Source organism: Cavia porcellus, unplaced genomic scaffold (assembly GCF_034190915.1).
Source record: "Cavia porcellus strain 051 isolate PalLab524CR breed Dunkin Hartley unplaced genomic scaffold, mCavPor4.1 scaffold_41, whole genome shotgun sequence".
In the NCBI taxonomy this organism is placed as follows: domain Eukaryota; kingdom Metazoa; phylum Chordata; class Mammalia; order Rodentia; family Caviidae; genus Cavia; species Cavia porcellus.
Window position 1 is genome coordinate 6,849,879 of NW_026947524.1, and position 144,179 is coordinate 6,994,057.

The following is a 144,179-nucleotide window of genomic DNA, read 5'->3' on the forward strand; positions in this document are numbered from 1 at the left end:
TCACCACGGGGTAGTCAGAATCGGGAGGTCAGTAAACATGCCGTGGCATTGTAGGATAGGATTCTGAAAAACATACTGGGTAGTGCGCATTGTAAGGGTTTCTAACAGGCCATTCACTAGTAGGAGTGAGAAAAACATCACGGGGTGGTGTGAATCAGAGGGCCTGAATTACAATAGGCAGTGAGTGACAATGTAGGATACAGAAAATCACCACGGTTGGTCAGCATTGGGAGGTTAGCAAACATGCGGTGGCAATGTTTCATAGGTTTCTGAAAAACATAGCGGGCTGGTGCGCATTGTAAATGTTTCTAACAGGCCATTCACTAGTACGAGTGAGAAAAACATCACGGGGTTGTGTGAATCGGAGGGCCAGAATCAGGATAGGCTGTGAGTCACAATGGAGGATGGAGAAAAGCACCACGGGGTGTTCAGCATGGGGAGCTCAGGAAACATGCCGTGGCAGTGTAGGATAGGTTTCTGAAAAACATCGCGGTGTGGTGCTCATTGTAAGGTTTCTAACAGGCCATTCACTATTAGGAGTGAGAAAAACATCATGGGGTGGTGTGAATTGGAGGGCATGAATTAGATAGGGCAGTGAGTGGCTATGTAGGATCTAGCAAAGCAAGACGGGGCGGTGAGCATGGGGAGGTCAGGAAACATGAAGTGGCAATGTAGGAGAGGTTTCTGAAAAACATGGTGGTGTGGTGCACATTGTAAGGGTTTCTAAAAGGCCATTCACTAGTAGGAGTGAGAAAAACAGAATGGGTTGGTGTGAATCGGAGGACCTGAATTACGATAGGCAGTGAGTGGCATTTTACGATGGAGAAAAGCACCACGGGCTGGTCAGCATGGTGAGTTCAGGAAACATCCGGTGGCAAGGTAGGATAGGTTTCGGAAAAACATCTCAGAGTGGTGAGCATTGTAAGGGTTTCTAAGAGGCCATTCCATAATATGAGTGAGAAAAAGATCATGGGGTGGTGTGAATCGGAGGGCCTGATATAGGAAAGGAGTGAATGGCAATGTAGGATGGAGAAAAGCACCACGGGGTGGTCAGCATGGTGAGTTCAGGAAACATGCGGTGGTAAAGTAGGATATGTTTCTGAAAAACATCGCGGGGTGGTGCGCATTGTAAGGGTTTCTAACAGGCGATTCACTAGTAGGAGTGAGAAAAACATCACATGGTGGTGTGAATCAGAGGGCCTGAATTAGAATAGGCATTGAGTGGCAATGTATGATGGAGAAAAGCGAGACGGGGTGGTTAGCATGGGGAGGTGAGGAAGCATGCAGTTTCAATGTATGATAGGTTTCTGAAAAACATTGCGGGGTGGTGGGCTTTGTAAGTGTTTGTAACAGGCCATTCACTAGTAGGAGTGAGAGAAACATCACGGGTTGTGTGAATCAGAGGGCTTGGATTAGAATAGGCATTGAGTGTCAATGTAGGATGGGGAAAAGCACCACGGGTTATTCAGAATGAAGAGGTTAGGAAACATGCGGTGGCAATTTAGGATAGGTTTCTGATAAACATCAAGAGGTGTTGCGCATTGTAAGGGTTTCTAACAGGCCATTCACTAGTAGGAGTGAGAAAAACATCATGGGGTGGTGTGAATCGCAGGGCCTCAATTAGATTAGGCAGTGAGTGGCAATGTAGGATCGAGCAAATCAAGACGGGGCAGTGAGCATCGGGAGGTCAGGATACATGAAGTGGCAATGTAGGATAGGTTTCTGGAAAACATGATGGGGTGTTGTGCATTGTAAGGGATTCTAACAGGCCATTCACTAGTAGGCGTGAGAAAAACAGAACGGGGTGGTGTGAATCAGAGGACCTGAATTAGGATAGGCAGTGAGTAGCAATATAGGATGGAGAAAAGCACCACAGGGTGGTCAGCATGGGGAGGTCAGGAAATATCAGTTGGCCATGTAGGATAGGATTCTGAAAAACATCTCTTTGTGGTGCGCATTGTAAGGGTTTCTAACAGGCCATTCACTAGTAGGAGTGAGAAAAACATCTTGGGGTGGTGTGAATCGGAAGGCCTGAATTTGATTAGGCAGTGAGTTGCAGTGTAGGATTTAGCAACGCAAGACCGGCCAGTGAGGATGTGGAGGTCAGGAAACATGAAGTGTCAATGTAGGATAGGTTTCTGAAAAACATCTCTGGGTCGTGCGCATTGTAAGGGTTTCTGACAGGCCATTCACTCTTAGGAGTGAGAAAAACATCACGGGGTGGTGTGAATCGGAGGGCCTGAATTAGATTAGGCAGTGAGTGGCAATGTAGGATGGAGAAAAGCACCACTGCTTATGCAGCATGAGGAGGTTTGGAAACATGCGGTGGCAATGTAGGATAGGTATCTGAAAAACATCAAGAGGTGGTGCGCATTGTAAGGGTTTCTAACAGGCCATTCACTAGTATGAGTGAGAAAAACATCATGGGGTGGTGTGAATCACAGGGCCTGAATTAGATTAGGCAGTGAGTGGCAATGTAGGATCTAGCAAAGCAAGACGGGGCGGTGAGCATGAGGAGATCAAGAAACGTTAAGTGGCAATTTAAGATAGGTTTCTGAAAAACATGGCGTGGTGGTGCGCATTGTCACGGTTTCTAACAGGCCATTCACTAGTAGCAGTGAGACAGTCATCATGGAGTGATGTGAATATGAAGGCCTGAATTAGGATAGGCAGTGATTGGCAATGTAGGATGGAGAAAAGCACCACGGGGTGGTCCGCATGGCGAGCTAAGTAAACATGCGGTGGCAATGTAGGATAGGTTTTAGAAAAACATCGCGGGGTGGTGCGCATTGTAAGGGTTTCGAACAGGCCATTCACTAGTAGGAGTGAGAAAAACAAAACGGGGTGGTGTGAAAAGGAGGACCTGAATTAGGATAAGCAGTGTGTGGCAATGTAGGATGGAGAAAATCACGATGGGGTAGTCAGCATGGGGAGGTCAGGAAACATGCAGTGGCAATGTAGGATAAGTTTCTGAAATACATCGCGGGGTGGCACGCACTGTAAAGGTTTGTTACAGGCCATTCAATAGTAGGAGTGAGAAAAACATCATGGGGTGGTGTGAATAGGAGGGGCTGAATTAGATTAGGCAGTGTGTGGTAATGTAGGATGGAGAAAAGCAAGAAGCCGTGGTGAACATGGGGAGGTCAGGAAACATGCAGTGACAATGTAGGATAGGGTTCTTAAAAACATCGTGGGGTGGTGTGCATTGTAAGGGTTTCTAACAGGCCATTCACAAGTAGGAGTGAGAAAAACATCATGGGGTGGTTTGAATCGGAGGACCTTAATTAGAATAGGCAGTGAGTGGCAATGTAGGATGGAGAAGCACAATAGGGTGTTCAACATGGGGAGGTCAGGAAACATGCGGTGGCAATGTGGCATACGTTTGTGAAAAACATAGTGGGGTGGTCCCATTGTAAGGGTTTCTAACAGGCCATTCAATAGTAGGAGTGGAAAAACATCATGGGTTGGTGTGAATTGGAGGGCCTGAATTAGATTAGGCAGTGAGTGACAATGTAGGATCTAGCAAAGCAAAAATGGGCGGTGAGCATGGGGAGATCATGAAACATGAAGTGGCAATGTAGGATAGGTTTCTGAAAAACATGGCGCAGTGGTGCGAATTGTAAGGGTTTCTAACAGGCCATTCACTAGTAGGAGTGAGAAAAAGAGAATGGGGTGGTGTGAATCGGAGGACCTGAATTAGGATAGGCAGTGAGTAGCAATGTAGGATGGCGAAAAGCACCACAGGGTGTTCAGCATGGGGAGTCAGGAAACATGCGGTGACAATGTAGGATAGTTTTCTGAAAAACATCGTGGGGTGGTGTGCATTGTAAGGGTTTCTAACAGGCCATTCACTAGTAGGAGTGTGAAAAACATCATGGGGTGGTGTGAATAGGAGGGCCTTAATTTGATTAGGCAGTGAGTGGCAGTGTATGATCTAGCAAAGCAAGACGGGGCGGTCAGCATGTGGACGTCAGAATACATGAAGTGGCAATGTTGGATAGGTTTCTGAAAAACATCTTTGGGTGGTGCGCATTGTAAGGGTTTCTAACAGGCCATTCACTAGTAGGAGTGAGAAAAACATCACGGGGTGGTGTGAATCGAGTGGCCTGTGTTAGGATAGGCAGTGAGTGGCAATGTAGGATCTAGCAAAGCAAGACGGGGCGGTGAGCATGGGGAGGTCAGGAAACATGAAGTGGCAATGTAGGATAGGTTTCTGAAAAACATGGCGGGGTGGTGCGCATTGTAAAGTTTTCTAAAAGGCAATTCACTAGTACGAGTGAGAAAAACATCACGGGGTGGTGTGAATCGAAGGACCTGAATTAGGATAGGCAGTGAGTAGCAATGTAGGACGGAGAAAAGCACCACAGGGTGGTCAGCATGGGGAAGTCAGGAAACATGTGGTGGCCATGTAGGATAGGTTTCTGAAAAACATCTCAGGGTCCTGCACATTGTAAGGGTTTAAGAGGCCATTCACTGGTAGGAGTGAGAAAAACATCACGGGGTGGTGTGAATCGGAGGGCCTGATATAGGATAGGAGTGAGTGGCAATGTAGGATGGAGAAAAGCACCAAGGGGTGGTCAGCATGGTGAGTTCAGGAAACATGCGGTGGTAAAGTAGGATACGTTTCTGAAAAAGATCGCGAGGTGGTGCGCATTGTATGGGTTTCTAACAGGCGATTCACTAGTAGGAGTGAGAGAAACATCACGGGGTGGTGCACATTGTAAGGGTTTCTAACAGGCGATTCACTAGTAGGAGTGAGAGAAACATCACGTGGTGGTGTGAATCGGAGGGCCTGAATTAGAATAGGCATTGAGTGGCAATGTAAGATGGAGAAAAGCAAGACGGGGTGGTTAGCATGGGGAGGTCAGGAAACATGCAGTTTAAATGTAGGATAGGTTTCTCAAAAACATTGCTGGGTGGTGTGTATTGTAAGTGTTTCTAACAGGCCATTCCCTACAAAGAGTGAGAAAAACATCACGGGGTGGTGTGAATCGCAAGGCGTGAATTAGAATAGGCATTGAGTGGCAATGTAGGATGGAGAAAACACCACAGGTTATTCAGAATGAGGAGGTTAGGAAACATGCGGTGTAAATTTAGGATAGGTTTCTGAAAAACAGCAAGAGGTGGTGCGCTTTGTGAGGGTTTCTAACAGGCGATTCAGAAGTAGGAGTGAGAAAAACATCATGGGGTGGTGTGAATCGCAGGGCCTGAAGAAGTTTAGGCTGTGAGTGGCAATGTAGGATCGAGGAAATCAAGACAAGGCGGTGAGCATGGAGAGATCAGGATACATGAAGTGGTAATGTAGGATAGGTTTCTAAAAAACATGGCGGGGTGTTGCGCATTGTAAGTGTTTCTAACAGGCCATTCACTAGTAGGAGTGAGAAAAACAGAATGGGTTGATGTGAATCGGAGGACATGAATTGGGAGAGGCAGTGAGTAGCAATGTAGGATGGAGAAAAGCACCACAGGGTGGTCAGCATGGGGAGGTCAGGAAATATCCGGTGGCCATGTAGGATAGGTTTCTGGAAAACGTCTAAGGTTGGTGCGCATTGTAAGGGATTCTAACAGGCCATTCACTAGTGGGAGTGAGAAAAACATCACGGGGTCTTGTGAATCGGAGGTCCTGATATAGGATAGCAGTGAGTGGCAAAGTAGGATTTAGAAAAGCACCACGGGGTGGTCAGCATGGTGAGTTCAGGAAACATGCGGTGGTAAAATAGGATACGTTTCTGAAAAACATCGTGGGGTGGTGCGCATTGTAAGGGTTTCTAACAGGTGATTCACTAGTAGGAGTGAGAAAAACATCACGTGGTGGTGTGAATCGGAGGGCCTGAATTAGAATAGGCATTGAGTGGCAATGTAAGATGGAGAAAAGCAAGACGGTGTGGTTAGCATGGGGAGGTCAGGAAACATGCAGTTTCAATGTAGGATAGGTTTCTGAAAAACATTGCGGGGTGGTGTGCATTGTAAGTGTTTCTAACAGGCCATTCACCAGAAAGAGTGAGAAAAACATCACGGGGTGGTGTGAATCGGAGGGCCTGAATTACAATAGGCAGTGAGTGACAATGTAGGATACAGAAAATCACCACGGGTTGGTCAGCATGTGGAGGTTAGGAAACATGCGGTGGCAATGTTTCATAGGTTTCTGAAAAACATAGCTGGCTGCTGCGCATTGTAAATGTTTCTAACAGGCCATTCACTAGTAGGAGTGAGAAAAACATCACGGGATGGTGTGAATCGGAGGGACAGAATCAGGATAGGCAGCGAGTGGCAATGGAGGATGGAGAAAAGCACCTCGGGGTGGTCAGCATGGGGAGGTCAGGAAACATGCGGTGGCAGTGTAGGATACGTTTCTGAAAAACATCGTGGGGTGGTGCGCATTGTAAGGTTTCTAACAGGCCATTCACTATTAGGAGTGAGAAAAACATCATGGGGTGGTGTGAATTGGAGTGCATGAATTAGATATGGCAGTGAGTGGCAATGTAGGATCTAGCAAAGCAAGACGGGGCGCTGAGCATGGAGAGGTCAGGAAACATGAAGTGGCAATGTAGGATAGGTTTCTGAAAAACATGGTGGGGTGGTGCACAGTGTAAGGGTTTCTAACAGGCCATTCACCAGTAGGATTGAGAAAAACAGAATGGGGTGGTGTGAATCGGAGGACCTGAATTACGATAGGCAGTGAGTGGCATTGTACGATGGAGGAAAGCACCACGGGCTGGTCAGCATGTTGAGTTCAGGAAACATCCGGTGGCAAGGTAGGATAGGTTTCTGAAAAACATCTCAGGGTGGGGCGCAATGTAAGGGTTTCTAAGAGGCCATTCACTAATAGGAGTGAGAAAAAGATCACGGGGTGGTGTGAATCGGAGGGCCTGACATTGGAAAGGAGTGAATGGCAATGTAGGATAGAGAAAAGCACCACGGGGTGCTCAGCATGGGCAGTTCAGGAAACATGCGGTGGTAAAGTAGCATAGGTTTCTGAGAAACATCGCGGGGTGGTGCGCATTGTAAGGGTTTATAACAGGCGATTCATTAGTAGAAGTGAGAAAAACATCACATGGTGGTGTGAATCGGAGGGCCTGAATTAGAATAGGCATTGAGTGGCAATGTATGATGGAGAAAAGCGAGACGGGGTGGTTAGCATGGGGAGGTCAGGAAACATGCAGTTTCAATGTAGGATAGGTTTCTGAAAAACATTGCGGGGTTGTGGGCATTGTAAGTGTTTGTACAAGGCCATTCACTAGTAGGAGTGAGGAAAACATCACGGGTGGTGTGAATCAGAGGGACTGAATTAGAATAGGCATTGAGTGTCAATGTAGGATGGAGAAAAGCCGCATGGGTTATTCAGAATGAAGAGCTTAGGAAACATGCTGTGGCAATATAGGATAGGTTTCTGATAAACATCAAGAGGTGTTGCGCATTTTAAGTGTTTCTAACAGGCCTTTCACTAGTAGGAGTGAGAAAAACATCATGGGGTGGTGTGAATCGCATGGCCTGAATTAGATTAAGCAGTGAGTGGCAATGAAGGATCGAGCAAATCAAGAAGGGGCAGTGAGCATGGGGAGGTCAGGATACATGAAGTGGCAATGTAGTATAGGTTTCTGGAAAACGTGGCGGGGTGGTGCGCATTGTAAGGGTTTCTAACAGTACATTTACTAGTAGGAGTGAGAAAAATATCATGGGGTGGTGTGAATCGGAAGGCCTAAATTTGATTAGGCAGTGAGTGGCAGTGTAGGATCTAGCAAAGCAAGATGGGGCGGTGAGGATGTGGAGGTCAGGAAACATGAAGTGTCAATGTAGGATAGGTTTCTGAAAAACATCTCTGGGTCGTGCGCATTGTAAGGGTTTCTGACAGGCCATTCACTATTAGGAGTGAGAAAAACATCACGGGGTGGTGTGAATCGGAGGGCCTGAATTAGAATAGGCATTGAGTTGCAATGTAGGATGGAGAAAAGCACCACGGGTTATTCAGCATTAGGAGGTTTGGAAACATGCGGTGGCAATGTAGGATAGGTTTCTGAAAAACATCAAGAGGTGGTGAGCATTGTAAGGGTTTCTAACAGGCCATTCACTAGTAAGAGTGAGAAAAACTTCATGGGGTGGTGGGAATCGCAGGGCATCAATTAGATTAGGCAGTGAGTGGCAATGTAGGATCTAGCCAAGAAAGACGGGGCGGTGAGCATGAGGAGATCAAGAAACATTAAGTGGCAATTTAAGATAGGTTTCTGAAAAACATGGCGGGGTGGTGCGCATTGTAACGGTTTCTAACAGGCCATTCACTAGTAGCAGTGAGACAAGCATCTCGGAGTGATGTGAATATGAAGGCCTGAATTCGGATAGGCAGTGAGTGTCAAGGTAGGATGGAGAAAAACACAACGGGGTGGTCATCATGGCGAGGTCAGGAAACATGCAGTGGCCATGTAGGATAGTTTTCAGAAAAACATCGCTGGGTGGTGCGCATTGTAAGGGTTTCGAACAGGCCATTCACTAGTAGGAGTGATAAAAACATCACGGGGTGGTGTGCATCAGATGGCCTGAATGACGATAGGTAGTGAGTGGCAATGTAGAATGGAGAAAAGCACCACGGGATGGTCAGCATGGGGAGGTCAGGAAACATGCGGTGGCAATGTGGCATATGTTTGTGAAAAACATAGCGGGGTGGTCACATTGTAAGGGTTTCTAACATGCCATTCACTAGTAGGAGTGAGAAAAACATCATGGGGTGGTGTGAATCGCAGGGCATGAATTAGATTAGGCAGTGAGTCGCAATGAAGGATCTAGCAAACAAGACGGGGTGGTGGGCATGGGGAGGTGAGGAAACATGAAGTGGCAATATAGGATAGATTTCTGAAAAACATCGCGTGGTGGTGCGCATTTTAAGGGTGTCTAACAGGCCATTCACTAGTAGCAGTGAGACAATCATCACGGAGTGATGTGAATATGAAGGCCTGACTTAGGATAGGCAGTGAGTGGCAATGTAGGATGGCGAAAAGCACCACGGGATGGTCAGCATTGGGAGGTCAGGAAACATGCAGTGGCAATGTTGTATAGGTTTCAGAACAACATCACGGGGTGTTGCGCATTGTAAGGGTTTCTAACAGGCCATTCAATAGTAGGAGTGATAAAAACATCACGGGGTGGTGTGAATCAGAGAGCCTGAATTACGTTAGGCAGTGAGTGGCAAAGTAGGATGGAGAAAAGCACCACGGGATGGTCAGTCAGGGGAGGTCAGGAAACATGCGTTGGCAATGTAGCATATGTTTGTCAAAAACATAGCGCGGTGGTCACATTGTAAGGGTTTCTAACAGGCCATTCACTAGTAGGAGTGAGAAAAACATCACGGGGAGATGTGAATCGGAGAGCCTGAATTAGAATAGGCAGTGAGTGGCAAGGTAGAATGGAAAAAAGCACCACGTGGTGGTCAGCATGGGGAGGTCAGGAAACATGCTGTGGCAATGTAGGATAGGTTTCTGAAAAACATCGCGGGGTGGTGCGCATTGTAAGGGTTTCTAACAGGCCATTCACTAGTACGCGTGAGAAAAACATCACGGGGTGGTGTGAATCGGAGGGCCTGAATTACGATAGGCCGTGAGTGGCAATGTAGAATGGGGAATAGCACCACGGGGTGGTTAGCATGGGGAGGTCAGGAAACATCCGGTGGCAAGGTAGGATAGGGTTCTGAAAAACATCTCAGAGTGGTGCACATTGTAAGGGTTTCTAAGAGTCCATTCACTAATAGGAGTGAGAAAAAGATCACGGGGTGGTGTGAATCGGAGGGCCTGATATAGGAAAGGAGTGAATGGCAATGTAGGAAGGAGAAAAGCACCACGGGGTGGTCAGCATGGGGAGTTCAGGAAACATGCGGTGGTAAAGTAGGATATGTTTCTGAAGAACATCCTGGGGTGGTGCGCATTGTAAGGGTTTCTAACAGGTGATTCACTAGTAGGAGTGAGAAAAACATCACATGGTGGTGTGAATCGGAGGGCCTGAATTAGAATAGGCATTTAGTGGCAATGTATGATGGAGAAAAGCGAGACGGGGTGGTTAGCATGGGGAGGTCAGGAAACATGCAGTTTCAATGTAGGATAGGTTTCTGAAAAAGACTGTGGGGTCGTGGGCATTGTAAGTGTTTCTAACAGGGCATTCACTACTAGGAGTGATAAAAATATCACGGGTTGTGTGAATCAGAGGGCTTGAATTAGAATAGGCATTGAGTGTCAATGTAGGATGGAGAAAAGCACACGGGTTATTCAGAATGAAGAGGTTATGAAACATGCGGTGTCAATTTAGGATAGGTTTCTGATAAACATCAAGAGGTATTGCGCATTTTAAGGGTTTCTAACAGGCCATTCACTAGTAGGAGTGAGAAAAACATCATGGGGTGGTGTGAATCGCAGGGCCTCAATTAGATTAGGCAGTGAGTGGCAATGTAGTATCGAGCAAATCAAGACGGGGCAGTGAGCATGGGGAGGTCAGGATACATGAAGTGGCAATGTAGGATAGGTTTCTGGAAAACATGACGGGGTGTTGCGCATTTTAAGGGTTTCTAAAGGGCATTCACTAGTAGGAGTGAGAAAAACAGAACGGGGTGGTGTGAATCGAAGACCTGAATTGGGATAGGCAGTGTGTAGCAATGTAGGATGGAGAAAAGCACCACAGGGTGGTCAGCATGGTGAGGTCAGGAAATATCCGGTGGCCATGTAGGATAGGATTCTGAAAAACATCTCTGGGTGGTACGCATTGTAAGGGTTTCTAACAGGCCATTCACTAGTAGGATTGTGAAAAACATCAAGGGGTGGTGTGAATAGCAGGGCCTTAATTTGATTAGGCAGTGAGTGGCAGTGTATGATCTAGCAAAGCAAGATGGGGCGTTGAGCATGTGGAGGTCAGGAAACATGAAGTGGCATGTTGGATAGGTTTCTGAAAACATCTCTGGGTGGTGCGCATTGTAAGGGTTTCTAACAGGCCATTCAAAGGTAGGAGTGAGAAAAACATCACACGGTGGTGTGAATTGGAGGGCCTGAGTTAGAATACCCAGTGAGTGGCAATGTAGGATGGAGAAAAGCACCAAGGGGTGGTCAGCATTCGGAGCTCAGGAAACATGCGGTGACAACGTAGGATACGTTTCTGAAAATCATCTCGGGGTGGTGCGCATTGTAAAGTTTTCCAACAGGCCATTCACTACTAGGAGTGAGAAAATCATCACGGGGTGGTGTGAATCGGAGGGCCTGAATTAGGATCGGTAGTGAGTGACAATGTAGGGTGGAGAAAAGCAAGACGGCGTGGTGAGCATGGGGAGATCAGGAAACAAGCGGTGACAACTTAGTATAGGTTTCTGAAAAAAATCACGGGGTGGTCCGCATTGTCAGGTTTTCCAACAGGCCATTCACTAGTAGGAGTGAGAAAAACATCACGGGGTGGGTTGAATCAGAGGGCCTGAAATAGCATAGGCAGTGATTGGCAATGTAGGATGAAGAAAAGCACCACGGGGTATTCAGCATGGGGAGGTCAGGAAACATGCGGTGGCAATGTAGGGTAGATTTCTGAAAAACATCGCATGGTGGTGCGCATTGTAAGGGTTTCTATCAGGGCATTCACTAGTAGGAGTGAAAAAAATATCACAGGGGCCTGTGAACCCGAGGGCCTGAATTCGGATAGGCAGTGAGTGGCATTGTAGGATGGAGAAAATACCAAGGGTTGGTCAGCATGTGAATGTCAGGAAACATGCGGTGGCAAAGTAGGACAAGTTTCTGAAAAACATCGTGGGTTGGTGCAAATTGTAAGGTTTTCTAAAAGGACATGCACTAGTAGGAGTGAGAAAAACATCACGGGGTGGTGTGAATCGGAGGGCCTGAATTAGCATAGGCAGTGAGTGGCAATGGAGGATGGAGAATAGCACCACGAGGTGGTCAGCATGGGGATGTCAGGAAACATGCGGTGGCAATGTAGGATAGGTTTCTGAAAAACATCGCGCGGTGGTGCGCATTGTAAGGGTTTCTAATAGGCCATTCTCTAGTAGAAGTGAGGAAAACATCACGGAATGGTGTGAATCGGAGGGCCTGAATTAGGATAGGCACTTTGTGGCAATGTAGGATGGAGAAAAGCACCACGGGGTATTCAGCATGGGGAGGTCAGGAAACATGCGGTGGCAATATAGGATAGGTTTCTGAAAAACATCACGTGGTGGTGCGAATTTTAAGGGTTTCTAACAGGCCATTCCCTAGTAGGAGTGAGAAAAAACATCCCGGGGTGGTGTGAATGGGAGGGCCTGAATTAGATTAGGCAGTGAGTGGTAATGTAGGATAGAGAAAAGCAAGACGGCGTGGTGAGCATGGGGAGGTCAGGAATCATGCAGTGGCAATGTAGGATAGGTTTGTGTAAAACATCGCAGGGTGGTGCGCATTGTAAGGTTTTCTAACAGGCCATTCAAAGGTAGGAGTGAGAAAAACATCACACGGTGGTGTGAATTGGAGGGCCTGAGTTAGAATACCCAGTGAGTGGCAATGTAGGGTGGAGAGAAGCACCACGGGGTATTCAGCATGGGGAGGTCAGGAAACATGCGTTGGCAATGTAGGATAGGTTTCTGAAAATCATCACCGGGTGGTGAGCATTGTAAGTTTTTCCAACAGGCCATTCACTACTAGGAGTGAGAAAAACATCACGGGGTGCTGTGAATCGGAGGGCCTGAATTAGGATCCATAGTGAGTGACAATGTAGGGTGGAGAAAAGCAAGATGGCTTGGTGAGCATGGGGAGTTCAGGAAACAAGCGGTGACAACTTAGTATAGGGTTCTGAAAAACATTGCGGGGTGTTGCGCATTGTAAGGGTTTCTAACAGTCCATTCACTAGTAGGAGTGAGAAAAATATCACGGGTAGGTGTGAATCGGAGGGCCTGAATTAGCATAGGCAGTGAGTGGCAATGGAGGATAGAGAAAAGCACCACAATGTGGTCAGCATGGGGAGGTCAGGAAACAAGCGGTGGCAATGTAGGATATGTTCCTGAAAAACATCGCGGTGTGGTGCGCATTTTAAGGGTTTCTAACAGGCCATTCACTAGTAGGAGTGAGAAAAACATCACGGTGTGGTGTGAATCAAAGGGCCTGACATAGGATAGGAGTGAGTGGCAATGTAGGATGGAGAAAAGCACCACGGGGTGGTCAGCATGGTTAGTTCAGGAAACATGCGGTGGTAAAGTAGGATACGTTTCTGAAAATCATCGCCGGGTGGTGCGCATTGTCAGCGTTTCTAAAAGGCGATTCACTAGTAGGAGTGAGAAAAACATCACGGGGTGGTGTGAATCGGAGGGTGTGAATTAGAATAGGCATTGAGTGGCAATATAGGATGGAGAAAAGCAAGATTGTGTGGTTAGCATGGGGAGGTCAGGAAACATGCAGTTTCCGTGTAGGATAGTTTTCTGAAAAACATTTCGGGGTGGTGTGCATTGTAAGGTTTTCTAACAGGCCATTCACTAGTAGGAGTGAGAAAAACATCATGGGGTTGTGTGAATCGGAGGGCCTCAATTAGAAAATAGCATTGAGTGGCAATGTAGGATGGAGAAAAGCACCACGGTTTATTCAGCATGAGGAGGTTAGGAAACATGCGGTGGCAATGTGGAGACGTTTCTGAAAAACATCAAGGGGTGGTGCGCATTGTAAGGGATTCTAACAGGCCATTCACTAGTAGGAGTGAGTAAAACATCATGGGGTGGTGTGAATCGCAAGGCCTGAAATAGATTAGGCATTGAGTGTTAATGTAGGATCTAGAAAAGCAAGACGGAGCGGTGAGCATGTGGAGGTCAGGAAATATGAATTGGCAACGTAGGGTAGGTTTCTGAAAAACATCGCAGGGTGGTGCGCATTTTAAGTGTTTCTAACAGGCCATTCACTAGTGGTAGTGAGACAAACATCACGGAGTGATGTGAATATGAAGGCCTGAATTTGGATACGCAATGGGTGGCAATGTAGGATGGAGTAAAGCACCACGGGGTGGTCAGCATGGGGAGGTCAGGAAACATGACGTGGCAATGTAGGATATGTTTCTAAAGAACATCGCGGGGTGGTGCGCATTGTAACGGTTTCTAACAGGCCATTCACTAGTAGGAGTAACAAAAACATCACGGGGTGGTGTGAATCCGAGGGCCTGAATTAGCATAGGCAGTGAGTAGCAATGTAGGATTGAGAAAAGCACCAAGAGGAGGTCAGAATGGGTAGGTCAGGAAACCTGCGGTGACAATGTAGGACAGGTTTCCGAAAAACATTGCGTGGTGGTGCGCATTTTAAGGGTTTCTAACAGGACATTCACTAGTAGAAGTGAGAAAAATATCACGGGATGGTGTGAATCGGAGGGCCGGCATTAGATTAGGCAGTGAGTGGTAATGTAGGTTGGAGAAAAGCAAGACGGATTGATGAGCATGGGCAGTTCAGGGAACATGCATTGGCAATGTAGAATACGTTTCTGAAAAACATCTCTGGGTGGTGCGCATTGTAAGGGTTTCTAACAGGCCATTCACTAGTAGGAGTGAGAAAAACATCACATGGTGGTGTGAATCGGATGGACTGAATAACGATAGGCAGTGAGTGACAATGTACGATGGAGAAAATCACCACGGGTTGGTCAGAATGAGGTTAAGAAACATGCTGTGGCAATCTAGGATAGGTTTCTAAAAAACATCGCAGGGTAGTGCGCATTGTAGGGGTTTCTAAAAGGCCATTCCCTAGTAGGAGTGAGAAAAACATCATAGGGTGGTGGGAATCGGGGGGCCTGTATTAGGATAGGCAGACAGTGGCAATGTAGGATGGAGAAAACCACCATTGAGTGTCAGCATGATGAGGTAAGGAAACATGCGGTGGCATTGTAGCATAGGTTTCTAATAAAGATCGCGGTGTGGTTCGCATGGTAAGGGTTTCTAACAGGCCATTCACTAGAAGGAGTGAGACAAACATCACGGGGTGGTGTGAATCAGAGAGACTTAATTAGATTAGGCAGTGAGTGGCAATGTAGGATCAAGAAAAGCAAGATGGGGTGGTGATCATGGGGAGGTCAGGGAACATGCATTGGCAATGTAGAATACGTTTCTGAAAAACATCTCTGGGTGGTGCGCATTGTAATGGTTTCTAAGAGGCCATTCACTAGTAGGAGTGAGAAAAACACCACGGGGTGGTGTGAATCGGAGGACCTGAATTAGGATAGACAGTGACTGGCAATGTAGGATGGAGAAAAGCACCATGGGGTGGTCAGCATGGTGAGGTGACATGCGGTGGTTAAGTAGGATACGTTTCTGAAAAACATCGTGGTGTGGTGCACATTGTAAGGGTTTCTAACAGGCGATTCACTAGTAGGAGTGAGGAAAACATCATGGGGTGGTGTGAATCGGAGGGCCTGAATTCGGATAGGCACTGAGTGGCAATGTAGGATGGAGAAAAGCACCAAGGTGTGATCAGCATTGGGAGGTCAGGAAACATGCGGTGGCAATGTATGATAGGATTCTGAAAAACATCACGTGGGGGTGTGCATTTAAAGGGTTTCTAACAGGCCATTACCTAGTAGGAGTGAGAAAAACATCCCGGGGTGGTGTGAATCAGAGGGCCTGAATTAGATTAGGCAGTGAGTGGTAATGTAGGATGGAGAAAAGCAAGACGGCGTGGTGAGCATGGGGAAGTCAGGAATCATGCAGTGGCAACGTAGGATAGGTTTCTGAAAAACATCGCAGGGTGGTGCGCATTATAAGGGTTTCTAACAGGCCATACAAAGGTATGAGTGAGAAAAACATCACACGGAGGTGTGAATTGGAGGGCCTGAGTTAGAATACCCAGTTAGTGGCAATGTAGGATGGAGAAAAACACCAAGGGCTGGTCAGCATTCGGAGCTCAGGAAACATGCGGTGGCAATGTAGGATAGCTTTCTGAAAAACATCGTGGAGTGGTGCGCATTGTATGGTTTTCTAACAGGCCATTCCCTAGTAGGAGTGAGAAAAACATCATGGGGTGGTGTGAATCGCAAGGCCTGAAATAGATTAGGCATTGAGTGTTAATGTAGGATCTAGCAAAGCAAGCTGGGGCGGTGAGCATGGGGAAGTCAGGAAACATGAATTGGCAACGTAGGGTAGGTTTCTGAAAAACATCGCAGGGTGGTGCACATTGTAAGCGTTTTTAACAGGCCATTCACTAGTAGCAGTGAGACAAACATCACAGAGTGATGTGAATATGAAGGCCTGAATTAGGATATGCAGTGAGAGGCAATATAGGATGGAGTAAAGCATCACGGGGTGGTCAGCATGGGGAGGTCAGAAAACATGATGTGGCAATGTAGGATAGGTTTCTGAAAAACATCGCGGGTTGGTGCACATTGTAACGGTTTCTAACAGGCCATTCACTATTAGGAGTAACAAAAACATCACGGGGTGGTGTGAATCGGAGGGCCTGAATTAGCATAGGCAGTGAGTGGCAATGTAAGATTGAGAAAAGCACCAAGAGGAGGTCAGAATGGGTAGCTTAGGAAACCTGCGGTGGCAATGTAGGACAGGTTTCGGAAAAACATTGCGTGGTGGTGCGCATTGTAAGGGTTTCTGACAGGACATTCACTAGTAGAAGTGAGAAAAATATCACGGGGTGGTGTGAATCGGAGGGCCGTCATTAGATTAGGCCGTGAGTGGTAATGTAGGTTGGAGAAAAGCAAGACGGAGTGATGAGCATGGGCAGTTCAGGGAACATGCATTGGCAATGTAGAATACGTTTCTGAAAAACATCTCTGGGTGGTGCGCATTGTAAGGGTTTCTAACAGGCCATTCACTAGTAGGAGTGAGAAAAACATCACGGGGTGGTGTGAATCGGAGGGCCTGAATAACGATAGGCAGTGAGTGACAATGTACGATGGAGAAAATCACCACGGGTTGGTCAAAATGAGGTTAGGAAACATGCTGTGGCAATCTATGATAGGTTTCTGAAAAACATCGCGGGGTGGTTCTCATTGTATGGGTGTGTAACATTACATTCACTAGTAGGAGTGAGAAAAACATCACGGGGTGGTGTGAATCGGAGGGTCTGAATTAGGATAGGCATTGAGGGGCAATGTAGGATGGAGAAAAGCACAGCGGGATGGTCAGCATGGGGAGGTAAGGGAACATGCAGTCGCAATGTAAGATAGATTTCTGAAAAACATAGCGGGGTGGTGCGCATTGTATGGTTGTGTAACATTACATTCACTAGTAGGAGTGAGAAAAACATCACCGGGTGGTGTGAATCGGAGGACCTGAATTAGGATAGGCAGTGAGTGGCAATGTAGGATGGAGAAAAGCACCATGGGGTGGTCAGTATGGTGAGGTCAGGAAACATGCGGTGGCAAAGTAGGATACGTTTCTGAAAAACATCATGGGGTGGTGCGCATTGTAAGGGTTTCTAACATGCGATTCACTTGTAGGAGTGAGGAAAACATCACAGGGTGGTGTGAATCGGAAGGCCTGAATTACAATAGGCATGGAGTGACAATTTAGGATGGAGAAAAGCAAGACGGGGTAGTCAGCATAGGGAGGCAAGGAAACATGCAGTGGCAATGTAGGATAGGTTTCTGAAAAACATTGCGGGGTGGTGTGCATTGTAAGGGTTTCTAACAGGCCATTCACTAGTAGGAGTGAGAAAAATATCACAGGGTGCTGTGAATCGAAGGGCCTGAATTAGGATAGGCAGTCAGTGGCAATGTAGGATGGAGCAAAGCAAAACGGGTTATTCAGCATGAGGAGGTCAGGAAACATGCGGTGGCAATGTAGGATAGGTTTCTGAAAAACATCGCGGGGTGGTGTGCATTGTAAGGGTTTGTAACAGGCCATTCACTAGTAGGTATGAGAAAAACATCACATGGGGGTGTGAATTGGAGGGCCTGAATTCGGATAGGCACTGAGTGGCAATGTAGGATGGAGAAAAGCACCAAGGGGTGGTCAGCATTCGGAGCTCAAGAAACATGCGGTGGCAATGTAGGATAGCTTTCTGAAAAACATCGTGGAGTGGTGCGCATTGTATGGTTTTCAAACAGGCCATTCACTAGTAGGAGTGAGAAAAACATGACGGGGTGGTGTGAAATAGAGGGCCAGAATGAGCATAGGCAGTGTGTGGCAATGTAGGTTGGAGAAAAGCATCATCCCGTACTTAGCAAGGCGAGGTCAGGAAACATGCTGTGGCAATGTAGGACAGGTTTCTGAAAAACATCGCAGGGTTGTGCGCATTGTCAGCGTTTCTAACAGGTCATTGACAATTAGGAGTGAGGAAAACATCACGAGGTCGTGTGAATCGGAGGGCCTGAATTACGATAGGCAGTGAGTGGCAATGTAGGATGCAGAAAATTACCACAGGGTGGTTACATGTGGAGGTAAGGAAATATGCGGTGGCCATGTAGGACAACTTTCTGAAAAACATTGCGAGGTGGTGCGCATTGTAAGGGTTTCTAACAGGCCATTAACTAATAAGAGTCAGGAAAACATCACGGGGTTGTGTGAATGGGAGAGGCTGAATTCGATAGGCTGTGAGTGGCATGTAGTTTGTACAAAAGCACCACGGGGTATTCAGCATGGGAGGTCAGGAACCATGCGGTGGCAATGTAGGATAGGTTTCTGAAAAACATCGCAGGGTGGTGCGCATTGTAAGGGTTTTTAACTGGCCATTCAAAGTTAGGAGTGAGAAAAACATCACAGGGTGGTGTGAATCAGAGGGCCTGAGTTAGAATAGCCAGTGAGGGGCAATGTAGGATGGGGAAAAGCACCAAGGGGTGGTCAGCATTCGGAGGTCAGAAATCATGCGGTGGCAATGTAGGATAGCTTTCTGAAAAACATTGCGGGGTGGTGCGCATTGTAAGGGTTTCTAACAGGCCATTCACTAGTAGGAGTTAGAAAAACATCACGGGGTGGTATGAATCTTATGACCTGAATTAGGATAGGCAGTTAGTGGCAATGGAGAATGGAGAAAAGTACCACTGGGTGGTCACCACGGTTAGGTCAGGAAACATCCAGTGGCAATGTAGGATAGGTTTCTGAAAAAGATCGCGTGGTGGTGCGCATTGTATGGTTTTCTAACAGGCCATTCACTAGTCGGAGTGAGAAAAACATCACGGGGTGGTGTTAAATAGAGGGCCAGAATTAGCATAGGCAGTGAGTGGCAATGTAGGATGGAGAAAAGCATCACCCCGTACTTAGCAAGGCGAGGTCAGGAAACATGTGGTGGCAATGTAGGATAGGTTTCTGAGAAACATTGCGCGGTGGTGCGCATTTTAAGGGTTTCTAACAGGCCATTCACTAGTAGAAGTGACAAAAACATCAGGGTGGTGTGAATCCGAGGGCATGAATTAGGATAGGCTCTGAGTGGGAATGTAGGATGGAGAAAAGCACCACGGGGTATTCAGCATGGGGAATTCAGGAAACATGCGGTGGCAAAGTAGGATAGGTTTCTGAAAAACATTGCAGGGCGGTGCGCATTGTAAAGGTTTCTAACAGGCCATTCAAAGGTAGGAGTGAGAAAAACATCACAGGGTGGTGTGAATCGGAACACCTGAGTTAGAATAGCCAGTGAGTGGCAATGTAGGATGGAGAAATGCACCAAGGGGTGGTCAAAATTCGGAGGTCAGGAAACATGCGGTGGCAATGTATGATAGCTTTCTGAGAAACATCGCGGAGTGGTGCGCATTGTAAGGGTTTCTAACAGGCCATTCACTAGTAGGAGTGATAAAAACATCACGGCGTGGTGTGAATCACAGGGCCTGAATCACGATAGGTTGTGAGTGGCAATGTAGGATGGAGAAAAGCACCACGGGATGGTCTACATGGGGAGGTCAGGAAACATGCGGTGGCAATGTAGGATAGGTTTCAGAAAAACATCGCGGGGTGGTGCGCATTGGAAGGTTTTCTAACAGTCCATTCAATAGTAGAAGTGAGAAAATCATCACGGGGTGGTGTGAATCGGAAAGCCTGAATTAGGATAGGCGGTGAGTGGCAATGTAGGTTGGAGAAAAGCACCAAGGGGTGGTCAGCATGGGGAGGTCAGGAAACATGCGGTGGCAATGTAGCATAGGTTTGTGAAAAACATAGCGGGGTGGTCACATTGTAAGTGTTTCTAACAGGCCATTCACTAGTAGGAGTGAGAAAACCATCACGAGGTTGTGTGAATCGGAAAGCCTGAATTAGTATAGGCAGTGAGAGGCAATGTGGAATGGAGAAAAGCACCACTGGGTGGTCAGCATGGGGAGGTCAGGAAACATGCGGTGGCAATGTAGTATAGGTTTCAGAAAAACATCGCGGTGTGGTGCACATTGTAATGGTTTCTAACAGGACATTCACTAGTAAGAGTGGAAAAACATCATGGGGTGGTGTGAATCGGAGGGCCTGAAATAGATTAGGCAGTGAGTGGTAATGTAGGATGAAGAAAAGCAAGACGGCATTGTGAGCATTGGGAGGTCAGGAAAGATGAAGTGGCAATGTAGGATAGGTTTCTGAAAAACATCTAGGGGTTGTGCGCATTGCAATGGTTTCTAGCAGGCCATTCACAAGTAGAAGAGAAAAACATTACAGGGTGGTGTGAATCGGAGGGCCTGAGTTAGAATAGCCAGTGAGTTCAATGTAGGATGGAGAAAAAGCACCAAGGGGTGCTCAGCATTGGGAGGTCAGGATTCATGCGGTGGCAATGTAGGATAGGTTTCTGTAAAACATTGCGTGGTGGTGCGCATTGTAATGGTTTCTAACACGCCATTCACAAGTAGGAGTGAGAAAAACATCACGGGGTGGTGTGAATCGGAGGGCCTGAATTAGGATAGGCAGTGAGTGGCAATGTAGGATGGAAAAAAGCACCACAGGGTGGTGCGCATGGGGAAGTCAGGAACCATGCGGTGGCAATGTAGGATAGGTTTCTGAAAAACATCGTAGGGTGGTGCGGATTGTAACGTTTCTAAAAGGCCATTCACTAGTATGAGTGAGAAAAACATCACAGGGTGGTGTGAATTGGAAGGCCTGAATTAGGATAGGCACTGAGTGGCAATGTACGATGGAGAAAAACACCACAGGGTATTCAGCATGGGAAGGTCAGGAAACATGCGGTGGCAATGGAGGATAGGTTACTGAAAAATATTGCGGGGTGGTGCGCATGGTAAGGGTTTCTAACAGGCCATTAACTAGTAGGAATAAGAAAAACATCACGGTGTGGTGTGAATCGGAGGGCCGGCATTAGATTAGGCAGTGAATGGTAATGTAGGATGGAGAAAAGTAAGACTGCGTGTTGAGCATGGGGAGTTCAAGAAACATGCATTGGGAATGTAGAATAGGTTTCTGAAAAACATCGTGGGGTGGTGCGCATTGTAAAGGTTCCTAACAGGCCATTCACTAGTAGTAGTTAGAAAAACATCACGGGGTGGTGTGAATCGGCGGAACTGAATTAGGATACGCAGTGAGTGGCAATGTAGGATGGAGAAATCACCATGGGGTGGTCAACATGGGGAGGGCAGGAAACATGCGATGGCAATGTGGCATAGGTTTCTGAAAATCATCGCGGGCTGGTGCGCATTGTAAGGGTTTCTAACAGGCCATTCTTTAGTAGGAGTGAGAAAAACATCACGGATTGGTGTGAATCAGGGGGCATGTATTAGGATAGGCAGTGAGTGGCAATGTAGGATGGAGTAAATCAGCACGGGGTGTCAGCATGGGAAGGTCAGGAAACATGCGTTGGCAATGTAGCATAGGTTTCTGAAAAACATCGCGTGGTGGTGTGCATTGTAAGGGTTTCTAATAGGTCATTAAAAAGTAGGAATGAGAAAAATATCAAGGGATGGTGTGAATCGGAGGGCCTTAATTACGATAGCGAGTGAGTGGCAATGTAGGATGCAGAAAACCACCAAGTGTGGTCAGCATGGGGAGGTAAGGAAATATGCGGTGGCAATGTAGGATACGTTTCTGAAAAAACAGCGCTGGGTGGTGCGCATTGTAAGGGTTTCTAACAGGCCATTCACTAGTAGAAGTGAGAAAAACATCACGGGGATGTGTGAATCAGAGTGCCTGAATTCGGTTAGGCAGTGAGTGGCAATGTAGGATGGGGAAAAGCACCACGGGGTGGTCAGCATGGTGAGGTCAGGAAACATGCGGTAGCAATGTAGGATAGGTTTCTGAAAAACATCGCGGGGTGGTGCGCATTGTAAGTGTTTCTAACAGGCAATTCACTAGTAGGAGTGAGAAAATCATCACGCGGTGTTGTGAATTGGAGGGCCTAATTCGGATAGGCAGTGAGTGGCAATGTAGGATGAAGAAAAGCACCATGCGGTGGTGAGCATGGGGACGTCAGGAAACATGTGGTGGAAAATTAGGATAGGTTTCTGAAAAACATCATGGGGTGGTGCACATTGGGAGTGTTTCTAAAAGACCATTCACTAGTGGGAGTGAGAAAAACCTCACGGGGTGGTGTGAATCAGAGGGCCTGAAATAGGATAGACGTTGGGTGATAATGTGGGATTGAGAAAAGCACCATGGGGTGGTCAGCATGGGGAGGTCAGGAAACATGCGGTGGTAAAGTAACATAGGTTTCTGAAAAACATCGCGGGGTGTTGCGCATTGCAAGGGTTTCTAACAGGCCATTCACTAGGAGGATTTTGAAAAACATCACGCGGTGGTGTGAATCGGAGGGGCTGAATAAGCATAGGCAGTGAGTGGCAATGGAGAAAGTGGAAAAGCACCAAGGGGTGCTCAGCATGGGGAGGTCAGGAAACATGCTGTGGCAATGTAGGATAGGTTTCTGAAAACCATCTTGGTGTGGTCCGCATTGTAGGGGTTTCTAACAGGCCATTCATTAGTAGGAGTGAGAATAACATCACGGGGTGGTGTGAATCGGAGGGACTGAATTAGGATAGGCAGTGAGTGGCAATGAAGGATGGAGAAAATCGCCATGGTTTATTCAGCATGGGGAGGTGAGGAAATATGCGGTGGCAATGTAGGATAGGTTTCTGAAAAACTTCGCTGGGGGGTGCGCATTGTTTGGGTTTCTAACAGGCCATTCACTAGTACGTGTGAGAAAAACATCACAGGGGATTGTAAATCGGAGGGCCTTAATTCGAATAGGCACTGAGTGGCAATGTAGGATGGAGAAAAGCACCAATGAGTGGTCAGCATTGGGAGGTCAAGAAACATGAGGTGGCAATGTAGGGTAGGTTTCTGTAAAACATCCCGGGGTGGTGCGCATTGTAAGGGATTCTAACAGGCCATTCACTAGTAGGAGTGAGAAAAATATCACGGGATAGTGTGAATCAGAAGGCCTGAATGCGCATAGGCAGTGAGTGGCAATGTAAGATGGACAAAAGCACCACAGGTGGTAAGGAGGGTGCGGTCAGGAAACATGCTGTGGCAATGTAGGATAGGTTTCTAAAAAACATCGCGGCGTGGTGTGCATTGTAAGGATTTCTAACAGGCCATTCACTAGTAGAAGTGAGAAAAACATCACGGGGTGGTGTGAATCAGGGGGTCTGTATTAGGTTAGGAAGTTTGTGGCAATGTTGGATGGAGAAAAGCACCACGGGGTGTCAGCATGGGGAGTTCAGGATACATGTAGTGGCAATGTAGCATAGGTTTCTGATAAACATCGCGTGGTGGTGCGCATTGTAAGGGTTTCTAACAGGCCATTCACTAGTAGGAGTGAGACAAAACTCACGGGGTGATGTGAATCGGAGGTCCTGAATTAGGATAGACAGTGAGTGGCAATGTAGGATGGAGAAAAGCACCACGGGGTGGTCAGCATGGGGAGGTCAGGAAACATGCAGTGGCAATGTAATAGGTTTCTGAAAATCATCACGGGGTGGTGCGCATTGTAAGGGTTTCTAACAGGCCATTCACTATTAGGAGTGAGAAAACCATCATGGGGTGGTGTGAATCGGAGGGCCTGAATTAGATTAGGCACTGAGTGGCAATGTAGGATCTAGCAAAGCAAGACGGGGCGGTGAGCGTGGGGAGGTCACGAAACATGAAGTGGCATTGTAGGATAGGTTTCTGAAAAATATCGCGTGGTGGTGCGTATTGTAAGGGTTTCTAACAGGCCATTCACCTGTAGGAGTGAGACAAACATCACGGGGTGATGTGAATCGGGGGGCCTGAATTAGGATAGGTAGGGAGTGGCAATGTAGGATGGAGAAAAGCACCACGGGTTTTCAGCATGGAGAGGTCAGGAAACATGCGGTGGTAAAATGGGATAGGTTTCTGAAAAACATCACGGGGTGGTGCGCATTGTAAGGGTTTCTAACAGGCCATTCACTAGGAGGATTTTGAAAAATATCACGCGGAGGTGTGAATCGGAGGGCCTGAATAAGCATAGGCAGTGAGTGGCAATGGAGAAAGGAGAAAAGCACCAAGGTGTGCTGCGCATGGGGAAGTCAGGAAACATGCTGTGGCAATGTAGGATAGGTTTCTGAAAATCATCTCGGGGTGGTCCGCATTGTAAGGGTTTCTAACAGGCCATTCATTAGTAGGAGTGAGAAAAACATCACGGGGTCGTGTGAATCAGAGGGACTGAATTAGGATAGGCAGTGAGTGGCAATGTAGGATGGAGAAAATCGCCATGGTTTATTCAGCATGGGGAGGTCAGGAAACATGCTGTGGCAATGTAGCATATGTTTCTGAAAAGCATCGCGTTGTGGTGCGCAATGTAAGTGTTTCTAACAGGCCAATCACTAGTAGGAGTGAGAAAAACATCACGGAGTTGTGTGAATCTGAGGGCCTGAAATAGGATAGGCATTGAGTGGCAATGTGGGATGGAGAAAAGCACCACGGGGTGGTCAGCACGGGGAGGTCCGGAAACATGTGGTGGTAAAGTAGGATACGTTTCTTAAAAACGTCTCGGGGTGGTGCGCATTGTAAGGGTTTCTAATAGGTCATTCACAAGTAGGAGTGAGAAAAACATCACGGGGTGGTGTGAATTGGAGGGCCTTAATTACGATAGCGAGTGAGTGGCAATGTAGGATGCAGAAAACCACCAAGTGTGGTCAGCATGGGGAGATAAGGAAATATGCGGTGGCAATATAGGATACGTTTCTGAAAAACATCGCGGTGTGTTGCGCATTGTAAGGGTTTCTAACAGGCCATTCACTAGTAGGAGTGAGAAAAACATATCGGGGTGGTGTGAATTGGGGGCCTGTATTAGGATAGGCAGTGAGTGGTAATGTAGGATGGAGAAAAGTACTATGGGGTGGTCAGCATGGGGTGGTCAGGAAACATGCCGTAGCAATTTAGGTTAGGTTTCTGAAAAACATCGCGGGGTCGTGCGCATTGTAATTGATTCTAACAGGCAATTCACTAGTAGGAGAGAGAAAATCATCACGGTGTGGTGTGAATTGGAGGCCCTAGTTCGGATAGGCAGCGAGCGGCAATGTAGGATGAAGAAAAGCACCACTGGGTGGTGAGCATGGGGAGGTCAGGAAACATGTGGTGCAAAAGTAGGATAGGTTTCTGAAAAACATCACGGGGTGGTGCGCATTGCAAGGGTTTCTAACAGGCCATTCACTAGGAGGATTTTGAAAAACATCACGTGGAGGTGTGAATCGGAGGGCCTGAATAAGCATAGGCAGTGAGTGGCAATGGAGAAAGGAGAAAAGCACCAAGGGGTGCTCCGCATGGGGAGGTCAGGAAACATGCTGTGGCAATGTAGGATAGGTTTCTGAAAACCATCTCGGTGTGGTCCGCATTGTAAGGGTTTCTAACAGGCCATTCATTAGTAGGAGTGAGAAAAATATCACGGGGTTGTGTGAATCAGAGGGACTGAATTAGGATAGGCAGTGAGTGGCAATGTAGGATGGAGAAAATCGCCATGGTTTATTCAGCATGGGGAGGTCAGGAAACATGCGCTGGCAATGTAGGATAAGTTTCTGAAATACGACGCGCGGGGTGCGCATTGTATGGGTTTCTAACAGTCCATTCACTAGTAGGTGTGAGAAAAACATCACATTGGGGTGTTAATCAGAGGGCCTTAATTCGGATAGGCACTGAGTGGCAATGTAGGATGGAGAAAAGCACCAATCAGTGGTCAGCATTCGGAGGTCAGGAAACATGAGATGGCAATGTAGGACAGGTTTCTGAAAAACATCGCGGGGTGGTGTGCATTGTAAGGGATTCTAACAGGCAATTCACTAGTAGGAGTGAGAAAATCATCACGGTGTAGTGTGAATCAGAAGGCCTGAATGCGCATAGGCAGTGAGTGCCAATGTAAGATGGACAAAAGCACCACAGGTGGTAAGGAGGGTGAGGTCAGGAAACATGCTGTGGCAATGTAGGATAGGTTTCTAAAAAACATCGCGGGGTGGTGTGCATTGTAAGGATTTCTAACAGGCCATTCACTAGTAGAAGTGAGAAAAACATCACGGGGTGGTGTGAATCAGGGGGTCTGTATTAGCTTAGGCAGTTTGTGGAAATGTTGGATGGAGAAAAGCACCACGGGGTGTCAGCATGGGGAGTTCAGGATACATGTAGTGGCAATGTAGCATAGCTTTCTGAAAAACATCGCGTGGTGGTGCGCATTGTAAGGGTTTCTAACAGGCCATTCACTAGTAGGAGTGAGACAAAACTCACGGGGTGATGTGAATCGGAGATCCTGAATTAGGATAGACAGTGAGTGGCAATGTAGGATGGAGAAAAGCACCACGGGGTGGTCAGCATGGGGAGGTCAGGAAACATGCAGTGGCAATGTAATAGGTTTCTGAAAATCATCACGGGGTGGTGCGCATTGTAAGGGTTTCTAACAGGCCATTCACAATTAGGAGTGAGAAAAACATCATGGGGTGGTGTGAATCGGAGGGCCTGAATTAGATTAGGCACTGAGTGGCAATGTAGGATCTAGCAAAGCAAGACGGGGCGGTGAGCGTGGGGAGGTCACGAAACATGAAGTGGCATTGTAGGATAGGTTTCTGAAAAACATCGCGTGGTGGTGCGTATTGTAAGGGTTTCTAACAGGCCATTCACCTGTAGGAGTGAGACAAACATCACGGGGTGATCTAAATCGGGGGGCCTGAATTAGGATAGGTAGGGAGTGGCAATGTAGGATGGAGAAAATCACCATGGGTTTTCAGCATGGAGAGGTCAGGAAACATGTGGTGGTAAAATAGGATAGGTTTCTGAAAAACATCACGGGGTGGTGCGCATTGCAAGGGTTTCTAACAGGCCATTCACTAGGAGGATTTTGAAAAACATCACGCGGAGGTGTGAATCAGAGGGCCTGAATAAGCATAGGCAGTGAGTGGCAATGGAGAAAGGAGAAAAGCACCAAGGGGTGCTCCGCATGGGGAAGTCAGGAAACATGCTGTGGCAATGTAGGATAGGTTTCTGAAAATCATCTCGGGGTGGTCCGCATTGTAAGGGTTTCTAACAGGCCATTCATTAGTAGGAGTGAGAAAAACATCACGGGGTCGTGTGAATCAGAGGGACTGAATTAGGATAGGCAGTGTGTGGCAATGTAGGATGGAGAAAATCGCCATGGTTTATTCAGCATGGGGAGGTCAGGAAACATGCTGTGGCAATGTAGCATATGTTTCTGAAAAGCATCGCGTTGTGGTGCGCATTGTAAGTGTTTCTAACAGGCCAATCACTAGTAGGAGTGAGAAAAACATCACGGGGTTGTGTGAATCTGAGGGCCTGAAATAGGATAGGCATTGAGTGGCAATGTGGGATGGAGAAAAGCACCACGGGGTGGTCAGCACGGGGAGGTCCGGAAACATGCGGTGGTAAAGTAGGATACGTTTCTTAAAAACGTCTCGGGGTGGTGCGCATTGTAAGGGTTTCTAATAGGTCATTCACAAGTAGGAGTGAGAAAAACATCACGGGGTGGTGTGAATCGGAGGGCCTAAATTACGATAGCGAGTGAGTGGCAATGTAGGATGCAGAACACCACCAAGTGTGGTCAGCATGGGGAGATAAGGAAATATGCGGTGGCAATATAGGATACGTTTCTGAAAAACATCGCGGGGTGTTGCGCATTGTAAGGGTTTCTAACAGGCCATTCATTAACAGGTGGTCAGGATGGTGAGGTCAGGAAACATGCGGTGGCAATGTAGGATAGGTTTCTGAAAAACATCTCAGGGAGGTGCACATAGTAAGGGTTTCTAACATGCCACTCACTAGTAGGAGTGAGAAAAACATCACGGGGTGGTGTGAATCGGAGCGCAGGCATTAGATAACGCAGTGAGTGGTAATGTAGGATGGAGAAAAGCAGGACGGCGTGGTGAGCATGGCGAGGTAAGGAATCATGCATTGGCAATGTTGATAGGTTTCTGAAAAACAACGCGGGGTGGTGCGCATTGTAATCATTTCTACCAGGCCATTCAAAGGTAGGAGAGAGAAAAACATCACAGGGTGGTGTGAATCGGAGCGACTGAGTTAGAATAGCCAGTGAGTGGCAATGTAGGATGGAGAAAAGCACCAAGGGGTGGTCAGCATTCGGAGGTCAGGAAACATGCGGTGGCAATGTAGGATAGCTTTCTGAAGAACAACGTGTGGTGGTGCACATTGTAAGTGTTTCTAACAGGCCATTCACTAGTAGGAGTGAGAAAAATATCACGGGGTGGTGTAAATCGGAGTGCCGGGATTAGATTAGTCAGTGAGTAGTAATGTAGGGTGGAGAAAGCAAGGTGGCGTGGTGACCATGGGGAATTCAGGAAACATGCTGTGCCAATGTAGGTTATTTTTCTGAAAAACATCGCGGGGTGGTGCGCATTGTAATGGTTTCTAACAGGCCATTCCCTAGAACGAGTGATAAAAGCATCACGGGTTAGTGTGTATCGGAGGGCCTGTTATAGGATAGGAGTGAGTGTCAATGTAGGATGGACAAAACCACCACAGGTGGTCAGGATGGAGAGGTCAGGAAACATGCAGTGGCAATGCAGGATAGGTTTCTGAAAAGCATCACGGGGCGGTGAGCATTGTAAGGGTTTCTAAAAGGCCATTCACTAGCAGGAGTGAGAAAAACAACATGGGGTGGTGTGAATCGGGGTGCCTGAATTAGATTAGGCAGTGAGTGGTAATGTAGGATGGAGAAAAGCAAGACAGCGTGGTGAGCCTGGGGAGGTCAGGAATCATGCAGTGGCAATGTAGCATAGGTTTCGGAAAAAACAACGCGGGGTGGTGGGCGTTGTAATCGTTTCCAACAGGCCATTCACTAGTAGGATTGAGAAAAACAACATGGAGTGCTGTGAATCGGAGGGCCTGAATTAGGAAAGACAGTGAGTGGCAATGTAGGATGGAGAAAAGCACAACGGTGTGGTCAGCATGGGGAAGTCAGGAAACATGAGGTGGCAATGTAGGATAGGTTTCTGAAAAACATCGCCGGGTGGTGCGCATTGTAAGGTTTTCTAACAGGCCATTCACTAGTAGGAGTGAGAAATACATCATGGGGTGGTGTGAATCGGAGGGCCTGAATTAGCATAGGCAGTGAGTGGCAATGGAGGATGGAGAAAAGCACCACGAGGTGGTTAGCATGGAGAAGTCAGGAAACATGCGGAGGCAATGTAGGATATGTTCCTGAAAAACATCGCGGTGTGGTGCACATTGTAAGGGATTCTAACAGGCAATTCACTAGTAGGAGTGAGAAAAATATCACGGGGTGGTGTGAATCGGAGGGCCTGAATTAGAATAGGCATTGAGTGGCAATGTAGGATGCAGAAAATCAAGACGGGGTGGTTAGCGTGAATTAGGATTGACAGTGAGTGGCAATGTAGGATGGAGAAAAGCACCATGGGGTGGTCAGCATGGGGAGGTCAGGAAACATGCGGTGGCAATGTAGGATAGGTTTCTGAAAAACATCGCGGGGTGGTGCACATTGTAAGGGTTTCTAACAGGCCATTCACTAGTAGGAGTGAGAAATACATCATGGAGTGATGTGAATAGGAGGGCCTGAATTAGGTAGTCACTGAGTGGCAATGTAGGATGGAGAAAATCACCACGGGTTATTCAGCATAGGGATGTCAGGAAACTTTCGGTGGCAATGTATGATAGGTTTCTGAAAAACATCGGATGGTGGTGTGCTTTGTAAGGGTTTCTAACAGGCCATTCACTAGTAGGAGTGAGAAAACATCACGGGGTGGTGTGAATCGGAGGGCCGCCATTAGATAAGGCAGTGAGTGGTAATGTAGGATGGAGAAAACAAGACAGCGTGGTAAGCATGGGGAGTTCAGGAAACATGCAGTGGCAATGTAGGATAGGATTGTGAAAAACATCGCGGTTTGTTGCGCATTGTAAGGGTTTCTAACAGGCCATTCACTAGTAGGAGTTAGAAAAATATCACGGGGTGGTGCGAAACGGAGGGCCCGAAATAGGTTAGGAAGTGAGTGGCAATGTAGGATGGAGAAAAGCACCACGTGGTGGTCTGCATGGGGAGGTCAGGAACATGCGGTGGCAATGTAGGATAGGTTTTTGAAAATCATCGTGGGGTGGTGAGCATTGTAAGGGTTTCTCACAGGCCTATCTCTAGTAGGGGTGACAAAATATCACAGGGTAGTGTGAATCGAAAGACCTGAATTAGGACAGGCAGTGAGTAGCAATGTAGGATGGAGAAAAGCACCACAGGATGGTCAGCATGGGGAGGTCAGGAAACATGCAGTGGCAATGTAGGATAGGTTTCTGAAAAACGTCACGGGTGGTTCGCATTGTAAGGGTTTCTAACAGGCCATTCACTTGTATGAGTGAGAAAAACCTCACGGTGCTGTGGAAATCGGAGGGCCTGTATAAGGATAGGCAGTGAGTCGCAATGTAGAATGGAGAAAAGCAAGACGGGGTAGTCAGCATGGGGAGGTCAGGAAACATGCAGTGGCAATGTAGCATAGGTTTCTGAAAAACGTCACGGGTGGTTCGCATTGTAAGGGTTTCTAACAGGCAATTTTCTAGTAGGACTGAGAAAAACATCAAGGGGTGGTGTTAATCAGAGGGCCTGAATTAGGATAGTCAGTGAATGGCAATGTAGGATGGAGAAAAGCACCAGGGATTATTCAGCAATGGGAAGTCAGGAAACATGCGGTGACAATGTAGGACAGGTTTCTGAAAAACATTGCGGGGTGGTGTGCATTGTCAGGTTTTCTAGCAGGCCATTCACTGGTAGGAGTGAGAAAAACATCAAGGGGTAGTTTGAATCAGAGGGCCTGAATGAGCATAGGCAGTGAGTGGCATTGTAGGATAGAGAAAAGCACCACAGGTTGTAAAGATGGGGAGGTCATGAAACATGCAGTGGCAATGTAGGATAAGTTTCTGAAAAACACCGAGGGTTGGTGCGCATTGTAAGGGTTTCTAACATGGAATTCACTAGTAAGAGTGAGAAAAACATCAAGGGGTGGTGTGAATCAGAAGGCCTGAATTAGTATAAGCTGTGAGTGGCAATGTAGGATGGAGAAAAGCACCACGGGTTATTCAGCATGGGGAGGTCAGGAAATATGCAGTGGCAATGTGGGATAGGTTTCTGAAAAACATCGCGGAGTGGTGCGCATTGTATGGTTTTCTAACAGGCCATTCACTAGGAGCAGTGAGATTAACATCACGGGGTGGCGTGAATTAGAGGGCCTGAGTTAGCATAGGCAGTGAGTGGCAATGCAGGATGGAGAAAAGCATCACACCATAGTTAGCAAGGCGAGGTCAGGAAACATGCGGTGGCAATGTAGGATAGGTTTCTGGTAAACATCGTGGAGTGGTGCGCATTGTATGGTTTTCAAACAGGCCATTCTCTAGTAAGAGTGAGAAAAACATCATGGGGTGGTGTGAATCGGGGGGCCTGTATTAGGATAGGCAGTGAGTGGCAATATAGGATGAAGAAAAGCACCATTGGGTGTCAGCATGGTGAGGTCAGGAAACATGTGGTTGCAATGTAGCATAGGTTTCTAAAAAACATCGCGGGGTGGTCCGCATTGTAAGGGTTTTTAACAGGCCATTTACTAGTTGGAGTGAGACAAATATCACGGGGTGGTGTGAATCGGAGGGCCTGAATTAGGTAGGCACTGTGTGGCAAAGTAGGATGGAGAAAAGCACTACGGGTTATTCAGCATAGGGATGTCAGGAAACATGCGGTGGCAATGTAGGATAGGTTTCTGTAAAACATCGCATGGTGGTGCGCTTGGTAAGGAATTCAAACAGGCCATTCACTAGTAGGAGTGAGATTAACATCACGTGGTCGTGTGAATCTGAGGGCCGGCATTAGATAGGGCAGGGAGTGGTAATGTAGGATGGAGAAAAGCAAGACAGCCTGGTAAGCATTGGGAGATCAGGAAACATGCAGTGGCAATGTAAGACAGGTTTGTGAAAAACATCGCGGGGTGGTGTGCATTGTTGGGGTTTCTAACAGGCCATTCACTAGTAGGAGTGAGAAAAACATCACGGGGTGGTGTGAATGAGAGGGCCTGAAATACGATAGGAAGTGAGTGGCAATGTAGGATGGAGAAAAGCACCACGGGGTGGTCAGCATGTGGAGGTCAGGAAACATCCGGTGGCCAGGTAGGATAGGTTTCTGAAAAACATCTCAAGGTGGTGCGCATTGTAAGGGTTTCTAAGAGGCCATTCACTAGTAGTAGTGAGAAAAACATCACGGGGTCGTGTGAGTCGGAGGGCCTGATATAGGATAGGAGTGAGTGGCAAAGTAGGATTTAGAAAAGCACCACGGGGTGGTCAGCATGGTGAGTTCAGGAAACATGTGGTGGTAAAGTAGGATACGTTTCTGAAAAACATCGCGGGGTGGTGCGCATTGTAAGGGTTTCTAACAGGCGATTCACTAGTAGGAGTCAGAAAAACATCACGTGGTGGTGTGAATCGGATGGACTGAATTAGAATAGGCATTGAGTGGCAATGTAAGATGGAGAAAAGCAAGACGGGGTCTTTAGCATGGGGAGGTCAGGAAACATGCAGTTTAAATGTAGGATAGGTTTCTGAAAAACATTGCGGGGTGGTGTGCATTGTAAGTGTTTCTAACAGGCCATTCAATAGAAAGAGTGAGAAAAACATCACGGGGTGGTGTGAATCAGAGGGCCTGAATTAGAATAGGCATTGAGGGACAATGTAGGATGGAGAAAACACCACGGGTTATTCAGAATGAATAACAGTGGCAATGTAGGATAGGTTTCTGAAAAACAGCAAGAGGTGGTGCGCATTGTAAGGGTTTCTAACAGGCCATTCACTAGTAGGAGTGAGAAAAACATCATGGGGTGGTGTGAATCGCAGGGCCTGAATTAGATTAGGCAGTGAGTGGCAATGTAGGATCGAGCAAATCAAGACAAGGCGGTGAGCATGGGGAGATAAGGATACATGAAGTGGCAATGTAGGATAGGTTTCTGAAAAACATTTCGGGGTGGTGCGCATTGTAAGTGTTTCTAACAGGCCATTCACTAGTAGGAGTGAGAAAAACAGAACAGGTTGATGTGAATCAGAGGACCTGAATTGGGAGAGGCAGTGAGTAGCAATGTAGGATGGCGAAAAGCACCACAGGGTGGTCAGCATGGCGAGGTCAGGAAATATCCGGTGGCCATGTAGGATAGGTTTCTGAAAAACATCTAAGGGTGGTGCGCATTGTAAGGGTTTCTAACAGGCCATTCACTAATAGGAGTGAGAAAAACATGATGGGGTGGTGTGAATCGGAGGGCCTGAATTTGATTAAGCAGTGAGTGGCAGTGTAGGATCTAGCAAAGCAAGACGGGGCTGTGAGCATGTGGAGGTCAGGAAACATGAAGTGGCAATGTAGGATAGGTTTGTGAAAAATATCTCTGGGTGGTGCGCATTGTAAGGGATTCTGACAGGCCATTCCCTAGTAGGAGGGAGAAAAACATCACGCGGTGTTGAGAATTGGAGGGCCTGAATTACAATAGGCATTGAGTGGCAATGTAAGATGGAGAAAGGCACCACGGGTTATTCAGCATGAGGAGGTTTGGAAACATGCGGTGGCAATGTAGGATAGGTTTCTGAAAAACATCAAGAAGTGGTGCGCATTGTAAGGGTTTCTAACAGGCCATTCACTAGTAGGTGTGAGAAAAACATCATTGGGTGGTGTGAATCGAAGGGCCAGAGTTAGATTAGGCAGTGAGTGGCAATGAAGAATGGAGAAATGCACCACGGGGTGTTCAGCATGGGGAGGTCAGGAAACATGGGGTGGCAATGTAGGATAGGTTTCAGAAAAATATCGCGGGGTGGTGCGCATTGTAAGGTTTTCGAACAGAACATTCACTAGTAGGAGTGAGAAAAACATCATGGGGTGGTGTGAATCTGAGGGCCTGAATTATGATAGGCAGTGAGTGGCAATGAAGGATTGAGAAATGCACCACGGGGTGTTCAGCATGGGGAGATCAGGATACATGAAGTTGCAATGTAGGATAGGATTCTGAAAAACATCTCTGGGTGGTGCGCATTGTAAGGGTTTCTAACAGGCCATTCACTAGTAGAAGTGGGAAAAACATCACGGGGTGGTGTGAATCGGAGGGCCTGAATTACAATAGGCAGTGAGTGACAATGTAGGATACAGAAAATCACCACGGGTTGGTCATTATGGGGAGGTTAGGAAACATGCGGTGGCAATGTTTCATAGGTTTGTGATAAACATAGCGGGCTGGTGTGCATTGTAAATGTTTCTAACAGGCCTTTCACTACTAGGAGTGAGAAAAACATCACGGGGTGGTGTGAATCGGGGGGCCTGTATTAGGATAGGCAGTGCGTGGTAATGTACGACGGAGAAAAGCACCACTGGGTGGTCAGCATGGGGAGGTCAGGAATCATCCGTTGACCATGTAGGATATATTTCTGAAAAACATCTCAGGGTGCTGAGAATTGTTAGGGTTTCTAAGAGGCCATTCTCTAGTAGGAGTGAGAAAAACATCACGGGGTGGTGTGAATCGGAGGGCCTGATATAGGATAGGAGTGAGTGGCAATGTAGGATGGAGAAAAGCACCACGGGGTGGTCAGCATGGTGAGTTCAGGAAACATGCGGTGGTAAAGTAGGATACGTTTCTGAAAAACCTCGCGGGGTGGTGCGCATTGTAAGGGTTTTTAACAGGCGATTCACTAGTAGGAGTGAGAAAAACATCACGGGGTGGTGTGAATCTGAGGTCCTGAATTAGGATAGGCAGTGAGTGGCAATGAATGATGGAGAAAAGCACCACGAGTGTTCAGCATGGGGAGATCAGGATACATGAAGTTGCAATGTAGGATAGGATTCTGAAAAACATCTCTGGGTGGTGCGCATTTTAAGGGTTTCTAACAGGCCATTCACTAGTAGAAGTGAGAAAAACATCACGGGGTGGTGTGGATCGGAGGGCCTGAATTTGATTAGGCAGTGAGTGGCAGTGTAGGATCTAGCAAAGCAAGACAGGGCGGTGAGCATGGGAGGTCAGGAAACATGAAGTGGCAATGTAGGATAGGTTTCTTCAAAATATCGCATGGTGGTGCGCATTGTAAGAGTTTCTAACAGGCCATTCACTAGTAGGAGTGAGAAAAACATCACGGGGTGGTGTGAATCGGAGGACCTGAATTAGGATAGGCAGTGTGTGGCAATGGAGGATGGAGAAAATCACTACGGGGTAGTCAGAATCGGGAGGTGAGGAAACATGCCGTGGCATTGTAGGATAGGATTCTGGAAAACATCTCAGGGTGGTGCGCATTGTAAGGGTTTCTAACAGGCCATTCACTAGTAGGAGTGAGAAAAACATCACGGAGTGGTGTGAATCGGAGGGCCTGAATTACAATAGGCAGTGAGTGACAATGTAGGATATAGAAAATCACCACGGGTTGGTCAGCATGGGGAGGTTAGGAAACATGCGGTGGCAATGTTTCACAGGTTTCTGAGAAACATAGCGGGCTGGTGCGCATTGTAAAGGTTTCTAACAGGCCATTCACTAGTAGGAATGAGAAAAACATCACAGGGTGGTGTGAATCGGAGGGCCTGAATTACAATAGGCAGTGAGTGACAATGTAGGATATAGAAAATCACCACGGGTTGGTCAGCATGGGGAGGTTAGGAAACATGCGGTGGCAATGTTTCATAGGTTTCTGAAAAACATAGCGGGCTGGTGCGCATTGTAAAGGTTTCTCACAGGCCATTCACTAGTAGGAGTGAGAAAAACATCAGGGGTGGTGTGAATCGGAGGGCCAGAATCAGGATAGGCAGTGAGTCGCAATGGAGGATGGAGAAACGCACCACGGGGTGTTCAGCATGGGGAGGTCAGGAAACATGCGGTCACAGTGTAGGATAGGTTTCTGAAAAATATTGCGGGGTGGTGCGCATTGTAAGGTTTCTAACAGGCCATTCACTATTAGGAGTGAGAAAAACATCATGGGGTGGTGTGAATTGGAGGGCATGAATTAGATATGGCAGTGAGTGGCAATGTAGTATCAAGCAAAGCAAGACGGGGCGGTGAGTATGGGGAGGTCAGGAAACATGAAGTGGCAATGTAGGATAGGTTTCTGAAAAACATGGTGGGGTGGTGCACATTGTAAGGGATTCTAAGAGGCCATTCACTAGTAGGGGTGAGAAAAACATCACGGGGTGGTGTGAATCTGAGGGCCTGAATTATGATAGGCAGTGAGTGGCAATGAAGGATGGAGAAATGCACCACGGGGTGTTCAGCATGGGGAGATCAGGATACATGAAGTTGCAATGTAGGATAGGATTCTGAAAAACATCTCTGGGTGGTGCGCATTGTAAGGGTTTCGAAACAGGCGATTCACTAGTAGGAGTGAGAAAAACATCACGTGGTGGTGTGAATCGGATGGACTGAATTAGAATAGGCATTGAGTGGCAATGTAAGATGGAGAAAAGCAAGACGGGGTCTTTAGCATGGGGAGGTCAGGAAACATGCAGTTTAAATGTAGGATAGGTTTCTGAAAAACATTGCGGGGTGGTGTGCATTGTAAGTGTTTCTAACAGGCCATTCAATAGAAAGAGTGAGAAAAACATCACGGGGTGGTGTGAATCAGAGGGCCTGAATTAGAATAGGCATTGAGGGACAATTTAGGATGGAGAAAACACCACGGGTTATTCAGAATGAATAACAGTGGCAATGTAGGATAGGTTTCTGAAAAACTGCAAGAGGCGGTGCGCATTGTAAGGGTTTCTAACAGGCCATTCACTAGTAGGAGTGAGAAAAACATCATGGGGTGGTGTGAATTGGAGGGCATGAATTAGATATGGCAGTGAGTGGCAATGTAGGATCAAGCAAAGCAAGACGGGGCGGTGAGCATGGGGAGGTCAGGAAACATGAAGTGGCAATGTAGGATAGGTTTCTGAAAAACATGGTGGGGTGGTGCACATTGTAAGGGATTCTAAGAGGCCATTCACTAGTAGGGGTGAGAAAAACATCACGGGGTGGTGTGAATCAGAGAGCCTGAATTACGATAGGCAGTGAGTGGCAATGTAGAATGGAGAAAAGCACCACGGGATGGTCAGTCTGGGGAGGTCAGGAAACATGCCTTGGCAATGTAGCATACGTTTGTCATAAACATAGCGGGGTGGTCACATTGTAAGGGTTTCTAACAGTCCATTCACTAGTAGGAGTGAGAAAAACATCACGATGAAATGTGAATCGGAGAGCCAGAATTAGAATAGGCAGTGAGTGGCAAGATGGAATGGAGAAAAGCACCACGGGGTGGTCAGCATGGGGAGGTCAGGAAACATGCGGTGGCAATGTAGGATAGGTTTCTGAAAAACATCGCGGGGTGGTGCGCATTGTAACGGTTTCTAACAGGCCATTCACTAGTAGGCGTGACAAAAACATCACGGGGTGGTGTGAATCGGAGGGCCTGAATTAGAATAGGCAATGAGTGGCAATGTAGAATGGGGAAAAGCACCACGGGGTGGTTAGCATGGGGAGGTCAGGAAACATGCGGTGGCAATGTAGGATAGGTTTCTGAAAATCATCTCTGGGTGGTGCGCATTGTAAGGGTTTCTAACAGGCCATTCACTAGTAGAAGTGAGAAAAACATCACGGGGTGGTGTGGATCGGAGGGCCTGAATTACAACAGGCAGTGAGTGACAATGTAGGATACAGAACATCACCACGGGTTGGTCATTATGGGGAGGTTAGGAAACATGTGGTGGCATTGTTTCATAGGTTTCTCATAAACATAGCAGGCATGTGTGCTTTGTAAATGTTTTTAACATGCCATTCATTAGTAAGAGTGAGAAAAACATCACGGGGTGGTGTGAATCGGGGGGCCTGTATTAGGATAGGGAGTGAGTGCCAATGTAGGATGGAGAAAAGCACCACGGGGTGGTCAGCATGGTGAGTTCAGGAAACATGCGGTGGTAAAGTATGATACGTTTCTGAAAAAACTCGCGGGGTGGTGCGCATTGTAAGGGTTTCTAACAGGCGATTCGCTAGTAGGAGTGAGAAAAACATCACGTGGTGGTGTGAATCGGATGGACTGAATTAGAATAGGCATTGAGTGGCAATGTAAGATGGAGAAAAGCAAGACGGTGTCTTTAGCATGGGGAGGTCAGGAAACATGCAGTTTAAATGTAGGATAGGTTTCTGAAAAACATTGCGGGGTGGTGTGCATTGTAAGTGTTTCTAACAGGTCATTCAATAGAAAGAGTGAGAAAAACATCACGGGGTGGTGTGAATCAGAGGGCCTGAATTAGAATAGGCATTGAGGGACAATGTAGGATGGAGAAAACACCACGGGTTATTCAGAATGAATAACAGTGGCAATGTAGGATAGGTTTCTGAAAAACAGCAAGAGGTGGTGCGCATTGTAAGGGTTTCTAACAGGCCATTCACTAGTAGGAGTGAGAAAAACATCATGGGGTGGTGTGAATCGCAGGGCCTGAATTAGATTAGGCAGTGAGTGGCAATGTAGGATCGAGCAAATCAAGACAAGGCGGTGAGCATGGGGAGATAAGGATACATGAAGTGGCAATGTAGGATAGGTTTCTGAAAAACATTTCAGGGTGGTGCGCATTGTAAGTGTTTCTAACAGGCCATTCACTAGAAGGAGTGAGAAAAACAGAACAGGTTGATGTGAATCAGAGGACCTGAATTGGGAGAGGCAGTGAGTTGCAATGTAGGATGGCGAAAAGCACCACAGGGTGGTCAGCATGGCGAGGTCAGGAAATATCCGGTGGCCATGTAGGATAGGTTTCTGAAAAACATCTAAGGGTGGTGCGCATTTTAAGGGTTTCTAACAGGCCATTCACTAATAGGAGTGAGAAAAACATGATGGGGTGGTGTGAATCGGAGGGCCTGAATTTGATTAAGCAGTGAGTGGCAGTGTAGGATCTAGCAAAGCAAGATGGGGCTGTGAGCATGTGGAGGTCAGGAAACATGAAGTGGCAATGTAGGATAGGTTTGTGAAAAATATCTCTGGGTGGTGCGCATTGTAAGGGATTCTGACAGGCCATTCCCTAGTAGGAGGGAGAAAAACATCACCCGGTGTTGAGAATTGGAGGGCCTGAATTACAATAGGCATTGAGTGGCAATGTAAGATGGAGAAAGGCACCACGGGTTATTCAGCATGAGGAGGTTTGGAAACATGCGGTGGCAATGTAGGGTAGGTTTCTGGAAAACATCAAGAAGTGGTGCGCATTGTAAGGGTTTCTAACAGGCCATTCACTAGTAGGTGTGAGAAAAACATCATTGGGTGGTGTGAATCGAAGGGCCAGAGTTAGATTAGGCAGTGAGTGGCAATGAAGATTGGAGAAATGCACCACGGGGTGTTCAGCATGGGGAGGTCAGGAAACATGGGGTGGCAATGTAGGATAGGTTTCAGAAAAATATCGCGGGGTGGTGCGCATTGTAAGGTTTTCGAACAGAACATTCACTAGTAGGAGTGAGAAAAACATCATGGAGTGGTGTGAATCTGAGGGCCTGAATTATGATAGGCAGTGAGTGGCAATGAAGGATGGAGAATTGCGCCACGGGGTGTTCAGCATGGGGAGATCAGGATACATGAAGTTGCAATGTAGGATAGGATTCTGAAAAACATCTCTGGGTGGTGCGCATTGTAAGGGTTTCTAACAGGCGATTCACTAGTAGGAGTGAGAAAAACATCACGTGGTGGTGTGAATCGGATGGACTGAATTAGAATAGGCATTGAGTGGCAATGTAAGATGGAGAAAAGCAAGACGGGGTCTTTAGCATGGGGAGGTCAGGAAACATGCAGTTTAAATGTAGGATAGGTTTCTGAAAAACATTGCAGGGTGGTGTGCATTGTGTTTCTAACAGGCCATTCAATAGAAAGAGTGAGAAAAACATCACGGGGTGGTGTGAATCAGAGGGCCTGAATTAGAATAGGCATTGAGGGACAATGTAGGATGGAGAAAACACCACGGGTTATTCAGAATGAATAACAGTGGCAATGTAGGATAGGTTTCTGAAAAACTGCAAGAGGCGGTGCGCATTGTAAGGGTTTCTAACAGGCCATTCACTAGTAGGAGTGAGAAAAACATCATGGGGTGGTGTGAATCGCAGGGCCTGAATTAGATTAGGCAGTGAGTGGCAATGTAGGATCGAGCAAATCAAGACAAGGCGGTGAGCATGGGGAGATAAGGATACATGAAGTGGCAATGTAGGATAGGTTTCTGAAAAACATTTCGGGGTGGTGCGCATTGTAAGTGTTTCTAACAGGCCATTCACTAGTAGGAGTGAGAAAAACAGAACAGGTTGATGTGAATCAGAGGACCTGAATTGGGAGAGGCAGTGAGTAGCAATGTAGGATGGCGAAAAGCGCCACAGGGTGGTCAGCATGGCGAGGTCAGGAAATATCCGGTGGCCATGTAGGATAGGTTTCTGAAAAACATCTAAGGGTGGTGCGCATTTTAAGGGTTTCTAACAGGCCATTCACTAATAGGAGTGAGAAAAACATGATGGGGTGGTGTGAATCGGAGTGCCTGAATTTGATTAAGCAGTGAGTGGCAGTGTAGGATCTAGCAAAGCAAGATGGGGCTGTGAGCATGTGGAGGTCAGGAAACATGAAGTGGCAATGTAGGATAGGTTTGTGAAAAATATCTCTGGGTGGTGCGCATTGTAACGGATTGTGACAGGCCATTCCCTAGTAGGAGGGCGAAAATCATCACGCGGTGTTGAGAATTGGAGGGCCTGAATTACAATAGGCATTGAGTTGCAATGTAAGATGGAGAAAGGCACCACGGGTTATTCAGCATGAGGAGGTTTGGAAACATGCGGTGGCAATGTAGGATAGGTTTCTGAAAAACATCAAGAAGTGGTGCGCATTGTAAGGGTTTCTAACAGGCCATTCACTAGTAGGTGTGAGAAAAACATCATTGGGTGGTGTGAATCGAAGGGCCAGAGTTAGATTAGGCAGTGAGTGGCAATGAAGAATGGAGAAATGCACCACGGGGTGTTCAGCATGGGGAGGTCAGGAAACATGGGGTGGCAATGTAGGATAGGTTTCAGAAAAATATCGCGGGGTGGTGTGCATTGTAAGGTTTTCGAACAGAACATTCACTAGTAGGAGTGAGAAAAACATCATGGGGTGGTGTGAATCTGAGGGCCTGAATTATGATAGGCAGTGAGTGGCAATGAAGGATGGAGAAATGCACCACGGGGTGTTCAGCATGGGGAGATCAGGATATATGAAGTTGCAATGTAGGATAGGATTCTGAAAAACATCTCTGGGTGGTGCGCATTGTAAGGGTTTCTAACAGGCGATTCACTAGTAGGAGTGAGAAAAACATCACGTGGTGGTGTGAATCGGATGGACTGAATTAGAATAGGCATTGAGTGGCAATGTAAGATGGAGAAAAGCAAGACGGGGTCTTTAGCATGGGGAGGTCAGGAAACATGCAGTTTAAATGTAGGATAGGTTTCTGAAAAACATTGCGGGGTGGTGTGCATTGTAAGTGTTTCTAACAGGCCATTCAATAGAAAGAGTGAGAAAAACATCACGGGGTGGTGTGAATCAGAGGGCCTGAATTAGAATAGGCATTGAGGGACAATGTAGGATGGAGAAAACACCAGGGGTTATTCAGAATGAATAACAGTGGCAATGTAGGAGAGGTTTCTGAAAAACAGCAAGAGGTGGTGCGCATTGTAAGGGTTTCTAACAGGCCATTCACTAGTAGGAGTGAGAAAAACATCATGGGGTGGTGTGAATCGCAGGGCCTGAATTAGATTAGGCAGTGAGTGGCAATGTAGGATCGAGCAAATCAAGACAAGGCGGTGAGCATGGGGAGATAAGGATACATGAAGAGGCAATGTAGGATAGGTTTCTGAAAAACATTTCGGGGTGGTGCGCATTGTAAGTGTTTCTAACAGGCCATTCACTAGTAGGAGTGAGAAAAACAGAACAGGTTGATGTGAATCAGAGGACCTGAATTGGGAGAGGCAGTGAGTAGCAATGTAGGATGGCGAAAAGCACCACAGGGTGGTCAGCATGGCGAGGTCAGGAAATATCCGGTGGCCATGTAGGATAGGTTTCTGAAAAACATCTAAGGGTGGTGCGCATTGTAAGGGTTTCTAACAGGCCATTCACTAATAGGAGTGAGAAAAACATGATGGGGTGGTGTGAATCGGAGGGCCTGAATTTGATTAAGCAGTGAGTGGCAGTGTAGGATCTAGCAAAGCAAGACGGGGCTGTGAGCATGTGGAGGTCAGGAAACATGAAGTGGCAATGTAGGATAGGTTTGTGAAAAATATCTCTGGGTGGTGCGCATTGTAAGGGATTCTGACAGGCCATTCCCTAGTAGGAGGGAGAAAAACATCACAAGGTGTTGAGAATTGGAGGGCCTGAATTACAATAGGCATTGAGTGGCAATGTAAGATGGAGAAAGGCACCACGGGTTATTCAGCATGAGGAGGTTTGGAAACATGCGGTGGCAATGTAGGATAGGTTTCTGAAAAACATCAAGAAGTGGTGCGCATTGTAAGGGTTTCTAACAGGCCATTCACTAGTAGGTGTGAGAAAAACATCATTGGGTGGTGTGAATCGAAGGGCCAGAGTTAGATTAGGCAGTGAGTGGCAATGAAGAATGGAGAAATGCACCACGGGGTGTTCAGCATGGGGAGGTCAGGAAACATGGGGTGGCAATGTAGGATAGGTTTCAGAAAAATATCGCGGGGTGGTGCGCATTGTAAGGTTTTCGAACAGAACATTCACTAGTAGGAGTGAGAAAAACATCATGGGGTGGTGTGAATCTGAGGGCCTGAATTATGATAGGCAGTGAGTGGCAATGAAGGATTGAGAAATGCACCACGGGGTGTTCAGCATGGGGAGATCAGGATACATGAAGTTGCAATGTAGGATAGGATTCTGAAAAACATCTCTGGGTGGTGCGCATTGTAAGGGTTTCTAACAGGCCATTCACTAGTAGAAGTGGGAAAAACATCAGGGGTGGTGTGAATCGGAGGGCCTGAATTACAATAGGCAGTGAGTGACAATGTAGGATACAGAAAATCACCACGGGTTGGTCATTATGGGGAGGTTAGGAAACATGCGGTGGCAATGTTTCATAGGTTTGTGATAAACATAGCGGGCTGGTGTGCATTGTAAATGTTTCTAACAGGCCTTTCACTACTAGGAGTGAGAAAAACATCACGGGGTGGTGTGAATCGGGGGGCCTGTATTAGGATAGGCAGTGCTTGGTAATGTACGACGTAGAAAAGCACCACTGGGTGGTCAGCATGGGGAGGTCAGGAAACATCCGTTGGCCATGTAGGATATATTTCTGAAAAACATCTCAGGGTGCTGAGAATTGTTAGGGTTTCTAAGAGGCCATTCTCTAGTAGGAGTGAGAAAAACATCACGGGGTGGTGTGAATCGGAGGGCCTGATATAGGATAGGAGTGAGTGGCAATGTAGGATGGAGAAAAGCACCACAGGGTGGTCAGCATGGTGAGTTCAGGAAACATGCGGTGGTAAAGTAGGATACGTTTCTGAAAAACCTCGCGGGGTGTTGTGCATTGTAAGGGTTTTTAACAGGCGATTCACTAGTAGGAGTGAGAAAAACATCACGGGGTGGTGTGAATCTGAGGTCCTGAATTAGGATAGGCAGTGAGTGGCAATGAAGGATGGAGAAAAGCACCACGGGGTGTTCAGCATGGGGAGATCAGGATACATGAAGTTGCAATGTAGGATAGGATTCTGAAAAACATCTCTGGGTGGTGCGCATTGTAAGGGTTTCTAACAGGCCATTCACTAGTAGAAGTGAGAAAAACATCACGGGGTGGTGTGGATCGGAGGGCCTGAATTACAACAGGCAGTGAGTGACAATGTAGGATACAGAAAATCACCACTTGTTGGTCATTATGGGGAGGTTAGGAAACATGTGGTGGCATTGTTTCATAGGTTTCTCATAAACATAGCAGGCATGTGTGCATTGTAAATGTTTTTAACATGCCATTCATTAGTAAGAGTGAGAAAAACATCACGGGGCGGTGTGAATCGGGGGGCCTATATTAGGATAGGGAGTGAGTGGCAATGTAGGATGGAGAAAAGCACCACGGGGTGGTCAGCATGGTGAGTTCAGGAAACATGCGGTGGTAAAGTAGGATACGTTTCTGAAAAACCTCGCGGGGTGGTGCGCATTGTAAGGGTTTTTAACAGGCAATTCACTAGTAGGAGTGAGAAAAACATCACGTGGTGGTGTGAATCGGAGGGCCTGAATTAGAATAGGCATTGAGTGGCAATGTAGGATGCAGAAATTCAAGACGGGGTGGTTAGCATGGGGAGGTCAGGCAACATGCAGTTGCAATGTAGCATAGGTTTGTGAAAAACATAGCGGGGTGGTGCACATTGTAAGGGTTTCTAACAGGCCATTCACTAGTACGAGTGAGAAAAACTTCACGGGGTTGTGTGAATCGGAGGTCCTGAATTACAATAGGCATAGAGTGGCAATATAGGATGGAGAAAAGCACCATGGGATGGTCAGCATGGGCAGGTCAGGAAACATGCGGTGGCAATGTAGGATAGTTTTCAGGAAAATATCGCGGGGTGGTGCACATTGTAAGGTTTTCGAACAGAACATTCACTAGTAGGAGTGAGAAAAACATCATGGGGTGGTGTGAATCGGAGGACCTGAATTAGGATAGGCAGTGTGTGGCAATGGAGGATGGAGAAAATCACTACGGGGTAGTCAGAATTGGGAGGTGAGGAAACATGCCGTGGCATTGTAGGATAGGATTCTGGAAAACATCTCAGGGTGGTGCGCATTGTAAGGGTTTCTAACAGGCCATTCACTAGTAGGAGTGAGAAAAACATCACGGAGTGGTGTGAATCGGAGGGCCTGAATTACAATAGGCAGTGAGTGACAATGTAGGATATAGAAAATCACCACGGGTTGGTCAGCATGGGGAGGTTAGGAAACATGCGGTGGCAATGTTTCACAGGTTTCTGATAAACATAGCGGGCTGGTGCGCATTGTAAAGGTTTCTAACAGGCCATTCACTAGTAGGAATGAGAAAAACATCACAGGGTGGTGTGAATCGGAGGGCCTGAATTACAATAGGCAGTGAGTGACAATGTAGGATATAGAAAATCACCACGGGTTGGTCAGCATGGGGAGGTTAGGAAACATGCGGTGGCAATGTTTCATAGGTTTCTGAAAAACATAGCGGGATGGTGCGCATTGTAAAGGTTTCTCACAGGCCATTCACTAGTAGGAGTGAGAAAAACATCACGGGGTGGTGTGAATCGGAGGGCCAGAATCAGGATAGGCAGTGAGTCGCAATGGAGGATGGAGAAAAGCACCACGGGGTGTTCAGCATGGGGAGGTCAGGAAACATGCGGTCACAGTGTAGGATAGGTTTCTTAAAAACATCGCGGGGTGGTGCGCATTGTAAGGTTTCTAACAGGCCATTCACTATTAGGAGTGAGAAAAACATCATGGGGTGGTGTGAATTTGAGGGCATGAATTAGATATGGCAGTGAGTGGCAATGTAGGATCAAGCAAAGCAAGACGGGGCGGTGAGCATGGGGAGGTCAGGAAACATGAAGTGGCAATGTAGGATAGGTTTCTGAAAAACATGGTGGGGTGGTGCACATTGTAAGGGATTCTAAGAGGCCATTCACTAGTAGGGGTGAGAAAAACATCACGGGGTGGTGTGAAACAGAGAGCCTGAATTACGATAGGCAGTGAGTGGCAATGTAGAATGGAGAAAAGCACCACGGGATGGTCAGTCTGGGGAGGTCAGGAAACATGCCTTGGAAATGTAGCATACGTTTGTCATAAACATAGCGTGGTGGTCACATTGTAAGGGTTTCTAACAGTCCATTCACTAGTAGGAGTGAGAAAAACATCACGATGAGATGTGAATCGGAGAGCCAGAATTAGAATAGGCAGTGAGTGGCAAGATGGAATGGAGAAAAGCACCACGGAGTGGTCAGCATGGGGAGGTCAGGAAACATGCGGTGGCAATGTAGGATAGGTTTCTGAAAAACATCGCGGGGTAGTGCGCAGTGTAAGGGTTTCTAACAGGCCATTCACTAGTAGGCGTGAGAAAAACATCACGAGGTGCTGTGAATCGGAGGGCCTGAATTAGAATAGGCAGTGAGTGGCAATGTAGAATGGGGAAAAGCACCACGGGGTGATTAGCATGGGGAGGTCAGGAAACATGCGGTGGCAATGTAGGATAGATTTCTGAAAAACATCGCGGGGTGGTGCGCATTGTAAGGGTTTCTAACAGGCCATTCACTAGTAGAAGTGAGAAAAACATCACGGGGTGGTGTGGATCGGAGGGCCTGAATTACAACAGGCAGTGAGTGACAATGTAGGATACAGAAAATCACCACGAGTTGGTCATTATGGGGAGGTTAGGAAACATGTGGTGGCATTGTTTCATAGGTTTCTCATAAACATAGCAGGCATGTGTGCATTGTAAATGATTTAACATGCCATTCATTAGTAAGAGTGAGAAAAACATCACGGGGTGATGTGAATCGGGGGGCCTATATTAGGATAGGGAGTGAGTGGCAATGTAGGATGGAGAAAAGCACCACGGGGTGGTCAGCATGGTGAGTTCAGGAAACATGCGGTGGTAAAGTAGGATACGTTTCTGAAAAACATCGCGGGGTGGTGCACATTGTAAGGGTTTCTAACAGGCGATTCACTAGTAGGAGTGAGAAAAACATCACATGGTGGTGTGAATCGGATGGACTGAATTAGAATAGGCATTGAGTGGCAATGTAAGATGGAGAAAAGCAAGACGGGGTCTTTAGCATGGGGAGGTCAGGAAACATGCAGTTTAAATGTAGGATATGTTTCTGAAAAACATTGCGGGGTGGTGTGCATTGTAAGTGTTTCTAACAGGCCATTCAATAGAAAGAGAGAGAAAAACATCACGGGGTGGTGTGAATCAGAGGGTCTGAATTAGAATAGGCATTGAGGGGCAATGTAGGATGGAGAAAACACCACGGGTTATTCAGAATGAATAACAGTGCAATGTAGGATAGGTTTCTGAAAAACAGCAAGAGGTGGTGCGCATTGTAAGGGTTTCTAACAGGCCATTCACTAGTAGGAGTGAGAAAAACATCATGGGGTGGTGTGAATCGCAGGGCCTGAATTAGATTAGGCAGTGAGTGGCAATGTAGGATCGAGCAAATCAAGACAAGGCGGTGAGCATGGGGAGATAAGGATACATGAAGAGGCAATGTAGGATAGGTTTCTGAAAAACATTTCGGGGTGGTGCGCATTGTAAGTGTTTCTAACAGGCCATTCACTAGTAGGAGTGAGAAAAACAGAACAGGTTGATGTGAATCAGAGGACCTGAATTGGGAGAGGCAGTGAGTAGCAATGTAGGATGGCGAAAAGCACCACAGGGTGGTCAGCATGGCGAGGTCAGGAAATATCCGGTGGCCATGTAGGATAGGTTTCTGAAAAACATCTAAGGGTGGTGCGCATTGTAAGGGTTTCTAACAGGCCATTCACTAATAGGAGTGAGAAAAACATGATGGGGTGGTGTGAATCGGAGGGCCTGAATTTGATTAAGCAGTGAGTGGCAGTGTAGGATCTAGCAAAGCAAGACGGGGCTGTGAGCATGTGGAGGTCAGGAAACATGAAGTGGCAATGTAGGATAGGTTTGTGAAAAATATCTCTGGGTGGTGCGCATTGTAAGGGATTCTGACAGGCCATTCCCTAGTAGGAGGGAGAAAATATCACGCGGTGTTGAGAATTGGAGGGCCTGAATTACAATAGGCATTGAGTGGCAATGTAAGATGGAGAAAGGCACCACGGGTTATTCAGCATGAGGAGGTTTGGAAACATGCGGTGGCAATGTAGGATAGGTTTCTGAAAAACATCAAGAAGTGGTGCGCATTGTAAGGGTTTCTAACAGGCCATTCACTAGTAGGTGTGAGAAAAACATCATTGGGTGGTGTGAATCGAAGGGCCAGAGTTAGATTAGGCAGTGAGTGGCAATGAAGAATGGAGAAATGCACCACGGGGTGTTCAGCATGGGGAGGTCAGGAAACATGGGGTGGCAATGTAGGATAGGTTTCAGAAAAATATCGCGGGGTGGTGTGCATTGTAAGGTTTTCGAACAGAACATTCACTAGTAGGAGTGAGAAAAACATCATGGGGTGGTGTGAATCTGAGGGCCTGAATTATGATAGGCAGTGAGTGGCAATGAAGGATGGAGAAATGCACCACGGGGTGTTCAGCATGGGGAGATCAGGATATATGAAGTTGCAATGTAGGATAGGATTCTGAAAAACATCTCTGGGTGGTGCGCATTGTAAGGGTTTCTAACAGGCGATTCACTAGTAGGAGTGAGAAAAACATCACGTGGTGGTGTGAATCGGATGGACTGAATTAGAATAGGCATTGAGTGGCAATGTAAGATGGAGAAAAGCAAGACGGGGTCTTTAGCATGGGGAGGTCAGGAAACATGCAGTTTAAATGTAGGATAGGTTTCTGAAAAACATTGCGGGGTGGTGTGCATTGTAAGTGTTTCTAACAGGCCATTCAATAGAAAGAGTGAGAAAAACATCACGGGGTGGTGTGAATCAGAGGGCCTGAATTAGAATAGGCATTGAGGGACAATGTAGGATGGAGAAAACACCAGGGGTTATTCAGAATGAATAACAGTGGCAATGTAGGAGAGGTTTCTGAAAAACAGCAAGAGGTGGTGCGCATTGTAAGGGTTTCTAACAGGCCATTCACTAGTAGGAGTGAGAAAAACATCATGGGGTGGTGTGAATCGCAGGGCCTGAATTAGATTAGGCAGTGAGTGGCAATGTAGGATCGAGCAAATCAAGACAAGGCGGTGAGCATGGGGAGATAAGGATACATGAAGAGGCAATGTAGGATAGGTTTCTGAAAAACATTTCGGGGTGGTGCGCATTGTAAGTGTTTCTAACAGGCCATTCACTAGTAGGAGTGAGAAAAACAGAACAGGTTGATGTGAATCAGAGGACCTGAATTGGGAGAGGCAGTGAGTAGCAATGTAGGATGGCGAAAAGCACCACAGGGTGGTCAGCATGGCGAGGTCAGGAAATATCCGGTGGCCATGTAGGATAGGTTTCTGAAAAACATCTAAGGGTGGTGCGCATTGTAAGGGTTTCTAACAGGCCATTCACTAATAGGAGTGAGAAAAACATGATGGGGTGGTGTGAATCGGAGGGCCTGAATTTGATTAAGCAGTGAGTGGCAGTGTAGGATCTAGCAAAGCAAGACGGGGCTGTGAGCATGTGGAGGTCAGGAAACATGAAGTGGCAATGTAGGATAGGTTTGTGAAAAATATCTCTGGGTGGTGCGCATTGTAAGGGATTCTGACAGGCCATTCCCTAGTAGGAGGGAGAAAAACATCACAAGGTGTTGAGAATTGGAGGGCCTGAATTACAATAGGCATTGAGTGGCAATGTAAGATGGAGAAAGGCACCACGGGTTATTCAGCATGAGGAGGTTTGGAAACATGCGGTGGCAATGTAGGATAGGTTTCTGAAAAACATCAAGAAGTGGTGCGCATTGTAAGGGTTTCTAACAGGCCATTCACTAGTAGGTGTGAGAAAAACATCATTGGGTGGTGTGAATCGAAGGGCCAGAGTTAGATTAGGCAGTGAGTGGCAATGAAGAATGGAGAAATGCACCACGGGGTGTTCAGCATGGGGAGGTCAGGAAACATGGGGTGGCAATGTAGGATAGGTTTCAGAAAAATATCGCGGGGTGGTGCGCATTGTAAGGTTTTCGAACAGAACATTCACTAGTAGGAGTGAGAAAAACATCATGGGGTGGTGTGAATCTGAGGGCCTGAATTATGATAGGCAGTGAGTGGCAATGAAGGATTGAGAAATGCACCACGGGGTGTTCAGCATGGGGAGATCAGGATACATGAAGTTGCAATGTAGGATAGGATTCTGAAAAACATCTCTGGGTGGTGCGCATTGTAAGGGTTTCTAACAGGCCATTCACTAGTAGAAGTGGGAAAAACATCAGGGGTGGTGTGAATCGGAGGGCCTGAATTACAATAGGCAGTGAGTGACAATGTAGGATACAGAAAATCACCACGGGTTGGTCATTATGGGGAGGTTAGGAAACATGCGGTGGCAATGTTTCATAGGTTTGTGATAAACATAGCGGGCTGGTGTGCATTGTAAATGTTTCTAACAGGCCTTTCACTACTAGGAGTGAGAAAAACATCACGGGGTGGTGTGAATCGGGGGGCCTCTTTAGGATAGGCAGTGCTTGGTAATGTACGACGTAGAAAAGCACCACTGGGTGGTCAGCATGGGGAGGTCAGGAAACATCCGTTGGCCATGTAGGATATATTTCTGAAAAACATCTCAGGGTGCTGAGAATTGTTAGGGTTTCTAAGAGGCCATTCTCTAGTAGGAGTGAGAAAAACATCACGGGGTGGTGTGAATCGGAGGGCCTGATATAGGATAGGAGTGAGTGGCAATGTAGGATGGAGAAAAGCACCACAGGGTGGTCAGCATGGTGAGTTCAGGAAACATGCGGTGGTAAAGTAGGATACGTTTCTGAAAAACCTCGCGGGGTGTTGTGCATTGTAAGGGTTTTTAACAGGCGATTCACTAGTAGGAGTGAGAAAAACATCACGGGGTGGTGTGAATCTGAGGTCCTGAATTAGGATAGGCAGTGAGTGGCAATGAAGGATGGAGAAAAGCACCACGGGGTGTTCAGCATGGGGAGATCAGGATACATGAAGTTGCAATGTAGGATAGGATTCTGAAAAACATCTCTGGGTGGTGCGCATTGTAAGGGTTTCTAACAGGCCATTCACTAGTAGAAGTGAGAAAAACATCACGGGGTGGTGTGGATCGGAGGGCCTGAATTACAACAGGCAGTGAGTGACAATGTAGGATACAGAAAATCACCACTTGTTGGTCATTATGGGGAGGTTAGGAAACATGTGGTGGCATTGTTTCATAGGTTTCTCATAAACATAGCAGGCATGTGTGCATTGTAAATGTTTTTAACATGCCATTCATTAGTAAGAGTGAGAAAAACATCACGGGGCGGTGTGAATCGGGGGGCCTATATTAGGATAGGGAGTGAGTGGCAATGTAGGATGGAGAAAAGCACCACGGGGTGGTCAGCATGGTGAGTTCAGGAAACATGCGGTGGTAAAGTAGGATACGTTTCTGAAAAACCTCGCGGGGTGGTGCGCATTGTAAGGGTTTTTAACAGGCAATTCACTAGTAGGAGTGAGAAAAACATCACGTGGTGGTGTGAATCGGAGGGCCTGAATTAGAATAGGCGTTGAGTGGCAATGTAGGATGCAGAAATTCAAGACGGGGTGGTTAGCATGGGGAGGTCAGGCAACATGCAGTTGCAATGTAGCATAGGTTTGTGAAAAACATAGTGGGGTGGTGCACATTGTAAGGGTTTCTAACAGGCCATTCACTAGTACGAGTGAGAAAAACTTCACGGGGTTGTGTGAATCGGAGGTCCTGAATTACAATAGGCATAGAGTGGCAATATAGGATGGAGAAAAGCACCATGGGATGGTCAGCATGGGCAGGTCAGGAAACATGCGGTGGCAATGTAGGATAGGTTTCTGAAAAACATCAAGAGGTGGTGCGCGTTGTAAGGGTTTCTAACAGGTCATTCACTAGTAGCAGTGAGACATTCATCACGGAGTGAGGTGAATATGAAGGCCTGAATTAGGTTAGGCAGTGAATGGCTATGTAGGATGGAGAAAAGCACCATGGGATGATCAGCATGGGGAGGTCAGGAAACATGCGGTGGCAATGTAGGATAGTTTTCAGGAAAATATCGCGGGGTGGTGCACATTGTAAGGTTTTCGAACAGAACATTCACTAGTAGGAGTGAGAAAAACATCATGGGGTGGTGTGAATCGGAGGACCTGAATTAGGATAGGCAGTGTGTGGCAATGGAGGATGGAGAAAATCACTACGGGGTAGTCAGAATTGGGAGGTGAGGAAACATGCCGTGGCATTGTAGGATAGGATTCTGGAAAACATCTCAGGGTGGTGCGCATTGTAAGGGTTTCTAACAGGCCATTCACTAGTAGGAGTGAGAAAAACATCACGGAGTGGTGTGAATCGGAGGGCCTGAATTACAATAGGCAGTGAGTGACAATGTAGGATATAGAAAATCACCACGGGTTGGTCAGCATGGGGAGGTTAGGAAACATGCGGTGGCAATGTTTCACAGGTTTCTGATAAACATAGCGGGCTGGTGCGAATTGTAAAGGTTTCTAACAGGCCATTCACTAGTAGGAATGAGAAAAACATCACAGGGTGGTGTGAATCGGAGGGCCTGAATTACAATAGGCAGTGAGTGACAATGTAGGATATAGAAAATCACCACGGGTTGGTCAGCATGGGGAGGTTAGGAAACATGCGGTGGCAATGTTTCATAGGTTTCTGAAAAACATAGCGGGATGGTGCGCATTGTAAAGGTTTCTCACAGGCCATTCACTAGTAGGAGTGAGAAAAACATCACGGGGTGGTGTGAATCGGAGGGCCAGAATCAGGATAGGTAGTGAGTCGCAATGGAGGATGGAGAAAAGCACCACGGGGTGTTCAGCATGGGGAGGTCAGGAAACATGCGGTCACAGTGTAGGATAGGTTTCTTAAAAACATCGCGGGGTGGTGCGCATTGTAAGGTTTCTAACAGGCCATTCACTATTAGGAGTGAGAAAAACATCATGGGGTGGTGTGAATTTGAGGGCATGAATTAGATATGGCAGTGAGTGGCAATGTAGGATCAAGCAAAGCAAGACGGGGCGGTGAGCATGGGGAGGTCAGGAAACATGAAGTGGCAATGTAGGATAGGTTTCTGAAAAACATGGTGGGGTGGTGCACATTGTAAGGGATTCTAAGAGGCCATTCACTAGTAGGGGTGAGAAAAACATCACGGGGTGGTGTGAATCAGAGAGCCTGAATTACGATAGGCAGTGAGTGGCAATGTAGAATGGAGAAAAGCACCACGGGATGGTCAGTCTGGGGAGGTCAGGAAACATGCCTTGGAAATGTAGCATACGTTTGTCATAAACATAGCGTGGTGGTCACATTGTAAGGGTTTCTAACAGTCCATTCACTAGTAGGAGTGAGAAAAACATCACGATGAGATGTGAATCGGAGAGCCAGAATTAGAATAGGCAGTGAGTGGCAAGATGGAATGGAGAAGAGCACCACGGAGTGGTCAGCATGGGGAGGTCAGGAAACATGCGGTGGCAATGTAGGATAGGTTTCTGAAAAACATCGCGGGGTGGTGCGCATTGTAAGGGTTTCTAACAGGCCATTCACTAGTAGGCGTGAGAAAAACATCACGAGGTGGTGTGAATCGGAGGGCCTGAATTAGAATAGGCAGTGAGTGGCAATGTAGAATGGGGAAAAGCACCACGGGGTGGTTAGCATGGGGAGGTCAGGAAACATGCGGTGGCAATGTAGGATAGATTTCTGAAAAACATCGCGGGGTGGTGCGCATTGTAAGAGTTTCTAACAGGCCATTCACTAGTAGAAGTGAGAAAAACATCACGGGGTGGTGTGGATCGGAGGGCCTGAATTACAACAGGCAGTGAGTGACAATGTAGGATACAGAAAATCACCACGAGTTGGTCATTATGGGGAGGTTAGGAAACATGTGGTGGCATTGTTTCATAGGTTTCTCATAAACATAGCAGGCATGTGTGCATTGTAAATGATTTAACATGCCATTCATTAGTAAGAGTGAGAAAAACATCACGGGGTGGTGTGAATCGGGGGGCCTATATTAGGATAGGGAGTGAGTGGCAATGTAGGATGGAGAAAAGCACCACGGGGTGGTCAGCATGGTGAGTTCAGGAAACATGCGGTGGTAAAGTAGGATACGTTTCTGAAAAACATCGCGGGGTGGTGCGCATTGTAAGGGTTTCTAACAGGCGATTCACTAGTAGGAGTGAGAAAAACATCACGTGGTGGTGTGAATCGGATGGACTGAATTAGAATAGGCATTGAGTGGCAATGTAAGATGGAGAAAAGCAAGACGGGGTCTTTAGCATGGGGAGGTCAGGAAACATGCAGTTTAAATGTAGGATATGTTTCTGAAAAACATTGCGGGGTGGTGTGCATTGTAAGTGTTTCTAACAGGCCATTCAATAGAAAGAGTGAGAAAAACATCACGGGGTGGTGTGAATCAGAGGGTCTGAATTAGAATAGGCATTGAGGGGCAATGTAGGATGGAGAAAACACCACGGGTTATTCAGAATGAATAACAGTGGCAATGTAGGATAGGTTTCTGAAAAACAGCAAGAGGTGGTGCGCATTGTAAGTGTTTCTAACAGGCCATTCACTAGTAGGAGTGAGAAAAACATCATGGGGTGGTGTGAATCGCAGGGCCTGAATTAGATTAGGCAGTGAGTGGCAATGTAGGATCGAGCAAATCAAGACAAGGCGGTGAGCATGGGGAGATAAGGATACATGAAGAGGCAATGTAGGATAGGTTTCTGAAAAACATTTCGGGGTGGTGCGCATTGTAAGTGTTTCTAACAGGCCATTCACTAGTAGGAGTGAGAAAAACAGAACAGGTTGATGTGAATCAGAGGACCTGAATTGGGAGAGGCAGTGATTAGCAATGTAGGATGGCCAAAAGCACCACACGGTGGTCAGCATGGCGAGGTCAGGAAATATCCGGTGGCCATGTAGGATAGGTTTCTGAAAAACATCTAAGGGTGGTGCGCATTGTAAGGGTTTCTAACAGGCCATTCACTAATAGGAGTGAGAAAAACATGATGGGGTGGTGTGAATCGGAGGGCCTGAATTTGATTAAGCAGTGAGTGGCAGTGTAGGATCTAGCAAAGCAAGACGGGGCTGTGAGCATGTGGAGGTCAGGAAACATGAAGTGGCAATGTAGGATAGGTTTGTGAAAAATATCTCTGGGTGGTGCGCATTGTAAGGGATTCTGACAGGCCATTCCCTAGTAGGAGGGAGAAAATATCACGCGGTGTTGAGAATTGGAGGGCCTGAATTACAATAGGCATTGAGTGGCAATGTAAGATGGAGAAAGGCACCACGGGTTATTCAGCATGAGGAGGTTTGGAAACATGCGGTGGCAATGTAGGATAGGTTTCTGAAAAACATCAAGAAGTGGTGCGCATTGTAAGGGTTTCTAACAGGCCATTCACTAGTAGGTGTGAGAAAAACATCATTGGGTGGTGTGAATCGAAGGGCCAGAGTTAGATTAGGCAGTGAGTGGCAATGAAGAATGGAGAAATGCACCACGGGGTGTTCAGCATGGGGAGGTCAGGAAACATGGGGTGGCAATGTAGGATAGGTTTCAGAAAAATATCGCGGGGTGGTGCGCATTGTAAGGTTTTTGAACAGAACATTCACTAGTAGGAGTGAGAAAAACATCATGGGGTGGTGTGAATCTGAGGGCTTGAATTATGATAGGCAGTGAGTGGCAATGAAGGATTGAGAAATGCACCACGGGGTGTTCAGCATGGGGAGATCAGGATACATGAAGTTGCAATGTAGGATAGGATTCTGAAAAACATCTCTGGGTGGTGCGCATTGTAAGGGTTTCTAACAGACCATTCACTAGTAGAAGTGGGAAAAACATCACGGGGTGGTGTGAATCGGAGGCCCTGAATTACATTAGGCAGTGAGTGACAATGTAGGATACAGAAAATCACCACGGGTTGGTCATTATGTGGAGGTTAGGAAACATGCGGTGGCAATGTTTCATAGGTTTCTGAAAAACATAGCAGGCTGGTGCGCATTGTAAAGGTTTCTCACAGGCCATTCACTAGTAGGAGTGAGAAAAACATCACGGGGTGGTGTGAATCGGAGGGCCAGAATCAGGATGGGCAATGAGTCGCAATGGAGGATGGAGAAAAGCACCAAGGGGTGTTCAGCATGGGGAGGTCAGGAAACATGCGGTGACAGTGTATGATAGGTTTCTGAAAAACATCGCGGGGTGGTGCGCATTGTAAGGGTTTCTAAGAGGCCATTCACTAATAGGAGTGAGAAAATGATCACGGGGTGGTGTGAATCGGAGGGCCTGATATAGGAAAGGATGAATGGCAATGTAGGATGGAGAAAAGCACCACGGGGTTGTCAGCATGGTGAGTTCAGGAAACATGCGTTGGGAAAGTAGGATATGTTTCTGAAAAACATCGCGGGGTGGTGCGCATTGTAAGGGTTTCTAACAGGCGATTCACTAGTTGGAGTGAGAAAAACATCACATGGTGGTGTGAATCGGAGTGCCTGAATTAGAATAGGCATTGAGTGGCAATGTATGATGGAGAAAAGCGATACGGGGTTGTTAGCATTGGGAGGTCAGGAAACATGCAGTTTAAATGTAGGATAGGGTTCTGAAAAACATTGCGGGGTGGTGGGCATTGTAAGTGTTTGTAACAGGCCATTCACTAGTAGGAGTGAGAAAAACATCACGGGTTGTGTGAATCAGAGTGCTTGAATTAGAATAGTCATTGAGTGTCAATGTAGGATGGAGAAAAGCACCACGGGTTATTCAGAATGAAGAGGTTAGGAAACATGTGGTGGCAATTTAGGATAGGTTTCTGATAAACATCAAGTGGTGTTGCGCATTGTAAGGGTTTCTAACAGGCCATTCACTAGTAGGAGTGAGAAAAACATCATGGGGTGGTGTGAATCGCAGGGCCTCAATTAGATTAGGCAGTGAGTGGCAATGTAGGATCGAGCAAATCAAGACAGGGCAGTGAGCATGGGGAGGTCAGGATACATGAAGTGGCAATGTAGGATAGGTTTCTGGAAAACATGGCGGGGTGTTGCGCATTGTAAAGGTTTCTAACAGGCCATTCACTAGTAGGAGTGAGAAAAACAGAATGGGGTGGTGTGAATCGGACGACCTGAATTAGGATAGGCAGTGAGTAGCAATGTAGGATGGAGAAAAGCACCACAGGGTGGTCAGCATGGGGAGGTCAGGAAATATCCGGTGGCCATGTAGGATAGGATTCTGAAAAACATCTCTGGGTGGTGCGCATTGTAAGGGTTTCTAACAGGCCATTCACTAGGAGGAGTGAGAAAAACATCATGGGGTGGTGTGAATCGGAAGGCCTGAATTTGATTAGGCAGTGAGTGGCAGTGTAGGATCTAGCAAAGCAAGACGGGGCAGTGAGGATGTGGAGGTCAGGAAACATGAAGTGTCAATGTAGGATAGGTTTCTGAAAAACATCTCTGGGTCCTGCGCATTGTAAGGGTTTCTGACAGGCCATTCACTATTAGGAGTGAGAAAAACATCACGGGGTGGTGTGAATCGGAAGGCCTGAATTAGAATAGGCATTGAGTGGTAATGTAGGATGGAGAAAAACACCACGGCTTATTCAGCATGAGGAGGTTTGGAAACATGTGGTGGCAATGTAGGATAGGTATCTGAAAAACATCAAGAGGTGGTGCGCATTGTAAGGGTTTCTAACAGGCCATTCACTAGTACGAGTGAGAAAAACATCATGGAGTGGTGTGAATCGCAGGGCCTGAATTAGATTAGGCAGTGAGTGGCAATGTAGGATCTAGCAAAGCAAGACGTAGCGGTGAGCATGAGGAGATCAAGAAACGTTAAGTGGCAATTTAAGATAGGTTTCTGAAAAACATGGCGGGGTGGTGCGCATTGTAATGGTTTCTAACAGGCCATTCACTAGTAGCAGTGAGACAATCATCACGGAGTGATGTGAATATGAAAGCCTGGATTAGGATAGGCAGTGAGTGGCAATGTAGGATGGAGAAAAACACCACGTGGTGGTCAGCATGGCGAGGACAGGAAACATGCGGTGGCAATGTAGGATAGGTTTCAGAAAAACATCGCGGGGTGGTGCGCATTGTAAGGGTTTCGAACAGGCCATTCACTAGTAGGAGAGATAAAAACATCACGGGGTGGTGTGAATCAGATGGCCTGAATTATGATAGGCAGTGAGTGGCAATGTAGAATGGAGAAAAGCACCACGGGATGGTCAGCATGGGGAGGTCAGGAAACAAGCGGTGGCAATGTAGGATAGGTTTCTGAAAAACATCGCGGTGTGTTGAGCATTATAAGGTTTTCCAACAGTCCATTCACTAGTAGGAGTGAGAAAATCATCATGGGGTGGTGTGAATCGGAGGGCCTTAATTAGGATAGGCAGTGAGTGGCAATGTAGGATGGAGAAGCACAACGGGGTGGTCAACATGGGGATGTCAGGAAACATGCGGTGGCAATGTGGCATACGTTTGTGAAAAACGTAGCGGGGGCTCACATTGTAAGTGTTTCTAACAGGCCATTCACTAGTAGGAGTGAGAAAAACATCATGGGGTGGTGTGAATTGGAGGGCCTGAATTAGATTAGGCAGTGAGTGGCAATGTAGGGTCTAGCAAAGCAAAAACGGGCGGTGAGCATGGGGAGATCATGAAACATGAATTGGCAATGTAGGATAGCTTTCTGAAAAACATGGCGGGGTGGTGCGCATTGTAAGGTTTTCTAAAATGCAATTCACTAGTACAAGTGAGAAAAACATCACGGGGTGGTGTGAATCGAAGGACCTGAATTAGGATAGGCAGTGAGTAGCAATGTAGGATGGAGAAAAGCACCACAGGGTGGTCAGCATGAGGAGGTCAGGAAACATGCGGTGGCCATGTAGGATAGGTTTCTGAAAAACATCTCAGGGTCTTGCACATTGTAAGGGTTTCAGAGGCCATTCACTAGTAGGGGTGATAAAAACATCACGGGGTAGTGTGAATCGGAGGGCCTGATATAGGATAGGAGTGAGTGGCAATGTAGGATGGAGAAAAGAACCAAGGGGTGGTCAGCATGGTGAGTTCAGGAAACATGCGGTGGTAAAGTAGGCTACGTTTCTGATAAACATCGCGGGGTGGTGCACATTGTATGGGTTTCTAACAGGCGTTTCACTAGTAGGAGTGAGAAAAACATCACGGGGTGGTGTGAATCGGAGGGCTTGAATTAGAATAAGCATTGAGTGGCAATGTAGGATGGAGAAAAGCAAAACAGGGTGGTTAGCATGGGGAGGTCAGGAAACATGCAGTTTCAATGTAGGATAGGTTTCTGAAAAACATTGCGGGGTGGTGTGCATTGTAAGGGTTTCTAACAGGCCATTCACTAGTAGGGGTGAGAAAAACATCACGGGGTGGTGTGAATCAGAGCGCCTGAATTACGATAGGCAGTGAGTGGCAATGTAGGATGGAGAAAAGCACCACGGGATGGTCAGTCTGGGGAGGTCAGGAAACATGCGGTGGCAATGTAGCATACGTTTGTCAAAAACATAGCAGGGTGGTCATATTGTAAGTGATTCTAACAGTCCATTAACTAGTAGGAGTGAGAAAAACATCACGGGGAGATGTGAATCGGAGAGCCTGAATTAGAATAGGCAGTGAGTGGCAAGATTGGAGAAAAGCACCACGGGATGGTCAGCATGCGGAGGTCAGGAAACATGCGGTGGCAATGTAGTATAGGTTTCTGAAAAACATTGCGGGGTGGTGCGCATTGTAAGGGTTTCTAACAGGCCATTCACTAGTAGGCGTGAGAAAAACATCACGGAGTGGTGTGAATCGGAGGGCCTGAATTACGATAGGCAGTGAGTGGCAATGTAGGATGGAGAAAAGCAAAACAGGGTGGTTAGCATGGGGAGGTCAGGAAACATGCAGTTTCAATGTAGGATAGGTTTCTGAAAAATATCTCTGGGTGGTGCGCATTGTAAGGGATTCTCACAGGCCATTCACTAGTAGGAGGGAGAAAAACATCACGCGGTATTGAGAATCGGAGGGCCTGAATAAGAATAGGCATTGAGTGGAAATATAGGATGGAGAAAAGCACCACGGGTTATTCAGCATGAGGAGTTTTGGAAACATGCGGTGGCAATATAGGATAGGTTTCTGAAAAACATCAAGAAGTGGTGCGCATTATAAGGGTTTCTAACAGGCCATTCACTAGTAGGAGTGACAAAAACATCCTCGGGTGCTGTGAATCGCAGGGCCCGAATTAGATTAGGCAGTGAGTGGCAATGAAGGATGGAGAAAAGCACCACGGGGTGTTCAGCATGGGGAGGTCAGGAAACATGTGGTGGCAGTGTAGGATAGGTTTCAGAAAAACATCTCGGGGTGGTGCGCATTGTAAGGGTTTTGAACAGAACATTCACTTATAGGAGTGAGAAAAACATCATGGGGTGGTGTGAATCTGAAGGCCTGAATTAAGATAGGCAGTGAGTGGTAATGTAAAATGGAGAAGCACGACGGGGTGGTCTGCATGAGGAGGTCAGCAAACATGCGGTGGCCATGTAGGATAGCTTTCTGAAAAACATTTCGGATTGGTGCGAATTTTAAGGGTTTCAAAGTGGTCATTCACTAGTAGGAGTGAGAAAAACATCACGGGGTGGTGTGAATCGGAGGGCCTGATACAGAACAGGCAGTGAGTGGCAATGTAGGATGGAGAAAAGCACCACGGGGAGGTCAGCATAGTGAGTTCATGAAACATGCAGTGGTAAAGTAGGATATGTTTCTGAAAAACATCGCGGGGTGATGCGCATTGTAAGGGTTTCTAACAGGTGATTCCCTAGTAGGAGTGAGAAAAACATCATGGGGTGGTGTGATTCAGAGGGCCTGAATTAGAATAGGCAGTGAGTGGCAATTTAGGATGGAGAAACGCAAGAAGGGGTGGTCAGCATGGTGAGATCAGGAAACATGCAGTGGCAATATAGGATAGGTTTCTGAAAAACATCGCGGGGTGTTGTCCATTGTAAGGGTTTATAACAGGCCGTTCACTAGTAGGAGTGAGAAAAACATCACGGTGTGGTGGGAATCAGAGGGCCTGAATTACGATAGGCAGTGAGTGACAACGTAGGATGGAGAAAAGCAAGAAGGGGTGGTCAGCATGGGGAGGTCAGTAAACATGCAGTGGCTATGTAGGATAGGATTCTGAAATATATCGCGGGGTGGTTCACATTGTAATGGGTTCTAACAGGCCATTCACTAGTAGTAGTGAGAAAAACATCACGGGGTGGTGTGAATCGGTGGGCCGGCATTAGATTAGGCAGTGAGTGGCAATGTAGGATGGAGAAAAGCACTACGGGGTATTCAGCATGGGGAGGTTAGGAAACATGTGGTGGCAATGTAGGATAGGTTTCTGAAATACATCGCGGGGTGGTGCGCATTGTAAGGGTTTCTAACAGGCCATTCCATAGTAGGAGTGAGAAAAACATCACGGGGTGGTGTTAATCGGATTGCCTGAATTAGATTAGGCAGTGAGTGGTAATGTCAGATGGAGAAAAGAAAGAAGGCTTCATGAGCATGGGGAGGTCAGGAAACATGCGTTTGCAATGTAGGATAGGTTTCTGAAAAACATCGTCTGGTGGTGCACATTGTAAGGGTTTCTAACAGGCAATTTTCTAGTAGGAGTGAGAAAAAAATCATGGGGTGGTGTGAATCGGAGTGCCTGAATTAGGATAGGCAGTGAGTGGCAATGTAGAATAGAGAAAAGCACCAATGAGTGGTCAGCATTGGGAGGTCAGGAAACATGTGGTGGCAAGGTAGGATAGGTTTCTGAAATACATCGCGGGGTGGTGCGCATTGTAAGGGTTTCTAACAGGCGATTCACTAGTAGGAGTGAGAAAAACATCACGGGGTGGTGTGAATCGGAGGGCCTGAATTAGAATAGGCACTGAGTGGCAATGTAGGATGGAGAAAAGCAAGACGGGGTGGTCAGCATGGGGAGGTAAGGAAACATGCAGTGGTAATGTAGGATAGGTTTCTGAAAAACATCTCGGGGTTATGTGCATTGTAAGGGTTTCTAACAGGCCATTCACTAGTAGGAGTGAGAAAAACATCACGGGGTGGTGTGAATCGGAGGTCCTGAATTAGGATAGTCAGTGAGTGGCAATGTAGGATGGAGAAAAGCACCAGGAATTATTCAGCATTGGGAGGTCAGGAAACATGCGGTGACAGTGTAGGATAAGTTTCTGAAAAACATCGCGGGGTGGTGTGCATTGTAAGGTTTTCTAACAGGCCATAAACTGGTATGAGTGAGAAAAACATCACGGGGTAGTTTGAATCAGAGGGTCTGAATGAGCATAGGCAGTGAGAGGCATTGTAGGATGGAGAAAAGCACCACAGGTTGTGAAGATGGGGAGGTCATGAAACATGCAGTTTCAATGTAGGATAAGTTTCTGAAAAACATCGCGGGTTGGTGCGCATTGTAAGGGTTTCTAACATGCAATTCATTAGTAGGAGTGAGAAAAACATCACGGGGTGGTGTGAATCGGAGGGCCGACATTATATTAGGCAGTGAGTCGCAATGTAGGATGGAGAAAAGCACCAGGTGTTATTCAGCATGGGGAGGTCAGGGAATATGCGGTGGCAATATAGGATAGGTTTCTGAAAAACATCGCGGGGTGGTGAGCATTTTAAGGGTTTCTAACAGCCCATTCACTAGTAGGAGTGAGAAAAACATCACGGGGTGGTGTGAATCGGAGGGCCTGAATTCGGATAGGCAGTGAGTGGCAATGACTGGGGAGAAAAGCACCATGGTGTGGTCAAGATGGGGAGGTCAGGAAACATGCAGTGGCAATGTAGAATAGGTTTCTGAAAAACGTCACGGGGTGGTGCACATTGTAAGGGTATCTAACAGGCCATTCACTAGTAGGAGTGAAAACAACATAATGCTGTGGTGTGAAACGGAGGGCCTGAATCAGGATAGGCAGTGAGTGGCAATGTAGGATGGAGAAAAGCACCAAGGGTTTGTCAGCAAGGGGAGGTTTGGAAACATGCAGTGGCAAATTAGCATAGGTTTCTGATAAACATCCCAAGGTAGTGCGCATTGTAAGGGTATCTAATAGGCCATTCACTAGTAGGAGTGAAAACAACATCACGGGGTGGTGTGAATCGGAGGGCTTGAATTAGAATAGGCATTGAGTGGCAATGTAGGATGGAGAAAAGCAAAACAGGGTGGTTAGCATGGGGAGGTCAGGAAACATGCAGTTTCATTGTAGGATAGGTTTCTGAGAAACATTGCGGGGTGGTGTGCATTGTAAGGGTTTCTAACAGGCCATTCACTAGTAGGGGTGAGAAAAACCTCACGGGGTGGTGTGAATCAGAGAGCCTGAGTTACGATAGGCAGTGAGTGGCAATGTAGGATGGAGAAAAGCACCACGGGATGGTCAGTCTGGGGAGGTCAGGAAACATGCGGTGGCAATGTAGCATACGTTTGTCAAAAACATAGAAGGGTGGTCACATTGTAAGTGTTTCTAACAGTCCATTCACTAGTAGGAGTGAGAAAAACATCACGGGGAGATGTGAATCGGAGAGCCTGAATTAAAATAGGCAGTGAGTGGCAAGATTGAATGGAGAAAAGCACCACGGGGTGGTCAGCATGGGGAGGTCAGGAAACATGCGGTGGCAATGTAGGATAGGTTTCTGAAAAACATCGCGGGCTGGTGCACATTGTAAGGGTTTCTAACAGGCCATTCACTAGTAGGCGTGAGAAAAACATCACGGAGGGGTGTGAATCGGAGGGCCTGAATTACGATAGGCAGTGAGTGGCAATGTAGGATGGAGAAAAGCAAAACAGGGTGGTTACCATGGGGAGGTCAGGAAACATGCAGTTTCAATGTAGGATAGGTTTCTGAAAGACATTGCGGGGTGGTGTGCTTTGTAAGGGTTTCGAATAGGCCTTTCACTAGTAGGGGTGAGAAAAACATCATGGGGTGGTGTGAATCAGAGAGCCTGAATTACGATAGGCAGTGAGTGGCAATGTAGGATGGAGAAAAGCACCACGGGATGGTCAGTCTGGGGAGGTCAGGAAACATGCGGTGGCAATGTAGCATACGTTTGTCAAAAACATAACAGGGTGGTCACATTGTAAGTGTTTCTTACAGTCCATTCACTAGTAGGAGTGAGAAAAACATCACGGGGTGTTGTGAATTGGAGAGCCTGAATTAGAAAAGGCAGTGAGTGGCAACATTGAATGAAGAAAAGCACCACGGGGTGGTCAGCATGGGGAGGTCAGGAAACATGCGGTGGAAATGTAGGATAGGTTTCTGAAAAACATCGCGGGGTGGTGCGCATTGTAAGGGTTTCTAACAGGCCATTCACTAGTAGGCGTGAGAAAAACATCACGGAGTGGTGTGAATCGGAGGGCCTGAATTACGATAGGCAGTGAGTGGCAATGTAGGATGGAGAAAAGCAAAACAGGGTGGTTAGCATGGGGAGGTCAGGAAACATGCAGTTTCAATGTAGGATAGGTTTCTAAAAAAACATTGCGGGGTGGTGTGCATTGTAAGGGTTTCTAACAGGCCATTCACTAGTAGGGGTGAGAAAAACATCACGGGGTGGTGTGAATCAGAGAGCCTGAATTACGATAGGCAGTGAGTGGCAATGTAGAATGGAGAAAAGCACCACGGGATGGTCAGTCTGGGGAGGTCAGGAAACATGCCTTGGAAATGTAGCATACGTTTGTCATAAACATAGCGGGGTGGTCACATTGTAATGGTTTCTAACAGTCCATTCACTAGTAGGAGTGAGAAAAACATCACGATGAGATGTGAATCGGAGAGCCTGAATTAGAATAGGCAGTGAGTGGCAAGATGGAATGGAGAAAAGCACCAAGGGTTGGTCAGCATGGGGAGGTCAGGAAACATGCGGTGGCAATGTAGGATATGTTTCTGAAAAACATGGCGTGGTGGTGCGCATTGTAAGGGTTTCTAACAGGCCATTCACTAGTAGGCGTGAGAAAAACATCACGGGGTGGTGTGAATCGGAGGGCCTGAATTAGAATAGGCAGTGAGTGGCAATGTAGAATGGGGAAAAGCACCACGGGGTGGTTAGCATGGGGAGGTCAGGAAACATGCGGTGGCAATGTAGGATACGTTTCGAAAAAACATCGAGCGGTGGTGCGTATTTTAAGTGTTTCTAACAGGCCTTTCACTAGTAGAAGTGAGAAAAACATCACGGGGTGGTGTGAATCCGTTTACCTGAATTAGGATAGGCAGTGAGTAGCAATGTAGGATGGAGAAAAGCACCACGGGATGGTCAGCACGGGGAGGTCAGGAAACATCCGGTGGCCAGGTATGATATGTTTCTGAAAAACATCTCAAGGTTGTGCGCATTGTAAGGGTTTCTAAGAGGCCATTCACTAGTAGGAGTGAGAAAAACATCACGGGGTGGTGTGAATCAGAGTGCCTGATATAGAATAAGAGTGAGTTTCAAAGTAGGATTTAGAAAAGCACCACAGGGTGGTCAGCATGGTGAGTTCAGGAAACATGCCGGGGTAAAGTAGGATACGTTTCTGAAAAACATCGCGGGGTGGTGCGCATTGTAAGGGTTTCTAACAGGCGATTCACTAGTAGGAGTGAGAAAAACATCACGTGATGGTGTGAATCAGAGGGCCTGAATTAGAATAGGCATTGAGTGGCAATGTAGGATGGAGAAAACACCACGGGTTATTCAGAAAGAGGAGGTAAGGAAACATGCGGTGTAAATGTAGGATAGCTTTCTGAAAAACAGCAAGAGGTGGTGCGCATTGTAAGGGTTTCTAACAGATGATTCACTAGTAGGAGTGAGAAAAACATCATGGGCTGGTGTGAATCGCAGGGCCTGAATAAGATTAGGCAGTGAGTGGCAATGTAGGATCCAGCAAATCAAGACAATGCGGTGAGCATGGGGAGATCAGAATACATGAAGTTGCAATGTAGGATAGGTTTCTAAAAAACATGGCGGGGTGGTGCGCATTGTAAGGGTTTCTAACAGGCCATTCACTAGTAGGAGTGAGAAAAACAGAACGGGTTGTTGTGAATCAGTGGGCCGGCATTAGATTAGGCAGTGAGTGGCAATGTAGGATGGAGAAAAGCACTACGGGGTATTCAGCATGGGGAGGTTAGGAAACATGCGGTGGCAATGTAGGATAAGTTTATGAAATACATCGCGGGGTGGTACGCATTGTAAGGGTTTCTAACAGGCCATTCCATAGTAGGAGTGAGAAAAACATCACGGGGTGGTGTTAATCGGATTTCCTGAATTAGTTTAGGCAGTGAGTGGTAATGTCAGATGGAGAAAAGAAAGAAGGCGTGGTGAGCATGGGGAGGTCAGGAAACATGTGTTTGCAATGTAGGATAGGTTTCTGAAAAACATCGTCTGGTCGTGCGCATTATAAGGGTTTCTAACAGACAATTTTCTAGTAGGAGTGAGAAAAAAATCATGGGGTGGTGTGAATCGGAGTGCCTGAATTAGGATAGGCAGTGAGTGGCAATGTAGGATAGAGAAAAGCACCAATGAGTGGTCAGCATTGGGAGGTCAGGAAACATGTGGTGGCAATGTAGGATAGGTTTCTGAAAAACATCGTGGGGTGGTGCGCATTGTAAAGTTTTCTAACAGGCCATTCACTAGTAGCAGTGAGACAAACATCACGGAGTGATGTGAATCGGAAGGCCTGAATTAGGATAGGCAGTGAGTGGCAATGCAGGATGGGGAAGCACAACGGGTTGGTCAGCATGGCGAATTCAGGAAACATGCGGTGGCAATGTAGCATACGTTTGTGAAAAACATAGCGTGGTCGTCACATTGTAAGGGTTTCTAACAGGCCATTCACTAGAAGGAGTGAGAAAAACTTCACGGGGTGTGTGAATCGGAGAGCCTGAATTAGGATAGGCAGTGAGTGGCAATGAAGAATGGAGAAAAGCACCATGTGGTGGTCAGCATGCGGAGGTCAGGAAACATGCGGTGACAATGTAGGATAGGATTCTGAAAAACATCGCGGGGTGGTGCGCATTGTAAGGATTTCTAACAGGCCATTCATTAGTAGGCGTGAGAAAAACATCATGCTGTGGTGTGAATAGGAGGGCCTGAATTAGATAAGGCAGTGTGTGGAAATGTAGGATGGAGAAAGCAAGAATGCGTGGTGAGCATGGGGAGGTCAGGAAACATGCAGTGACAATTTAGGATAGGTTTCTGAAAAACATCGCGGGGTGGTGCGCATTGTAAGGGTTTCTAACAGGCCATTCACAAGTAGGAGTGAGAAAAACATCATGAGGTGGTGTGAATCGGAGGGCCTGAATTTGATTAGGCAGTGAATGGCAGTGTAGGATCTAGCAAAGCAAGACGGGGCTGTGAGCATGGGGAGGTCAGGAAACATGAACTGGCAATGTAGGATAGGTTTCTTCAAAACATCGCGTGGTTTTGCGCACTGTAAGAGTTTCTAGCAGGCCATTCACTAGTAGGAGTGTAAAAAACATCACGGGGTGGTGTGAATAAGAGGACCTGAATTAGGATAGGCAGTGTGTGGAAATGTAGGATGGAGAACATCACCACGGGGTATTCAGAATCGGGAGGTCAGGAAATATGCCGTGGCAATGTAGGATAGGATTCTGAAAAACTTCTCTGGGTGGTGCGCATTGTAAGGGTTTCTAACAGGCCATTCACTAGTAGAAGTGAGAATAACATAACGGGGTGGTGTGAATCGGAAGGACTGAATTACAATAGGCATTGAGTGGCAATGTAGGATGGAGAAAAGCACCACGGGATGGTCAGCATGGGGAGGTCAGGAAACATGCAGTGGCAATGTAGGATAGGTTTCAGGAAAACATCGCGGGGGGTGTGCATTGTAAGGGTTTCTAACAGGACATTCACAAGTAGGAGTGAGAAAAACATCATAGGGGTTGTGAATCGGAGGGCCTGTGTTAGAATAGACAGTGAGTGGCAATGTAGGATGGAGAAAAGCACCAAGGAGTGGTCAGCATTGGGAGGTCAGGAAACATGCGGTGGCAATATAGGATAGGTTTCTGAAAAACATCGTGGGGTGCTGCGCATTGTAACGGTTTCTAACAGGCCATTCACTAGTAGGAGTGAGAAAAACATCATGGGGTGGTGTGAATCTTAGGGCCTGAATTAGATTAGGCCGTGAGTGGCAATGTAGTATCGAGCAAAGGAAGACGGGGCGGTGAGCATGTGGAGGACAGGAAACATGAAGTGGCAATGTTGGATAGGTTTCTGAAAATCATCTCTGGGTGGTGCGCATTGTAAGGGTTTCTAACAGGCCATTCTCTAGTAGGAATGAGAAAAACATCACGGGGTGTTGTGAATCGGGGGGCCTGTATTAGTATAGGCAGTGAGTGGCAAGGTAGGATCTAGTAAAGCAAGATGGGGCGGTGAGCATGGGTAAGTCAGGAAAGATGAAGTGGCAAAGTCGGATAGGTTTCTGAAAAACATCACGGTGTGGTGCGCATTGTAAGGGTTTCTAACAGGCCATTCACTAGTAGGAGTGAGAAAAACAGTTCGGGGTGGTGTGAATCGGAGGACCTGAATTAGGATAGGCAGTGTGTGGCAATGTAGGATGGAGAAAATCACGACGGGGCAGTCAGCATGGGGTGGTCAGGAAACATGCGGTGGCAATGTAGGATAGGTTTCTGAAAAACATCGCGAGGGGGCGCGCACTGTAAATGTTTCTTACAGGCCATACACTAGTAGGAGTGAGAAAAACATCATGGGGTGGTGTGAATAGGAGGGCCTGAATTAGATTAGGCAGTGTGTGGGAATGTAGGATGGAGAAAAGCAAGAAGCCGTGGTGAGCATGGAGAGGTCACAAAACATGCAGTGACAATGTAGGATAGGTTTCTGAAAATCATCGCGGGGTGGGGTGCATTGTAAGGGTTTCTAAAAGGCCATTCACATGTGGGAGTGAGAAAAACATCACAGTGGGTGTGAGTCGGAGGGCCAAGTTAGAATAGGCAGTGAGTGGCAATGTAGGATGGAGAAAAGCACCAAGGGTGGTCAGCATTGTGAAGTCAGGAAATATGCGGTGGCAAAGTAGGATAGGTTTTAGAAAAACATCGCGGTGTGGTACGCATTGTATGGTTTTCCAACAGGCCATACACTAGTAGGAGTGAGAAAAAAATCATGGGGTGGTGTGAATCAGAGGGCCTGAATTAGCATAGGCAGTGGGTGGCAATGTAGGATGGAGAAAAGCATCACCCCGTAGTTAGCAAGGCGATATCAGGAAACATGCGGCGCAAATGTAGGATAGGTTTCTGAAAAACATCGCGGGGTGGTGCGCATTGTAAGGGTTTCTAACAGGCCATTCACTAGTAGGCGTGAGAAAAACATCATGCTGTGGTGTGAATAGGAGGGCCTGAATTAGATAAGGCAGTGTGTGGAAATGTAGGATGGAGAAAAGCAAGAATGCGTGGTGAGCATGGGGAGGTCAGGAAACATGCAGTGACAATTTAGGATAGGTTTCTGAAAATCATCGCGGGGTGGTGCGCATTGTAAGGGTTTCTAACAGGACATTCACAAGTAGGAGTGAGAAAAACATCACAGGGTTTTTGCATAGGAGGGCCTGAGTTAGAAAAGCCAATGAGGGGCATTGTAGGATGGAGAAAAGCACCAAGGTGTGGTCAGCATTGGGAGGTCAGGAAACATGCGGTGGCAATGTAGGATAGGTTTCTGAAAAACATCGTGGTGTGGTGCGCATTGTAAGGGTTTCTAAATGGCCATTCACTAGTAGGAGTGAGAAAAACAACATGGGGTGCTGTGAATCGGAGGCCCTGAATTAGATTAGGCAGTGAGTTGCAATGTAGGATCTAGCAAAGAAAGACGGGGCGGTGAGCATGTTGAGGTCAGGAAACATGAAGTGGCAATGTAGGATAGACTTCTGAAAAACATCGCGGGGTGGTGCGCATTGTACGGTTTTCTAACAGGCCATTCACTAGTAGCAGTGAGACAAACATCACGGAGTGATGTGAATTCGAAGGCCTGAATTAGAATAGGCAGTGAGTGGTAATGTAGGATGGGGAAGCACAACGGGTTGGTCAGCATGGGGAGGTCAGGAAACATGTGGTGGCAAGGTAGCATACGTTTGTTAAAAATATAGCGTGGTGGTCACATTGTAAGGGTTTCTAACAGGCCATTCACTAGTAGGAGTGAGAAAAACTTCACGGAGTGATGTGAATCCGAAGGCCTGAATTAGGATAGGCAGTGAGTGGCAATGTAGGATCTAGCAAAGCAAGAAGGGGCGGTGAGCATGGGCAGGTCAAGAAACATGAAGTGGCAATGTAGGATAGGTTTCTGAAAAACATCTCGGGGTGGTGCGCATTGTAAGGGTTTCTAACAGGCCATTCTCTAGTAGGAGTGAGAAAAACAGAACGGGGTGGTGTGAAAAGGAGGACCTGAATTAGGATAGGCAGTGTGTGGCAATGTAGGATGGAGAAAATCACGACGGGTAGTCAGCATGTGGAGGTCAGGACACATGCGGTGGAAATGTAGGATAGGTTTCTGAAATACATCGCGGGGTGGCGCGCACTGTAAAGGTTTGTTACAGGCCATTCACTAGTAGGAGTGAGAAAAACATCACAGGGGGGTGTGAGTCAGAGGGCCGAAGTTAGAATAGCCAGTGAGTGGCAATGTAGGATGGAGAAAAGCACCAAGGGTGGTCAGCACTGGGAGGTCAGGAAATATGAGGTGGCAATGTAGGATAGGTTTCTGAAAACCATCGCGGGTTGGTGCGCATTGTATGGTTTTCTAACAGGCCATTCACTAGTAGGAATGAGAAAAACATTATGGGGTGGTGTGAATCAGAGGGCCTGAATTAGCATAGGCAGTGAGTTGCAATGTAGGATGGAGAAAGGCATCACCCTCTAGTTAGCAAGGAGAGGTAAGGAAACATGCGGTGCCAATGTAGGATAGGTTTCTGAAAAACATCGCGGGGTGGTACACATTGTAAGGGGTTCTAACAGGCCATTCACTAGTAGGAGTGAGAAAAACATCACGGGGTAGTGTGAATCGGAGGGCCTGAATTAGATTAGGCAGTGAGTGGCAATGTAGGATCTAGCAAAGCAAGAAGGGGCGGTGAGCATGGGCAGGTCAAGAAACATGAAGTGGCAATGTAGGATAGGTTTCTGAAAAACATCTCTGGGTGGAGCGCATTTTAAGGTTTCTAACATGCCATTCACTACTAGCAGTGAGACAAACATCACAGAGTGACGTGAATCGGGAGGCCTGAATTAGGATAGGCAGTGAGTGGCAATGTAGGATAGAGAAGCACAACTGGGTGGTCAGCATGGGGAGGTCAGGAAACATGCGATGGCAATGTAGCATACGTTTGTGAAAAACATAACGGGGTGGTCACTTTGTAAGGGTTTTAACAGGTCATTCAATAGTAGGAGTGAGAAAAACATCACGGGGTAGTGTGAATCGGAGGGCCTGAATTAGATTAGGCAGTGAGTGGCAATGTAGGATCTAGCAAAGCAAGAAGGGGCGGTGAGCATGGGCAGGTCAAGAAACATGAAGTGGCAATGTAGGATAGGTTTCTGAAAAACATCGCTGGCGTGATGCGCATTGTAAGGGTTTCTAACTGGCCATTCACTAGTAGGAGTGTGAAAAATATCATGGGGTGGTGTGAATCGGAGGGCCTAAATTTGATTAGGCAGTGAGTGGCAGTGTAGGATCTAGCAAAGCAAGACAGGGCGGTGAGCATGTGGAGGTCAGGAAACATGAAGTAGCAATTTTGGATAGGTTTCTGAAAAACATCTCTGGGTGGTGCGCATTGTAAGGGTTTCTAACAGGCCATTCACTAGTAGGAGTGAGAAAAACATATCGGGGTGGTGTGAATTGGAGGCCTGTATTAGGATAGGCAGTGAGTGTCAATGTAGGATGGAGAAAAGTACTACGGGGTGGTCAGCATGGGGTGGTCAGGAAACATGCAGTGGCATTGTATGATAGGTTTCTGAAAAACATCGAGGGGTGGTGCGCATTGTAAGGGTTTTTAACAGGCGATTCACTAGTAACAGTGAGACAAACATCACGGAGTGATGTGAATCGGAAGGCCTGAATTAGGATAGGCATGGGGTGGCAATGTAGCATGTCAGCATGGGGAGGTCAGGAAACATGCGGAGGCAATGTAGAATACGTTTGTGAAAAGCATCGCGGGGTGGTGTGCATTGTAAGGGTTTCTAACAGGCCATTCACAAGTAGGAGTGAGAAAAACATCACAGGGGGGTGTGAGTCGGAGGGCCTATGTTAGAATAGCCAGTGAGTGGCAATGTAGGATGGAGAAAAGCACCAAGCGTGGTCAGCATTGGGAGGTCAGGAAACATGCAGTGTCAATGTAGGACAGGTTTCTGAAAAACATCGTGGGGTGGTGCGCATTGTATGGTTTTCTAACAGGCCATTCACTAGAAGGAGTGAGAAAAACATCACCGGGTGGTGTTAATCAGAGGGCCTGAATTAGCATAGACAGTGAGTGGCAATGTAGGATGGAGAAAAGCATCACACCGTAGTTAGCAAGCCGAGATCAGGAAACATGCGGGGCCAATGTAGGATAGGTTTCTGAAAAACATCGCGGGATGGTGCGCATTGTAAGTGTTTCTAACAGGCCATTCACTAGTAGGAGTGAGAAAAACATCACGGGGTGGTGTGAATCGGAGGGCCTGAATTAGATTAGGCATTGAGTGGCAAAATAGGATCTAGAAAAGCAAGACGTGGCGGTGAAAATGGGGAGTTCAGGAAACATGAAATGGCAATGTAGGATAGGTTTCTGAAAAACATCTCTGGGTGGTGTGCATTGTAAGGGTTTCTAACAGGCCATTCACTAGTAACAGTGAGACAAACATCACGCAGTGATGTGAATCGGAAGGCCTGAATTAGGATAGGCATGGGGTGGCAATGTAGCATGTCAGCATGGCGGGTCAGGAAACATGCGGAGGCAATGTAGAATACGTTTGTGAAAAACATAACGGGGTGGTCATATTGTAAGGGTTTATAACAGGCCATTCACTAGTAGCAGTGAGAAAAACATCATGGGGTGGTGTGAATAGGAGGGCCTGAATTAGATTAGGCAGTGTGTGGTAATGTAGGATGGAGAAAAGCAAGAAGCCGTGGTGAGCATGGGGAGGTCAGGAAACATGCAGTGACAGTGTAGGATATCTTTCTGAAAAACTTCATGGGGTGTGCGCATTGTAAGGGTTTCTAAGAGGACATTCACTAGTAGGAGTGAGAAAAACATCACAGGGGTTGTGAATCGGAGGGCCTGAGTTAGAATAGCCAGTGAGTGGCAATATAGGATGGAGAAAATCACAAAGGGGTAGTCAGAATAGGGAGGTCAGGAAACATGCCGTGGCAATGTAGGATAGGATTCTGAAAAACTTCTCTGGGTGGTGAGGATTGTAAGGGTTTCTAACAGGCCATTCACTAGTAGAAGTGAGAAAAACATCACGGGGTGGTGTGAATCGGAGGGCCTGAATTACAATAGGCAGTGAGTGACAATGTAGGATACAGAAAATCACCACGGGTTGGTCAGCATGGGGAAGTTAGGAAACATGCGGTGGCAATGTTCCATCTGTTTCTGAAAAACATAGCGGGCTGGTGCGCATTGTAAAGGTTTCTAACAGGCCATTCACTAGTACGAGTGAGAAAAACATCACGGGGTGGTGTGAGTCGGGGGGCCTGTATTAGGATAGGCAGTGAGTGGCAATGTAGGATGGAGAAAAGTACCACGGGGTGGTCAGCATGGGGAGGTCAGGAAACATGCAGTTGCATTGTAGGATAGGTTTCTGAAAAATATCGTGGTGTTGTGCGCATTGTATGGTTTTCTAACAGGCCATTCACTAGTAGGAGTGAGAAAAACATCACCGGGTGGTGTGAATCAGAGGGCCTGAATTAGCATAGCCAGTGAGTGGCAATGTAGGATGGAGAAAAGCACCATGCGTGGTCAGCATTGGGAGGTCAGGAAACATTTGGTGTCAATGTAGGACAGGTTTCTGAAAAACATCGCGGGGTGGTGTGCATTGTAAGGGTTTCAAACAGGCCATTCACAAGTAGGAGTGAGAAAAACATCACGGGGTGGTGTGAATCGGAGGGCCTGAATTAGATTAGGCAGTGAGTGACAAAATAGGATCTAGAAAAGCAAGACGGGGCGGTGAAAATAGGGAGTTCAGGGAACATGAAATGGAAATGTAGGATAGGTTTCTGAAAAACATCTCTGGGTGGTGCGCATTGTAAGGGTTTCTAACAGGCCATTCACTAGTAGCAGTGAGACAAACATCACGGAGTGATGTGAATCGGAAGGCCTGAATTAGGATAGGCATTGAGTGGCAATGTAGGATGGAGAAGCACAACTGGGTGGTCAGCATGGGGAGGTCAGGAAACATGCGGAGGCAATGTAGCATACGTTTGTGAAAAACATAACGGGGTGGTCACAATGTAAGGGTTTATAACAGGCCATTCACTAGTATGAGTGAGAAAATCATCATGGGGTGGTGTGAATAGGAGGGCCTGAATTAGATTACGCAGTGTGTGGTTATGTAGGATGGAAAAAAGCAAGAAGCCGTGGTGAGCATGGGGATGTCAGGAAACACGCAGTGATAATGTAGGATAGGTTTCTCAAAAAATTCGAGGGGTGTGCGCATTGAAAGGGTTTCTAAGAGAACATTCACTAGTAGGAGTGAGAAAAACATCACAGGGGTTGTGAATCGGAGGGCCTGAGTTAGAATAGCCAGTGAGTGGCAATATAGGATGGAGAAAAGCACCAAGGGGTGGTCAGCATTGGGAGGTCAGGAAACATGCGGTGGCAATGTAGGAGAGGTTTCTGAAAAACATCGAGGAGTGGTGCGCATTGTATGGTTTTCTAACAGGCCATTCACTAGTAGGAGTGAGAAAAACATCACGGGGTGGTGTGAATCAGAGGGCCTGAATTAGCATATTCTGTCAGTGGCAATGTAGGATGGAGAAAAGCATCACCCCATAGTTAGCAAGGTGAGGTCAGGAAACATGCTGTGGCAATGTAGGATAGGTTTCTGTAAAACATCGTGGGGTGGTGTGCATTGTAAGGGTTTCTAACAGGCCATTCACTAGTAGGAGTGAGAAAAACATCATGGGGTGGTGTGAATTCGAGGGCCTGAATTAGATTAGACAGTGAGTGGCAATGTAGGATCTAGCAAAGCAAGATGGGGCGGTGAGCATGGGGAGGTCAGGAAACAAGAAGTGGCAATGTAGGATAGACTTATGAAAAACGTCGCGGGGTGGTACTCTTTGTAAGGTTTTCTAACAGGCCATTCACTAGTAGCAGTGAGACAAACATCACGGAGTGATGTGAATCAGAAGGCCTGAATTAGGATAGGCAGTGAGTGGCAATGTAGAATGGGGAAAACCACCACGGGGTGGTCAGCATGGGGAGGTCAGGAAACATTCGGTGGCAATGTAAGATAGCTTTCTGAAAACCATCGCGGTGTAGTGCGCATTGTAAGGGTTTCTAAGAGGCCATTCACTAGTAGGAGTGAGAAAAACATCATGGGGTGGTGTGAATCGGAGTGCCTGAATTAGGATAGGCCGTGAGTGGCAATGAAGAATGGAGAAAAGCACCACGGGTTGGTCTGCATGGGGAGGTCAGGAAACATCCGTTGGCGATGCAGGATTGGTTTTTGAAAAACATCTCTGGGTGGTGCGCATTGTAAGGGTTTCTAACAGGCCAGTCATTAGTAGGAGTGAGAAAAACATCACGGGGTGGTGTGAATTGGGCGGGCTATATTAGGATAGGCAGTGAGTGGCAATGTAGGATCTAGCAAAGCAAGACGGGCGGTGAGAATGGGGTGGTCAGGAAACATGAAGTGGCAATGTAGGATAGGTTTCTGAAAAACATCTCGGGTTGGTGTGCATTGTAAAGGTTTCTAACAGGCAATTCACTAGTAGGAGTGAGAAAATCAGAATGGGGTGGTGTGAATCGGAGGACCTGAATTAGGATAGGCAGTGAGTAGCAATGTAGGATGGAGAAAAGCACCACAGGGTGGTCTGCATGGGGAGGTCAGGAAACATGCGGTGGCAATGTAGGAGAGGTTTCTGCAAAACATCGAGGGGTGGTGTGCATCGTAAGGGTTTCTAACAGGCCATTCACAAGTAGGAGTGAGAAAAACATCACAGGGGGGTGTGAGTCAGAGGGCCTGAATTAGCATAGGCAGTGAGTGGCAATGTAGGATGGAGAAAGGCATCACCCCGTAGTTAGCAAGGCGAGGTAAGGAAACATGTGGTGCCAATGTAGGATAGGTTTCTGAAAAACATTGCGGGGTGGTGCACATTGTAAGGGGTTCTAACAGGCTATTCAATAGTAGGAGTTAGAAAAACATCATGGGGTGGTGTGAATCGGAGGGCCTAAATTTGATTAGGCAGTGAGTGGCAGTGTAGGATCTAGCAAAGCAAGACGGGGCGGTGAGCATGTGGAGGTCAGGAAACATGCAGTGGCAATGTTTGATAGGTTTCTGAAAAACATCTCTGGGTGTTGCGCATTGTTAGGGTTTCTAAGAGGCCATTCACTAGTAGGAGTGAGAAAAACATCACGAGGTGGTGTGAATCCGAGGGCCTGATATAGGATAGGACTGAGTGGCAATGTAGGATGGAGAAAAGCACCACGGGGTGGTCAGCATGGTGAGTTCAGGAAACATGCGGTGGTAAAGTAGGATACGTTTCTGAAAAACATCCCGGGGTGGTGCGCATTGTAAGAGTTTTTAACAGGCGATTCACTAGTAAGAGTGAGAAAAACATCACGGGGTGGTGTGAATCAGAGGGCCTGAATTAGAATAGGCATTGAGTGGCATTGTAGGATGGAGAAAAGCAAGACGGGGCGGTTAGCATGGGGAGGTCAGGCAACATGCAGTGGCAATGTAGCATAGGTTTGTGAAAAACATAGTGGGGTCGTGCACATTGTAAGGGTTTCTAACAGGCCATTCAGTAGTAGGAGTGAGAAAAACATCACGGGGTGGTGTGAATCAGAGGGCCTGAATTTGATTAATCAGTGAATGGCAGTGTAGGATCTAGCAAAGCAAGACGGGGCGGTGAGCATGGTGAGGTCAGGAAACACGAAGTGGCAAGGTAGGATAGGTTTCTGAAAAACATCGCGTGGTGGTGCGCATTGTAAGGGTTTCTAACAGGCCATTCACTAGTACGAGTGAGAAAAACATCATGGGGTGGCGTGAATCGGAGGGCCTGAATTACGATAGGCAGTGAGTCACAATGTAGGATACAGAAAATCACCACGGGTTGGTCAGCATGTGGAGGTTAGGAAACATGCGGTGGCAATGTAGCATAGGTTTCTGAAAAACATAGCGGGCTGGTGCGCATTGTAAAGGTTTCGAAGAGGCCATTCACTAATAGGAGTGAGAAAAATATCACGGGGTGGTGTGAATCTAGGGGCCTGCATTTGGATAGGCAGTGAGTGGCAATGTAGGATGGGGAAAAGCACCACGGGGTGCTCAGCATGGGGAGGTCAGGAAACATCCGTTGGACATGTAGGATAGATTTCTGAAAAACATTTCAGGGTGGTGAGCATTGTAAGGGTTTTTAACAGGCGATTCACTAGTAGGAGTGAGAAAAACATCACGGGGTGGTGTGATTCGGAGGGCCTGAATTAGAATAGGCATTGAGTGGCAATGCAGGATGGAGAAAAGCAAGACGGGGTGATTAGCAAGGGGAGGTCAGGCAACATGCAGTGGCAATGTAGCATTGGTTTGTGAAAAACATAGCGGGGTGGTGCACATTGTAAGGTTTTCCAACAGGCCATTCATTAGTAGGAGGGAGAAAAACATCACGGGGTGGTGTGAATCGGAGGGCCTTAATTAGAATAGGCATTCAGTGGCAATGTAGGATGGAGAAAAGCACCAAGCGTGGTCAGCATTGGGAGGTCAGGAAACATTCGGTGTCAATGTAGGACAGGTTTCTGAAAAACATCGCGGAGTGGTGTGCATTGTAAGGGTTTCTAACAGGCCATTCACAAGTAGGAGTGAGAAAAACATCACGGGGTGGTGTGAATCGGAGGGCCTGAATTAGATTAGGCAGTGAGTGACAAAATAGGATCTAGAAAAGCAAGACGGGGCGGTGAAAATAGGGAGTTCAGGGAACATGAAATGGAAATGTGGGATAGGTTTCTGAAAAACATCTCTGGGTGGTGCGCATTGTAAGGGTTTCTAACAGGCCATTCACTAGTAGCAGTGAGACAAACATCACGGAGTGATGTGAATCGGAAGGCCTGAATTAGGATAGGCATTGAGTGGCAATGTAGGATGGAGAAGCACAACTGGGTGGTCAGCATGGGGAGGTCAGGAAACATGCGGAGTCAATGTAGCATACGTTTGTGAAAAACATAACGGGGTGGTCACAATGTAAGGGTTTATAACAGGCCATTCACTAGTATGAGTGAGAAAATCATCATGGGGTGGTGTGAATAGGAGGGCCTGAATTAGATTACGCAGTGTGTGGTTATGTAGGATGGAAAAAAGCAAGAAGCCGTGGTGAGCATGGTTATGTCAGGAAACACGCAGTGATAATGTAGGATAGGTTTCTCAAAAAATTCGAGGGGTGTGCGCATTGAAAGGGTTTCTAAGAGAACATTCACTAGTAGGAGTGAGAAAAACATCACAGGGGTTGTGAATCGGAGGGCCTGAGTTAGAATAGCCAGTGAGTGGCAATATAGGATGGAGAAAAGCACCAAGGGGTGGTCAGCATTGGGAGGTCAGGAAACATGCGGTGGCAATGTAGGAGAGGTTTCTGAAAAACATCGAGGAGTGGTGCGCATTGTATGGTTTTCTAACAGGCCATTCACTAGTAGGAGTGAGAAAAACATCACGGGGTGGTGTGAATCAGAGGGCCTGAATTAGCATATTCTGTGAGTGGCAATGTAGGATGGAGAAAAGCATCACCCCATAGTTAGCAAGGTGAGGTCAGGAAACATGCTGTGGCAATGTAGGATAGGTTTCTGTAAAACATCGTGGGGTGGTGTGCATTGTAAGGGTTTCTAACAGGCCATTCACTAGTAGGAGTGAGAAAAACATCATGGGGTGGTGTGAATTCGAGGGCCTGAATTAGATTAGACAGTGAGTGGCAATGTAGGATCTAGCAAAGCAAGATGGGGCGGTGAGCATGGGGAGGTCAGGAAACAAGAAGTGGCAATGTAGGATAGACTTATGAAAAACGTCGCGGGGTGGTACTCTTTGTAAGGTTTTCTAACAGGCCATTCACTAGTAGCAGTGAGACAAACATCACGGAGTGATGTGAATCAGAAGGCCTGAATTAGGATAGGCAGTGAGTGGCAATGTAGAATGGGGAAAACCACCACGGGGTGGTCAGCATGGGGAGGTCAGGAAACATTCGGTGGCAATGTAAGATAGATTTCTGAAAACCATCGCGGTGTAGTGCGCATTGTAAGGGTTTCTAAGAGGCCATTCACTAGTAGGAGTGAGAAAAACATCATGGGGTGGTGTGAATCGGAGTGCCTGAATTAGGATAGGCCGTGAGTGGCAATGAAGAATGGAGAAAAGCACCACGGGTTGGTCTGCATGGGGAGGTCAGGAAACATCCGTTGGCGATGCAGGATTGGTTTTTGAAAAACATCTCTGGGTGGTGCGCATTGTAAGGGTTTCTAACAGGCCAGTCATTAGTAGGAGTGAGAAAAACATCACGGGGTGGTGTGAATTGGGCGGGCTATATTAGGATAGGCAGTGAGTGGCAATGTAGGATCTAGCAAAGCAAGACGGGCGGTGAGAATGGCTTGGTCAGGAAACATGAAGTGGCAATGTAGGATAGGTTTCTGAAAAACATCTCGGGTTGGTGTGCATTGTAAAGGTTTCTAACAGGCAATTCACTAGTAGGAGTGAGAAAATCAGAATGGGGTGGTGTGAATCGGAGGACCTGAATTAGGATAGGCAGTGAGTAGCAATGTAGGATGGAGAAAAGCACCACAGGGTGGTCTGCATGGGGAGGTCAGGAAACATGCGGTGGCAATGTAGGAGAGGTTTCTGCAAAACATCGAGGGGTGGTGTGCATCGTAAGGGTTTCTAACAGGCCATTCACAAGTAGGAGTGAGAAAAACATCACAGGGGGGTGTGAGTCAGAGGGCCTGAATTAGCATAGGCAGTGAGTGGCAATGTAGGATGGAGAAAGGCATCACCCCGTAGTTAGCAAGGCGAGGTAAGGAAACATGTGGTGCCAATGTAGGATAGGTTTCTGAAAAACATTGCGGGGTGGTGCACATTGTAAGGGGTTCTAACAGGCTATTCAATAGTAGGAGTTAGAAAAACATCATGGGGTGGTGTGAATCGGAGGGCCTAAATTTGATTAGGCAGTGAGTGGCAGTGTAGGATCTAGCAAAGCAAGACGGGGCGGTGAGCATGTGGAGGTCAGGAAACATGCAGTGGCAATGTTTGATAGGTTTCTGAAAAACATCTCTGGGTGTTGCGCATTGTTAGGGTTTCTAAGAGGCCATTCACTAGTAGGAGTGAGAAAAACATCACGAGGTGGTGTGAATCCGAGGGCCTGATATAGGATAGGACTGAGTGGCAATGTAGGATGGAGAAAAGCACCACGGGGTGGTCAGCATGGTGAGTTCAGGAAACATGCGGTGGTAAAGTAGGATACGTTTCTGAAAAACATCCCGGGGTGGTGCACATTGTAAGAGTTTTTAACAGGCGATTCACTAGTAAGAGTGAGAAAAACATCACGGGGTGGTGTGAATCAGAGGGCCTGAATTAGAATAGGCATTGAGTGGCATTGTAGGATGGAGAAAAGCAAGACGGGGCGGTTAGCATGGGGAGGTCAGGCAACATGCAGTGGCAATGTAGCATAGGTTTGTGAAAAACATAGCGGGGTCGTGCACATTGTAAGGGTTTCTAACAGGCCATTCAGTAGTAGGAGTGAGAAAAACATCACGGGGTGGTGTGAATCAGAGGGCCTGAATTTGATTAATCAGTGAATGGCAGTGTAGGATCTAGCAAAGCAAGACGGGGCGGTGAGCATGGTGAGGTCAGGAAACACGAAGTGGCAAGGTAGGATAGGTTTCTGAAAAACATCGCGTGGTGGTGCGCATTGTAAGGGTTTCTAACAGGCCATTCACTAGTACGAGTGAGAAAAACATCATGGGGTGGCGTGAATCGGAGGGCCTGAATTACGATAGGCAGTGAGTCACAATGTAGGATACAGAAAATCACCACGGGTTGGTCAGCATGTGGAGGTTAGGAAACATGCGGTGGCAATGTAGCATAGGTTTCTGAAAAACATAGCGGGCTGGTGCACATTGTAAAGGTTTCGAAGAGGCCATTCACTAATAGGAGTGAGAAAAATATCACGGGGTGGTGTGAATCTAGGGGCCTGCATTTGGATAGGCAGTGAGTGGCAATGTAGGATGGGGAAAAGCACCACGGGGTGCTCAGCATGGGGAGGTCAGGAAACATCCGTTGGACATGTAGGATAGATTTCTGAAAAACATTTCAGGATGGTGAGCATTGTAAGGGTTTTTAACAGGCGATTCACTAGTAGGAGTGAGAAAAACATCACGGGGTGGTGTGATTCGGAGGGCCTGAATTAGAATAGGCATTGAGTGGCAATGTAGGATGGAGAAAAGCAAGACGGGGTGGTTAGCAAGGGGAGGTCAGGCAACATGCAGTGGCAATGTAGCATTGGTTTGTGAAAAACATAGCGGGGTGGTGCACATTGTAAGGTTTTCCAACAGGCCATTCATTAGTAGGAGGGAGAAAAACATCACGGGGTGGTGTGAATCGGAGGGCCTTAATTAGAATAGGCATTCAGTGGCAATGTAGGATGGAGAAAAGCACCATGGGATGGTCAGCATGGGGAGGTCAGGAAACATGAAGTGGCAATGTAGGATAGGATTCTGAAAAACATCTCTGGGTGGTGCGCATTGTAAGGGTTTCTAACAGGCCATTCACTAGTAGGAGTGAGAAAAACATCACAGGGTGGTGTGAATCGGATGGCCTGAATTACAATAGGCAGTGAGTGACAATGTAGGATACAGAAAATCACCACGGGTTGGTCAGCATGGGGAGGTTAGGAAACATGCGGTGGCAATGTTTCATAGGTTTCTGAAAAACATAGCGGGCTGCTGCGCATTGTAAGGGTTTCTAACGGGCGATTCACTAGTAGGAGTGAGAAAAACATCACATGGTCGTGTGAATCGGAGTGCCTGTAATAGAATAGGCATTGAGTGGCAATGTATGATCGAGAAAAGCGAGACGGGGTGGTTAGCATGGGGAGGTCAGGAAACATGCAGTTTCAATGTAGGATAGGTTTCTGAAAAACATTTCAGTGTGGTGTGCATTGTAAGTGTTTGTAACAGGCCATTCACTAGTAGGAGTGAGAAAAACATCACGGGTTGTGTGAATCAGAGGGCCTGAATTAGAATAGGCATTGAGTGCCAATGTAGGATGGAGAAAAGCACCACGGGTTATTCAGAATGAAGAGGTAAGGAAACATGCGGTGGCAATGTAGGACAGGTTTCTGATAAACATCAAGAGGTGCTGAGCATTGTAAGGGTTTCTAACAGGCCATTCACTAGTAGGAGTGAGAAAAACATCATGGGGTTGTGTGAATCGCAGGGCCTCAATTAGATTAGGCAGTAAGTGGCAATGTAGGATCGAGCAAATCAAGACGTGGCAGTGAGCATGGGGAGGTCAGGATACATGAAGTGGCAATGTAGGATAGGTTTCTGGAAAACGTGGCGGGGTGGTGCGCATTGCACGGGTTTCCTACAGGCCATTCACTAGTAGGAGTGAGAAAAACAGAACGGGGAGGTGTGAATCGGAGGACCTGAATTAGCATAGGCAGTGAGTAGCAATGTAGGATGGAAAAAAGCACCACAGGGTGGTCAGCATGGGGAGGTCAGGAAATATCCGGTGGCCATGTACGTTAGGATTCTGAAAAACATCTCTGGGTTGTGCGCATTGTAAGGGTTTCTAACAGGCCATTCACTAGTAGGAGTGAGAAAAACATCACGGAGTGATGTGAATCGGAATGCCTGAATTAGGATAGGCATTGAGTGGCAATGTAGGAAGGAGAAGCACAACTGGGTGGTCAGCATGTGGAGGTCAGGAAACATGCGGTGGCAATGTAGCATACGTTAGTGAAAAACTTAGTGGGGTGGTCACATTGTAAGGGTTTCTAACAGGCCATTCACTAGTAGGAGTGAGAAAAACATCATGGGGTGGTGTGAATAGGAGGGCCTGAATTAGATTAGGCAGTGTGTGGTAATGTAGGATGGAGAAAAGCAAGAAGCCGTGGTGAGCATGGGGAGGTCACAAAACATGCAGTGACAATGTAGGATGGGTTTCTGAAAAACATCGCGGGGTGGTGTGCATTGTAAGGGTTTCTTACAGGCCATTCACAAGTAGGAGTGAGAAAAATATCACAGTGGGTGGGAGTCGGAGGGCCTAAGTTAGAATAGCCAGTGAGTGGCAATGTAGGATGGAGAAATGCACCAAGGGTGGTCAGCATTGGGAGGTCAGGAAATATGCGGTGGCAAAGTAGGATAGGTTTCTGAAAAACATTGCGGTGTGGTGCACATTGTATGGTTTTTCAACAGGCCATTCACTAGTAGGAGTGAGAAAAACATTACGGCGTGGTGTGAATCAGAGGGCTTGAATTAGCATAGGCAGTGAGTGGCAATGTAGGATGGAGAAAAGCATCACCCCGTATTTAGCAAGGCGAGATCAGGAAACATGCGGGGCCAATGTAGGATAGGTTTCTGAAAAGCATCACGGGGTGTTGAGCATTGTAAGGGTTTCTAACAGGCCATTCACTAGTAGGAGAGAGAAAAACAGAACTGGGTGGTGTGAAAAGGAGGACCTGAATTAGGATAGGCAGTGTGTGGCAATATAGGATGGAGAAAATCACGATGGGGTAGTCAGCATGGGGAGGTCAGGAAACATGCGGTGGCAATGTAGGATACGTTTCTGAAATACATCGCGGGGTGGCGCGCACTGTAAAGGTTTATTACAGGCCATTCACTAGTAGGAGTGAGAAAAACATCATGGGGTGGTGTGAATAGGAGGGACTCAATTAGATTAGGCAGTGTGTGGTAATGTAGGATGGAGAAAAGCAAGAAGCCATGGTGAGCATGGGGAGGTCAGGAAACATGCAGTGACAATGTAGGATAGGGTTCTGAAAAACATCGAGGGGTGGTGCGCATTGTAAGGGTTTCTAACAGGCCATTCACTAGTAGGAGTGAGAAAAACAGAATGGGGTGGTGTGAATCGGAGGACCTGAATTACGATAGGCAGTGAGTGGCAATGTACGATGGAGAAAAGCACCACGGGGTGGTCAGCATGGGGAGGTCAGGAAACATCCGTTGGCCATGTAGGATATATTTCTGAAAAACATCTCAGGGTGGTGAGCATTGTTAGGGTTTCTAAGAGGCCATTCACTAGTAGGAGTGAGAAAAACATCACGAGGTGGTGTGAATCCGAGGGCCTGATATAGGATAGGAGTGAGTGGCAATGTAGGATGGAGAAAAGCACCACGGGGTGGTCAGCATGGTGAGTTCAGGAAACATGCGGTGGTAAAGTAGGAAACGTTTCTGAAAAACATCGCGGGGTGGTGCGCATTGTAAGAGTTTTTAACAGGCGATTCACTAGTAAGAGTGAGAAAAACATCACGGGGTGGTGTGAATCACAGGGCCTGAATTAGAATAGGCATTGAGTGGCAATGTAGGATGGAGAAAAGCAAGACGGGGTGGTTAGCATGGGGAGGTCAGGCAATTTGCAGTGGCAATGTAGCATAGGTTTGTGAAAAACATAGCGGGGTGGTGCACATTGTAAGGGTTTCTAACAGGCCATTTAGTAGTAGGAGTGAGAAAAACATCACAGGGTGGTGTGAATCGGAAGGCCTGAATTAAAATAGGCATTGAGTGGCAATGTAGGATGGAGAAAAGCACCACGGGATGGTCATCATGGGCAGGTCAGGAAACATGTGGTGGCAATGTAGGATAGGTTTCTGAAAAACATCAAGAGGTTGTGCGCGTTGTAAGGGTATCTAACAGGCCATTCACTAGTAGCAGTGAGACAGTCATCACAGAGCCAGGTGAATATGAAGGCCTGAATTAGTTTAGGCAGTGAATGGCTATGTAGGATGGAGAAAAGCACCACGGGATGGTCAGCATGGGCAGGTCAGGAAACATGCGGTGGCAATGTAGGAGAGGTTTCTGCAAAACATCAAGAGGTGGTGAGCTTTGTAAGGGTTTCTAACAGGCCATTCACTAGTAGCAGTGAGACAGTCATCATGGATTGAGGTGAATATGAAGGCCTGAATTAGGTTTGGCAGTGAATGGCTATGTAGGATGGAGAAAAGCACCACGGGATGGTCAGCAAGGGCAGGTCAGGAAACATGCGGTGGCAATGTAGGATAGGTTTCTGAAAAACATCAAGAGGTGGTGAACATTGTAAGGATTTCTAACAGGCCATTCACTAGTAGGAGTGATAAAAACATCACGGGGTGGTGTGAATCAGAGGGTCTGAATTACGATAGGCAGTGAGTGGCAATGTAGGATGGAGAAAGTCCACGGGACGGTCAGCATGGGGAGGTCAGGAAACATGCGGTAGCAATGTAGGATAGGTTTCTGAAAATCATCGCGGTGTGGTGCGCATTGTAAGGGTTTCTAACAGGCCACTCACTAGTAGGAGTGAGAAAAACATCATGGGGTGGTGTGAATCGGAGGGTCTGAATTTGATTAGGCAGTGAGTGGCAGTGTAGGATCTAGCAAACAAGACGGGGCGGTGAGCATGGGGAGGTCAGGAAACATGAATGGCAATGTAGGATAGGTTTCTTCAAAACATCGCGTGGTGGTGTGGATTGTAAGAGTTTCTAACAGGCCATTCACTAATAGGAGTGAGAAAAACATCACGGGTGGTGTGAATCGGAGGACCTGAATTAGGATAGGCAGTGTGTGGCAATGTAAGATGGAGAAAATCACAATGGGGTAGTCAGAATCGGGAGGTCAGGAAACATGCCGTGGCAATGTAGGATAGGATTCTGAAAAACTTCTCTGGGTGGTGCGCAATGTAAGGGTTTCTGACAGGCCATTCACTAGTGGAAGTGAGAAAAACATCACAGGGTGGTGTGAATCGGAGGGCCTGAATTACCATAGGCAGTGAGTGACAATGTAGGATACAGAAAATCACCACGGGTTGGTCAGCATGGGGAAGTTAGGAAACATGCGGTAGCAATGTTCCATAGGTTTCTGAAAATCATAGCGGGTTGGTGCGCATTGTAAAGGTTTCTAACAGGCCATTCACTAGTAGGAGTGAGAAAAACCTCACGGGGTGGTGTGAGTCGGGGGCCTGCATTAGGATAGGCAGTGAGAGGCAAGGTAGGATGGAGACGGGGTGGTCAGCATAGGGAGGTCAGGAAACATGCAGTGGCATTGTAGGATAGGTTTCTGAAAAACATCGAGGGGTGGTACGCATTGAAAGGGTTTCTAACAGGCCATTCACTATTAGGAGTGAGAAAAACATCATGGGGTCGTGTGAAATGGAGGGCCTGAATTAGATAGGGCAGTGAGTGGCAATGTAGGATCTAGCAAAGCAAGACGGGGCGGTGAGCATGCGGAGGTCAGGAAACATGAAGTGGCAATGTTGGATAGGTTTCTGAAAAACATGGTGGGGTGGTGCACATTGTAAGGGTTTCTAACAGGCCATTCACTAGTAGGAGTGAGAAAAACAGAATGGGGTGGTTTGAATCGGAAGACCTGAATTACGATAGGCAGTGAGTGGTAATGTACGATGGAGAAAAGTACCACAGAGTGGTCAGCATGGGGAGGTCAGGAAACATCCGTTGGCCATGTAGGATATATTTCTGAAAAACATCTCAGGGTGGTGAGCATGGTTAGGGTTTCTAAGAGGCCATTCACTAGTAGGAGTGAGAAAAACATCACGGGGTGGTGTGAAACGGAGTGTCTGAATTAGATTACGCAGTGAGTGGTAATGTAGAATGGAGAAAAGCAAGATGGCGTGGTGAGCATGGGGAGTTCAGAAACATGCAGTGGCAATGTAGGATAGGTTACTGAAAAACATCGCGGGGTGGTGCGCATTGTAAGGGTTTCTAACAGGCCATTCACTAGTAGGAGTGAGAAAAACATTCCCGGGTGGTGTGAATCGCAGTGTCTGAATAAGGATAGGCAGTGAGTGGCAATGTAGGATTTAGAAAAGCATCACAGGTTATTCAGCATGGGGTGGTCAGGAAACATGCGTTGGAATGTAGAATAGGTTTCAATAAAACATCGCGTGGTGGTTCGCATTGTAAGGGTTTCTAACAGGCCATTCACTAGTAGGAGTGAGAAAAATATCATGAGGTGGTGTGAAATGGAGGGCCTGAATTAGATTAGGCAGTGAGTGGTAATGTATAATGGAGTAATGCAAGACGGTGTGGTGAGCATGGGGAGTTCAGGAAACATGCAGTGGCAATGTAGGATAGGTTTCTGAAAAACATCGCGTGGTCCTGGGCATTGTAAGGGATTCTATCAGGCCTTTCACTTGTAGGAGTGATAAAAACGTCACGGGGTGGTTTGCTTCGGAGGGCCTCAAATAGGATAGGCAGTGTGTATCAATGTATGGTGGAGAAAAGCACCCCGGGTTGGTCAGCATGGGGAGGTCAGGAAACATGCGGTGGCAATGTAGGATAGGTTTCTGAAAAACATCGCGGGATGGTGCGCATTGTAAGTGTTTCTAACAGGCCATTCACTAGTAGGAGTGAGATAAACAAACGGGGTGGTGTGAACCAGAGGGCCTCAATTAGCATAGGCAGTGAGTGGCAATGGAGGGTGGAGAAGAGCACCACGGGGTGGTCAGCATGGGAAGGTCAGGAAACATGCGGTGGCAATGTAGGATAGGTTTCTGAAACACATCGCAGAGTGGTGCGCATTGTAAGGGTTGCTAAAAGGCCATTCACTGGTAGGATAGAGAAAAAGTTCCCGGGGTGGTGTCAATCGGAGGGCCTGTATTAGGATAGGCAGTGAGTGGCAATGTAGTTTGGAGAAAAGCACCACGGGGTGGTCAGCATGGGGAGGTCAGGAAACATGCGGTAGCAATGTAGCATGGGTTTGTGAAAAACATTGCGTGGTGGTGCGCATTGTAAGGGTTTCAAACAGGCCATTCACTAGTAGGAGTGAGAAAATCATCGCGGAGTGGTGTGTAGCCTTGGGCCTAAATTAGGATAGGCAGTGAGTGACAATGTAGGATACAGAAAAGCACCACGGGGTGGTCAGCATGGGTAGGTCAGGAAATATGCGGTGGCAATGTAGGATATGTTCCTGTAAAAAATCGCGCGGTGTTGCGCATTGTAAGGTTTTCTTATAGGTCATTCACTAGTAGGAGTGAGAAAAACATGACTGGGTGGTGTGAAACGGAAGGCCTGAGTTAGATTAGGCAGTGAGTGGCAATGTAAGATCTAGCAAAGCAAGAGGGGGCGGTGAGCATTGGGAAGTCAGGAAACATGCAGTGACAATGTAGGATAGCTTTCTGAAAAACATCGCGGGGTGGTGCGAATTGTGAGGGTTTGGAACAGACAATTCACTAGTAGGAGTGAGAAAAACATCACGGGGTGGTATGATTCGGAGGGCCTGAATTAGGATAGGCAGTGTGTGGCAATGTAGGATGGAGAAAAGCACTACGGGTGGTCAGCATGGGGAGATCGGGAAACATTAGGTCGCAATGTAGGATAGGTTTCTGAAAAATATCTCGGGGTGGTGCGCAATGTAAGGGTTTCTAACAGACCCTTCACTAGTAGGAGTGTGAAAAGCATCACAGGAGGGTGTGAATTGGAGGGCCTGAATTCGGATAGGCAGTGAGTGGCAATGTAGGATGGAGAAAACAACAAGTGGTGGTCAGCACTGGGAGGTCAGGAAACATGCGGTGGCAAAGTAGGATAGGTTTCTGAACAACATCGGAGGTGGTGCGCATTGTAAGGTTTGCTAACAGGGCATTCACTAGTAAGAGGGAGGAAAACATCACGGGGTGGTGTGAATCAGAGGTCCTGAAAAAGCATAGGCAGTGATTGGCAATGTAAGATGGGGAAAAGCACCACGGGGTGGTCAGAATGGGGAGGTCATTAAACATGTGGTGGCATTGTAGGATAGGTTTCTGAAAAACATCGCTGGGTGAGGCGCATTGTAAGAGTTTCTAACAGGCCATTCACTAGTAGGAGTGACAAAAACATCATGGGGTGGTGTGAATCGGAGTGTCTGAATTAGGATAGGCAGTGAGTGGCAATGTAGGATGGAGAAAAGCACCACAGGCTATTCAGTATGGGGAGCTCAGGAAACATGCAGTGGCAATGTAGGATAGGTTTCTGAAAAACATCACGGGGTGGTGCGCATTGTAAGGGTTTCTAACAGGCCTTTCACTAGTAGGAGTGTTAAAAATGTCACGGGGTGGTTTGCTTCGGAGGGCCTGAAATAGGATAGGCAGTGAGTGGCAATGAAGGATGGAGAAAAGCACCTCGGGTTGGTCAGCATGGGAAGGTCAGAAAACATGCGGTGGCAATGAAGGATAGGTTTCTGAAAAACATCTCGGGGTGGTGCGCATTATAAGGGTTTCTAACAGGCCATTCACTAGTAGGAGTGAGAAAAACATCACGGGGTGGTGTGAATCGGTGGGCCTGAATTAGCATAGGCATTGATTGGCAATGTAGGATGGGGAAAAGCACCACGGCGTGGTCAGCCTGGGGAGGTAAGGAAACATGCGGTGGCAATGTAGGATAGGTTTCTTAAAAGCATGGAGGGGTGGTGCGCATTGTAAGGGTTTCTAATAGGCCATTCACTAGTAGGAGTGAGAAAAGCATCACAGGGTGGTGTGAATCGCAGGGTCTGAATTAGGATAGGCAGTGAGTGGCAATGTAGGATTTAGAAAAGCATCACAGGGTATTCAGCATGGGGTGGTCATGAAACATGCGTTGGAATGTACAATAGGTTTCTATAAAACATCGCGTGGTGGTGCGCATTGTAACGGTTTCTAACAGGCCATTCACTAGTAGGAGTGAGAAAAACATCATGAGGTAGTGTGAAATGGAGGGCCTGAATTAGATTAGGCAGTGAGTGGTAATCTATAATGGAGTAATGCAAGACGGCGTGGTTAGCATGGGGAGTTCAGGAAACATGCAGTGGCAATGTAGGATAGGTTTCTGAAAACATCGAGGGGTGGTGTGCATCGTAAGGGTTTCTAACAGGCCATTCACAAGTAGGAGTGAGAAAAACATCACAGGGGGGTGTGAGTCAGAGGGCCTAAGTTAGAATAGCCAGTGAGTGGCAACGTAGGATGGAGTAAAGCACCAAGGGTGGTCAGCACTGGGAGGTCCGGAAATATGCGGTGGCAATGTAGGATAGGTTTCTGAAAAACATCGCGGGGTGGTGCGCATTGTATGGTTTTCTAACAGGCCATTCACAAGTAGGAGTGAGAAAAACATCACAGGGTGGTTTGAATCAGAGGGCCTGAATTAGCATAGGCAGTGAGTGGCAATGTAGGATGGAGAAAGGCATAACCCCGTAGTTAGCAAGGCGAGGTAAGGAAACATGTGGTGCCAATGTAGGATAGGTTTCTGAAAAACATTACGGGGTGGTGCACATTGTAAGGGGTTCTAACAGGCTATTCAATAGTAGGAGTGAGAAAAACATCATGGGGTGGTGTGAATCGGAGGGCCTAAATTTGATTAGGCAGTGAGTGGCAGTGTAGGATCTAGCAAAGCAAGACAGGGCGGTGAGCATGTGGAGGTCAGGAAACATGCAGTGGCAATGTTTGTTAGGTTTCTGAAAAACATCTCTGGGTGGTGCGCATTGTTAGGGTTTCTAAGAGGCCATTCACTAGTAGGAGTGAGAAAAACATCACGAGGTGGTGTGAATCCGAGGGCCTGATATAGGATAGGAGTTAGTGGCAATGTAGGATGAAGAAAAGCACCACGGGGTGGTCAGCATGGTGAGTTCAGGAAATATGCGGTGGTAAAGTAGGATACGTTTCTGAAAAACATCCCGGGGTGGTGCGCATTGTAAGAGTTTTTAACAGGCGATTCACTAGTAAGAGTGAGAAAAACATCACGGGGTGGTGTGAATCAGAGGGCCTGAATTAGAATAGGCATTGAGTGGCATTGTAGGATGGAGAAAAGCAAGACGGGGCGGTTAGCATGGGGAGGTCAGGCAACATGCAGTGGCAATGTAGCATAGGTTTGTGAAAAACATAGCGGGGTCGTGCACATTGTAAGGGTTTCTAACAGGCCATTCAGTAGTAGGAGTGAGAAAAACATCACGGGGTGGTGTGAATCAGAGGGCCTGAATTTGATTAATCAGTGAATGGCAGTGTAGGATCTAGCAAAGCAAGACGGGGCGGTGAGCATGGTGAGGTCAGGAAACACGAAGTGGCAAGGTAGGATAGGTTTCTGAAAAACATCGCGTGGTGGTGCGCATTGTAAGGGTTTCTAACAGGCCATTCACTAGTACGAGTGAGAAAAACATCATGGGGTGGCGTGAATCGGAGGGCCTGAATTACGATAGGCAGTGAGTCACAATGTAGGATACAGAAAATCACCACGGGTTGGTCAGCATGTGGAGGTTAGGAAACATGCGGTGGCAATGTAGCATAGGTTTCTGAAAAACATAGCGGGCTGGTGCGCATTGTAAAGGTTTCGAAGAGGCCATTCACTAATAGGAGTGAGAAAAATATCACGGGGTGGTGTGAATCTAGGGGCCTGCATTTGGATAGGCAGTGAGTGGCAATGTAGGATGGGGAAAAGCACCACGGGGTGCTCAGCATGGGGAGGTCAGGAAACATCCGTTGGACATGTAGGATAGATTTCTGAAAAACATTTCAGGGTGGTGAGCATTGTAAGGGTTTTTAACAGGCGATTCACTAGTAGGAGTGAGAAAAACATCACGGGGTGGTGTGATTCGGAGGGCCTGAATTAGAATAGGCATTGAGTGGCAATGTAGGATGGAGAAAAGCAAGACGGGGTGGTTAGCAAGGGGAGGTCAGGCAACATGCAGTGGCAATGTAGCATTGGTTTGTGAAAAACATAGCGGGGTGGTGCACATTGTAAGGTTTTCCAACAGGCCATTCATTAGTAGGAGGGAGAAAAACATCACGGGGTGGTGTGAATCGGAGGGCCTTAATTAGAATAGGCATTCAGTGGCAATGTAGGATGGAGAAAAGCACCATGGGATGGTCAGCATGGGGAGGTCAGGAAACATGAAGTGGCAATGTAGGATAGGATTCTGAAAAACATCTCTGGGTGGTGCGCATTGTAAGGGTTTCTAACAGGCCATTCACTAGTAGGAGTGAGAAAAACATCACAGGTTGGTGTGAATCGGATGGCCTGAATTACAATAGGCAGTGAGTGACAATGTAGGATACAGAAAATCACCACGGGTTGGTCAGCATGGGGAGGTTAGGAAACATGCGGTGGCAATGTTTCATAGGTTTCTGAAAAACATAGCGGGCTGCTGCGCATTGTAAGGGTTTCTAACGGGCGATTCACTAGTAGGAGTGAGAAAAACATCACATGGTCGTGTGAATCGGAGTGCCTGTATTAGAATAGGCATTGAGTGGCAATGTATGATCGAGAAAAGCGAGACGGGGTGGTTAGCATGGGGAGGTCAGGAAACATGCAGTTTCAATGTAGGATAGGTTTCTGAAAAACATTTCAGTGTGGTGTGCATTGTAAGTGTTTGTAACAGGCCATTCACTAGTAGGAGTGAGAAAAACATCACGGGTTGTGTGAATCAGAGGGCCTGAATTAGAATAGGCATTGAGTGCCAATGTAGGATGGAGGAAAGCACCACGGGTTATTCAGAATGAAGAGGTAAGGAAACATGCGGTGGCAATGTAGGACAGGTTTCTGATAAACATCAAGAGGTGCTGAGCATTGTAAGGGTTTCTAACAGGCCATTCACTAGTAGGAGTGAGAAAAACATCATGGGGTTGTGTGAATCGCAGGGCCTCAATTAGATTAGGCAGTAAGTGCCAATGTAGGATCGAGCAAATCAAGACGTGGCAGTGAGCATGGGGAGGTCAGGATACATGAAGTGGCAATGTAGGATAGGTTTCTGGAAAACGTGGCGGGGTGGTGCGCATTGCACGGGTTTCCAACAGGCCATTCACTAGTAGGAGTGAGAAAAACAGAACGGGGAGGTGTGAATCGGAGGACCTGAATTAGCATAGGCAGTGAGTAGCAATGTAGGATGGAAAAAAGCACCACAGGGTGGTCAGCATGGGGAGGTCAGGAAATATCCGGTGGCCATGTACGTTAGGATTCTGAAAAACATCTCTGGGTTGTGCGCATTGTAAGGGTTTCTAACAGGCCATTCACTAGTAGGAGTGAGAAAAACATCACGGAGTGATGTGAATCGGAATGCCTGAATTAGGATAGGCATTGAGTGGCAATGTAGGAAGGAGAAGCACAACTGGGTGGTCAGCATGTGGAGGTCAGGAAACATGCGGTTGCAATGTAGCATACGTTAGTGAAAAACTTAGTGGGGTGGTCACATTGTAAGGGTTTCTAACAGGCCATTCACTAGTAGGAGTGAGAAAAACATCATGGGGTGGTGTGAATAGGAGGGCCTGAATTAGATTAGGCAGTGTGTGGTAATGTAGGATGGAGAAAAGCAAGAAGCCGTGGTGAGCATGGGGAGGTCACAAAACATGCAGTGACAATGTAGGATGGGTTTCTGAAAAACATCGCGGGGTGGTGTGCATTGTAAGGGTTTCTTACAGGCCATTCACAAGTAGGAGTGAGAAAAATATCACAGTGGGTGGGAGTCGGAGGGCCTAAGTTAGAATAGCCAGTGAGTGGCAATGTAGGATGGAGAAATGCACCAAGGGTGGTCAGCATTGGGAGGTCAGGAAATATGCGGTGGCAAAGTAGGATAGGTTTCTGAAAAACATTGCGGTGTGGCGCACATTGTATGGTTTTTCAACAGGCCATTCACTAGTAGGAGTGAGAAAAACATTACGGCGTGGTGTGAATCAGAGGGCCTGAATTAGCATAGGCAGTGAGTGGCAATGTAGGATGGAGAAAAGCATCACCCCGTATTTAGCAAGGCGAGATCAGGAAACATGCGGGGCCAATGTAGGATAGGTTTCTGAAAAACATCGCGGGGTGGTGCGCATTGTAAGGGTTTCTAACAGGCCATTCACTAGTAGGAGAGAGAAAAACAGAACTGGGTGGTGTGAAAAGGAGGACCTGAATTAGGATAGGCAGTGTGTGGCAATATAGGATGGAGAAAATCACGATGGGGTAGTCAGCATGGGGAGGTCAGGAAACATGCCGTGGCAATGTAGGATACGTTTCTGAAATACATCGCGGGGTGGCGCGCACTGTAAAGGTTTGTTACAGGCCATTCACTAGTAGGAGTGAGAAAAACATCATGGGGTGGTGTGAATAGGAGGGACTCAATTAGATTAGGCAGTGTGTGGTAATGTAGGGTGGAGAAAAGCAAGAAGCCATGGTGAGCATGGGGAGGTCAGGAAACATGCAGTGACAATGTAGGATAGGGTTCTGAAAAACATCGAGGGGTGGTGCGCATTGTAAGGGTTTCTAACAGGCCATTCACTAGTAGGAGTGAGAAAAACAGAATGGGGTGGTGTGAATCGGAGGACCTGAATTACGATAGGCAGTGAGTGGCAATGTACGATGGAGAAAAGCACCACGGGGTGGTCAGCATGGGGAGGTCAGGAAACATCCGTTGGCCATGTAGGATATATTTCTGAAAAACATCTCAGGGTGGTGAGCATTGTTAGGGTTTCTAAGAGGCCATTCACTAGTAGGAGTGAGAAAAACATCACGAGGTGGTGTGAATCCGAGGGCCTGATATAGGATAGGAGTGAGTGGCAATGTAGGATGGAGAAAAGCACCACGGGGTGGTCAGCATGGTGAGTTCAGGAAACATGCGGTGGTAAAGTAGGAAACCTTTCTGAAAAACATCGCGGGGTGGTGCGCATTGTAAGAGTTTTTAACAGGCGATTCACTAGTAAGAGTGAGAAAAACATCACGGGGTGGTGTGAATCACAGGGCCTGAATTAGAATAGGCATTGAGTGGCATTGTAGGATGGAGAAAAGCAAGACGGGGTGGTTAGCATGGGGAGGTCAGGCAATTTGCAGTGGCAATGTAGCATAGGTTTGTGAAAAACATAGCGGGGTGGTGCACATTGTAAGGGTTTCTAACAGGCCATTTAGTAGTAGGAGTGAGAAAAACATCACAGGGTGGTGTGAATCGGAAGGCCTGAATTAAAATAGGCATTGAGTGGCAATGTAGGATGGAGAAAAGCACCACGGGATGGTCATCATGGGCAGGTCAGGAAACATGTGGTGGCAATGTAGGATAGGTTTCTGAAAAACATCAAGAGGTTGTGCGCGTTGTAAGGGTTTCTAACAGGCCATTCACTAGTAGCAGTGAGACAGTCATCACAGAGCCAGGTGAATATGAAGGCCTGAATTAGTTTAGGCAGTGAATGGCTATGTAGGATGGAGAAAAGCACCACGGGATGGTCAGCATGGGCAGGTCAGGAAACATGCGGTGGCAATGTAGGAGAGGTTTCTGCAAAACATCAAGAGGTGGTGAGCTTTGTAAGGGTTTCTAACAGGCCATTCACTAGTAGCAGTGAGACAGTCATCATGGATTGAGGTGAATATGAAGGCCTGAATTAGGTTTGGCAGTGAATGGCTATGTAGGATGGAGAAAAGCACCACGGGATGGTCAGCAAGGGCAGGTCAGGAAACATGCGGTGGCAATGTAGGATAGGTTTCTGAAAAACATCAAGAGGTGGTGAACATTGTAAGGATTTCTAACAGGCCATTCACTAGTAGGAGTGATAAAAACATCACGGGGTGGTGTGAATCAGAGGGTCTGAATTACGATAGGCAGTGAGTGGCAATGTAGGATGGAGAAAGGCCACGGGACGGTCAGCATGGGGAAGTCAGGAAACATGCGGTAGCAATGTAGGATAGGTTTCTGAAAATCATCGCGGTGTGGTGCGCATTGTAAGGGTTTCTAACAGGCCACTCACTAGTAGGAGTGAGAAAAACATCATGGGGTGGTGTGAATCGGAGGGCCTGAATTTGATTAGGCAGTGAGTGGCAGTGTAGGATCTAGCAAACAAGACGGGGCGGTGAGCATGGGGAGGTCAGGAAACATGAATGGCAATGTAGGATAGGTTTCTTCAAAACATCGCGTGGTGGTGCGGATTGTAAGAGTTTCTAACAGGCCATTCACTAATAGGAGTGAGAAAAACATCACGGGTGGTGTGAATCGGAGGACCTGAATTAGGATAGGCAGTGTGTGGCAATGTAAGATGGAGAAAATCACAATGGGGTAGTCAGAATCGGGAGGTCAGGAAACATGCCGTGGCAATGTAGGATAGGATTCTGAAAAACTTCTCTGGGTGGTGCGCATTGTAAGGGTTTCTGACAGGCCATTCACTAGTGGAAGTGAGAAAAACATCACAGGGTGGTGTGAATCGGAGGGCCTGAATTACCATAGGCAGTGAGTGACAATGTAGGATACAGAAAATCACCACGGGTTGGTCAGCATGGGGAAGTTAGGAAACATGCGGTAGCAATGTTCCATAGGTTTCTGAAAATCATAGCGGGTTGGTGCGCATTGTAAAGGTTTCTAACAGGCCATTCACGAGTAGGAGTGAGAAAAACCTCACGGGGTGGTGTGAGTCGGGGGGCCTGCATTAGGATAGGCAGTGAGAGGCAAGGTAGGATGGAGAAAACTACCACGGGGTGGTCAGCATAGGGAGGTCAGGAAACATGCAGTGGCATTGTAGGATAGGTTTCTGAAAAACATCGAGGGGTGGTACGCATTGAAAGGGTTTCTAACAGGCCATTCACTATTAGGAGTGAGAAAAACATCATGGGGTCGTGTGAAATGGAGGGCCTGAATTAGATAGGGCAGTGAGTGGCAATGTAGGATCTAGCAAAGCAAGACGGGGCGGTGAGCATGCGGAGGTCAGGAAACATGAAGTGGCAATGTTGGATAGGTTTCTGAAAAACATGGTGGGGTGGTGCACATTGTAAGGGTTTCTAACAGGCCATTCACTAGTAGGAGTGAGAAAAACAGAATGGGGTGGTTTGAATCGGAGGACCTGAATTACGATAGGCAGTGAGTGGTAATGTACGATGGAGAAAAGTACCACAGAGTGGTCAGCATGGGGAGATCAGGAAACATCCGTTGGCCATGTAGGATATATTTCTGAAAAAACATCTCAGGGTGGTGAGCATGGTTAGGGTTTCTAAGAGGCCATTCACTAGTAGGAGTGAGAAAAACATCACGGGGTGGTGTGAAACGGAGTGTCTGAATTAGATTACGCAGTGAGTGGTAATGTAGAATGGAGAAAAGCAAGATGGCGTGGTGAGCATGGGGAGTTCAGAAACATGCAGTGGCAATGTAGGATAGGTTACTGAACAACATCGCGGGGTGGTGCGCATTGTAAGGGTTTCTAACAGGCCATTCACTAGTAGGAGTGAGAAAAACATTCCCGGGTGGTGTGAATCGCAGTGTCTGAATAAGGATAGGCAGTGAGTGGCAATGTAGGATTTAGAAAAGCATCACAGGTTATTCAGCATGGGGTGGTCAGGAAACATGCGTTGGAATGTAGAATAGGTTTCAATAAAACATCGCGTGGTGGTTCGCATTGTAAGGGTTTCTAACAGGCCATTCACTAGTAGGAGTGAGAAAAATATCATGAGGTGGTGTGAAATGGAGGGCCTGAATTAGATTAGGCAGTGAGTGGTAATGTATAATGGAGTAATGCAAGACGGTGTGGTGAGCATGGGGAGTTCAGGAAACATGCAGTGGCAATGTAGGATAGGTTTCTGAAAAACATCGCGTGGTCCTGGGCATTGTAAGGGATTCTATCAGGCCTTTCACTTGTAGGAGTGATAAAAACGTCACGGGGTGGTTTGCTTCGGAGGGCCTCAAATAGGATAGGCAGTGAGTATCAATGTATGATGGAGAAAAGCACCCCGGGTTGGTCAGCATGGGGAGGTCAGGAAACATGCGGTGGCAATGTAGGATAGGTTTCTGAAAAACATCGCGGGATGGTGCGCATTGTAAGTGTTTCTAACAGGCCATTCACTAGTAGGAGTGAGAAAAACAAACGGGGTGGTGTGAACCAGAGGGCCTCAATTAGCATAGGCAGTGAGTGGCAATGGAGGGTGGAGAAGAGCACCACGGGGTGGTCAGCATGGGAAGGTCAGGAAACATGCGGTGGCAATGTAGGATAGGTTTCTGAAACACATCGCAGAGTGGTGCGCATTGTAAGGGTTGCTAAATGGCCATTCACTGGTAGGATAGAGAAAAAGTTCCCGGGGTGGTGTCAATCGGAGGGCCTGTATTAGGATAGGCAGTGAGTGGCAATGTAGTTTAGAGAAAAGCACCACGGGGTGGTCAGCATGGGGAGGTCAGGAAACATGCGGTAGCAATGTAGCATGGGTTTCTGAAAAACATTGCGTGGTTGTGCGCATTGTAAGGGTTTCAAACAGGCCATTCACTAGTAGGAGTGAGAAAATCATCGCGGAGTGGTGTGTAACCTTGGGCCTAAATTAGGATAGGCAGTGAGTGACAATGTAGGATACAGAAAAGCACCACGGGGTGGTCAGCATGGGTAGGTCAGGAAATATGCGGTGGCAATGTAGGATATGTTCCTGTAAAAAATCGCGCGGTGTTGCGCACTGTAAGGTTTTCTTATAGGTCATTCACTAGTAGGAGTGAGAAAAACATGACTGGGTGGTGTGAATCGGAGGGCCTGAGTTAGATTAGGCAGTGAGTGGCAATGTAAGATCTAGCAAAGCAAGAGGGGGCGGTGAGCATTGGGAAGTCAGGAAACATGCAGTGACAATGTAGGATAGCTTTCTGAAAAACATCGCGGGGTGGTGCGAATTGTGAGGGTTTGGAACAGACAATTCACTAGTAGGAGTGAGAAAAACATCACGGGGTGGTATGATTCGGAGGGCCTGAATTAGGATAGGCAGTGTGTGGCAATGTAGGATGGAGAAAAGCACTACGGGTGGTCAGCATGGGGAGATCGGGAAACATGAGGTCGCAATGTAGGATAGGTTTCTGAAAAATATCTCGGGGTGGTGCGCAATGTAAGGGTTTCTAACAGACCCTTCACTAGTAGGAGTGTGAAAAGCATCACAGGAGGGTGTGAATTGGAGGGCCTGAATTCGGATAGGCAGTGAGTGGCAATGTAGGATGGAGAAAACAACAAGTGGTGGTCAGCACTGGGAGGTCAGGAAACATGCGGTGGCAAAGTAGGATAGGTTTCTGAACAACATCGGGGGTGGTGCGCATTGTAAGGTTTGCTAACAGGGCAATCACTAGTAAGAGGGAGGAAAACATCACGGGGTGGTGTGAATCAGAGGTCCTGAAAAAGCATAAGCAGTGATTGGCAATGTAGGATGGGGAAAAGCACCACGGGGTGGTCAGAATGGGGAGGTCATTAAACATGTGGTGGCATTGTAGGATAGGTTTCTGAAAAACATCGCGGGGTGAGGCGCATTGTAAGAGTTTCTAACAGGCCATTCACTAGTAGGAGTGAGAAAAACATCATGGGGTGGTGTGAATCGGAGTGTCTGAATTAGGATAGGCAGTGAGTGGCAATGTAGGATGGAGAAAAGCACCACAGGCTATTCAGTATGGGGAGCTCAGCAAACATGCAGTGGCAATGTAGGATAGGTTTCTGAAAAACATCGCGAGGTGGTGCGCATTGTAAGGGTTTCTAACAGGCCTTTCACTAGTAGGAGTGTTAAAAATGTCACGGGGTGGTTTGCTTCGGAGGGCCTGAAATAGGATAGGCAGTGAGTGGCAATGAAGGATGGAGAAAAGCACCTCGGGTTGGTCAGCATGGGAAGGTCAGAAAACATGCGGTGGCAATGAAGGATAGGTTTCTGAAAAACATCTCGGGGTGGTGCGCATTGTAAGGGTTTCTAACAGGCCATTCACTAGTAGGAGTGAGAAAAACATCACGGGGTGGTGTGAATCGGTGGGCCTGAATGAGCATAGGCATTGATTGGCAATGTAGGATGGGGAAAAGCACCACGGCGTGGTCAGCCTGGGGAGGTAAGGAAACATGCGGTGGCAATGTAGGATAGGTTTCTTAAAAGCATGGAGGGGTGGTGCGCATTGTAAGGGTTTCTAATAGGCCATTCACTAGTAGGAGTGAGAAAAGCATCACCGGGTGGTGTGAATCGCAGGGTCTGAATTAGGATAGGCAGTGAGTGGCAATGTAGGATTTAGAAAAGCATCACAGGGTATTCAGCATGGGGTGGTCATGAAACATGCGTTGGAATGTAGAATAGGTTTCTATAAAACATCGCGTGGTGGTGCGCATTGTAACGGTTTCTAACAGGCCATCACAGGGGGGTGTGAGTCAGAGGGCCTAAGTTAGAATAGCCAGTGAGAGGCAACGTAGGATGGAGTAAAGCACCAAGGGTGGTCAGCACTGGGAGGTCAGGAAATATGCGGTGGCAATGTAGGATAGGTTTCTGAAAAACATCGCGGGGTGGTGCGCATTGTATGGTTTTCTAACAGGCCATTCACAAGTAGGAGTGAGAAAAACATCACAGGGTGGTTTGAATCAGAGGGCCTGAATTAGCATAGGCAGTGAGTGGCAATGTAGGATGGAGAAAGGCATCACCCCGTAGTTAGCAAGGCGAGGTAAGGAAACATGTGGTGCCAATGTAGGATAGGTTTCTGAAAAACATTGCGGGGTGGTGCACATTGTAAGGGGTTCTAACAGGCCATTCAATAGTAGGAGTGAGAAAAACATCATGGGGTGGTGTGAATCGGAGGGCCTAAATTTGATTAGGCAGTGAGTGGCAGTGTAGGATCTAGCAAAGCAAGACGGGGCGGTGAGCATGTGGAGGTCAGGAAACATGCAGTGGCAATGTTTGATAGGTTTCTGAAAAACATCTCTGGGTGGTGCGCATTGTTAGGGTTTCTAAGAGGCCATTCAGTAGTAGGAGTGAGAAAAACATCACGGGGTGGTGTGAATCAGAGGGCCTGAATTTGATTAATCAGTGAATGGCAGTGTAGGATCTAGCAAAGCAAGACGGGGCGGTGAGCATGGTGAGGTCAGGAAACACGAAGTGGCAAGGTAGGATAGGTTTCTGAAAAACATCGCGTGGTGGTGCGCATTGTAAGGGTTTCTAACAGGCCATTCACTAGTACGAGTGAGAAAAACATCATGGGGTGGCGTGAATCGGAGGGCCTGAATTACGATAGGCAGTGAGTCACAATGTAGGATACAGAAAATCACCACGGGTTGGTCAGCATGTGGAGGTTAGGAAACATGCGGTGGCAATGTAGCATAGGTTTCTGAAAAACATAGCGGGCTGGTGCGCATTGTAAAGGTTTCGAAGAGGCCATTCACTAATAGGAGTGAGAAAAATATCACGGGGTGGTGTGAATCTAGGGGCCTGCATTTGGATAGGCAGTGAGTGGCAATGTAGGATGGGGAAAAGCACCACGGGGTGCTCAGCATGGGGAGGTCAGGAATCATCCGTTGGACATGTAGGATAGATTTCTGAAAAACATTTCAGGGTGGTGAGCATTGTAAGGGTTTTTAACAGGCGATTCACTAGTAGGAGTGAGAAAAACATCACGGGGTGGTGTGATTCGGAGGGCCTGAATTAGATTAGGCATTGAGTGGCAATGTAGGATGGAGAAAAGCAAGACGGGGTGGTTAGCAAGGGGAGGTCAGGCAACATGCAGTGGCAATGTAGCATTGGTTTGTGAAAAACATAGCGGGGTGGTGCACATTGTAAGGTTTTCCAACAGGCCATTCATTAGTAGGAGGGAGAAAAACATCACGGGGTGGTGTGAATCGGAGGGCCTTAATTAGAATAGGCATTCAGTGGCAATGTAGGATGGAGAAAAGCACCATGGGATGGTCAGCATGGGGAGGTCAGGAAACATGAAGTGGCAATGTAGGATAGGATTCTGAAAAACATCTCTGGGTGGTGCGCATTGTAAGGGTTTCTAACAGGCCATTCACTAGTAGGAGTGAGAAAAACATCACAGGGTGGTGTGAATCGGATGGCCTGAATTACAATAGGCAGTGAGTGACAATGTAGGATACAGAAAATCACCACGGGTTGGTCAGCATGGGGAGGTTAGGAAACATGCGGTGGCAATGTTTCATAGGTTTCTGAGAAACATAGCGGGCTGCTGCGCATTGTAAGGGTTTCTAACGGGCGATTCACTAGTAGGAGTGAGAAAAACATCACATGGTCGTGTGAATCGGAGTGCCTGTAATAGAATAGGCATTGAGTGGCAATGTATGATCGAGAAAAGCGAGACGGGGTGGTTAGCATGGGGAGGTCAGGAAACATGCAGTTTCAATGTAGGATAGGTTTCTGAAAAACATTTCAGTGTGGTGTGCATTGTAAGTGTTTGTAACAGTCCATTCACTAGTAGGAGTGAGAAAAACATCACGGGTTGTGTGAATCAGAGGGCCTGAATTAGAATAGGCATCGAGTGCCAATGTAGGATGGAGAAAAGCACCACGGGTTATTCAGAATGAAGAGGTAAGGAAACATGCGGTGGCAATGTAGGATAGGTTTCTGATAAACATCAAGAGGTGTTGAGCATTGTAAGGGTTTCTAACAGGCCATTCACTAGTAGGAGTGAGAAAAACATCATGGGGTTGTGTGAATCGCAGGGCCTCAATTAGATTAGGCAGTAAGTGGCAATGTAGGATCGAGCAAATCAAGACGTGGCAGTGAGCATGGGGAGATCAGGATACATGAAGTGGCAATGTAGGATATGTTTCTGGAAAACGTGGCGGGGTGGTGCGCATTGCACGGGTTTCCAACAGGCCATTCACTAGTAGGAGTGAGAAAAACAGAACGGGGAGGTGTGAATCGGAGGACCTGAATTAGCATAGGCAGTGAGTAGCAATGTAGGATGGAAAAAAGCACCACAGGGTGGTCAGCATGGGGAGGTCAGGAAATATCCGGTGGCCATGTACGTTAGGATTCTGAAAAACATCTCTGGGTTGTGCGCATTGTAAGGGTTTCTAACAGGCCATTCACTAGTAGGAGTGAGAAAAACATCACGGAGTTATGTGAATCGGAATGCCTGAATTAGGATAGGCATTGAGTGGCAATGTAGGAAGGAGAAGCACAACTGGGTGGTCAGCATGTGGAGGTCAGGAAACATGCGGTGGCAATGTAGCATACGTTAGTGAAAAACTTAGCGGGGTGGTCACATTGTAAGGGTTTCTAACAGGCCATTCACTAGTAGGAGTGAGAAAAACATCATGGGGTGGTGTGAATAGGAGGGCCTGAATTAGATTAGGCAGTGTGTGGTAATGTAGGATGGAGAAAAGCAAGAAGCCGTGGTGAGCATGGGGAGGTCACAAAACATGCAGTGACAATGTAGGATGGGTTTCTGAAAAACATCGCGGCGTGGTGTGCATTGTAAGCGTTTCTTACAGGCCATTCACAAGTAGGAGTGAGAAAAATATCACAGTGGGTGGGAGTCGGAGGGCCTAAGTTAGAATAGCCAGTGAGTGGCAATGTAGGATGGAGAAATGCACCAAGGGTGGTCAGCATTGGGAGGTCAGGAAATATGCGGTGGCAAAGTAGGAAAAGTTTCTGAAAAACATCGCGGTGTGGTGCACATTGTATGGTTTTTCAACAGGCCATTCACTAGTAGGAGTGAGAAAAACATTACGGGGTGGTGTGAATCAGAGGGCCTGAATTAGCATAGGCAGTGAGTGGCAATGTAGGATGGAGAAAAGCATCACCCCGTATTTAGCAAGGCGAGATCAGGAAACATGCGGGGCCAATGTAGGATAGGTTTCTGAAAAACATCGCGGGGTGGTGCGCATTGTAAGGGTTTCTAACAGGCCATTCACTAGTAGGAGAGAGAAAAACAGAACTGGGTGGTGTGAAAAGGAGGACCTGAATTAGGATAGGCAGTGTGTGGCAATATAGGATGGAGAAAATCACGATGGGGTCGTCAGCATGGGGAGGTCAGGAAACATGCGGTGGCAATGTAGGATACGTTTCTGAAATACATCGCGGGGTGGCGCGCACTGTAAAGGTTTGTTACAGGCCATTCACTAGTAGGAGTGAGAAAAACATCATGGGGTGGTGTGAATAGGAGGGACTCAATTAGATTAGGCAGTGTGTGGTAATGTAGGATGGAGAAAAGCAAGAAGCCATGGTGAGCATGGGGAGGTCAGGAAACATGCAGTGACAATGTAGGATAGGGTTCTGAAAAACATCGAGGGGTGGTGCGCATTGTAAGGGTTTCTAACAGGCCATTCACTAGTAGGAGTGAGAAAAACAGAATGGGGTGGTGTGAATCGGAGGACCTGAATTACGATAGGCAGTGAGTGGCAATGTACGATGGAGAAAAGCACCACGGGGTGGTCAGCATGGGGAGGTCAGGAAACATCCGTTGGCCATGTAGGATATATTTCTGAAAAACATCTCAGGGTGGTGAGCATTGTTAGGGTTTCTAAGAGGCCATTCACTAGTAGGAGTGAGAAAAACATCACGAGGTGGTGTGAATCCGAGGGCCTGATATAGGATAGGAGTGAATGGCAATATAGGATGGAGAAAAGCACCACGGGGTGGTCAGCATGGTGAGTTCAGGAAACATGCGGTGGTAAAGTAGGAAACGTTTCTGAAAAACATCGCGGGGTGGTGCGCATTGTAAGAGTTTTTAACAGGCGATTCACTAGTAAGAGTGAGAAAAACATCACGGGGTGGTGTGAATCACAGGGCCTGAATTAGAATAGGCATTGAGTGGCATTGTAGGATGGAGAAAAGCAAGACGGGGTGGTTAGCATGGGGAGGTCAGGCAATTTGCAGTGGCAATGTAGCATAGGTTTGTAAAAAACATAGCGGGGTGGTGCACATTGTAAGGGTTTCTAACAGGCCATTTAGTAGTAGGAGTGAGAAAAACATCACAGGGTGGTGTGAATCGGAAGGCCTGAATTAAAATAGGCATTGAGTGGCAATGTAGGATGGAGAAAAGCACCACGGGATGGTCATCATGGGCAGGTCAGGAAACATGCGGTGGCAATGTAGGATAGGTTTCTGAAAAACATCAAGAGGTTGTGCGCGTTGTAAGGGTTTCTAACAGGCCATTCACTAGTAGCAGTGAGACAGTCATCACAGAGCCAGGTGAATATGAAGGCCTGAATTAGGTTTGGCAGTGAATGGCTATGTAGGATGGAGAAAAGCACCACGGGATGGTCAGCAAGGGCAGGTCAGGAAACATGCGGTGGCAATGTAGGATAGGTTTCTGAAAAACATCAAGAGGTGGTGAACATTGCAAGGATTTCTAACAGGCCATTCACTAGTAGGAGTGATAAAAACATCACGGGGTGGTGTGAATCAGAGGGTCTGAATTACGATAGGCAGTGAGTGGCAATGTAGGATGCAGAAAGGCCACGGGACGGTCAGCATGGGGAGGTCAGGAAACATGCGGTAGCAATGTAGGATAGGTTTCTGAAAATCATCGCGGTGTGGTGCGCATTGTAAGTGTTTCTAACAGGCCACTCACTAGTAGGAGTGAGAAAAACATCATGGGGTGGTGTGAATCGGAGGGCCTGAATTTGATTAGGCAGTGAGTGGCAGTGTAGGATCTAGCAAACAAGACGGGGCGGTGAGCATGGGGAGGTCAGGAAACATGAATGGCAATGTAGGATAGGTTTCTTCAAAACATCGCGTGGTGGTGCGGATTGTAAGAGTTTCTAACAGGCCATTCACTAATAGGAGTGATAAAAACATCACGGGTGGTGTGAATCGGAGGACCTGAATTAGGATAGGCAGTGTGTGGCAATGTAAGATGGAGAAAATCACAATGGGGTAGTCAGAATCGGGAGGTCAGGAAACATGCCGTGGCAATGTAGGATAGGATTCTGAAAAACTTCTCTGGGTGGTGCGCATTGTAAGGGTTTCTGACAGGCCATTCACTAGTGGAAGTGAGAAAAACATCACAGGGTGGTGTGAATCGGAGGGCCTGAATTACCATAGGCAGTGAGTGACAATGTAGGATACAGAAAATCACCACGGGTTGGTCAGCATGGGGAAGTTAGGAAACATGCGGTAGCAATGTTCCATAGGTTTCTGAAAATCATAGCGGGTTGGTGCGCATTGTAAAGGTTTCTAACAGACCATTCACTAGTAGGAGTGAGAAAAACCTCACGGGGTGGTGTGAGTCGGGGGGCCTGCATTAGGATAGGCAGTGAGAGGCAAGGTAGGATGGAGAAAACTACCACGGGGTGGTCAGCATAGGGAGGTCAGGAAACATGCAGTGGCATTGTAGGATAGGTTTCTGAAAAACATCGAGGGGTGGTACGCATTGAAAGGGTTTCTAACAGGCCATTCACTATTAGGAGTGAGAAAAACATCATGGGGTCTTGTGAAATGGAGGGCCTGAATTAGATAGTGCAGTGAGTGGCAATGTAGGATCTAGCAAAGCAAGACGGGGCGGTGAGCATGCGGAGGTCAGGAAACATGAAGTGGCAATGTTGGATAGGTTTCTGAAAAACATGGTGGGGTGGTGCACATTGTAAGGGTTTCTAACAGGCCATTCACTAGTAGGAGTGAGAAAAACAGAATAGGGTGGTTTGAATCGGAGGACCTGAATTACGATAGGCAGTGAGTGGTAATGTACGATGGAGAAAAGTACCACAGAGTGGTCAGCATGGGGAGGTCAGGAAACATCCGTTGGCCATGTAGGATATATTTCTGAAAAACATCTCAGGGTGGTGAGCATGGTTAGGGTTTCTAAGAGGCCATTCACTAGTAGGAGTGAGAAAAACATCACGGGGTGGTGTGAAACGGAGTGTCTGAATTAGATTACGCAGTGAGTGGTAATGTAGAATGGAGAAAAGCAAGATGGCGTGGTGAGCATGGGGAGTTCAGAAACATGCAGTGGCAATGTAGGATAGGTTACTGAAAAACATCGCGGGGTGGTGCGCATTGTAAGGGTTTCTAACAGGCCATTCACTTGTAGGAGTGAGAAAAACATTCCCGGGTGGTGTGAATCGCAGTGTCTGAATAAGGATAGGCAGTGAGTGGCAATGTAGGATTTAGAAAAGCATCACAGGTTATTCAGCATGGGGTGGTCTGGAAACATGCGTTGGAATGTAGAATAGGTTTCAATAAAACATCGCGTGGTGGTTCGCATTGTAAGGGTTTCTAACAGGCCATTCACTAGTAGGAGTGAGAAAAATATCATGAGGTGGTGTGAAATGGACGGCCTGAATTAGATTAGGCAGTGAGTGGTAATGTATAATGGAGTAATGCAAGACGGTGTGGTGAGCATGGGGAGTTCAGGAAACATGCAGTGGCAATGTAGGATAGGTTTCTGAAAAACATCGCGTGGTCCTGGGCATTGTAAGGGATTCTATCAGGCCTTTCACTTGTAGGAGTGATAAAAACGTCACGGGGTGGTTTGCTTCGGAGGGCCTCAAATAGGATAGGCAGTGTGTATCAATGTATGATGGAGAAAAGCACCCCGGGTTGGTCAGCATGGGGAGTTCAGGAAACATGCGGTGGCAATGTAGGATAGGTTTCTGAAAAACATCGCGGGATGGTGCGCATTGTAAGTGTTTCTAACAGGCCATTCACTAGTAGGAGTGAGAAAAACAAACGGGGTGTTGTGAACCAGAGGGCCTGAATTAGCATAGGCAGTGAGTGGCAATGGAGGATGGAGAAGAGCACCACGGGGTGGTCAGCATGGGAAGGTCAGGAAACATGCGGTGGCAATGTAGGATAGGTTTCTGAAACACATCGCGGAGTGGTGCGCATTGTAAGGGTTGCTAAAAGGCCATTCACTGGTAGGATAGAGAAAAAGTTCCCGGGGTGGTGTCAATCGGAGGGCCTGTATTAGGATAGGCAGTGAGTGGCAATGTAGTTTGGAGAAAAGCACCACGGGGTGGTCAGCATGGGGAGGTCAGGAAACATGCGGTAGCAATGTAGCATGGGTTTCTGAAAAACATTGCGTGGTTGTGCGCATTGTAAGGGTTTCAAACAGGCCATTCACTAGTAGGAGTGAGAAAATCATCGCGGAGTGGTGTGTAACCTTGGGCCTAAATTAGGATAGGCAGTGAGTGGCAATGTAGGATACAGAAAAGCACCACGGGGTGGTCAGCATGGGTAGGTCAGGAAATATGCGGTGGCAATGTAGGATATGTTCCTGTAAAAAATCGCGGGGTGTTGCGCATTGTAAGGTTTTCTTATAGGTCATTCACTAGTAGGAGTGAGAAAAACATGACTGGGTGGTGTGAATCGGAGGGCCTGAGTTAGATTAGGCAGTGAGTGGCAATGTAAGATCTAGCAAAGCAAGACGGGGCGGTGAGCATTGGGAGGTCAGGAAACATGCAGTGACAATGTAGGATAGCTTTCTGAAAAACATCGCGGGGTGTTGCGAATTGTGAGACAATTCACTAGTAGGAGTGAGAAAAACATCACGGGGTCGTATGAATCGGAGGGCCTGAATTAGGATAGGCAGTGTGTGGCAATGTAGGATGGAGAAAAACACCACGGGTGGTCAGCATGGGGAGATCGGGAAACATGAGGTCGCAATGTAGGATAGGTTTCTGAAAAATATCTCGGGGTGGTGCGCAATGTAAGGGTTTCTAACAGACCCTTCACTAGTAGGAGTGTGAAAAGCATCACAGGAGGGTGTGAATTGGAGGGCCTGAATTCGGATAGGCAGTGAGTGGCAATGTAGGATGGAGAAAACAACAAGTGGTGGTCAGCACTGGGAGGTCAGGAAACATGCGGTGGCAAAGTAGGATAGGTTTCTGAACAACATCGGGGGTGGTGCGCATTGTAAGGTTTGCTAACAGGGCAATCACTAGTAAGAGGGAGGAAAACATCACGGGGTGGTGTGAATCAGAGGTCCTGAAAAAGCATAAGCAGTGATTGGCAATGTAGGATGGGGAAAAGCACCACGGGGTGGTCAGAATGGGGAGGTCATTAAACATGTGGTGGCATTGTAGGATAGGTTTCTGAAAAACATCGCGGGGTGAGGCGCATTGTAAGAGTTTCTAACAGGCCATTCACTAGTAGGAGTGAGAAAAACATCATGGGGTGGTGTGAATCGGAGTGTCTGAATTAGGATAGGCAGTGAGTGGCAATGTAGGATGGAGAAAAGCACCACAGGCTATTCAGTATGGGGAGCTCAGCAAACATGCAGTGGCAATGTAGGATAGGTTTCTGAAAAACATCGCGAGGTGGTGCGCATTGTAAGGGTTTCTAACAGGCCTTTCACTAGTAGGAGTGTTAAAAATGTCACGGGGTGGTTTGCTTCGGAGGGCCTGAAATAGGATAGGCAGTGAGTGGCAATGAAGGATGGAGAAAAGCACCTCGGGTTGGTCAGCATGGGAAGGTCAGAAAACATGCGGTGGCAATGAAGGATAGGTTTCTGAAAAACATCTCGGGGTGGTGCGCATTGTAAGGGTTTCTAACAGGCCATTCACTAGTAGGAGTGAGAAAAACATCACGGGGTGGTGTGAATCGGTGGGCCTGAATGAGCATAGGCATTGATTGGCAATGTAGGATGGGGAAAAGCACCACGGCGTGGTCAGCCTGGGGAGGTAAGGAAACATGCGGTGGCAATGTAGGATAGGTTTCTTAAAAGCATGGAGGGGTGGTGCGCATTGTAAGGGTTTCTAATAGGCCATTCACTAGTAGGAGTGAGAAAAGCATCACCGGGTGGTGTGAATCGCAGGGTCTGAATTAGGATAGGCAGTGAGTGGCAATGTAGGATTTAGAAAAGCATCACAGGGTATTCAGCATGGGGTGGTCATGAAACATGCGTTGGAATGTAGAATAGGTTTCTATAAAACATCGCGTGGTGGTGCGCATTGTAACGGTTTCTAACAGGCCATCACAGGGGGGTGTGAGTCAGAGGGCCTAAGTTAGAATAGCCAGTGAGAGGCAACGTAGGATGGAGTAAAGCACCAAGGGTGGTCAGCACTGGGAGGTCAGGAAATATGCGGTGGCAATGTAGGATAGGTTTCTGAAAAACATCGCGGGGTGGTGCGCATTGTATGGTTTTCTAACAGGCCATTCACAAGTAGGAGTGAGAAAAACATCACAGGGTGGTTTGAATCAGAGGGCCTGAATTAGCATAGGCAGTGAGTGGCAATGTAGGATGGAGAAAGGCATCACCCCGTAGTTAGCAAGGCGAGGTAAGGAAACATGTGGTGCCAATGTAGGATAGGTTTCTGAAAAACATTGCGGGGTGGTGCACATTGTAAGGGGTTCTAACAGGCCATTCAATAGTAGGAGTGAGAAAAACATCATGGGGTGGTGTGAATCGGAGGGCCTAAATTTGATTAGGCAGTGAGTGGCAGTGTAGGATCTAGCAAAGCAAGACGGGGCGGTGAGCATGTGGAGGTCAGGAAACATGCAGTGGCAATGTTTGATAGGTTTCTGAAAAACATCTCTGGGTGGTGCGCATTGTTAGGGTTTCTAAGAGGCCATTCAGTAGTAGGAGTGAGAAAAACATCACGGGGTGGTGTGAATCAGAGGGCCTGAATTTGATTAATCAGTGAATGGCAGTGTAGGATCTAGCAAAGCAAGACGGGGCGGTGAGCATGGTGAGGTCAGGAAACACGAAGTGGCAAGGTAGGATAGGTTTCTGAAAAACATCGCGTGGTGGTGCGCATTGTAAGGGTTTCTAACAGGCCATTCACTAGTACGAGTGAGAAAAACATCATGGGGTGGCGTGAATCGGAGGGCCTGAATTACGATAGGCAGTGAGTCACAATGTAGGATACAGAAAATCACCACGGGTTGGTCAGCATGTGGAGGTTAGGAAACATGCGGTGGCAATGTAGCATAGGTTTCTGAAAAACATAGCGGGCTGGTGCGCATTGTAAAGGTTTCGAAGAGGCCATTCACTAATAGGAGTGAGAAAAATATCACGGGGTGGTGTGAATCTAGGGGCCTGCATTTGGATAGGCAGTGAGTGGCAATGTAGGATGGGGAAAAGCACCACGGGGTGCTCAGCATGGGGAGGTCAGGAATCATCCGTTGGACATGTAGGATAGATTTCTGAAAAACATTTCAGGGTGGTGAGCATTGTAAGGGTTTTTAACAGGCGATTCACTAGTAGGAGTGAGAAAAACATCACGGGGTGGTGTGATTCGGAGGGCCTGAATTAGATTAGGCATTGAGTGGCAATGTAGGATGGAGAAAAGCAAGACGGGGTGGTTAGCAAGGGGAGGTCAGGCAACATGCAGTGGCAATGTAGCATTGGTTTGTGAAAAACATAGCGGGGTGGTGCACATTGTAAGGTTTTCCAACAGGCCATTCATTAGTAGGAGGGAGAAAAACATCACGGGGTGGTGTGAATCGGAGGGCCTTAATTAGAATAGGCATTCAGTGGCAATGTAGGATGGAGAAAAGCACCATGGGATGGTCAGCATGGGGAGGTCAGGAAACATGAAGTGGCAATGTAGGATAGGATTCTGAAAAACATCTCTGGGTGGTGCGCATTGTAAGGGTTTCTAACAGGCCATTCACTAGTAGGAGTGAGAAAAACATCACAGGGTGGTGTGAATCGGATGGCCTGAATTACAATAGGCAGTGAGTGACAATGTAGGATACAGAAAATCACCACGGGTTGGTCAGCATGGGGAGGTTAGGAAACATGCGGTGGCAATGTTTCATAGGTTTCTGAGAAACATAGCGGGCTGCTGCGCATTGTAAGGGTTTCTAACGGGCGATTCACTAGTAGGAGTGAGAAAAACATCACATGGTCGTGTGAATCGGAGTGCCTGTAATAGAATAGGCATTGAGTGGCAATGTATGATCGAGAAAAGCGAGACGGGGTGGTTAGCATGGGGAGGTCAGGAAACATGCAGTTTCAATGTAGGATAGGTTTCTGAAAAACATTTCAGTGTGGTGTGCATTGTAAGTGTTTGTAACAGTCCATTCACTAGTAGGAGTGAGAAAAACATCACGGGTTGTGTGAATCAGAGGGCCTGAATTAGAATAGGCATCGAGTGCCAATGTAGGATGGAGAAAAGCACCACGGGTTATTCAGAATGAAGAGGTAAGGAAACATGCGGTGGCAATGTAGGATAGGTTTCTGATAAACATCAAGAGGTGTTGAGCATTGTAAGGGTTTCTAACAGGCCATTCACTAGTAGGAGTGAGAAAAACATCATGGGGTTGTGTGAATCGCAGGGCCTCAATTAGATTAGGCAGTAAGTGGCAATGTAGGATCGAGCAAATCAAGACGTGGCAGTGAGCATGGGGAGATCAGGATACATGAAGTGGCAATGTAGGATATGTTTCTGGAAAACGTGGCGGGGTGGTGCGCATTGCACGGGTTTCCAACAGGCCATTCACTAGTAGGAGTGAGAAAAACAGAACGGGGAGGTGTGAATCGGAGGACCTGAATTAGCATAGGCAGTGAGTAGCAATGTAGGATGGAAAAAAGCACCACAGGGTGGTCAGCATGGGGAGGTCAGGAAATATCCGGTGGCCATGTACGTTAGGATTCTGAAAAACATCTCTGGGTTGTGCGCATTGTAAGGGTTTCTAACAGGCCATTCACTAGTAGGAGTGAGAAAAACATCACGGAGTTATGTGAATCGGAATGCCTGAATTAGGATAGGCATTGAGTGGCAATGTAGGAAGGAGAAGCACAACTGGGTGGTCAGCATGTGGAGGTCAGGAAACATGCGGTGGCAATGTAGCATACGTTAGTGAAAAACTTAGCGGGGTGGTCACATTGTAAGGGTTTCTAACAGGCCATTCACTAGTAGGAGTGAGAAAAACATCATGGGGTGGTGTGAATAGGAGGGCCTGAATTAGATTAGGCAGTGTGTGGTAATGTAGGATGGAGAAAAGCAAGAAGCCGTGGTGAGCATGGGGAGGTCACAAAACATGCAGTGACAATGTAGGATGGGTTTCTGAAAAACATCGCGGCGTGGTGTGCATTGTAAGCGTTTCTTACAGGCCATTCACAAGTAGGAGTGAGAAAAATATCACAGTGGGTGGGAGTCGGAGGGCCTAAGTTAGAATAGCCAGTGAGTGGCAATGTAGGATGGAGAAATGCACCAAGGGTGGTCAGCATTGGGAGGTCAGGAAATATGCGGTGGCAAAGTAGGAAAAGTTTCTGAAAAACATCGCGGTGTGGTGCACATTGTATGGTTTTTCAACAGGCCATTCACTAGTAGGAGTGAGAAAAACATTACGGGGTGGTGTGAATCAGAGGGCCTGAATTAGCATAGGCAGTGAGTGGCAATGTAGGATGGAGAAAAGCATCACCCCGTATTTAGCAAGGCGAGATCAGGAAACATGCGGGGCCAATGTAGGATAGGTTTCTGAAAAACATCGCGGGGTGGTGCGCATTGTAAGGGTTTCTAACAGGCCATTCACTAGTAGGAGAGAGAAAAACAGAACTGGGTGGTGTGAAAAGGAGGACCTGAATTAGGATAGGCAGTGTGTGGCAATATAGGATGGAGAAAATCACGATGGGGTCGTCAGCATGGGGAGGTCAGGAAACATGCGGTGGCAATGTAGGATACGTTTCTGAAATACATCGCGGGGTGGCGCGCACTGTAAAGGTTTGTTACAGGCCATTCACTAGTAGGAGTGAGAAAAACATCATGGGGTGGTGTGAATAGGAGGGACTCAATTAGATTAGGCAGTGTGTGGTAATGTAGGATGGAGAAAAGCAAGAAGCCATGGTGAGCATGGGGAGGTCAGGAAACATGCAGTGACAATGTAGGATAGGGTTCTGAAAAACATCGAGGGGTGGTGCGCATTGTAAGGGTTTCTAACAGGCCATTCACTAGTAGGAGTGAGAAAAACAGAATGGGGTGGTGTGAATCGGAGGACCTGAATTACGATAGGCAGTGAGTGGCAATGTACGATGGAGAAAAGCACCACGGGGTGGTCAGCATGGGGAGGTCAGGAAACATCCGTTGGCCATGTAGGATATATTTCTGAAAAACATCTCAGGGTGGTGAGCATTGTTAGGGTTTCTAAGAGGCCATTCACTAGTAGGAGTGAGAAAAACATCACGAGGTGGTGTGAATCCGAGGGCCTGATATAGGATAGGAGTGAATGGCAATATAGGATGGAGAAAAGCACCACGGGGTGGTCAGCATGGTGAGTTCAGGAAACATGCGGTGGTAAAGTAGGAAACGTTTCTGAAAAACATCGCGGGGTGGTGCGCATTGTAAGAGTTTTTAACAGGCGATTCACTAGTAAGAGTGAGAAAAACATCACGGGGTGGTGTGAATCACAGGGCCTGAATTAGAATAGGCATTGAGTGGCATTGTAGGATGGAGAAAAGCAAGACGGGGTGGTTAGCATGGGGAGGTCAGGCAATTTGCAGTGGCAATGTAGCATAGGTTTGTAAAAAACATAGCGGGGTGGTGCACATTGTAAGGGTTTCTAACAGGCCATTTAGTAGTAGGAGTGAGAAAAACATCACAGGGTGGTGTGAATCGGAAGGCCTGAATTAAAATAGGCATTGAGTGGCAATGTAGGATGGAGAAAAGCACCACGGGATGGTCATCATGGGCAGGTCAGGAAACATGCGGTGGCAATGTAGGATAGGTTTCTGAAAAACATCAAGAGGTTGTGCGCGTTGTAAGGGTTTCTAACAGGCCATTCACTAGTAGCAGTGAGACAGTCATCACAGAGCCAGGTGAATATGAAGGCCTGAATTAGGTTTGGCAGTGAATGGCTATGTAGGATGGAGAAAAGCACCACGGGATGGTCAGCAAGGGCAGGTCAGGAAACATGCGGTGGCAATGTAGGATAGGTTTCTGAAAAACATCAAGAGGTGGTGAACATTGCAAGGATTTCTAACAGGCCATTCACTAGTAGGAGTGATAAAAACATCACGGGGTGGTGTGAATCAGAGGGTCTGAATTACGATAGGCAGTGAGTGGCAATGTAGGATGCAGAAAGGCCACGGGACGGTCAGCATGGGGAGGTCAGGAAACATGCGGTAGCAATGTAGGATAGGTTTCTGAAAATCATCGCGGTGTGGTGCGCATTGTAAGTGTTTCTAACAGGCCACTCACTAGTAGGAGTGAGAAAAACATCATGGGGTGGTGTGAATCGGAGGGCCTGAATTTGATTAGGCAGTGAGTGGCAGTGTAGGATCTAGCAAACAAGACGGGGCGGTGAGCATGGGGAGGTCAGGAAACATGAATGGCAATGTAGGATAGGTTTCTTCAAAACATCGCGTGGTGGTGCGGATTGTAAGAGTTTCTAACAGGCCATTCACTAATAGGAGTGATAAAAACATCACGGGTGGTGTGAATCGGAGGACCTGAATTAGGATAGGCAGTGTGTGGCAATGTAAGATGGAGAAAATCACAATGGGGTAGTCAGAATCGGGAGGTCAGGAAACATGCCGTGGCAATGTAGGATAGGATTCTGAAAAACTTCTCTGGGTGGTGCGCATTGTAAGGGTTTCTGACAGGCCATTCACTAGTGGAAGTGAGAAAAACATCACAGGGTGGTGTGAATCGGAGGGCCTGAATTACCATAGGCAGTGAGTGACAATGTAGGATACAGAAAATCACCACGGGTTGGTCAGCATGGGGAAGTTAGGAAACATGCGGTAGCAATGTTCCATAGGTTTCTGAAAATCATAGCGGGTTGGTGCGCATTGTAAAGGTTTCTAACAGACCATTCACTAGTAGGAGTGAGAAAAACCTCACGGGGTGGTGTGAGTCGGGGGGCCTGCATTAGGATAGGCAGTGAGAGGCAAGGTAGGATGGAGAAAACTACCACGGGGTGGTCAGCATAGGGAGGTCAGGAAACATGCAGTGGCATTGTAGGATAGGTTTCTGAAAAACATCGAGGGGTGGTACGCATTGAAAGGGTTTCTAACAGGCCATTCACTATTAGGAGTGAGAAAAACATCATGGGGTCTTGTGAAATGGAGGGCCTGAATTAGATAGTGCAGTGAGTGGCAATGTAGGATCTAGCAAAGCAAGACGGGGCGGTGAGCATGCGGAGGTCAGGAAACATGAAGTGGCAATGTTGGATAGGTTTCTGAAAAACATGGTGGGGTGGTGCACATTGTAAGGGTTTCTAACAGGCCATTCACTAGTAGGAGTGAGAAAAACAGAATAGGGTGGTTTGAATCGGAGGACCTGAATTACGATAGGCAGTGAGTGGTAATGTACGATGGAGAAAAGTACCACAGAGTGGTCAGCATGGGGAGGTCAGGAAACATCCGTTGGCCATGTAGGATATATTTCTGAAAAACATCTCAGGGTGGTGAGCATGGTTAGGGTTTCTAAGAGGCCATTCACTAGTAGGAGTGAGAAAAACATCACGGGGTGGTGTGAAACGGAGTGTCTGAATTAGATTACGCAGTGAGTGGTAATGTAGAATGGAGAAAAGCAAGATGGCGTGGTGAGCATGGGGAGTTCAGAAACATGCAGTGGCAATGTAGGATAGGTTACTGAAAAACATCGCGGGGTGGTGCGCATTGTAAGGGTTTCTAACAGGCCATTCACTTGTAGGAGTGAGAAAAACATTCCCGGGTGGTGTGAATCGCAGTGTCTGAATAAGGATAGGCAGTGAGTGGCAATGTAGGATTTAGAAAAGCATCACAGGTTATTCAGCATGGGGTGGTCTGGAAACATGCGTTGGAATGTAGAATAGGTTTCAATAAAACATCGCGTGGTGGTTCGCATTGTAAGGGTTTCTAACAGGCCATTCACTAGTAGGAGTGAGAAAAATATCATGAGGTGGTGTGAAATGGACGGCCTGAATTAGATTAGGCAGTGAGTGGTAATGTATAATGGAGTAATGCAAGACGGTGTGGTGAGCATGGGGAGTTCAGGAAACATGCAGTGGCAATGTAGGATAGGTTTCTGAAAAACATCGCGTGGTCCTGGGCATTGTAAGGGATTCTATCAGGCCTTTCACTTGTAGGAGTGATAAAAACGTCACGGGGTGGTTTGCTTCGGAGGGCCTCAAATAGGATAGGCAGTGTGTATCAATGTATGATGGAGAAAAGCACCCCGGGTTGGTCAGCATGGGGAGTTCAGGAAACATGCGGTGGCAATGTAGGATAGGTTTCTGAAAAACATCGCGGGATGGTGCGCATTGTAAGTGTTTCTAACAGGCCATTCACTAGTAGGAGTGAGAAAAACAAACGGGGTGTTGTGAACCAGAGGGCCTGAATTAGCATAGGCAGTGAGTGGCAATGGAGGATGGAGAAGAGCACCACGGGGTGGTCAGCATGGGAAGGTCAGGAAACATGCGGTGGCAATGTAGGATAGGTTTCTGAAACACATCGCGGAGTGGTGCGCATTGTAAGGGTTGCTAAAAGGCCATTCACTGGTAGGATAGAGAAAAAGTTCCCGGGGTGGTGTCAATCGGAGGGCCTGTATTAGGATAGGCAGTGAGTGGCAATGTAGTTTGGAGAAAAGCACCACGGGGTGGTCAGCATGGGGAGGTCAGGAAACATGCGGTAGCAATGTAGCATGGGTTTCTGAAAAACATTGCGTGGTTGTGCGCATTGTAAGGGTTTCAAACAGGCCATTCACTAGTAGGAGTGAGAAAATCATCGCGGAGTGGTGTGTAACCTTGGGCCTAAATTAGGATAGGCAGTGAGTGGCAATGTAGGATACAGAAAAGCACCACGGGGTGGTCAGCATGGGTAGGTCAGGAAATATGCGGTGGCAATGTAGGATATGTTCCTGTAAAAAATCGCGGGGTGTTGCGCATTGTAAGGTTTTCTTATAGGTCATTCACTAGTAGGAGTGAGAAAAACATGACTGGGTGGTGTGAATCGGAGGGCCTGAGTTAGATTAGGCAGTGAGTGGCAATGTAAGATCTAGCAAAGCAAGACGGGGCGGTGAGCATTGGGAGGTCAGGAAACATGCAGTGACAATGTAGGATAGCTTTCTGAAAAACATCGCGGGGTGTTGCGAATTGTGAGACAATTCACTAGTAGGAGTGAGAAAAACATCACGGGGTCGTATGAATCGGAGGGCCTGAATTAGGATAGGCAGTGTGTGGCAATGTAGGATGGAGAAAAACACCACGGGTGGTCAGCATGGGGAGATCGGGAAACATGAGGTCGCAATGTAGGATAGGTTTCTGAAAAATATCTCGGGGTGGTGCGCAATGTAAGGGTTTCTAACAGACCCTTCACTAGTAGGAGTGTGAAAAGCATCACAGGAGGGTGTGAATTGGAGGGCCTGAATTCGGATAGGCAGTGAGTGGAAATGTACGATGGAGAAAACAACAAGTGGTGGTCAGCACTGGGAGGTCAGGAAACATGTGGTGGCAATGTAGGATAGGTTTCTGAACAACATCGGGGATGGTGCGCATTGTAAGGTTTGCTAACAGGCCATTCACTAGTAAGAGTGAGGAAAACATCACGGGGTGGTGTGAATCAGAGGTCCTGAATTAGCATAGGCAGTGATTGGCAATGTAGGATGGGGAAAAGCACCACGGGTTGGTCAGAATGGGGAGGTCTTTAAACATGTGGTGGCAATGTAGGATAGGTTTCTGAAAATCATCGCGGGGTGGGGCGCATTGTAAGAGTTTCTAACAGGCCATTCACTAGTAGGAGTGAGAAAAACATCATGGGGTGGTGTGAATCGGAGTGTCTGAATTAGGATAGGCAGTGAGTGGCAATGTAGGATGGAGAAAAGCACCACAGGCTATTCAGCATGGGTAGCTCAGCAAACATGCGGTGGCAATGTAGGATAGGTTTTCTAACAACATCAAGGGGTGGTGCGCATTGTAAGGGTTTCTAACAGGCCTTTCACTAGTAGGAGTGTTAAAAACGTCACAGGGTGGTTTGCTTCGGAGGGCCTGAAATAGAATAGGCAGTGATTGGCAATGTAGGATGGGGAAAAGCACCACGGCGTGGTCAGACTGGGGAGGTCAGGAAACATACGGTGGCAATGTAGGATAGGTTTCTGAAAAACATCGAGGGGTGGTGTGCATTGTAAGGGTTTCTAACAGGCCATTCACAAGTAGGAGTGAGAAAAACATCACAGTGGGGTTTGAATCAGAGGGCCTGAATTAGCATAGGCAGTGAGTGGCAATGTAGGATGGAGAAAGGCATCAGCCCGTAGTTAGCAAGGCGAGGTAAGGAAACATGCGGTGGCAATGTAGGATAGGTTTCTGAAAAACAACAAGAGGTGGTGCGCGTTGTAAGGGTTTCTAACAGGCCTTTCACTAGTAGCAGTGAGACAGTCATCACGGAGTGAGGTGAATATGAAGGCCTGAATTAGGTTAGGCAGTGAATGGCTATGTAGGATGGAGAAAAGCACCACGGGATGGTCAGCATGGGGAGGTCAGGAAACATGCGGTGGCAATGTAGGATAGGTTTCAGGAAAACATTGCGAAGTGGTGCTCATTGTAATGATTTATAACAGGCCATTCACTTGTAGCAGTGATAAAAACATCACGGGGCGGTGTGAAGCAGAAGGCCTGAATTCGGATAGGCAGTGAGTGGCAATGTAGAATGGAGAAAAGCACCACATGATGGTCAGCATGGGGAGGTCAGGAAACATGCAGTGGCAATGTAGGATAGGTTTCGGAAAACCATCCCGGTGTGGTGCGCATTGTAAGGGTTTCTAACAAGCCATACACTAGTAGGAGTGAGAAAAACATCATGGGGTGGCGTGAATCGGAGGGCCTGAATTACGATAGGCAGTGAGTCACAATGTAGGATACAGAAAATCACCACGGGTTGGTCAGCATGTGGAGGTTAGGAAACATGCGGTGGCAATGTAGCATAGGTTTCTGAAAAACATAGCGGGCTGGTGCGCATTGTAAAGGTTTTGAAGAGGCCATTCACTAATAGGAGTGAGAAAAACATCACGGGGTGGTGTGAATCTAGGGGCCTGTATTTGGATAGGCAGTGAGTGGCAATGTAGGATGGGGAAAAGCACCACGGGGTGCTCAGCATGGGGAGGTCAGGAAACATCCGTTGGCCATGTAGGATAGATTGCTGAAAAACATTTCAGGTTGGTGAGCATTGTAAGGGTTTTTAACCGGCGATTCACTAGTAGGAGTGAGAAAAACATCACGGTGTGGTGTGATTCGGAGGGCCTGAATTAGAATAGGCATTGAGTGGCAATGTAGGATGGAGAAAAGCAAGACGGGGTGGTTAGCATGGGGAGGTCAGGCAACATGCAGTGGCAATGTAGCATTGGCTTGTGAAAAACATAGCGGGGTGGTGCACATTGTAAGGTTTTCCAACAGGCCATTCACTAGTAGGAGGGAGAAAAACATCACGGGGTGGTGTGAATCAAAGGGCCTCAATTAGAATAGGCATTGAGTGACAATGTAGGATGGAGAAAAGCACCATGGGATGGTCAGGATGGGGAGGTCAGGAAACATGAAGTGGCAATGTAGGATAGGATTCTGAAAAACATCTGTGGGTGGTGCGCATTGTAAGGGTTTCTAACAGGCCATTCACTAGTTGGAGTGAGAAAAACATCATGGGGTGGTGTGAAACGGATGGCCTGAATTACAATAGGCAGTGGGTGACAATGTAGGATACAGAAAATCACCACGGGTTGGTCAGCATGGGGAGGTTAGGAAACATGCGGTGGCAATGTTTTATAGGTTTCTGAAAAACATAGCGGGCTGGTGCGCATTGTAAGGGTTTCTAACGGGCGATTCACTAGTAGGAGTGAGAAAAACATCACATGGTGGTGTGAATCCGAGTGCCTGAATTAGAATAGGCATTGAGTGGCAATGTATGATCGAGAAAAGCAAGACGGGGTGGTTAGCATGGGGAGGTCAGGAAACATGCAGTTTCAATGTAGGATAGGTTTCTGAAAAACATTTCAGTGTGCTGTGCATTGTAAGTGTTTGTAACAGGCCATTCACTAGTAGGAGTGAGAAAAATATCACGGGTTGTGTGAATCAGAGGGCCTGAATTAGAATAGGCATTGAGTGCCAATGTAGGATGGAGAAAAGCAGAATGGGTTATTCAGAATGAAGAGGTCAGGAAACATGCGGTGGCAATGTAGGATAGGTTTCTGATGAACATCAAGAGGTGTTGCGCATTGTAAGGGTTTCTAACAGGCCATTCACTAGTAGGAGTGAGAAAAACATCATGGGGTTTTGTGAATCGCAGGGCCTCAATTCGATTAGGCAGTGAGTGGGAATGTAGGATCGAGCAAATCAAGGCGTGGCAGTGAGCATGGGGAGGTCAGGATACATGAAGTGGCAATGTAGGATAGGTTTCTGGAAAACGTGGCGAGGTGGTGCGCATTGCAAGGGTTTCCAACAGGCCATTCACTAGTAGGAGTGAGAAAAACAGAACGGGGAGGTGTGAATCGGAGGACCTGAATTAGCATAGGCAGTGAGTAGCAATGTAGGATGGAGAAAAGCACCACAGGGTGGTCAGCTTGGGGAGGTCAGGAAATATCCGGTGGCCATGTACGATAGGATTCTGAAAAAACATCTCTGGGTTGTGCGCATTGTAAGGGTTTCTAACAGGCCATTCACTAGTAGGAGTGAGAAAAACATCACGGAGTGAGGTGAATCGGAAGGCCTGAATTAGGATAGGCATTGAGTGGCAATGTAGGAAGGAGAAGCACAACTGGATGGTCAGCATGGGGAGGTCAGGAAACATGCGGTGGCAATGTAGCATACGTTTGTCAAAAACTTAGCGGGGTGGTCACATTGTAAGGGTTTCTAACAGGCCATTCACTAGTAGGAGTGAGAAAAACATCATGGGGTGGTGTGAATTGGAGGGCCTGAATTAGATTAGGCAGTGAGTAGCAATGTAGGATCTAGCAAAGCAAGACTGGCGGTGAGTATGGGTAGATTATCAAACATGAAGTGGCAATGTAGGATAGGTTTCTGAAAAACATGGAGGAGTCCTGCGCATTGTAAGGGTTTCCAACAGGCCATTCACTAGTAGGAGTGAGAAAAACATCATGGGGTGGTGTGAATAGGAGGGCCTGAATTAGATTAGGCAGTGTGTGGTAATGTAGGTTGGAGAAAAGCAAGAAGCCGTGGTGAGCATGGGGAGGTCACAAAACATGCAGTGACAATGTAGGATAGGTTTCTGAACAACATCGCGGGGTGGTTTGCATTGTAAGGGTTTCTTACAGGCCATTCACAAGTAGGAGTGAGAAAAATATCACAGTGCGTGTGAGTCGGAGGGCCTAAGTTAGAATAGCCAGTGAGTGGCAACGTAGGATGGAGAAGCACAACGGGGTGGTCAACATGGGGAGGACAGGAAACATGCGGTGGCAATGTGGCATACGTTTGTGAAAAACATAGCGGGGTGGTCACATTGTAAGGGTTTCTAACAGGCCATTCACTAGTAGGAGTGAGAAAAACATAACGGGGTGGTGTGAATCGGAGGGCCAGAATCAGGATAGGCAGTGAGAGGCAATGTATGACGGAGAAGCACAACGGTGTTTTCAGCATGGTGAGTTCAGGAAATATGTGGTGGTAAAGTAGGATACGTTTCTGAAAAACATCGCGGGATGGTGTTCATTGTAAGGGTTTCTAAGGGGCCATTCACTAGTAGGAGTGAGAAAAACATCACAGGGTGGTGTGATTTGGAGGGCCTGAATCAGAATAGGCATTGAGTGGCAATGTAGGATGGAGAAAAGCTCCACGAGGTATTCAGCATGAGGAGGTTTGGAAACATGCGGTGGCAATGTAGGATAGGATTCTGAAAAACATCAAGAGGTGGTGCGCATTGTAAGGGTTTCTAACATGCCATTCACTAGTAGGAGTGAGAAAAACATCATGGGGTGGTGTGAATCGCAGGGCCTGAATTAGATTAGGCAGTGAGTCGCAATGAAGAATCTAGCAAACAAGACGGGGTGGTGAGCATGGGGAGGTGAGGAAACATGAAGTGGCAATGTAGGATAGATTTCTGAAAAACATCGCGGGGTGGTGAGCATTTTAAGGGTTTCTAACATGCCATTCACTAGTAGCGGTGAGACAATCATCACGGAGTGATGTGAATATGAAGGCCTGACTTAGGATAGGCAGTGAGTGGCAATGTAGGATGGCGAAAAGCACCACGGGATGGTCAGCAGTGGGAGGTCAGGAAACATGCGGTGGCAATGTAGTATAGGTTTCAGAACAACATCACGGGGTGGTGCGAATTGTAAGGGTTTCTAACAGGCCATTCAATAGTAGGAGTGATAAAAACATCACAGGGTGGTGTGAATCAGAGAGCCTGAATTACGATAGGCAGTGAGTGGCAAAGTAGGATGGAGAAAAGCACCACTGGATGGTCAGTCTGGGGAGATCAGGAAACATGCGGTGGCAATGTAGCATACGTTGTCAAAAACATAGCGGGGTGGTCACATTGTAAGGGTTTCTAACAGGCCATTCACTAGTAGGAGTGAGAAAAGCATCACGGGGTGGTGTGAATCAGATGGCCTGAGTTACGATAGGCATTGAGTGGCAATGTAGAATGGAGAAAAGCACCACGGGATGGTCAACATGGGGAGGTCAGGAAACATGCGGTGGCAATGTAGGATAGGTTTCTGAAAACCATCGCGGTGGGTTGAGCATTGTAAGGTTTTCCAACAGTCCATTCACTAGTAGGAGTGTGAAAAAAATCATGGGGTGGTGTGAATCGGAGGGCCTTAATTAGGATAGGCAGTGAGTGACAATGTAGGATGGAGAAGCACAACCGGGTGGTCAACATTGGGAGGTCAGGAAACATGCTGTGGCAATGTAGGATAGGTTTCTGAAAAACATCGCGGGGTGGTGCGCATTGTAAGGGTTTCTAACAGGCCATTCACTAGTAGGCGTGAGAAAAACATCACGGGGTGGTGTGAATCGGAGGGCCTGAATTACGATAGGCCGTGAGTGGCAATGTAGAATGGGGAAAAGCACCACGGGGTGGTTAGCATGGGGAGGTCAGGAAACATCCGGTTGCAAGGTAGGATAGGTTTCTGAAAAACATCTCAGAGTGGTGCACATTGTAAGTGTTTCTAAGAGGCCTTTCACTAATAGGAGTGAGAAAATGATCACGGGGTGGTGTGAATCGGAGGACCTGATATAGGAAAGGAGTGAATGGCAATGTAGGAAGGAGAAAAGCACCACGGGGAGGTCAGCATGGTGAGTTCAGTAAACATGCAGTGGTAAAGTAGGATATGTTTCTGAAAATCATCGTGGGGTGGTGCGCATTGTAAGGGTTTCTAACAGGCGATTCACTAGTAGGAGTGAGAAAAACATCACATGGTGGTGTGAATCGGAGGGCCTGAATTAGAATAGGCATTGAGTGGCAATGTATGATCGAGAAAAGCGAGACAGGGTGGTTAGCATGGAGAGGTCAGGAAACATGCAGTTTCAATGTAGGATAGTTTTCTGAAAAAGTCTGCGGGGTCGTGGGCATTGTAAGTGTTTCTTACAGGGCATTCACTAGTAGGAGTGATAAAAATATCACGGGTTGTGTGAATCAGAGGGCTTCAATTAGAATAGGCATTGAGTGTCAATGTAGGATGGAGAAAAGCACCAGGGGTTATTCAGAATGAAGAGGTTAGGAAACATGCGGTGTCAATTTAGGATAGGTTTCTGATAAACATCAAGAGGTATTGCGCATTGTAAGGGTTTCTAACAGGCCATTCACTAGTAGGAGTGAGAAAAACATCATGGGGTGGTGTGAATTGCAGGGCCTGTATTAGGATAGGAAGTGAGTGGCAATGTAAGATGGAGAAGAACAACGGGGTGGTCAGCACGGGGAGGTCAGGAAACATGCAGTTTCAATGTAGCATACGTTTGTGAAAAACATAGCGGGGTGATCACATTGTAAGAGTTTCTAACAGGCCATTTACTAGTAGGATTGAGAAAAACATCATGGGGTGGTGTGAATTGGAGGGCCAGAATTAGATTAGGCAGTGAATGGCAATGTAGGATCTAGCAAAGCAAGACGGGGCGGTGAGTATAGGGAGGTCAGGAAACATGAAGTGGCAATGTAGGATAGGTTTCTGAAAAACATTGCGGTGTGGTGTGCATTGTAAGGGTTTCTAACAGGACATTCACTAGGAGGAGTGAGAAAAACAGAACGGGGTGGTGTGAATAGGAGGATCTGAATTAGGATAGGCACTGAGTAGCAATGTAGGATGGAGAAAAGCACCATGGTGTGGTCAGCATGGGAAGGTCAGGAAACATCCAGTGGCCATGTAGGATAGGTTTCTGAAAAACATCTCATGGTGGTGCGCATTGTAAGGGTTTCTAAGAGGCCATTCACTAGTAGGAGCGAGAAAAACATCACGGGGTGGTGTGAATCGGAGGGCCTGATATAGAATAGGAGTGAGTGGCAATGTAGGATGGAGAAAGACACAACGGGGTGGTCAGCATGGTGAGTTCAGGAAACATGTGGTGGTAAAGTAGGATACGTTTCTGAAAAACATCGCGGGGTGGTGTGCATTGTAAGGGTTTCTAACGGGCGATTCACTAGCAGGAGTGAGAAAAACATCACAGGGTGGTGTGAATCGGAGGGCCTGAATTAGAATAGCCATTGAGTGGCAATGTAGGAGGAAAAAAGCACCACGAGGTGGTCAGCATGGGGAGGTCACTCAACATAGAGTGGCATTGCCTGATAAGTTTCTGAAAAACATCTCAGGGTGGTGCGCATTGTAAGGGTTTCTAACAGGCCATTAACAAGTAGGAGTGAGAAAAACATCACGGGGTGGTGTGAATCGGAGGGCCTGAATTAGATTAGGCAGTGAGTGGCAATGTAGGATGGAGAAAAGCACCATGGGGTGGTCCGCATTGGGAGGTCAGGAAACATGCGGTGGCAATGTAGGATAGGTTTCTGAAAAACATCGCCGGGTGGTACGCATGGTAAGGGTTTCTAACAGGCCATTCACTAGTAGGAGTGAGAAAAACATCATGGGGTGGTATGAATTGGAGGGTCAGCATTAGATTAGGCAGTGAATGGTAATGTAGGATGGAGAAAAGTAAGACTGCATGGTGAGCATGGGGATATCAAGAAACATGCCGTGGCAATGTAGGATAGGTTTCTGAAACACATCGTGGGGTGGGACGCATTGTAAGGGTTCCTAACAGGCCATTCACTAGTAAGAGTTAGAAAAACATCACGGGGTGGTGTGAATCGGAATAACTGAATTATGATACGCAGTGAGGGGCAATGTATGATGGAGAAAAGCACCATGGGTTGGTCAGCATGGGGAGGGCAGGAAACAAGCGGTGGCAATGTATGATAGGTTTCTGAAAAGCCTCGCGCAGTGGTGCGCATTGTAAGGGTTTCAAACAGGCCATTCACTAGTAGGAGTGAGAAAAACATCACAGGGTGGTTTGAATCGGAGGGCCTGAATTAGAATAGTCATTGAGTGGCAAGGTTGGATGAAGAAAAGCACCACGGGTTACTCAGCATGAGGAGGTTAGGAAATATGCGGTGGCAATGTAGGATAGGTTTCTGAAAAACATCAAGAGGTGGTGCGCATTGTAAGGGTTTCTAACAGGCCATTCACTAGTAGGAGTGAGAAAAACTTCATGGCGAGGTGTGAATCGCATTGCCTGAATTAGATCAGGCAGTGAGTGGCAATGTAGGATCTAGCAAAGCAAGACGGGGCGTTGAGCATGGGGAGGTCAGGAAACATGAAGTGGCAATGTAGGGTAGGTTTCTGAAAAACATCGCAGGGTGGTGTGCATTGTAAGGGTATCTAACACGCCATTCACTTGTAGCAGTGAGACAAACATCACAGGGTGATGTGAATATGAAGGCCAGAATTAGGATACGCAGTGAGTGCAATGCAGGATGGAGAAAAGCACCACGGGATGGTCAGCATGGGGAGGTCAGGAAACATGCGGTAGCAATGTAGGATAGGTTTATAAAAAACATTGCGGGGTGGTGCGCATTGTAAGGGTTTCTAACAGGCCATTCACTAGTAGGAGTAATGAAAACATCACGGGTTGGTGAGAATCAGAGGGCCTAAATTAGTATAGACAGTGAGTGGCAATGTAGGATGGGGAAAAGCACCACGAGGTGGTCAGAATGGGGAGGTCAGGAAATATGAGGTGGTAATGTAGGGTAGGTTTCTGAAAAACATTGCATGGTGGTGAGCATTGTAAGGGTTTCTAACAGGCCATTCACTACTAGGAGTGAGAAAAATATCACAGGGTGGTGTGAATCGGTGGGCAAGCATTAGATTAGGCAGTGAGTGGTAATGTAAGTTGGCAAAAAGCAAGATGGCGTGATGAGTATGGGGAGTTCAGGGATCATGAAGTGGCAATGTAGGATATGTTCCTGAAAAAATCTCTGGGTGGTACGCATTGTAAGGGTTTCTAACAGGCCATTCACTAGTAGGAGTGAGAAAAACATCACGGGGTGGTGTGAATTGGAGGGCGTGAATAACGATAAGCAGTGAGTGACAGAGTAGGATGGAGAAAATCACCACGGGTTGGTCAGAATGGGGAGGTTAGGAAACATGCTGGGCCAATGTAGTATAGGTTTCTAAAAAACATCGCCGGGTTTTGCACATTGTAAGGGTTTCTAACATGCCATTCACTGCAAGGAGTGAGAAAAACAGAACGGGGTGGTGTGAATCGGAGGACCTGGATTAGGATAGGCAGTGAGTAACAATGTAGGATGGAGAAAAGCACCACAGGCTGGTCAGCATGGGGAGATCAGGAAACGTCCTTTGGCCATGTAGTATAGGTTTCTGAAAAACATCTCAGGGTGGTTTGCTTTGTAAGGGTTTCTAAGTCTCCATTTACTAGTAGGAGTGAGAAAAACGTCACGGGGTGGTGTGAATCAGAGGGTCTGATATAGAATAGGTGTGAGTTGCAATGTAGGATGGAGAAAAGCACCACGGGGTGGTCAGCATGGTGAGTTCAGGAAACATGCAAGGGTAAAGTAGGATACGTTTCTGAAAATCATCGCCGGGTGGTGCGCATTGTAAGCGTTTCTAACAGGCGATACACTATTAGGAGTGAGAAAAACATCACGGGGTGGTCTTAATCGGAGGGCGTGAATTAGAATAGGCATTGAGTGGAAATGTAGGATGGAGAAAAGCATGACTGGGTGGTTAGCATGGGGAGGTCAGGAAACATGCAGTTTCATTGTAGGATAGGTTTCTGAAAAACATTTCAGGGTGGTGTGCATTGTAAGGGTTTCTAACAGGCCATTCACTAGTAGGAGTGAGGAAAACATCACGGGGTGGTGTGAATCTGAGGGGCTCAATTAGAATAGGCATTGAGTGGCAATGTAGGATGGAGAAAAGCACCACGGGTTATTCAGCATGAGGAGGTTAGGAAACATGCGGTGGCAATGTACTATAGGTTTTTGAAAAACATCAAGTGGTCGTACGCATTGTAACGGTTTCTAACAGGCCATTAACTAGTAGGAGTGAGAAAAACATCACGGGGTGGTGTGAATCGGGTGGCCTGTATTAGGATAGGCAGTGAATGGCAATGTAGGATCTAGAAAAGCAAGACGGGTCGGTGAGAATGGGGAGGTCAGGAAATATGAAGTGGCAATATAGGATACGTTTGTGAAAAACATCGCGGGGTGTAGCGCATTGTAAGGGTTTCTAACAGGCCATTCGCTAGTAGCAGTGAGACAATCATCACAGAGTGATGTGAATCATAGGTCCTGAATTATGATAGGTTGTGAGTGGCAACGTAGGAGGGAGAAAAGCACCACAGGGTGGTCAGCATGGGGAGGTCAGGAAACATGCGGTGGCAATGTAGCATAGGTTTCTGAAAAACATCGCGGGATGGTGTGCTTAGTAAGGGTTTCTAACAGGCCATTCACTAGTAGTAGTGAGAAAAACATCACGGGGTGGTGTGAATCGGGGGGCCTGTATTTGGATAGGCAGTGAGTGGCAATGTCGCATGGAGAAACACAACGGGGTGGTCAGCATTGGTAGGTCAGGAAACTTGCAGTGGCAATGTAGGATAGGTTTCTGTAAAACATCGCGGGGTGGTGTGCACTGTAAGGGTTTTCAACAGGCCATTCACTAGTAGGAGTGAGAAAAGCATCATGGGGTGGTGTGAATTGGAGGGCCTGAATTAGATTGGGCAGTGAGTGGCAATGTAGGATCTAGCAAAGCAAGATGGGGCGGTGAGCATGGGGAGGTCAGGAAACTTGAAGTGGCAACGTAGGATAGGTTTCTGAAAAAACATCGCGGGGTGGTGCGCATTGTAAGGTTTTCTAACAGGCCATTCACTAGTAGGAGTGAGAAAAACAGAACGGGGTGGTGTGAATCAGAGGACCTGAATTAGGATAGGCAGTGAGTAGCAATGTAGGATGGAGAAAAGCACCACAGGGTGGTCAGCATGCGGAGGTCAGGAAACATCCGGTGGTCATGTAGGATAGTTTTATGAAAAACATCTCAGGGTGGTGCACATTGTAAGGGTTTCTAAGAGGCCATTCACTAGTAGGAGTTAGAAAAACATCACGGGATGGTGTGAATCGGAGGGCCTGATATAGGATAGGAGTGAGTGGCAATGTAGGATGGAGAAAAGCACCACGGGGTGGTCAGCATGGTGAGTTCAGGAAACATGCGGGGGTAAAGTCGGATACGTTTCTGAAAAACATCATGGGGTGGTGCGCATTGTAAGGGTTTCTAACAGTCCATTCACTAGTAGGAGTGACGATAACACAACGGGGTGGTGTGAATCGGTGTGCCTGAATTAGTATCGGCAGTGAGTGGCAATGTAGGATGGAGAAGCACAACGGGGTGGTCTGCATGGGGAGGTCAGGATACATGCGGTGGCAATGGAGCATAGGCATGTGAAAAACATAGTGGGGTGGTCACATTGTAAGGGTTTCTAACACGCGATTCATTAGTAGGAGTGAGAAAAACTTCAAGAGGTGGTGTGAATCGGAGGGCCTGAATTAGAAAAGGCATTGAGTGGTAATGTAGGATGGAGAAAAGCAAGACGGGCTGGTTAGCATAGGGAGGTCTGGAAACAGGCAGTTACAATGTAGGATAGGTTTCTAAAAACCTTTCAGTGTGGTGTGCATTGTAAGGGTTTCTAACAGGCCATTCACTAGTAGGAGTGAGAAAAACATCATGGGGTGGTGTGAATTGGGGGGCCTGTTTTAGGATAGGCAGTGAATGGCAATGTAGCATTGAGAAAAGCACCACGGGGTGGTCAGCATGTGTAGATCAGGAAACATGCAGTGGCAATGTAGGATAGGTTTCTGAAAAACATCACGGGGTGGTGCGCATTGTAAGGGTTTCTAAAGGCCGTTCACTAATAGGAGAGAGAACAACAGAACGGGTTGGTGTGAATTGGAGGATCTGAATTAGGATAGGCAGTGAGTAGCAATGTAGGATGGAGAAAAGCACCACAGGGTGGTTTGCATGGGGAGGTCAGGAAACATCCGGTGGCCATGTAGGTTAGGTTTATGAAAAACATCTAAGGGTGGTGCGCATTGTAAGGGTTTCTCAGAGGCCATTCACTAGTAGGATTGAGTAAAACATCACGGGGTGGTGTGAATCGGAGTGCCTGATATAGGATAGGAGTGAGTGGCAATGTAGGATGGAGAAAAGAACCACGGGGTGGTCAGCATGTTGAGTTCAGGAAACATGCGGTGGTAAATTAGGATAGGTTTTTGAAAAACATCGCGGGGTGGTGCGCATTGTAAGGGTTTCTAACAGGCGATTCACTAGTAGGAGTGAGAAAAACATCAAAGGGTGGTGTGAATCGGAGGGCCTGAATTAGAATAGGCATTTAGTGGCAATGTAGGATGGAGAAAAGCAAGACGGGGCGTTTAGCATGAGGAGGTCAGGAAACATGAAGTGGCAATATAGGATAGGTTTCTGAAAAACATCGCGGGGTGGTGAGCATTGTATGGCTTTCTAACAGGCCATTCAGAAGTAGGTGTGAGAAAAACATCACAGGGGGGTGAGAATCGGAGGACCTGAATTAGATTAGGCAGTGAGTGGTAATGTAAGATGAAGAAAAGCAAGACGGCGTTGTGTGCATTGGGAGGTCAGGAAAGATGAAGTGGCAATGTAGGATAGGTTTCTGAAAAGCATCTAGGTGTGGTGCGCATTGTAATGGTTTCTAGCAGGCCATTCACAAGTAGGAGTGAAAAAAACATCACGGGGAGATGTGAATCAGAGGGCCTGAATTATGATAGGCATAGAGTGGCAATGTGGGATGGATAAAGCACCACGGGGTGGTCAGCACAGTGAGGTCTGGAAACATGCGGTGGTAAAGTAGGATATGTTTCTTAAAAACATCGCGGGGTGGTGCGCATTGTAAGGGTTTCTAATAGGTCATTCACACGTAGGAGTGAGAAAAATATCACGGGTGGTGTGAATCGAAGGGCCTTAATTATGATAGGCAGGGAGTGGCAATGTAGGATGCAGAAAATCACCAAGTGGTTGTCAGCATGGGGAGGTAAGGAAATATGCTGTGGCAATGTAGGATAGGTTTCTGAAAAACATCGCGGTGTGTTGGGCGTTGTAATTGTTTCTAACCGGAAATTCACTAGTATGAGTGAGAAAATCATCACGGAGCGTTGTGAATTGGAGGGCCTAATTCGGATAGGCAGGGAGTGGCAATGTAGGATGAAGAAAAGCACCACGGGTTGGTCAGCATGGGGACGTTAGGAAACATGCGCTGGTAAAGTAGGATAGGTTTCTGAAAAACATCGCGGGGTGGTGCACATTGGAAGGGTTTCTAACAGGCCATTCACTAGGAGGATTTTGAAAAACATCACGCGGTGGTGTGAATCGGAGGGCCAGAATAAGCATAGGCAGTGAGTGGCAATGGAGAAAGGAGAAAAGCACCAAGTGGTGCTCAGCATGGGGAGGTCAGGAAACATGCTGTGGCAATGTAGGATAGGTTTCTGAAAAACATCCCGGGGTGGTGCACATTGTATGGCTTTCTAACAGGCAATTCAATAGTAGGTGTGACAAAAACATCACAGGGTGGTGTGAATCAGAGGACCTGAATTAGATTAGGCAGTGAGTGGTAATGTAGGATGAAGAAAAGCACCATGGGGTGGTTAGCATGGGGAGGTACGGAAACATGCGGTGGTAAAGTAGGATACGTTTCTTAAAAACGTCGCGGGGTGGTGCACATTGTAAGGGTTTCTAATAGGTCATTCACAAGTAGGAGCGAGAAAAATATCACGGGGTGGTGTGAATCAGAGGGCCTTAATTATGATAGGCAGTGAGTGGCAATGTAAGATGGACAAGTACAAAGGGGTGGTCAGCATGGGGAGGTCAGGCAACATGCGGTGGCTATGTAGCATAGGTTTTTGAAAAACATAGCAGTGTGGTGCACATTGTAAGGGTTTCTAACAGGCCATTCACTAGTAGGAGTGAGAAAAATATCACGGGTTGTTGTGAATCGGAGGGCCTGAATTAGATTAGGAATTGAGGGGCAATGTTGGATCTAGCAAGCAAGACAGGGCGGTGAGCATGGGGAGGTCATGAAACATGAAGTGGCAATGTTGCATAGGTTTTTGAAAAACATCGCGGGGTGGTGCGCATTGTAAGGGTTTCTAACAGGCCATTCACTAGTAGGAGTGAGAAAAACATCACGGGGTTGTGTGAATTGGAGGGCTTGAAATAGGATAGGCATTGAGTGGCAATGTGGGATGGAAAAAAGCACCACGGGGTGGACAGTACGGGGAGGTCCGGAAACATGCGGTGGTAAAGTAGGATACGTTTCTTAAAAACGTCGCGGGGTGGTGCGCATTGTAAGGGTTTCTAATACGTCATTCACAAGTAGGAGCGAGAAAAATATCACGGGGTGGTGTGAATCAGAGGGCCTTAATTACAACAGGCAGTGAGTGGCAATGAAGGATGCAGAAAACCACCAAGTGGTGGTCAGCATGTGGAGGTAAGGAAATATGCGGTGGCAATTTAGCACACGTTTCTGAAAAACATCGCGGGGTGGTGCGCGTTGTAAGGGTTTCTAACAGGCCATTCACTAGTAGGAGTGAGAAAAACATCACGGAGTGGTGTGTAGCAGACTGCCTGAATTCAGATAGGCAGTGAGTGGCAATGTAGGATGGAGAAAAGCACCACGGTGTGGTCAGCATGGGGAGGTCAGGAAACATGCGGTAGCAATGTAGGATTGGTTTCTGAAAAACATCGCGGTGTGGTGGGCATTGTAATTGTTTCTAACCGGCAATTCACTAGTAGGAGTCAGAAAATCATCACGGTGTGGTGTAAATTGGAGGGCCTAATTCAGATAGGTAGTGAGTGGCAATGTAGGATGAAGAAAGCACCACGGGATGGTCAGCATGGGGACGTCAGGAAACATGCGCTGGTAAAGTAGGGTAGGTTTCTGAAAAACATCGCGGGGTTGTGCGCATTGGAAGGGTTTCTAACAGGCCATTCACTAGGAGGATTTTGAAAATCATAACGGGGTGGTGTGAATCGGAGGGCCTGAATAAGCATAGGCAGTGAGTGGCAATGGAGAAAGGAGAAAAGCACCAAGTGGTGCTCAGCTTGGGGAGGTCAGGAAACATGCTGTGGCAATGTAGGATAGGTTTCTGAAAATCATCATGGGGTTGTCCGCATTGTAAGGGTTTCTAACAGGCCATACACTAGTAGGAGTGAGAAAAACATCACAGGGTGGTGTGACTCTGAGGGACTGAATTAGATTAGGCAGTGAGTGGTAATGTAGAATGGAGAAAAGCAAGACGGGGAGGTGAGCATTGGGAGGTCAAGAAACATGAAGTGGCAATATAGGATAGGTTTCTGAAAAACATCACGGGGTGGTTCGCATTGTACTTGTTTCTAACAGGCCATTCAGCAGTAGGTGTGAGAAAAACATCACAGGGGGGTGTGAATCGGAGTGCCTGAATTCGGATAGGCAGTGATTTGAAATGTATGATGGAGAAAAGCACCACGGGGTGGTCAGCATGGGGAGGTCACGAAACATGCGGTAGCAATGTAGGATAGGTTTCTGAAAAACATCGCGGGGTGGTTCGCATTGTACTTGTTTCTAACAGGCAATTCACTAGTAGGAGTGATAAAATCATCACGGGGCTGTCTGAATTGGAGGGCCTAATTCAGATAGGCAGTGAGTGGCAATGTAAGATGAAGAAAAGCTCCACGGGGTGGTGAGCATGTGGAGGTCAGGAAACATGTGGTGGAAAAGGAGGATAGGTTTCTGAAAAACATCGCAGGCAGTGAGTGGCATTGTAGGAGGGAGAATATACCAAGGGTTGGTCAGCATGGGCATGTCAGGAAACATGCGGTGGCAAAGTAGGATAGGTTTCTGAAAAACATCGCGGGTTGGTGCGAATTGTAAGGGTTTCTAACAGGGCATTCACTAGTAGAAGTGAGAGAGACATCACGGTGTTGTGTGAATCGGAGGGCCTGAATTAGGATAGGCACTGAGTGGCAATGTAGGATGGAGAATAGCACCACGAGGTGGTCAGCATGGGGAGGTCAGGAAACATGCGGTGGCAATGTAGGATATGTTCCTGAAAAACATCGCGGGGTGGTGTGCATTGTAAGGGTTTCTAACAGGCCATTCACTAGTAGGAGTGAGAAAAACATCACGGTGTGGTGTGAATCGGAGGGCCGCCATTATATTAGGCAGTGAGTGACAATGTAGGATGCAGAAAAGCACCACGGGGTATTCAGCATGGGGAGGTCAGGAAACATGCGGTGGCAATGTAGGATAGGTTTCTGAAAAATTTCACGAGGGGGTGCCCATTTTAAGGGTTTCTAACAGGACATTACCTAGTAGGAGTGAGAAAAACATCCCTGGGTGGTGTCAATCTGAGGGCCTGAATTAGGAAAGGCAGTGAGAGGCAATGCAGGATGGAGAAAAGCACCACTGGGTGGTCAGCATGGGGAGGTCAGGAAACATGCGGTGGCAATGTAGGATAGGTTTCTGAAAAACATCGCACTTGGTGCGCATTGTAAGGGTTTCTAACAGGCCATTCAAAGGTAGGAGTGAGAAAAACATCACACGGTGGTGTGAATCGGAGAGCCTGAGTTAGAATAGCCAGTGAGTGTCAATGTAGGATGGAGTAAAGCACCAATGGTTAGTCAGCATTCGGAGGTCAGGAAACAGGCAGTGGCAATGTAGGATAGCTTTCTGAAAAACATCGCGGAGTGGTGCGCATTTTATGGATTTCTAACAGGCCGTTCACTAGTAGGAGTGAGAAAAACATCACGTGGTGGTGTGAATCGGAGGGCCAGAATTAGCATAGGCAGTGAGTGCCAATGTAGGATGGAGAAAAGCACCAATAGGAGGTCAGAATGGGTAGGTCAGGAAACATGCCGTGGCAATGGAGGATAGGTTTCTGAAAAACATTGCGTGGTGGTGCGCATTGTAAGGGTTTCTAACAGGACATTCACTAGTAGAAGTGAGAAAAATATCACGGGATGGTGTGAATGGGAGGGCCGGCATTAAATTAGGCAGTCAGTTGTAATGTAGTTTGGAGAAAAGCAAGAGGGCGTGATGAGCATGGGGAGTTCAGGGAACATGCATTGGCAATGTAGGATACGTTTCTGAAAATCATCTCTGGGTGGTGCGCATTGTAAGGGTTTCTAACAGGCCATTCACTAGTAGGAGTGAGAAAAACATCACATGGTGGTGTGAATCGGATGGCCTGAATGACGATAGGCAGTGAGTGACAATGTAGGATGGAGAAAATCACCACGGGTTGGTCAGAATGAGGTTAGGAAACATGCTCTGGCAATGTAGGATAGGTTTCTAAAAAACATCACGGGGTAGTGCGCATTGTAAGGGTTTCTAACAGGCCATTCCCTAGCAGTAGTGAGGAAAACATCATAGGGTGGTGGGATTCGGGGGGCCTGTATTAGGATAGGCAGAGAGTGGCAATGTAGGGTGGAGAAAAGCACCATTGAGTGTCAGCATGATGAGGTCAGGAAACATGAGGTGGCATTGTAGCATAGGTTTCTAATAAAGATCACGGTGTGGTCCGCATTGTAAGGGTTTCTAACAGGCCATTCACTAGAAGGAGTGAGACAAACATCACGGGGTGGTGTGAATCGGAGAGACTTAATTAGATTAGGCAGTGAGTGGCAATGTAGGATCAAGCAAAGCAAGATGGGGCGGTGATCATGGGGAGGTCAAGAAACATGAAGTGGCAATGTAGGATAGGTTTCTGAAAAACATCGCGTGGTGGTGCGCATTGTAAGGGTTTCTAAGAGGCCATTCACTAGTAGGAGTGAGAAAAACATCATAGGGTGGTGGGATTCGGAGGGCCTCAATTAGGAAAGGCAGTGAGTGGCAATGCAGGATGGAGAAAAGCACCACTGGGTGGTCATTATGGGGAGGTCAGGAAACATGCGGTGGAAATGTTGGATAGGTTTCTGAAAAACATCGTGCGGTGGTGCGCATTGTAAGGGTTTATAATAGGCCATTCCCTAGTAGAAGTGAGAAAAACATCACATGGTGGTGTGAATTGGAGGGCCTGAATTAGATTAGGCAGTGAGTGGTAATGTATGATGGAGAAAAGCAAGACGGCGTGGTGAGCATGGGGATGTCAGGAATCATGCAGTGGCAATGAAGGAAAGGTTTATGAAAAACATTGCAGGGTGGTGCACATTGTAAGGGTTTCTTACAGGCCATTCAAAGGTAGAAGTGAGAAAAACATCACACGGTGGTGTGAATCGGAGGGCCTGAATTAGCATAGGCAGTGAGTGGTAATGGAGGATGGAGAAAAGCATCACCCGTACGTAGCAAGGCGAGGTCAGGAAACATACGGTTTCAATGTAGGATAGGTTTCGGAAAAACATCGCGTGATGGTGCGCATTGTCAGGGTTTCTAACAGGTAGGAGTGAGAAAAACATCACGGGGTCGTGTGAAACGGAGGGCCTGAATTACGATAGGCAGTGCGAGGCAATGTAGGATGCAGAAAACCACCAAAGGGTGGTAACATCGGGAGGTAAGGAAATATGCGGTGGCCATGTAGGATAACTTTCTGAAAAACATCGCGGTGTGGTGCACATTGTAAGGGTTTCTAACAGGCCATTCACTAGTAGGAGTGAGAAAAAGATCTCGGGGTGGTGTGAATCGGAATGCCTGAATTCGGATAGGCAATGAGTGGCAATGTGGGATGGAGAAAAGCACCACGGGGTTGTCAGAATGGGGAGGTCAGGAAACATGCGGTAGCAATGTAGGATAGGTTTCTGAAAACCATCGTGAGGTGGTGCGCATTGTAAGGGTTTCTAAGAGGCCATTCACTAAATGGAGTCAGAAAAACATCACGGGGTGGTGTGAATCTGAGGGCCTGAATTAGGAAAGGCAGTGAGTGGCAATGCAGGATGGAGAAAAGCACCACTGTTCGGTCAGCATGGGGAGGTCAGGAAACATGCGATGATAATGTAGGATAGGATTCTGAAAAACATCGCGCATTGGTGCGCATTGTAGGGGTTTCTAACTGGCCATTCACTAGTAGAAGTGAGAGAAACATCACGGGGTGGTGTGAATCGGAGGGCCTGAATTAGGATAGGCACGGAGTGGCAATGTAGGATGGAGAAAAGCACCACGGGGTTTTCAGCATGGGTAGGTCAGGAAACATGCGGTGGCAATGTAGGATAAGTTTCTGAAAAACATCACGTGGTGGTGTGCATTATAAGGGTTTCTAACAGGCCATTCCCTAGTAGGAGTGAGAAAAACATACCGGGGTGGTGTAAATTAGAGTGCCAGAATTAGCATGGGCATTGAGTGGCAATGTAGGATGGAGAAAAGCACCACGGGGTTGTCAGCATGGGTAGGTCACGAAACATGAAGTGGCAATGTAGGATATGTTCCTGAAAAACATTGCGCGGTGGTGCGCAGTGTAAGCTTTTCTAACAGGCAAATCACTAGTAGGAGTGAGAAAAATATCACGGGGTGGTGTGAATCTGAGGGCCTGAATTAGAAAAGGCAGTGAGTGGCAATGCAGGATGGAGAAAAGCAACACGGGGTATTCATCTTGGGGAGGTCAGGAAACATGCGGTGGCAATGTAGGATAGGTTTCTGAAAAACATCGCGCGGTGGTGCGCATTGTAAGGGTTTCTAACAGGCCATTCACTAGTAGAAGTGAGAAAAACATCACGGTGTGGTGTGAATCGGAGGGCCTGAATTAGGATAGGCACTGAGTGGCAATGTAGGATGCAGAAAAGCACCACGGGGTATTCAGCATGGGGAGGTCACAAAACATGAAGTGGCAATGTAGGATAGGTTTCTGAAAAATATCGCGTGGTGGTGCGCATTGTAACGGTTTCTTACAGGCCATTCACCTGTAGGAGTGAGACAAACATCACGGGGTGATGTGAATCGGGGGGCCTGAATTAGTATAGGCAGTGAGTGGCAATGTAGGATGGAGAGAAGCACCACGGGTTGGTCAGCATGGGGAGGTCAGGAAACTAGCTATGGCAAAGTAGGATAGGTTTCTGAAAAGCATCGCGCGGTGGTGCACATTGTAAGGGTTTCTGTCAGGCCATTCACTAGTAGAAGTGAGAGAAACATCACGGGGTGGTGTGAATCGGAGGGCCTGAATTAGGATAGGCACTGAGTGGCAATGTGGGATGGAGAAAAGCACCACGGGGTATCAGCATGGGGAGGTCAGGAAACATGCGGTGGCAATGTAGGATAGGTTTCTGAAAAACATCACGTGGTGGTGCACATTATAAGGGTTTCTAACAGGCCATTCCCTAGTAGGAGTGAAAAAAACATACCGGGGTGGTGTGAATTAGAGTACCAGAATTAGCATATGCACTGAGTGGCAATGTAGGATGGAGAAAAGCATGATCCTGTACTTAGCAAGGCGAGGTCAGGAAACATGCGGTGACAATGTAGGATAGGTTTCTGAAAAACATCGCGGTGTGGTGGGCATTTTAAGGGTTTCTAACAGGTCATTCACAAGTAGGAGTGAGAAAAACATCACGGGGTGGTGTGAATCGGAGGGCCTCAATTACGATAGGCAGTGAGAGGCAATGTAGGATGCAGAAAACCACCACGGGGTGGTAAGTATGGGAAGGTAAGGAAATATGCGGTGGCCATGTAGGATAACTTTCTGAAAAACATCTCTGTGTGGTGCGCATTGTAAGGGTTTCTAACAGGCCATTCACTAGTAGGAGTGAGAAAAACATCTCGGGGTGGTGTGAATCACAGGGCTTGAATTCGGATAGGCATTGAGTGGCAATGTAGGATGGAGAAAAGCACCACGGGGTTGTCAGCATGGGGAGGTCAGGAAACATGCGGTGGCAATGTAGGATAGGTTTCTGAAAAACATCACGGGGTGGGGCGGATTGTCAGGTTTTCCAACAGGCCATTCACTAGTAGGAGTGAGAAAAACATAACGGCGTGGGATGAATCAGAGGGCCTGAATTAGCATAGGCAGTGTTTGGCAATAGATGATGGAGAAAAGCACCACGGGGTTTTCAGCATGGGGAGGTAAGGAAACATGCGGTGGCAATGAAGGATATTTTTTGGAAAAACATCGCTGCATGGTGCGCATTGTAAGGGTTTCTAACAGGCCATTCACTAGTAGGAGTGCGAAAAACATCACGGGGTGGTGTGAATCGGAGGGCCAAAATTAGGTTAGACAGTGAGTCGCAATGTAGGATGGAGAAAAGCACCACGGGGTATTCAGCATGGGGAGGTCTGGAAACATGCGGTGGCAATGTAGGATAGATTTCTGAAAAACATCGCGGTGTGGTGCGCATTGTAAGGGTTTCTAACAGGCCATTCACTAGTAGGAGTGCGAAAAACATCACGGGGTGGTGTGAATCGGAGGGCCAAAATTAGGTTAGACAGTGAGTCGCAATGTAGGATGGAGAAAAGCACCACGGGGTATTCAGCATGGGGAGGTCTGGAAACATGCGGTGGCAATGTAGGATAGATTTCTGAAAAACATCGCGGTGTGGTGCGCATTGTAAGGGTTTCTAACAGGCAATTCACTAGTAGGAGTGAGAAAAACACACAGGGTGGTGTGAATCTGAGGGCCTGAATTAGAAAAGGCAGTGAGTGGCAATGCAGGATGGAGAAAAACACCACAGGGTATTCATCATGGGGAGGTCAGGAAACATGCGGTGGCAATGTAGGATAGGTTTCTGAAAAACATCGCGCAGTGGTGCGCATTGTAAGGGTTTCTAACAGGCCATTCACTAGTAGGAGTGAGAAAAACATCACGGTGTGGTGTGAATCGGAGGGCCTGAATTAGGATAGGCACTGAGTGGCAATGTAGGATGGAGAAAAGCACCATGGGGTGGTCAGCATGGTGAGGTCAGATAACAATTTAGGATGGAGAAAAGCAAGACGGGGTAGTCAGCATAGGGATGTCAGGAAACATGCAGTGGCAATGTAGGATAGGTTGCTGAAAAACATCGCGGGGTGGTGCGCATTGTAAGGGTTTCTAACAGGCCATTCACTAGTAGGAGTTAGAAAAACATCACGGGGTGGTGTGAATCGGAGGACCTGAATTAGGATAGGCAGTTAGTGGCAATGGAGAATGGAGAATAGCACCACGGGGTGGTCAGCATGGGGAGGTCAGGAAACATGCGGTGGCAATGTAGGATAGGTTTCTGAAAAACATCACAGGGTGGTGCGCATTGTCAGATTTTCCAACAGGCCATTCACTAGTAGGAGTGAGAAAAGCAACACGTGGTGGGTTGAATCAGAGGGCCTGAATTAGCATAGGCAGTTAGTGGCAATGGAGGATGAAGAAAAGCACCACGGGGTGGTCGGCATGGGGAGGTAAGGAAACATGCGGTGGGAATGTAGGATATTTTCCTGAAAAACATCGCTGCATGGTGCACAAGGTAAGGGTTTCTAACAGGCCATTCACTAGTAGGAGTGCGAAAAACATCACGGGGTGGTATGAATCGGAGGGCCTGAATTAGCATAGGCAGTGAGTGTCAATGGAGGATGGAGAATAGCACCACGAGGTGGTCAGCATGGGGAGGTCAGGAAACATGCGGTGGCAATGTAGGATATGTTCCTGAAAAACATCGCGGTGTGGTGCCCAATGTAAGGGTTTCTAACAAGCAATTCACTAGTAGGAGTGACAAAAACATCACGGGGTGTTGTGAATCGGAGGGCCTGAATTAGCATAGGCAGTGAGTTGCAAAGGAGGAGGGAGAATAGCACCACGAGATGGTCAGCATGGGGAGATCAGGAAACATGCGGTGGCAATGTAGGATATGTTCCTGAAATACATCGCGGTGTGGCGCGCATTGTCAGGGTTTCTTACAGGCAATACACTAGTAAGAGTGAGAGAAACATCACGGGATGGTGTGAATCTGAGGGCCTGAATTAGGAAAGGCAGTGAGTGGCAATGCAGGATGGAGAAAAGCACCACTGGGTGGTCAGCATGGGGAGGTCAGGAAACAGGAGGTGGCACTGTAGGATAGGTTTCTGAAAAACATCGCGCGGTGGTGCGCATTGTAAGGGTTTCTAACAGGCCATTCACTAGTAGAAGTGAGAAAAACATCACGGGGTGGTGTGAATCGGAGGGCCTGAATTAGGATAGGCACTTAGTGGCAATGTAGGGTGGAGAAAAGCACCACGGGGTATTCAGCATGGGGAGGTCAGAAAACATGCGGTGGCAATGTAGGATAGGTTTCTGAAAAACATCGCGGTGTGGTGTGCATTTTTGGGTTTCTAACAGGCCATTCACTAGTAGGAGTGAGAAAAACATCACGGGGTGGTGTGAATCGGAGGGCCTGAATTTGGATAGGCAGTCAGTGGCAATGTAGAATGGAGAAGAGCAAAACGAGTTATTCAGCATGAGGAGGTCAGGAAACATGCGGTGGCAATGTAGGATAGGTTTCTGAAAAACATCGCGGGGTGGTGTGCATTGCAAGGGTTTGTAACAGGCCATTCACTAGCAGGTGTGAGAAAAACATCATGGGGTGGTGTGAATCGGAGGGCCTGAATTAGGATAGGCACTGAGTGGCAATGTAGGATGGAGAAAAGCACCAAGGTGTGGTCAGCATTGGGAGGTCAGGAAACATGCGGTGGCAATGTAGGATAGGATTCTGAAAAACATCACGGAGTGGTGCACATTGTAAGGGATTCTAACAGGCCATTCCCAAGTAGGAGTGAGAAAAACATCACGGGGTAGTGTGAATCGGAGGGCCTGAATGAGCATACGCAGTGAGTGGCAATGGAGGATGGAAAAAGCACCACAGGTGTTCAGGATGGGGAGGTCATGAAACATGCAGTGGCAATGTAGGATAGGTTTTGGAAAAACATCGCGGGGTGGTGCACATTGTAAGGGTTTCTAACAGGCCATTCACTAGTAAGATTGAGAAAAAGATCTCGGGGTGGTGTGAATCGGCGTGCCTGAATTTGGATAGGCAGTGATTGGCAATGTGGGATGGAGAAAAGAACCACGGGGTTGTCAGAATGGGGAGGTCAGGAAACATGCGGTAGCAATGTAGGATAGGTTTCTGAAAACCATCGTGAGGTGGTGCGCATTGTAAGGGTTTCTAAGAGGCCATTTACTAAATGGAGTCAGAAAAACATCACGGGGTGGTGTAAATCAGAGTGGCTGAATTCGATAGGCTGTGAGTGGCAATGTAGGATGTAGAAAAGCACCATGGTGTATTCAGCATGGGGAGGTCAGGAAACATGCGGTGGCAATGTAGGATAGGTTTCTGAAAAATATGGCGGGGTGGTGTGCATTGTAAGGGTTTCTAACAGGCCATTCACTAGTAGGAGTTAGAAAAACATCACGGTGTGGTGTGAATCGGAGGGCCGCCATTATATTAGGCAGTGAGTGACAATGTAGGATGCAGAAAAGCACCACGGGGTATTCAGCATGGGTAGGTCAGGAAACATGCGGTGGCAATGTAGGATAAGTTTCTGAAAAACATCACGTGGTGGTGTGCATTATAAGGGTTTCTAACAGGCCATTCCCTAGTAGGAGTGAGAAAAACATACCGGGGTGGTGTAAATTAGAGTGCCAGAATTAGCATGGGCATTGAGTGGCAATGTAGGATGGAGAAAAGCACCACGGGGTTGTCAGCATGGGGAGGTCACGAAACATGAAGTGGCAATGTAGGATATGTTCCTGAAAAACATTGCGCGGTGGTGCGCAGTGTAAGCTTTTCTAACAGGCAAATCACTAGTAGGAGTGAGAAAAATATCACGGGGTGGTGTGAATCTGAGGGGCTGAATTAGAAAAGGCAGTGAGTGGCAATGCAGGATGGAGAAAAGCAACACGGGGTATTCATCTTGGGGAGGTCAGGAAACATGCGGTGGCAATGTAGGATAGGTTTCTGAAAAACATCGCGCGGTGGTGCGCATTGTAAGGGTTTCTAACAGGCCATTCACTAGTAGGAGTGAGAAAAACATCACGGGGTGGTGTGAATCGGAGGGCCAAAATTAGGTTAGACAGTGAGTCGCAATGTAGGATGGAGAAAAGCACCACGGGGTATTCAGCATGGGGAGGTCTGGAAACATGCGGTGGCAATGTAGGATAGATTTCTGAAAAACATCGCGGTGTGGTGCGCATTGTAAGGGTTTCTAACAGGCAATTCACTAGTAGGAGTGAGAAAAACATCACGGGGTGGTGTGAATCTGAGGGCCTGAATTAGAAAACGCAGTGAGTGGCAATGCAGCATGGAGAAAAGCACCACTGGGTGGTCAGCATGGGGAGGTCAGGAAACATGCGGTGGCAATGTAGGATAGGTTTCTGAAAAACATCGCTCGGTGGTGCTCATTGTAAGGGTTTCTAACAGGCCATTCACTAGTAGGAGTGAGAAAATCATCACGGGGTGGTGTGAATCGGAGGGCATGAATTAGATAAGGCAGTGAGTGGCAATGTAGGATCTAGCAAAGCAAGATGTGGCGGTGAGCATGGGGAGGTCACGAAACATGAAGTGGCAATGTAGGATATGTTCCTGAAAAACATCGCGGTGTGGTGCGCATTGTAAGGTTTTCTAACAGGCAATTCACTAGTAGGAGTGAGAAAAACACACAGGGTGGTGTGAATCTGAGGGCCTGAATTAGAAAAGGCAGTGAGTGGCAATGCAGGATGGAGAAAAACACCACAGGGTATTCATCATGGGGAGGTCAGGAAACATGCGGTGGCAATGTAGGATAGGTTTCTGAAAAACATCGCGCAGTGGTGCGCATTGTAAGGGTTTCTAACAGGCCATTCACTAGTAGGAGTGAGAAAAACATCACGGTGTGGTGTGAATCGGAGGGCCTGAATTAGGATAGGCACTGAG